The 137238-nt window shown below is 38.4% G+C and overlaps 5 protein-coding genes across 5 annotated transcripts; 2 read left to right on the plus strand and 3 right to left on the minus strand.

Annotated features, from left to right (window-relative positions):
- Positions 1–9824: 9824 nt before the first annotated feature.
- LOC139729138 (leucine-rich repeat-containing protein 57-like) lies at positions 9825–81075 on the minus strand. The gene is made up of 5 exons (XM_071640068.1): positions 80911–81075; positions 67749–67884; positions 36012–36280; positions 12061–12246; positions 9825–10054 (listed from the first exon to the last, which is right to left on the minus strand). The coding sequence occupies exons 1-5, from the start codon at positions 80992–80994 to the stop codon at positions 10013–10015; spliced, it is 717 nt and encodes a 238-aa protein (XP_071496169.1). The 5' UTR covers positions 80995–81075; the 3' UTR covers positions 9825–10012.
- Positions 42097–44698, plus strand: LOC139729126 (uncharacterized). Its single transcript, XM_071640056.1, has 3 exons — positions 42097–42151; positions 43920–44168; positions 44548–44698. The coding sequence occupies exons 2-3, from the start codon at positions 43948–43950 to the stop codon at positions 44696–44698; spliced, it is 372 nt and encodes a 123-aa protein (XP_071496157.1). The 5' UTR covers positions 42097–42151; positions 43920–43947.
- LOC139729137 (uncharacterized) lies at positions 50530–63803 on the minus strand. The gene is made up of 12 exons (XM_071640067.1): positions 63204–63803; positions 59561–59653; positions 58894–58983; positions 58422–58517; positions 57655–57745; positions 56033–56297; positions 54673–55222; positions 54231–54417; positions 53478–53735; positions 53070–53241; positions 51382–51530; positions 50530–50696 (listed from the first exon to the last, which is right to left on the minus strand). Exons 1-12 carry the CDS (start codon positions 63546–63548, stop codon positions 50530–50532), a joined length of 2463 nt encoding a protein of 820 aa, XP_071496168.1. The 5' UTR covers positions 63549–63803.
- A 1790-nt stretch (positions 81076–82865) lies between the features above and the next one.
- On the minus strand, positions 82866–88209 carry LOC139729132 (acyl-coenzyme A thioesterase 5-like). Its single transcript, XM_071640062.1, has 8 exons — positions 87852–88209; positions 87138–87452; positions 85915–86075; positions 85352–85560; positions 84442–84559; positions 83902–83982; positions 83198–83333; positions 82866–82930 (listed from the first exon to the last, which is right to left on the minus strand). The coding sequence occupies exons 1-8, from the start codon at positions 88207–88209 to the stop codon at positions 82866–82868; spliced, it is 1443 nt and encodes a 480-aa protein (XP_071496163.1).
- Positions 88210–115597: 27388 nt separating this feature from the next.
- LOC139729133 (transmembrane protein 26-like) lies at positions 115598–127221 on the plus strand. Its single transcript, XM_071640063.1, has 3 exons — positions 115598–115788; positions 125194–125359; positions 126562–127221. The coding sequence occupies exons 1-3, from the start codon at positions 115598–115600 to the stop codon at positions 127219–127221; spliced, it is 1017 nt and encodes a 338-aa protein (XP_071496164.1).
- Positions 127222–137238: the final 10017 nt, after the last annotated feature.

The raw sequence follows: 137238 nt of genomic DNA on the forward strand, positions 1-137238 counted from the left end.
GACTCTTTTTTTAAAAATAGACACGACGTAAAAGATATTGGACAGATATAGAGTAAGCAGGAACGTTTCAAGTAAAGATCCCACCCATAACTATTATACCTCTGACAATCCTGATTGGTCACCTTCTTACGATACTTGACCAATTTATTCAAATTCTTAGGATATTTCTTCCAGAGGATCAAACAGCAAGCTATTGACTTCACAAGTACATTTAATATTGCTTAGAATGACGTTCGCATGTGTTGGTTGTTTCTATTTTCATGATTTTCGGAGAAGCGTTGGCAAGCTTTCTGAATTCAACGTGTCAGGACAAACCTTGTTTCGTTATGGATCTATGCATATATGGCTAGACTATTGGTATGATCCCTTATCTTGTCACACTAAATCATATCAAAATCATTGTCCTTTACTGCGGCGAAATTCGTTGAATTCTTCTTCCACAATCTACGAACGATACATTTTTTTTTTAAGATCGAAAGTCCAACAGAACATATGATATATATGGAATAATCACGTAATATTCATTGTCATGTCATAGTGCATGTACTTTGTAATCTATCACTTACTGTATATAACGCCAAGGAAAGAGAACGAAAAAAAAACAACAAAAAGATAAACAAAAAATAGATGGTAGGACATACTGTACACACATTTCCAGGAAAAGGTTTACAAAGAAATAAAAATCCCAAATATTGCCTTGAATCTGCACGTCGATTTTGCTTAAATGGATGCCCCACTTCCACTGACTTCCACAATGTCAATTGATTGTTTACATAGAAATAAAACAAAGACAAATGAACTTATTTTGATATGACGCAGGTCATTTTCAAGGAAGGATTTCGGGAGCAAACTTCTATCTCCATGCTGGAAAATGAAATAAAAATGGCGATTTTGATAAATAAGATGATCTTCATATCTGAATATGTGTAGGGTAGGTTGTGTGTGTGTGTGTGTGTGTGTGTGTGTGTGTGTGTGTGTACGTGAAACGGAGAGAAATGAAACATTTGCGATTTCTACGTCATCAGCTTCAACTATAGACGTTAGCGAAACGAAATGATGCACATAAACACAAATCAAGTACTTTTTACCAAAGAAGACTTTATTAAGGAATGATCCGCCAGCCAGAATATCTATTTTGACTAAGATTTATTGAAGCACGCCGTAACATCACTTGCAAGGGGCCTGTTACAACAGTCAAGCGTAACACTACACACTGTGTTTGCTATCCATCCATGCACATTTGTAAATTTGGCTCAGTTCGTTATTCCGCAGGTTAGTTAATCAGAAAACGAAAATAAGGTTCGTTAGTCCGACCGGTCGTTATTCCGAAGGTTTGTTACTCCGAAGGTTTCTAATTCAGATAATTGAATACGGTTCATTATTCCAAAGGTTCGTTAAACCGAAAACGACAAAGGGTTCATAATTCCGAAGGCTCGTTAGTACACAACTTCTTTTCATTTTCGGACTAAGAAACCTATTTCATTTTTGGATTAACAAACCTTCGGATTAACAAACATTCGGAATAACGAACCTTATTTCATTTTCGGATTAACGAACCTTCGGAATAACGCCACAAATGTTTGGATTAACGAACCCTTTTTCATTCTTGGATTAGCGAACATCTAGGTATAAGGAATTTGTGTGTTTCGGAATAACGAAACTTAATAATGTAATTTTCGGATTAACGAACCTTCGAACATCATCCGTAGATTTTACACTTTATACGCAGCAGATGCGTCACATCCACTGCATCGATTACTGATGTATTCAAACCTATGGGATTATTCCCCCTAGAGAACCTAGAAAGTGACTTGTCAGCTGTTCAGCTATATTCAAATTTCATACTAGAACACTAGTTCAGTTTGCATGCATTAGCTGCTGCTTTGACGGGCAAGTTTCAGGCACGTTTTCTGGTTGTAAAGAACGACCTATGCTCGTATTCTAAATTTACTCGAAAAAAATTCTGCAAACCGGTCTATAGGAGCATCACGAAGCACCAAGAAAATTCATTCTGAACATTGTAGAGGTATATATCTTACGCTATCCTAGGTGTAGATATGGTAAAATTATAAACATGAGATTAAGACGACAATTCAAGCCCCTCAAACTGGAAACCTACGCAAAAAATTCGCAACTCTTGTACCACATAAAATACAAAAGGTCTCCCCACAATATGCTTCTTATTTCGGCGTCAAAGATGGCACAAGTTTAGATATTGTCTTCTCACAGATACAACTCATTACTCTACTATTGCACAAAATAATACTTCTTATACCGACTACGATTCCTGACTCAGAAACAGCGTATATCGTTATTCTTATTATTTTTTTTTTTGATAAAAAAGAATACTTCAGTCTATGCGCGAGTGTGAATCGCAGCATTGGACATGAAATATAGGGAATGTGACTGAATTTTGCCTGTAACTCGCGGGATGCCTTTATGACCCTCAAAAAATTTCACGCTTTTTTTTTTCTGAGATAGAACACACAAAGAAAACATTAGTAATGCATGTAAGTGAATTTTAGAATACTGCCTCTTGTAATACAAATCTTGAAAATTAAATGACTGACGATTCCTTTGGAGAGATTTTGCTGGTTCCTCATACCTACGTCTATGTATTGGTACTCATCAATGTTGGCACACGTTTCAAAAAAAAAAAAGTGATTTTTTTTTTTCCAATTTGGCTTAAGTCCAGAGAAAGACTCCAGACCCTTATAAAATTTATAATTGTAAAAATTCATGAGTCATTTTCACTTGACACAAGTCACCATTATCACAGCTATAGCAGGGCATAAGAAGCAGAATAATTTTGTTTTCATCTCTGCAGGTTTTTCTCTTCACAAAGTACAGTGTAAACGCAAGAAAAGTGTTACAAAAGTTTGTGATGATCAAAAAACTCACAATACTATATTTTACAAAATTTGAAGCAGTATCACATGCACCAAGCATAGGAATATGACTAAACAGTGTGGGAATTACCTTTATCTGATCCGAAGACAGTCACTTAAAGTCTAGCTTTTATGTAGTATTATATACTTTGTGTGTCTCTCTTGTTTATTAGTCAATATCTTTACAATATCTAAACATACTAGTATCAGGCACGTTAAAGTCTGCTGTAAACAAAGCTTTTAGTAGTAAATAGTCTGCAAAATGGACTATTACAAATTCATTTACTGCATATAAGCCATATGGAACATTTTAATCATGTACAAGACAGCCTTTTTTTTTCTAATTATAAAACAATGTATTGCTCTTGGTTACTAGAGTTCATATTTCAACAAGCATTCCATAAATATATAAAATCAACAAGAGCACAGGTCAGCCATGCAATACTGGTTTATTTGCAAATCCTATATAGGCTTCTATAGTGAAAACTACACCATTGCTTATACATGTACATCACAAAATAATCATCACTCTACATGTATTTCATTGACTACATCGTCCATCAATGGATGATAATGGAGATGTACATCTGTTACATTGGTGGAAAACATAGACCTATGTCACCTCTTGCAGCATTTGAATTGTAAAAGATTTGTTGAGTTCGTATTCCTCAGCTTTGTGACATCAACTGGCCCCTGTATAGGTCCCTTTATACACTTAGTAAGACACCAAAGTCAACCTAGCCGTTCATGTGTTGTTGTTTTTCCTCCCTCTTTCTATAATTATGGTCAGGCAGTTGTCAGTACATCACACCATTACATTGTAAATGACATCAGGTCATTACATAGTGTTGCCTATTACACCATTGCATTGTACATTACACTAATTTGACATTACACCATTATCACCATACACTATAGATTTCACTGATAACCATCACCATAAAATCTCGCTGCACCCATTCACATATGCTCATACATAGTGTACATGGTCATATAAACACTACCAAACAAGTGAAAATGTGATCATCAAATAACGTATCCAAGTTATGAGACCAGTTACAGACAGCAGTGGAAAATTTGTACAATTAATAATACAAAATTTTGTTCAGTAAGTCACAGAAATATGAAATAAAGAATGCAAAATTTAATAACATACTACCTCTGAGCCATCTAAAGAAAAAATAACAGGGCAGGCATAAGCTAAGAAAAGACATTGGGAAGATATATGAATTTCAGAGTTAGGACAACTTCAAGTTCCAAAACAGAAAATGCAGCCCACTGCATTTTGACTTGAATACACTTCCATAATTTTCTGCCATTTTTTCCCCCATGGAGACATCACACTTCATAGCAGATAATCAGGCTATCAATTCATGGATCTAAAGAAAATTGTATCTCCTCTAAATCAAGCACAACACTTGCAAATGCATTGACTAAAATTGAAATTTCTATCAGTGAACAAATACCATCTCAAACACTTGAATGGCATAGTAGGATTGCCATCAAGTTTTCATGGAAACAGAGAACTGGTTGATTTAACCACTATAGATCTCTTGCAGTAGAGGCACAGGAGAATATTCCATGACATTCCTCCCCAATCCTGTACTCAAAATGAAAGGAATATAAAAGTTAGTAGTGTTACTTATATCACCCGCACATTTAAAGGAAAAATATAGTCATGAATATTTCTGGTTTTACATTATATAGCACAGTAATTTGAAGATCACAATCCTGTGCATAACCTAAACACGATATGTAACAGAATTTTTATTATCAAACTTCATTCAATTTGTTTGCTCCCTCAAGTCTAGATTGTTTAGGAAAATCTTCCATACTTCTATAGGCCATTTTATATGCACTGCACACACTAACAATGTGTGCTAGAAATCTGAGGGATCGAACATACCAACGTACATTACACAGAGACACACGTAAAACAAAACATGCTGTGTGTTACAATGTGACATCTTCAAGAATATTTACTCAGTTATATCTCTGTTGACAATTTTAGCACCATAGAGCAAACAAATATAGCATTTCTCTGTACACATTTGAGTAATCTACGAACTATGCAAAACACTAAGAGAGTAATACAACTGCATAGCATAGACTTCATGAATAGGAACTATCTGTCGGTTGAGAAGCAGAAAGACATAAACTTCACTAAACTTCACTGACCTTGTATAGCATGGAAACCCTCCTGATTTGCACTTGACAAGAAATATTGGTGACCTTGTATGTACAGTCTGTATATCACAAACCCATCAGATACTGCTGGACAATCTTTATGTTGTTGTTGTTGTTTTTAGTATAGTTCAATTTGTGATAGGAGAGACTCTCAGCATTAAATAATGCATACACTCAAAAATTTGTTGATGTTCATAACCTATCAAAATTAGCTAGATCAGAATGAGACAGAGAGAGAAAATGTAGGAAAGTTTCTTTTGAGAAAAGTAATTTTCAAATTGAGGGTCTTTAGAAGGGCACTGACATGCTCCTCTTTTACTATTGTGCAATGGAAAACTGGAGTGTAAAGCTCTTTAACAACTGCTGTGAATTGACTTCAAGTATCAGAGCTGCCATAGAAGTTACGTTCAGATGGTGATCCTGAACTTCAAGGTTAGCTAACTTTGAGGATAATATCTTGCCTAAGTTAGCCCATCTTGCTTAAGTTAGCCATCTGAATGTAACTAGAGTCTGTTAAAATTTTTGTGGGCTTTTCATGCACATTTCCATGCACTCTTTAAGTCAAAAAGTAAGAAACACACAGTCAGACCTGAGAAAACTCATAAATAAGACCCCATCTGTTTAAACCCAACTTTCATGCTGCAAACTTTTAGGCATTTAAATGGAATGTGGGTTACCCTTCTAGAAAACACCAAAACTCCTACACCAACATTGTTGACACAATACATATTACTCAGGTTTACTGAAAACTTAAATCATAAGTGGAAAAATGAGCAAAGAAAATGGGATTGTGCATTTCATGTTTAGTGATATATACATGGTCACACATATTTACCATTAATTTTCATTGTTATTTGGAAAAAAAAGAGTAGCAAATCACACCAAACATGTAGCTAGGGCTGACTACATTCAAAGTCTGATGATGTTACAATCTTTTGTGCTGTACAACAGATGATTCTCTCCCACATGTTTGACATGGGGCAGATAAACAATGATGAAAGGCATTTTACACATTGCAACTCCCTCAGAAAGGTGTGTCTATTTTGGGCATCAATTCACTTAACTCTTATTTAGGTAAAACTAACCTAACCAATGCTTAGTGCTGACATGTGTGATGATGGATGGGAAATAGTTTGCAATACCAGTGGATTCCTTTTGTCCACAGCAATTATATTGAAATAAAATCACACACTGCGTGCAATGAGATAGGAAGACAGATGTCATTTCTTTTTTCTACTCTGCGTGACAAAAAATTCTCAAAATTCTTGGTGAGGTTAAAGAATCACTGTTGGATCGAGGAATCATTTTGTGTCTGATGAATTTATCGGCTATGAATATTTCTCACAAAATCACAACATATTCAAATTCATGAAATTCTTTCGTCGAGATGTTTTCATTGCGACTGATTGACAAATCGCCCTACATTTACGTCGATGTAGGGCAATTTGTCAATCAGTTGCAATGAAAATCACATCATATCATGATATTTTCACAAGTTTTGATAAACCCACATTCTTGACACAGAGCTCTGGAAAATGACAAGAGAACACTTTAGAAGTATCTGCAGTGACTGAAGTAACTACAGCCATACACTGACTGGCCTACCAGTGAGTCCTGCATGACATCACATCCTAATCACCATTATTTGGGAAGTTTCCCCTTTATAAAGTTGTTTACTTACAAAGATTGTTCTGAGATGAGAAATCTATGCAATTTGCAGAAACATTGTTACGGAACTGTCAGTGCCGGTTAGAAATAATGTATCCAGTGACAGGGGTAACAGTCTGTAAGAAGCATTGAATTCATGACAAGCCTGAATGTGGTATGTGAAAAATAGCTATTATTATTACTATTATATCAACAATGTTTATATTTAAGTAATCTTATATTAAATGCCCAACACTTCTTCCCCATCCCCACAGTGGAATAAGCTTGTATAATGTGAGGACATTAGTGTGCTTTAATACTGAGAGAGTCTTTGTGCCAGTCCTGAATATTCGCCCCTTTCCAAGACAATCCTAACTACCAACAGGTCATCTAATTACACAGACAAGGGGGTTCTGATTCAATCTTATAGCAAAACATCTCTGTGTTGTAAAATATCCTAACTCTGTGCACACACATAAGATACAAACAACACAGTTTCCACTGACAAAACATTTGTGGTCGTCAACCCATATACTCCATGGTCTAGAAATCTGGATTCAAAAGACAAAAGTGTGATGAATTATTTTTTCTGACTGTCTACATGCTAATAGCAGCATTCACACACGAAAGCTATCACATGTCGTAGCATGATGCGAAAACTGATTTTATTTGCCACCGTTCACACATACCGAAAAAATATCACTTTGCCACGAATGGGGCACTTTGAATCACCAGATTAACTAGACCGATTTTTGTATCACAATGCATATCGCGAGAGCTGACAATTCTCTTTTGTATCCACACACAAGAATTAAAAGTTTTTGCATTGCATTGTGAAAATCCATTTCCAAAACTCGTTAACTTCGAATGTATGTGATTTAAACAATTGAGTGATTAGCTCAAACATCACACTGTTTCTAAATTCCAATGGATATTTAATTATGTGATTTTCTCTTAAAGAGAAAATGATCGTTGTAATAGCCCTGCTAGAACTTTTTTGAGCAAGATGGCCAAAGGTGTATTCAATGTCAATGTATGTTTTTTTTTTCTTCTCCTTCAATCTTCTTCTTCAAAACATTTATCCAAAGCATGGCCTACAGTTTATAGTTCATAAGTTTACAGTCAATGCCTTGCCTGACCTAGCGTCAAGGCAAATTCCATCTCAACACACGGACTAAGGGGACGTGAAAGGCTTACCATTTTACATACGTGGGAATGCTTCTGAATTTGACTACAGTTTGAAGACACGGGATGATTTCTGCCAAATATCTGAAAATGGGCATGTGATTTCAAAACAGAGACTTGATCCTGTCCTAGCTCACTGCTTCCCATCTACCGAGGAAGATATATAATGGAACTGCTACTTTGAATTTATTCCATTTTTCATGCATGCCAAGGGCATCTACTGTATGGGTTGCTTTGATACAAGATGACAAATTTCATGTGAACAGTAAACTTAGACCTCAATTCCAGGGTTTTACAACTCAACACAATACTGGAAAAAAGTGCTGATAACAGAAATTGCAAAAGAGTTAATTGTGCAAACCCAATTATTGAACTGACAAACAAAATATATGTATCTCCTACATCATCACATGGTCACAGAGATTATATGAGGAAGTGAATCTTTGTGAGGGCATTCCCCCTTAACATATGACAAGATGCTTCACTTTGTGATACATTGCATTTTCTCAATGTCCCCATTATATATCTGCATGCATTCAGACATACATAGGTGGGACTAAGAAAGACAAGATTGCACAATGTCACCATAACTCTTTCCCCACACCCCTACTCGACGACAACAATGTGTTAAATCTTCTGTCTCCATTCTATAACAAACTTCCCACGTGACAGCTCACATAAATCACTCGGCAAAAGCACAATGCATCTTCTGATGGATGTTAATACCCATCATCAAGATAACAATCATGTCAATCATTCTTCCGAGGCAGGAAATATGGTGCTTTGAGATGAAAAATATAGAGAATTGTTAATAGATTGGTTGGATGAGTGCCAGTGGGGTGCACACCTTCAGAGATATTTTACAGAGTTAATACCCTCATGGTTCTCATATGATGATAAATACGTTCATGAGAAGTGTTGATGATAAGGCTTTATCAACATGTATCACCTACGATATTTGTATTACAAGGTGAGCTGCTAACATTCTGAATGTCATACTAAGCATTAAGCAACTTTCTGTGAAATAAGATTGCTTTGAGTGAAAGTGTACTTTTTTTTTGGGGGGGGGGGGGCTGGACAGTACAACAAACAAAAAGCGATTACCTGTATCAGATAATTGTGGTCTGTTTTTCTTCACTAATTGCTTCACTCTCACAATTTGTCATTCAGCAAAATAAGAGCCATGGGAACAGAATTTTTCACTTTACTTCCTGTCCAGTCCAGCCCAGATAGTTAGATAACCAGGTAGGTCAAAATGCCCCGTTGCTCGCTCTTAGTCACATGTTCACTTCACAAACCCCCGCATACAAAACATAAGAGCATTGCGTAATAAGCCAGTCCTGCTGTCCTGGCCTGATAGTAATTGCTCAGCCTTTGAAGTCAGAGCTGAACACTTTCATTGCAGAGGTAGAAGTACTTTTCTCCATGGATACTACACATTCCTTTGCATGCTATCAGTGCCATTTCACAAAGAAAACTCCATAGTGTTGCACACACTGTCCAATGCCCCTAGCACTGAAGGGGTTAACTATCAGCATTGCATGCATATTAATCCATAGCCTCATGCCTGTGAACAATAAATTGCAGTACAACATTGCATATTTTTGTTTCCTTTCTTCTACAAAACTTAAAAATAAAAAAGAGAGCATGCCTTCAGCATCTACCAATGGCTAACAGATGATCTACAATCTCCTACAAATCTGTTTTTTATTTTCTGCAAGTTCTTCATTCTGAAAGCAGATATAGCTGCCCTAAAACAACACACTCTTTGGGTTCCAGAAGTCAGTGTACTGGTGCTGGAGTATACAGATGTTGCTCCTCATCAGTGCACCACGAAGAATGATGTAAAACCAGTGATATGCAAAATGAGGTGGGATTTTCTTCTTTTTTGTTATCATACATTGCAAACATCCATGTTCGATCTGCACATCTTCAAAGTACTTGCACCATACCTTCTCGACTGATGCTAGCATTGCTCGAGTAAACAGACTCAGCTACAGACTCAGCTGCACACTCTGTCATCTCGTTGGGGAGGTGGATGCAGCGCTAGGCAACCATGATGGGCGAGGCACGAAGGAAAAAAAATAATAACCCATCCAAACTTCTCAGAACATCTTCTTCTTGGCAGCAGTATATCTCTCCATATACTGTGTTGGTAAAAAGAAAAAGAAATAAATTCTGTGATATTTCTCATCTTGTTGCAAGACACATCTGAGTGTAGGAAAATATTCTCCACTCCCGTATACTGCCACACAATTTGACATGATGACAAATAATACTGTGTCCTGTTTTTGTTGAAAAGGCACATGCTTTTAATTAGGAGCATTTATTAACCGCCTTCATGGGGGGCAAACGGTTAAATGAAAAGTGAAAACAGGAAGTAGGACATCAAACAAGTGTGAACTTGTACAGCTATCCAAACAGACTGTGACTAAAATTTCCGTGTAATTTCACAATGTTCTTCACAGACAGCATCATACAAGACATTTAATATGCAAGGGTCAGAGTAAACAAAATCTTACAATAGATCCATAACCTTAGAACCTGAAAATGAACATAACATCGACAACAACAAAATCAACTTGTTCATCATATTGCACCACACAACCATATCTGTGTCAGCAACGTCAAGAGTACATACACTACAGCGATGCTTCGTAGTTCACACTAATGGCTGGTTAAACAGCAACATAATTATCTTGCCACATACCATGATTTTCTGTGAACTGCAACATCGACAGTCCCGAACAACTAAAAGTAATTTTTTTTTGACAAACCGTTTGTAAGATGCATTGCTGTCGTTTTTGGGTGTTTTGTAAAATCTCAAAATTTGCCTATCTTTCTAATTCAAAAGTGCCTAGGAAATTGGTTATCACCCAGCAAATGGCAGTTTAATATTCCATGTAAAATTAATTTTTACATTTGTTAAACACAGTTTTTTTGTTTGTTTACAATTCTTATTCATCTCTTTGATTAATATCCAATGTTTCATTTTGTTTTACCACTAGCACATACATCATATACTGGTAACATAGGAACAGTGAAAGTGTGAATAATCTAAAAAAAATGCTATTGGTTTGTGGCAAAGTAAACACTGCTTTGCAATAGGAGTATACGCATGCAAATGTTTTTCATCATGTTTTGAAAGGATATTAAAGGGTACTATATTTTGTAAGAACAAAAAATATTAATAATCATAATCACAAAAGAAAGAAAAACAAAATAAACAAACCAAGGATGACAGCAGAATGAGACAAGAATAAGAAGGAAGGGCCACAGATAACCAGACCCGGGTGTACCTTGTTAAGACAGAAGTCATCAATCTGGGCATAACTAATGCAAAAAGGATGTTAAGACTCTTTGGATGCCCCCAAGGAAATGTGCCCATCGGCAGCTTGCAGAGCCAATGGCTCTGGCCGCTGGCAGACTGGAAGAAGTAGAACAATTTCCACTTCAGGAAGCAACTAATCAGTCCAATTTCGCCCCATCCACTTCATTGCCGATGATCCGGTGTGTGTATATCTGCCAAAGCTATAACAGCGATGGCTAATGCACCGTTTGACAATTCCGAGGGGAGTGTTTGATCAGACCACTAAAGTCCCTTTTGCGGTAACTCTGGCACTTTAGGGTTCAGAGATGTCTGTGCAAATCTGCACATGGCAGTGGTGACTTGCCTCACGAAGGAAATTTAAAAAAAAAAGATTGCAATGCTGTGTTACAGGCTAAGAAGCCACATGTAATATGTATCCCTAGGAGTATGTGGCAATAAAAAAAAAGCAAAACAGAAACTCAAAAACAAAATTCAACCCATGATCGAGAAAGTGCCTTGGCAAAGTGAGTTTTTGATTGTTAAAAACATCTTATGGAGATTTGATGCCAATCTGGACACCAATCCCCAACTTGATGATTTGACAACAAACTGCACTTGTATTGGACGAACCGCAATTTTGAACACTGATATTCAATGATACACCACTTTTCCTCTAAACACTGGACAACTCAGTGATCAGCCAATTTGGCATCCATTTTGAAATATAGATGTGCTATTTACAGTATCAGAGATTCCATCCAGCAGAAAGGAAGACAAAAACAGAAAGAGAATGACAGAAACAGACAAAAAAAGTATGGATATATGCATATATTTATATCTTACCGTTTCATACCCCTCCAGTTCCTGGAACTTTTTCATTTCGAACAAATTGCCGTCCAACGCAAGCAATGAAACGCTGGAGTTGGTGAGAATCTTGGATGGTACCGCTGTCAGCTGCAGGCAGTTTTCTTCCAGCCGTAGTACCTTTAGTCTCGGACAGTCGGCTATGGACTCAGATATGGTAGAAATCTGTTAGCGTAAAAGAGATGAGAAGGAGAATTTGAGAAGGGTTGTAAATGTAGACAAATATTGCTCATATCAGAGGAGGATATTCAAATCCCCATCATTTCATATCAGATCAGATCATCTTCATCACAATCATGTTCATCATCATCATGTCATATCAAATAGTATCATATCACATCACATCACATCACATCACATCACATCACATCACATCACATCACATCACTTCACTTCACTTCACTTCACTTCACTTCACTTCACTTCACATCACATCACATCACATCACATCACATCACATCACATCACATCACTTCACATCACATCACATCACTTCACATCACATCACATCACATCACATCACATCACATCACATCACATCACATCACATCACATCACATCACATCACTTCACTTCACATCACATCACATCACATCATGCATCGCATCGCATCGCATCGCATCGCATCGCATTGCATCACATCACATCACATCATATCATAGCTTCACAGTGATATCTTGCAGACCCCAATGCTTGGAGTTTATCAGTTTTAAGGTGAAGCCTTCAGGCTTGTGCCTTGCAATTACACTGTATGCAATTCACAATGGTAATACAAAAATTAGTTATTGAATTTGATACGATGTTTTTAGATTGACTCACAATATTCCCCATATAAATACATGTTTACCACAAGGAATATGGAAAATATGCAAGTACAGTTCGACCTCGATTATCCGGTCATGTCGGGACCGGCGCTCATCCGGATAAGCGAATTGGCTGGATATGGGAGACACAATGTTAATGTGTATATCTGCCGTCCAAGCTGCCGTCCCAGTGCACTGGCAGCTAGGCAGGTAGCGTACCCCGCAACAGTGGTGTAATCTATGCTAGCCTGCACAAAATTGTAGTCCCTTACTTTTACGATGATAATGTGGTGTGAATTTATGTTAGTTTTGTCGGGGATATTGTAGGTAAATTGTGTGAGTTTTGTAAAAATTTTAATTGAGATTAAAGTCACTGTTTTTTCTCAATTTTTGGATGAAAAAAAAAAGTCCTTCACTGCAGGAACGCGTCCGCATAATAGAGATTTCCGGATAAAAGGAGGCTGGACAATCGAGGTCGAACTGTACATGAATGTAAGCCTACATGTAGAGAGAGAGAAAAGAAGAAAAAAATGAGTGGGAGAAAACTAGAGAGAGATGCAGATGAATAGAGAAAAATAGGGATATGACTAGCACTATTTTAAAAATAATAACACGAGACATATCAAGTCCAGAGCTACCAAGTCTCACGCATTCTGCGTGAGACTCAAGCATTTAGGGTCCGTTTCACGATCTCACGCATGGCACCCATTTTTCTCATGCATTGGGTGAAGTCTGCAACTTGGGCCTATTGATAATGAGCATAGCTCAAAGAATTCAAGAGATAGTTGCAATTGAAGGTATATTTCCCTTTTGTCTTTCAAAATAAGTAAAAAAATAGTCACTTAAGTATGCACCTGATCGCACCATTAAGAGCTAAAAATTGAAAAAGCTCCCTATCAACCCCTCCCACACCCTCGTTCGCGCGCCAAGACGTTGAGTCATGAAAATGTCACTCATAAAAATGTTTTGAACTTGGCATCTCTGCAAGTCCGCTATGCTCATTGTTTGAGATATGTGACCTAGCGGGCATTTGGAGATTACTGGACGCTGCAATACTTATCACTGAATGACTACACATGTGTCACGATGGTGGGCATGTATTTTCCATGATAAGCTGTTGCTAGGTAACAGTATCAAACAACATAAATAGATGACTGAATGAACAGAAAGATATAGAAATATATAAACATATTGATGCATGAATATGTGCATTTGTATATATATCTATTTTTCAGTTACTCAGTGTATTTATTTAAGTACATATGTGCTGGGCTTGACACTGACTTTTTTCTTCGGTGCCTCATTTGGGCCATTAAAGTCTTTAAATTTGAAAATGAAATTTGAAGATAAATTTTGAAGCCCATGATAAGTTTTTGGTGGCCCAGGGCCACTGGGCCACCAGGCCACTGCTAATGTTGAGCCCTATATGGATATGTATGTATGTATGTTTATATATATGTGTAATATATGGAGATATGGAGAGGGAGAGACAGACAGACAGACAGACAGAGAAAGAAAAGAGAAATAGTGAGAGATGTATGAATATTCAAAATAGGGAGGGGAATGAAGATATAGCTAGTATTGAAAATCACATGAGACATAAAAAGTCCACTATGCTCATTGTAGAGATATGTGACCTAGCGGGCATTTGGAGATTACTGGACGCTGCAATACTTATCACTGAATGACTAAACGTGTGTCACTATTGTTGGCATGTACTTTCCATGATAAGCTGTTGCTAGGTTGCAGTATCAAACAAAACACAGATCTCTTTGACATCAACCTTCTATGACTGGGAAACATATTCAGTAGACCTATGTTCCACCCACCCTCCAAATTACCTAGTTCTAAACTCCCATTAATATGAAGCAGAAAATAAAAATAAAACGAGTCACTGCAATAGCATGGTATTTTCTAGGCAACTACCCACCCATGGCCATACCAACTTGTGGTTAAGAGAGTCAATGTTAGTCGCCCTCTTGCTATTTTCACCTAATGATGATGATTAAGCCATTCTTGTCTAGCACATATCCCAAAAAATGTACTGATGAGTTTACAAGGGAGAAAATATGTACAGCTTCGGATTAATCCAGACAGACAGAAAGTAAACAATTTGTATAGACACAGAAATGACTAATTTCATAACAGAGAAAGTAAAATATCTCGGTGCACTCACAGAAAAAAAACCTGCCAATCAATTTGAATAGGAATCATTTCAAATGGAGACTTATGAGATCTTTACTTAAAAATCTGCTCTGATCTTAATAGATTCTATGGAAATAAGACCGGAATCTAGTTAAATATGAAAAGAATCCACTCACAATTTGATCAGATTGTGAATAGAAATCTTGTAAGTCCAAATCTGACGTGATTCCTAACATTTAAAAAAGAATTGTTTTCACTGGTTTTGTTTATCTGTTTTATGCCAAATGCTGCCCTTTCTTGTGCACAGTATCAGTGCAATGTGATTGAAACGGTTCCTTTCTCTGTAACTGCACTTAATTTTCATTGCTACCGTAATATCATACCATTCCTAGGCAGATGCAGTAACTCAATAATTCAATAGGTCTGAGCTGTTTTATTTTGTGCAAAACTTTACACCTTATCCATGACATTTCTGTGCTCTTTTTGATCTCATCGGCTGCGGGGGCAAATCCCAAACTTCCTCGTCTCTCCCAAGGGCCAAATTAATGTTTCCACTGGTAACCGGGGCCCCCCACCACACACGGTATAATGAGCAAACTTGGCTCGGTCCGTGCGGAAAACAAAGCCCGCAAAATCATCAGACAAAAACAAACAATAGGTGCGGAAAACCAACTTTATTCACACTCAATTGAGCAGACACAAAAAAGCAGACATGTTTTTCTACTTTCTTTTGCCTTTAAAGAAACTTTTGTGCCGCTGAGAACAGTTAAAGGGCTTCAAAGTGCACGTGAAACATTACTTGCTTTACTACAAGCCACATCATAAACCTAGATGAATAGTTAATTAAAGGCATTTCCACTACTGACACAGATATTCATGGGGCAAAGAAGAGTTGAAGACCTGAAGAGTATGTCATATTTTAGTCACTCAATTTTGCTGTCAGCCATCTTGTAATTCTATACCTAGCCAAATTAAAGGCATTTCCACTCCTGCATGGATATGCTTCCACATGCTGAGTCTTCTTTTCCTTAAATTTTGTCAAAGACTACAGTGGGGGGGGGGGGGGGGGTATCAGTTTTATCAATTACACTGCTACTGATCTGACGATGGCTTTCACAAACCTTAAAATGATGTACTGATTTTCTGTTTGTTTGGGGTGGTTTCAGAATCTAAAGGTTGGTGGTGAATTGTTGGGTTTTTACAATATGCCTTTAATTTTTTTCAGCTGTTAGGGTGTTTGGAATCATCGCATTTCAATACTTTAATAAGACCTAGAAAGACCCATGTGGCAAATACTATGTTAGAAAATGTTGGAGATTACTGCATGAACACAAACACAAACACACACACACACACACACAAAGAAAAAATCACTCAGCTCTGTGCCTTTGACAACTCTTCGCTTGTCACTCCAGCGGAAATGTGACATTTTGAGTTTCAATATCAACGAAAGCCACTCATTACACCGGTGGAAAAGGGAGCACGAATATCTGCGGCAAAATAAAACATTCATGCTATCTGATGAACCCCGCTTATCAAACAATCCCGTTTAAGAGTCAGCATTTCAGAGATTTTCAAGATGATAGTCACGCGATGCAGGAGAGAACAGATCGGCCGACACCTCTGGCTTAACCCATCGAGGGCCAGGGACTCTGTGCAGCCACGGCTTGGAGCCCGCAGATACGGGAGCCCACCGCGTGCGACGGGGTGGGTTTGCAGAGCAAATTAGGAGCTGATATGGGTCATACAGGATGAAGAGCTCAACAAATCATCCCCTGGGATACTTTTGTCGAGCATCCTGCCCAGACCACCCTGTCCAACAGCAGCGTAACCCCAACAAAACAGGAGGGGGGGGGGGGAGACAGAAACACCGATGGGAGCTCGGCAACAGTGGTTCAAGTTCAAGGTATATAGAGAGCAACGTATATATCGCACCGACTTCCGATTGCTTCTGACACTGGCAGCCTCCCACAGGAAAGGGACCCGTACAAAAGTGGATTGACGAGAACTGGGGCTTTTTGCTTTGATCGTGTGATGTTTGGAGGGAGGGAGGGCATGGGGTGGGGGCAGGGGTTGGGGCTGGTTGGTTGGGAGACAACTTAATGACACTTACACGCAAAGATGCTTGATAGATATGGCACACTTTTTATTTTTAGACAAACGGAGAGAGGGAAGGAGAAAGAGAGAAAGAATGAGATACCGAATGAATTGTAAGAGAACTTTGATAAAGGTTCAGAGCATATGCAGAGTAAAAGAGAAAGTTCTGTAACCTTTGGGAAACGTTGCCTTGTAAAACTGTCAAAATAAAGTGAGTTGAATACTTTTTTTCCTACATAAAGATATTCAGTGCATGAAACAATTTCTCATCTACTGAGACTCACACTCCACATATTTCACATAGGATATCTACAGCATTACAAATGTTATTTGGTAAATTGGAATCACCATATGAATCCCACAAAGTCTTTTTCACTCTCTTCACGAGCAATAGAAGACTGCATGATACACAATTTAGTTTTTTGTTTGTTTGATTGCTGTTTTTTTTTTTGATAAATCCTGTGTAATCCTGATGATTTCAACGGCCCAAAATTCACAAAAGTGGCTAACATTTAGCCCATATTTTATGCAAATTTCTTCTGCATAAATGTGCGTGATAGATTGTGTACACCTACAGACATCCAACAACAATCGTGCATTGATACCCGCAAGTCAAAGCTCTGCCTATTTCACACTTAGACCTATTTTAGTCTATGGCTTAGATTTACACGATGGTCTAAGTTCAAACCACCTTGGTGAATTCTGACCATTATGCCCAAATACACACATATCTATGCATATTAAGCAGACTTCAGAGGATAATGTGAATAACATGTTGTCATATGATCTTTGAAGGTTTACATGGCAGTAATATTAACCCGTTGAGGACGAGCCCCGAGTATACTCGGGCAGGTGTCTATGGGAAAATGCGTGTGGTAGCAAAATCAGTCCGACCTCAACGGGTTAACACAGGGAGAGGTTTGCGGTGCACCATACCTCACAGTGGCACATCATGGTGTACCGCTATACTTCTCCCTATGCTTATAATATGTTGTCAGCTCTGCAGTACAGATATGTTACTGAAGCATGGTGAGGAACATCCTACACACTTACATCCATCAAAAGGGCCATTCATGTTGCCATTGACAAATCGAGATAGTGCAACGAAAGTCGTTCGGCAACTGCATCAAAAGCCATGTGAAACATCGCCAGAAATATTGCCACTCAAATGTGACTTTTCTCACTCATGAAGTTTGTCATAGCATTTTGAAATGAAAATGGTCACTGCAGAAAAAGTGTGATATTTGTTAAGTGACTTCAGTGTAATGTTTGGATTTCTCCCTGCCTGAAGTCTTGCACAAAATGTACAACTAGCCACCCAGGTCTGTGATATCACACAAGAAGAAACAGAATGCTAAAGCCATCATCAAATAGTAGATAGTTCTCATCCATGCGCAAGAGAAACTATTTTTTTTTCAGCAAGATTCCTTTGAAGCAAAATGTAATTGACTATCAAGATACTTGACTCATTTTGCTCTTATATATCAAAGCAAGAAAAAGAAGCCAGAAAGACAGGAGGGAGAGAGAGGGAGAGAGAGGGAGAGAGAGAGAGAGAGAGAATGAGAGAAAGAGATAGATGCATTCACAATTTGACAGGTGCATTCATGCATTTCATGATATACATTTCCATAATGATTTGTCACTTTCAACCACAAGACGCAAGCCTACATTTATCATGTACCCCATGATTCCGGTTCAATTAGGGTAGCTGCATTCAGGAAAATTCTAACTATTCACACAACAAAGAGGATTTGTGAATAATAATAGTATTGATAATGATAATACTAATGAATTACACTTATATAATGCTTAATACTGGCATTTCTACATGTATTAATGCAGAAAATATATTGAATCAAAATACAGCATTATGAACATATGATATATACATTTAAAAAAAATAGGACTGAGTATATAGATAAATTTTCAGAATTGATATAAACTTATCAACACTTTCAGCATTTCGGATATAAAGAGGGACTTTGTTCCAAAGAGATGGAGAAATAACAGAAAAAGCCCATCACCATAATGGATACAGGTGCGTGGACCATGTGATGGTTGTAGAGTGGAGGAGGAACGTAGAGAATGGGTTGAATGCTACATCTACTCTACATGTCTGTCATGTTCATTTAGGATTGTTCCTGCTGGGAAATGAAGAAAGGTGCAAAAACACAGTCAACTTTATAATCATATACATGCAACCCATATTCAGGGCGCCTCACTGAGTCAGACTTTGACGGAGCTGCTATTTTGCAGCTTGACAAATGCCAACTCCTAGGTTTTTAAATAGCAAAACAGTCAGCACATTTTTGTCCCAGCCATTCAGGATACGTTCTGGCTGAGAAGTTCAAGGAAAAGTACAAACAAGAAAGAAAAAAAGAAGAATGTTTTCACACTCGCACGTGCATGAGCAAATAACATCTGAAAGATATGCTTCTGCACAAATGAGCATTGCATTGTGAGCTTTGTTTTGTTTCCAGAAATATGCAGAAAATTGCGGTGAAGAAAGCAGTCCACCATTTAACTGTGATTTCATCCTTGAAATGCTGCAGTAATGTACAAAATAGTGACTTCATCACTGATTCATCCAGATGTGGCATTTTGTTCCAATTCAGCGACCCGGTCGCGGGTGGACAGATGTCGCGTAAGAACCCCACGAAACATCCCCGATATCCTGGCAAGGAGTACGTTTGCCGTACTCCTTCCACACGTGTAATTCAGGGGTCACGTGCAGAGACAATTTGGTAGATTCATACAAGACAGATTGACATGTCGCTGAAAAAAAAAAAAAGATACAGATGAAAAAAAAAGTGTTTTAAAGCACATGATAGCTCAGAAAGTAATTTCCTAAATGAAGCATGGAGATTGGTGGGAGGAGCACACCTCCTACAATGTACCTCCCCGTTTCCAGGCCAGGCCAGGCTGGAATTTTGATGCAGCATAGGGTGTGTTTATGCTCAATTTGCGAAGGCAGAATCAGCGTTTTGAAATGCTGATTCAAAACGCTGATTCAAAATGCTGTTCACGGGAGCACTGTTTATGCTCGCTTTCTTCGACCTTGGAAAGAGCATTTGCGATTACTTCACTGACCACAGCAGAGGCAGGTCAAATTGGGGCGCTCGCTTTTTTGGAAGTTCTGGCCTGTGTGTGTGTATTGTTCATGTTCTGTAGCATGTCTAATATAATTTCGATTGCTTTACTAATACACACATACATGAACTGTAGACAATGATAGGAAATACGAGTATTTATTTCATCAAAAAATTGTTGACAAAGTCGCAATGTATGATATGTTGTGAGCTCTTCATGCAATAATATGGCTGTCACCATGTACAGTAATGTACCAACAGGGAGCTCAAAGGATCAGCACCTGCAAATTGTGTTTCGCGGCACAGTAATCGAAAGGTCGGCTGGCCTAGCACGCAAGTTTCAAGTGAACCGGAAAGGCGATGGAGATGACGTCATTTAAACGCGTATGTGATGTGAGTTGCGTTTATGCTTCCCCGTCAAACGTGAATAGTCAGAAATGCCGATCGTAAATGCACTTTTTTGTGCGTTTTGAAACAACGTTTTGAAACGGCGTTTATATCAAAGTGAGCGAGACGCGACCGCGTTTTGAACTAAACGCGTATCAAAACGCTGATTCTGGCCCGAAAAGGGGAAGCATAAACACGGCCATAGACCCCCAGATCAGAGGGAACCCAGATACTGTTGGTGTGACTAGGGCACACGCCATATCAAAGACTCCAAGGTCTCTCTCTCTCTCTCTCTCTCTCTCTCATGAGAAAAAAAAATCACAGGCTACTAGTATTTAACCCCTTCAACTCCACTCCTCATCAAATCACCATTTAGAGGTCTATATGCAGCACAGCTTGCCGGCAGTAATGAATGCGATAACAGGTAGTTGCCGTGATTTTCCAATCTCTGGGCTCTGAGGAACAGAGTGATGGCAAAAAACAACAAAAACAGGACTCCCCGTGATTAGAAGCGTGTGAACCAGACTTGAATTGACAGGGCTCTCATGTACTGATATGACAGATGGCCTTTAAAGGTCGGACTTTCACGATCTTAGACTTTGCGCTCTCGTGTGCATATAAACTAAGGGCAAAGTCTGAAATTAAAGTCTTTTATGTAATATACAATATTATACATGTGTGTGTGTTTTGCAGATGGCCACATCCTGTACGAATGCTTATAATCTAAGATAATTTTATCACCCATTAGCTTGCATTTCTCCCGAAACCAAACCATACGAATGCTTATAATCTAAGATAATTTTATCACCCATTAGCTTGCATTTCTCCCGAAACCAAACCATACAATTTCATTGACAAAGCATAATAATTGCCTACTGTTATGTCAGAGTAGGTAAACTACAAATTGGCCAATGAATTACTCTTGTGCTGAAAGAAAGTTCTCAAGCAGGTTTGTTAAAGGGAAAGTAAAGTTTCAGTTGAGATGAGACTTTAGGTTTCAAACATTTTTGTCTGTTGAGATAATGAGAAGCCTCTTATGAATTATGGAAGAGCGCATAATTCCAAGAGGAATTCACAGTTTATTTGATGAAAATTAGTTTTGAAATGGCTGAGATATCCAAAACAAAGGGATCCGAATAAAAGGTGGGACCTAACTTTTATTAGGATCACTTTGTTTTACTTTGTTTTTGAATATCTCAGCTATTTCAAGACCGATTTTCATCAAATAAACTTTGAATTCTTCTTAGAGTTGTATGCTCTGTAACATTTCATAAAGTGATTTCTAAGTATCTTGCAAAAACTTAAAGGCTGAATCATCACCTCAACCAATAATGTACCATCCCTTTAAGTTTTTTTTTGTGTATACCACCAAGAAAATACAAAAGCATCACCATACTAGTAATAGATACACTCAACAACAAAAAGAAAGTAAACACTTTTCCAAGTTCATATTTTCCAGAAAAGATTTTGATGAAAATCAATGTATTATATATATACACCACAAAAGGTAATCTAATTGGCTATTAGGTTAATACAAAGGGAAATTTTATTCATGAGTAAACACACTCGTTTTTTGCCTTTACAGGCACAACAGAAAAAATTGCAAAAATTGACATGTCTTTCATTTGCAAATGCCCTTCAAGATAACAATGACAGCTAAAGACATGTTTAAGACAATGAGAGACATGGATGAAACAGCGAGGATAAGTTTCTGTTATCTTTATAACCTCAAACAAAAGCAAAGTGGGGAAACTAAAGGGGGAAAATAAGAATCTTCTGTCATCTCAAACTTCAAATGACATATAGTGCCATCACAGAATATGTCATTCATGTTTGTAAGTCTTTTGTGTGTCACTGTGCAAACCCCCTGTGTGCCATATCAGACCACAATGCATTAGTACTTTTGGAAAACATCCTGTTTTCAAAGCCATGTAACCTTTATTGAAGCGTTTATGCCAGAAATGCAGTACAGCAAAATTGCAGATAAAACTGCAAGCTTTACTGTAATGTAAATTCTACATCAAAGCTGTGGCTATTTTTTTTTCTTTTGAAAATGGCCAGTATTCATCAAAAATCGGTCTGCCCATAGGTAGTGTGCTTGAGCAAAATATGTGACATTGACAGACCATTGAATGAATCGAGCATGCGAACATGGCACACAATTTCAGTGTTAAACGACTATTCAAGTTATTGTTATGGCAAAAGAGTAAAATAAAGATTATCATCTAGGCAGTCTTCCTTCCATCTTTTCCCAATACTTAATTTAGTTGAACATCAATGCCATAAACAATATCATACATCATGGATATCTTTACGTGTAGTTTGGTCAATTGATTAATCAATATGTACTTTATTTGGTGACCACATATCTTTTCTTTTTTTCCTTTCCTTTTTGTTTTTTTGCTTTTTGAATACTTATGTTTACATCTGTTTCCTTTTATCAATATTGAATGTATATGCTATTATGTTGGAAACAACAAAAAATAAACTTGAACTTGAACAAAGTCTTGCATTTTCTCTTGAAATAACTTGAAAGAGAATAACTTTTACATCAATTGCATACAAATCCTTATAGAGTTTTAATAGCTCAATGTTGATGTACTTAGAGGAAAACAGCAATGATGTTCAAACAATCTCTTTTGTGACAATGAGTACACATGCATTTACCATACTGCAATACAAACCACGACTGATGGTATTATATACTTGTCTATTGAACAACAACACTGACCTTTCCCTTTAAGTTAGATAACGCAAGAAAGCAATATGCCTGAGATGTATGGACCTGTCCAAATTGTGACTACCTCCAACAGTTTCCTCTCTGAAAGAGTCATACACTATTTGCCATTGTTTTCCCATCTCTGGGCCGTTGTGCGTGATATCTGTGGCATTGTGTATCCAGAAGCGGGAACCATTAGGGCCTGAAAATTCCGAGAAATGACCTAATTTAGCACATGTGATCACTTCAGACCATTTCCTTCACCCGCACTATGTACTTTTTTCTTCACTTTTTCATTGTCAAAGCAGCATCTTAAAATAACCTTTCATTCTCTTGTACCTTTTTCTATTTTTTTTTTTGAGAGAGAAGGTGCTATTAAAATATGCCATGTGGTAGTGAGAAAATATTATCTAAAACACCACCCTCACGTTCAATCCACTTTCACAGACCATGTTAATTGCCATCAAACAAAAAGAAAGATAGAAAGTCCACTTAAATTTGACACTAAATAAGAAAATTATGAGGCTTCAATGTTTCAATATTTTCTGGCAAAATGGTATAAATGATGAGAACATAAGTAAAGAAAGTAAAAATACAGTCACCTCAAAAAGTTTTTCTTTCAGTTCAATGCAAATCATCACTTTTATTTTTTTTTTATATAGTTAATTCAAAAGGAGAAATTAATTCATTTGCATGGAATCGATAAAGAAATAATCTAGGTCTGTAAAGAAAGAGTACGATTTCATAACCATCAACTCACTCATTTGATTAATCATATTGGCTGTTCAAGAACTGTTTTGAGAAAATAAGAGGAAAATTCACAAATTCATAACTTCCCTGAGGTATTATCCAATTTCAATCATTTTTTTTTGTATATTGAGCTTTTAAAGTTTTACTTTCTCTTTTCAGACACACTTTTACCTCATGAGGATTTCTCCTTTAAAGAGGTGCAAGAATGTAGCATTGTTGTTGTTTTCTTAAAGGAAAGGTGCAACAAAAAGTTTAGTGACAACATTAAAAAAAATCACATTTTCAAATAGAATTCTATGTACAAGCCAATGGGAGAAGTGGACGGCGATGACATCATCACCTAATCTAATTTGAAGTTGCCACTTGAGACTATTGTCTCCTGTGCAAACATGAGAATCTTTCAAATTCCGTAACCTTAAAAGTTTGCTGTCAAAATTTGGTTCAAGTTTTTTAATGTGTTGTTATAGTTCCTGAATTCGGGTAAATATGCACAGGGAGCAGCATTTCACAATGAACAACCACAATAACAACAACAACAACAACAACAACAACAAATTAGGTATGATACAACAAACCTTATTTTAACCATAAAAGACAACACATTCATATTTCAAGCATGCAGCTGAACATTAACTGGACAAACTCTTTGAACAATGAATGAAACAAAATGGCTTGCCACAGCTTCATCAGAGTTCGTGGACACTTAAATTCAGTGCAATGGGAAAAAAAAAACTGTTTTCTTCTAAAACATTTTAAACATGCCTCCAGCCTACAATCTTAGGTTCCTTCGTTGGCTGATGATCAATTTCTTGAAACTTGCTGGCATAAGTAATTTTGTCTGACACAGCGTTAAGTCACCGTTCCATATCCAAATTTGTTTCATTTCTGCCTAATCTCTGTGTTCTTCTTTTCATTGTTGCTATTGTTGTTTTTGAATTGGCATCAAAACAGTCAGACAAGAGACAAAAGGCACCGGTCTTGCAACAGTCAGCATCAACTACACGTATGACAAATACTCATTACAGGGAACCTATTACCTCATCACACTTTGTGAGATTTGACAACAGTACTGGCACAACGGACTTGCATGACTAACTGAAAAAGCCTTATCAGGGGATGTCCATTGTACGATAAAAACTTTGCTTACACTTTGGCAAAACAATGAATCCAGGATGAAAACATCTGTCCTATTTTTTCCTATACCCTCTCTCTCTCTCTCTCTCTCCCTCTCTCTCTCTCTTCTATTCCTTCTCTTACAACCAGAACTTATCAGTGGTGCGTACAAAAATTGGCACGCCGTGATGTCACAATGTGGTTGATATCCCATCAGTCAAAATCACAGCCGCTTCCTTTTTTTTCAGTCCAAGGACATAGTCCACTGTCATAATCAAAGAGATTTTCTTCTCAATGTTGAGAAAGATAGAGAGAGAGAGAGAGAGAGAGAGAGAGAGAGAGAGAGAGAAAAGAAAGATAGGGAGATAGATCCAGGATCTTATGTTGGCTCAATGCCAAGAAACTCTCTCACAAATTTCAAGCAAGAACAATAACCACCAAAAAATGACATGAAATATCAGCTGAGAATTTGGAGGAAGCTTGTGGCAAGATTTTGCCTTTGAGGCCGCGCCTCCCTCTCTCCCCTTCACCACCCCTCCATCCCTCCCCTGCTGCCACCCTGGAGGATCCTAGCTGTCTTCGTGGTAGAAGAGACAGCCAGGGAATTTCGGAGTGTTTTAAAGAGAGGGGGGATCGCAAAGTGACAGAGGATTACTGGGCACCGATGTCAAGGCTTATACCACTATAGTACATTGCCAACAATAAAAAAAAAAAAAATGTATGGTATCTCTGCCTCTATCATCTAAACATGGACCAATGCAGCGGGGAAAGTTAAGATTTCTTTTTATGTCTGTGAGTCTGGACTGACAAAGCTATGGTTACAAATGCTGTATACTATGTCTTTTGGGTATTTTCCTTTTCATAGTTTCATTCATCATTTATATGCCACTGTTACAACATTTTGTCATGTTGCCTATTTCCATTTAAAAAAAAATCATAATGAAACATACATTTGTAAACATTGTAGAATGAACAAACACTGGACTGTGAAAAATTCTAAATATTTCTATCTGCTCCAATGCATTATCAGCTGACCAGCATGTCCAGCTTTTCAATGACTGACCGGATGATTTGATTACACAATCATATAAGGAAGAAAAGACTTCCTTTGGTCTAGGAATTAATACCAACAGTGCATGCAAATTCAGTACAGTGGTGGCATGTATAACATGTCAGTTCACATGCCCTCCCACATCTTTGCTGTGGCCTCGCAGAACAAAATCTGGCTCATTAATCACGCGCGCGCACTCCCGGGGCGGGCAGATTGGCGTTAGCATTTGTCAATGACGGCTCCGTTTGGCAGGGCTGATCCCTGGAACAAACGCGTGTCATGGTCACGGCCGCACACTTTCGCTCAAGGCTGACTGCACCAGTCTGGCGTCCCAAGAGTAACGCTTTTACCAGCAGCCAGACACATACATGCATGATCTGCAAGACATCACGCAGTCGGGAGTTGACCAAACTTTTGCGGTTTTAGCATCCCCTCACAAAAAAAAAAAATAATAACCCCATCAAGCTGAATGTTCACACTTTTCACAAAATCGATAAGAAAAAAGAAATGATCCCCAGGATAGGAGTGGGCTGAACTGCATCTAAAATTGAGTAGATTATGCCAATAACATCAATAATGTATTTTTTGTGTCCAAAAATAGCAGAAAAAGGCACTCAAGACATTAAAGAATGAAAGTTCATTCTGCTGTATCACAGTTGTGATAATGTACACATTATAAACAACTGTCAATCAATTGTCAATCTGACTTCATTCACACGGACTTCGGACACTCATTTTTGGCCCCCCCTTTTTTTTTTCTGGGATTGGTCATAGGTCTACTTTGTACATTGTATCAATATAGGTGAAGGCATCCTCATAAGGTAACGGAGAGTCACAGTGACTTTGAGCATTTGTGCATGTTATAACACATTGAATGGAGTGCCAGCTGCAATACTTAAAAACCTGTTCTTTATGTTTTTAAAATCAAATTTGAATATCTCTGCAATATTAATCTTTACTTTTCTGAATACATGTTTGAGTTTATTTCATAATTCTTGAATGATACATTTCCAAAGAACCTTTTTTTTTTTAATTTGAGTGACAGATAGTATGAGTTGCTGTACAAACTCAAGTTTGAAAATTACTATTTTTTTTTTCAGGGATATTGATACACTTTATCTCCATTCTAGTTCTCAACAGATGACTGACAGTTTTGCAATTACACTTGAACTCTTTCAAAGATCAATGCAGGGGACCATTAGCAAAGGTATGAATTATCTGCAATTATTTGTACAATAGCAACGACAGGATGAAATTATCAAAAACACTGTGTATATGTGATCTCATTGTGCATACAATAGCATGAAGAATTAAACTTCAGACTAGAGTTTGATCTACGCATTGAAAATTACTTCATCTGGCTCAGAAAAAAACCCAACCAACTTTATACACCTTTACAAGGTGTTTGTTTCCAGAATACATGTGTAGGTCATTTTCTTTGTGTGTCAAAAGCATGAGTAATGATTGTTTGATTGACAAACACTTGATTGCTTTCTGCAAGTAGAACTTGTTTAATATCTGTGGCAAGATTGTGCTGATACACTCGGAACACATTCTGAATATCACAGCAGTTGGGAGAGGGATGGGGCAAGTCACAGGTTTAGGAAATAGAAGGTAAATAGGGAAAATAATTATGCTGGTTCTTAAAGTAGAAGAAGAAATATAGTGTATTAGGCAGCATAAAACAGTATGGGACTGTTGAATATATATTCATTTCAAATTTTGTTTATTTTTTTATGTCAAAGCTACACATCTAATTGGGATTTTTTATTATCTTTACAGAGAATGTTTGATGAGCTTTCATTGACAGCAGTTGGGAGAGGGGTGGGGCAAGTCACAGGTTTAAGAAATAGAGGGTTAATAGGGAAAATAATTATGCTAGTTTTTAAAGTAGAAGATAAAATATAGTATATATAATTAGCAGCATGAAACAGCATGGGACTGTTGAACAGATATACATTTCAAAATTTGTTTGCTTTTGGGTTTTTTTTTCCAATATTTTTCAAATCTACGCAGCTAATTGGGATGTTTTTATCATCTTTACAGAGAATGTTTGATGAGCTTTAATTGACAGCCTGAGCTCCATGTATGACCGTCACATCAAACATCTGCACACATATACTGATACTGCATCCAACATGTATTTTGTGGTGTTTTAACTCATTGAATATGAATTTTGCTTGTTGACAGATATTCACAAAACTGAACATATTCACAAAAATTATTGATTCCAATCATCTCTGAGGATGTATTTTGTTAATTTTGATCTTAATAATGGTCAACGTTTATTCCTCATTCCACTACTAAAGCTTTTTCATAGTGAATTCAACAACTCATGAAAATGCCTTCAAGTTACAATCCATGAAATATTACACCAACTCTGGGATGCTAACCTTAACCAAACAGCATAGCAGTATTCTGATGGTTGAAAGGTGCACTTTTGATGCAAAAACAGTGTTTTTCCTGTTCCCTTAAAGACATGTGTGGCAACAAAATTTGGGGGAAGGCAGTATTTTCCATGAAACTTGCAGTATTTTTGTCACAAAAGTACAAAATACTAAAAAAAAAAAGTAACAGCTGGCATCTCTGCCAAGTCTTTCCCCTGGATGGGGTCTGGGGAAGACAGTTTGTAGAATGCCATGGTTATTGAGCGAGTACAAGGACAAATTTTTGAATGAAACCTTGGATCATGTGAACATTTTATGTTTCACCAAGGGCAGTGATAATCACCCTTGACATTCAGCTGCAGGTGAAGAGGCATGTTTACATCTGAACACATCTCTCTTGGTCCCTGAGACTGACAGATATAGATAGACAGATAGATGGATAGATAAATAAATAGATAGATAGATAGACAGATAGATAGATAGATGGACAGACAGATAGACAGATAGATAGATAGAACAATAGGTAGAATAGATCTATAGATGGATGGATGGACAGATAGACAGATGGATATAGATAGATAGAAGAACAGATAGATAGATACTAGTAGATGGTTGAATAGAGAGGAGAGATAGAGTGAGTGGCCCAACAGTAAAATCACAAAAATGTAGTATTGTTGTATTGTAAACAGCATCTGAAGTCAGAATGTTTCTTTTTTATCGTTACTTTGTGAGGTATAGTTCAATTTCATTCTGGAATTGATTCAAATCTTTGCTCCTCATATTCTGTCATTAATTGTTGAAATGCATTACATAAAATGCTTCATTTAGTCATTTATGGAAAATCTTACGTAATGTCTTTTCTCCCAACTTACAAATTGAGATATTGGCAGTCCTTTTACTACCTATTTTCTCTGACACAAACACATTCGATTCCTTTCCCTTGCTTCAGAAAACTGAAACCTGTTTTGTAACTCTATCTTCAAATTGTCTTGACCTAAAATGTCAACTCCGCTCAGCAATCACGGAACTTGGGTGAGAACAGACAATCCATCATGGAATTAGACACTTTTAATCTCGAAGTACTCACCACAGGAAAGGATATCCTACACAAGGTGCATTTGTTGCATCAATGGCTTGCTATTTATTATCATCAGGTTTTGGGCTTCTCCTTCTTCTTTTTTCCCCCCTGAATGTGCAGTTTGCGCTTTTTTTTTCTGTCTTCTTTTTGGCAAAGAAGCTATTTCCCATGCACTCTCAAAGGATGCATTTAAAGAGTGGAATACACATAGGATTCACATGTTCACGTTGAGAAGGTTGTGAAACTATCATTTAGTTTTAGTCCAAGCATGCAGGAATATTAGTAACTTCTTGTGATAATGAATTCACATGGAATTAATCACTGTGAAGAAACACAAATAAACACACAAAAACAACAACAAAACACTTTCAGACTATACTGGCATTACCAATGCTCTCTCCACTTTCACCAGAGATGATAACAGCAAACAAAGCCAATCTGTCTTTCATGTTGTTAAAAACACGGATCATGTCTTTTTAAAATGACATGACCCTGCTGCAGTCATGACATTCTGAGGTTTCAGAAAACGCTACAATGAAAAACAAAAAATAACCACAGATGTTTGAAATGTTCCAGGTAAACAAGATGAGGTGGGCTTGGTGAGGAGAATAATGGTGATTTTACGTGACTTTTCTCACGCTAAGTTACAGGAAAACATTGCAAAACTTAAACACTAAATTCCAGTCTATCTAACACTTATCATTTTAGGCCATAATTTTCATTCAATTCCCCTCCCACACCCCCCCCCCCCTCTCATGGCTACAGCCGTATATATAATTTTTTTTGTTAAGTTAGATTGATCACAGTGACACATAAAGATAGTTTCACAGGCGTTATTAATATAATATTACATCAATATCAAAACTGAAATTCAGTGCATGATTGAGGACCTCTTCACTACTCTCAAAACTACAGTGAAGTGATTCTCTGAATGATATTTAAATATAGATACAGAGTAGTCAAGGCTGCCACTTCATCCACTCACATCGAGAATACTTACATCGTTCCCAACAATATCTATGGATGGCCAAGATGAAATGAAATCTTAAACATTAATTACATGATTTTATCATAAGAACATTCTGAATTATTTGCCTGTTAAGGATCATAGTTGATAATAAACATACATTGTAGCTTGCATTTATTGCACATTTCTGCTTCATTCTTACATTTTCACAGCGCTCATATTATACACATGAACTAAATAAATTTAATACCCCTAAATAAATCAGTAGCCTTTGGCTCACTGAATAACTTCATGTCATTTGAGAAAGACAACATAGTATCGCATTTCTGAGGAAAATAAACAAACAGACAGATTTTCACGTGAGATAACTTTCACTGCAAAAAAGTCTCTTTTCTCAGAAAGGCACTGCTCAAAACTTTCCCATCATACTCGGATAACTTGTGTGAACTGTTGCCAAAGATTTATGACAGCCGGGCATGTTGTGACACCATGGACCAGGACAACTATAAAACATTATCAAATGATTCGATGCCAACGGTAAGAGGAGCAAACGTAAGGAGGTGATTTATGTAAGATACACGAGAGTTGTGTTTCTTGCTATCACAACGGACCGTGCACTGCGTGCGGGGAGAAGATGTCACTGTACTTCCACAAAGTGCTGCTTGGGTGATAACGAGGGGGGAATGCAGAGGGTTTTCAGAATACAAAAATTTCTCGCATATAATCATGATTCTTTATCTTTTATTTTTTCTTAATCTTGTTTTAAAGTTACTACAACGCTGCTCAGACACTGAAATCAGTCCCTGCACAAAACCCTCTCACAGCAAATGCTGCAAAAAATGCTGCTTATTTTGGCCTACAGATATTTTGCGAACGGCAGTTGATCGCACATGTTTGTGAGTTATGGTCTTCTTGTTTTCATGATAATAGAAAAAAAAAAGAATATTACACAAATGTTCAGAAAAAAGTGTTACTACCAAATTAAGCCGTTTTGTTAAAACATTGCTTGAAATCTCTCAGAAAAAAAAAGTACAGGGATTGATTGTTATTTGATATTGCAACGCTGGCCAGGGACAGTGCATGCGGGCCAATTTTTATTTTCATTTTTATCTTTCACTTTTTCACGATCAAGAGCCTAATTGTGAAATCTAAAAAGATTAAACCACCATGAAAATCACAATATTTGCAGTATTCAACCCCTGACGGGCTCACATGGAACAAGATGTATTATGCTGCATTTACACTATGTTCCCAGCAGCCACAGCAGTTATGTTTCCGGCCACCATGGACTAACTGGGATGGACCTGAGACAACGTGGTGGGACGGGATGGGAAAACATGAAAGGCTATGATTGCCGTGGATATTGTGTCGGATTTTTAAACAGTCAAAAAATTTGCCATGGCAGTCCCGGTGTTAGAGAGAAACCTTGTCGGTTATGATAAATCAGGGTGAACGCAACAAAGCATGACAGTACGTAATAGGCCGTAACAAAACTTGGAGGCGTCCGTAGTGAGACGCGACTGAAAATATTGTGTAGTCTAACTTGACCAGTCATTGTGAGAATGGCGTCTGATAGCTATATGTTCACAGGAGCGAGGACTGAAACGAACAAGACTAGAACAGGAAGGGGGGAAAAACAGCAGAATGTCTCATCTATCTACTGCGCACTACATTTCGGGAAAACGGGGCTGCCCTGGTCGCCGGGAACTTGGTGTAAACGTAGCATTAGTACATGCACACACCAGGATGAAGAGAATGCAGAGTAAGCTCCACCTACTCAATCATTTTTGAGAGGCCACACCATGCAGAGAGCAAATATCAATTGGAAAACACCTGCAGACAGCAACTGGCAAAATGTGATTCGAGAAACTTGTTGGGGTGGGATGGGGGATGGGGGATGGGGAGGGGGGTGGGGAGTATTATGATTGAAGTTGGCTTCCAGATCTGCAAAAAATAACCATAAGCCTGAAACAAGTTTCGAAACATGTGTTCAAACAAATTCTTCTGTTAGATTGGAATGAATTATGGGGATTGGGGAGAGAACCAACACTTTTTATGGTGACTGACAATAGCAGGTCACTATGTTGAAAACAGAAGCAAAACTGTATACCTATTGTCCCAGAGCAAGATGAATTAAAGTCTATGCATCATTACAATAATCCAAAATAACCTCTCAAAACCCTGAGCTTGTTCTCAGCACATGCGTTTTTTTAAACACTTTTTTTTTTAATGACTAGCACATCAAATCAATAATAAGACAACAAAATCAACCATTCAACTTAACTACATTCATCTCAGTGACAGATAGAGCTCTAAAGAAAGAACTTGATTACAAAGGGTGATATCCAAAAAACAAATAAATCAAAAGGAGCTGAAATGCTAACAATATAGGTTTGAAATGGTGGATGATAAATACTTCTGTGAGATATAGACTTTGGCAGCAAAATACTTAAACAAATTAATTTTAGCCATTGGAAGGTCAGAATAGACCTTTGTAGCAGAACGTAGCAAAGGCTGAAATTTTCCCATAAGTAAATTTTTGCGCTTGGCTGGTTCAGATGAATTTCGTGTGTTTTTACTTTCCGATGGTCATAACAATTGAGTGACCACTTAATAGCAGCTCATTGGAAGACCAGCGGCACCAGAAAAGTGCAGCTGATTATGGGCTATCCAGCCATTATCTCTCTCTATATAATCCTACTGTACATTCTATTTCTTCTTTTTTTTTTTATATCGATGATGTGTCACACTATTCATTTGCTATGTATGTATGCTTCACTTTTATGCATGATGTATCATTTTCCCTGTACCTTATATGTTGTCTTTTATATCTGTATGTATGTTTATGACGGAAATAAAGCAAACAAACAAACAAACAAAGAAAACTGATATTGACAGTTATTCCCTGCAATGTATACCTACATGTACCTTGCAATCAAAGCAATAAGATGATAAATTATATGTATAACAAGTAAAAAAAATTGTGCACTTTTATTTCCACACTAGTTTCATTTTGTGCAAAATTCACACAAAAAATTTACACTTCAAAAAAAAATTCCATCTTTGCAGTACTATGAATGAATGAGGGGGAAGTTTGATTTTAGTGCTGTAATGCTTACTGGAAATACTTTTTTTGGGGGGGGGGGGGGGGAGGGTGGCTCACAGCACAGATACAGTGTATGTTCTCACAGATAATTATCCCCATAATGCCAAGATGCACCTTAAATGATTTAGTTCTTCTCAAAGATGCCCAGAGGAAAATGATGTCATATTGAGCAGATACTCGGCAATCTCACAGCCTAAACCCTGGGATAATTTAGCCACTCCTATCATCCAGATGGTTTTTGGCCATCTCTAATAGTTGCAACCCTTCACCTACTTCCCAGAGAGAAGGATGGGGGGGGGGGGGGGGGGGGAAGGGAGGGCACTGCAATCCCACATAGTAATGTGCACTATCTCCCTTCCCTGGGAATATGTTCCTCGCTTGCTCTCACGAGTGAGGTGACGATCATTCTATGACAGGGTTTCTACACCCAAAGCAGGTACCATATTACTGTAACGCACTGGAAGTTCTGAGAAACAGAGGGTATGAATGTCTGTCTCCTTCCAAGGACACTGGTGTCATGGCTAGGACATGAATCAAGGACCAACCAATCAGCACACTAAGTGTGCATACCAACAGATCTAATCAATAAAAAAAAAAATTGATAGGAGACGACTCCTTTATGACTTCCAGTCCTTCCAAGGCGAAAGAAGTGCAGCTGACATCATCCCTGAGAATGAGCGCCGATTCCGAGAATTGATTTGACCTTGGCCGTGAAGGTGGATATAAGAAGCCTGTTGTGACATCCCCAGACATATCATCTGGGCTCGGCATAGCTGGCAGTAGCTGGCCCCCGCGAACCAGGCCCTGACAACAACCCAATCTCATCTGATGTCTCTTTTACCCGATGGGCGTTATGCCAGACCAGGGCTACAGACGCATCGTTTGAGGGGGGGACAAATTACCCCATCAACTTGTACATTTTCATTTTCCGATCGGCGGCCAGTTGGGATTGCCATCACCAGGCCGCCTGATGACTAATCCTGGTCAGCGTTCGGCAAAATTAGACCATGACGACTTTAGCACAGTGCGGCGTGATGGAAATCTGTGCACAAAGCTATTCTGTGTCTTCCTCGTTTCCGTTCCACGATGACAGATAGATGGCCAACTAATAAGTGCATTGCATGACTTAATCCACCACACATATTTGGCTCTGCACTGAACTTTGCCCATCATACTTCTTTTCCTGGCAAGACGGACTCCTCTCTAAAATTCAGCTGAAACTCATTTATCGCTATGTACATGTATGTGAACAACTTTTTATTTTGCTGTTGTAAAAAGATGTGCCCATCCCACGTTGTTCCTGGAAACACGAACTGCACTGACCAGACATACTGTACTGTAGACTCCTTAGGGCTGCCTACATGTCTGCAAATATGTTAGGATACACAGGTTTCTTTCAATTATGACATACTGACTGATCTCCCCCTTCCCCCCACTACCCCCCCTTCTCCTACTCCCCCCACGACTTTTGTTCCAGCCTTGATACACTATGACATTGTTTCTCCTCACTTTTGTGAACAGAGCTGACTTTGACATTACATATATATTGCATTTATAAACAACATCTTTGTAAATATGCATCCAACAGAAAAGAACAGCTTCATAAAGTTCAACGGATGCAAAATATAGTATGCCAAAGCTCTTAAACAGACAGAACCTCAGAGGATCAAATGTGAGTATTGAAGAGATTATTTTGCCGACAAATTATTGCAAATTCATGGTAGTAGGATATTTTTCTATAGATATAATTATGCTTCCAATCAGATTCTTTTGCTCCATCACAAACAATACAACACCATCAGATTTTTGAAGGTTCTGAGAATCTATTCAGCTTAAGCTGCATATAGTGTATATACCAGATAACAGCGTTTGCGGTTGTATTTTGGGGGTATTTTTTGTGTTTTTTGGTGCATCTGTATTTTCTATTACATATCATTATGGGGATAAAGGAAGCCCTTACTAGCAAACTACCACAGGACCACTAACCCTAGGTCCCCTCCAAATGACTAGGCAATGAAAGTTAAAGTGCCTTGCCTAGGGCACTAACCGCTGCTGCAAAAGAACTCAACCCGTTGAGGATCAATCCCGAGTATACTTGGGCAGGTGTCTATGGGAAATGCGTGATGTAGCAAAATCAGTCCATCCTCAACGGGTTAAATTACACGATAGAGAATGTATCTTTTCCACAGAGCTGCAATGGCTCCTCAGTATACCCTAGCTCATCCTTCCACCCCTCACCTGGTTCTGGTTAAGGTTGATCTCAATGGCCTGCACACCCCCGCACCCTGAAGGAATCTCCGTGATGGCATTGGAGGAGAGGTCCAGGACGTCCAGATGCCGCAGCGCCGAGATCTCCAGCGGGAACTGCTTGATGCCGTTGCCCGAGAGGGTGAGCGTCTTGAGCGCCGCCAGCCTGGATATGGAGGGTGGGATGGTGGTCAGTCGGTTCCGGGACAAGGACAGGGTGTCCAGCTTCTTCAGGGCAAATATGTCCTCGGGAAGGGAGGCTGGAGGGAGGAGGGGGAGACAGCAGGACATAGAAACAATGATCAAGAACACATCCATGATTCCTGAGTGCCTGGGACGGTTTATGAGGGTCTTCCTACTCAAAGATGACCTGATAGGGGTGATTGATATGTAGAGTAACATGGTATCATCTGCCCACGAAAGCTCAGTTGGTCTTTGCCTAAATAGTGGGTATTTATGATAATAGTTCAGCACCAGCCACATGCTTCCACAAACAGCAGGTATAGACAAGCAAAATCATCATGCATGCAAGTCTGGGTGCATGGAGGGGCCAGTAATACCAAAAATGTTGCAAAATGTTGTCCTTTAGTGGAGTTGGTATGAATTTTTTGATGAAAGTCATTTAATAAATGTCTATGAGCAGTGTATCTGTTTTACAGCAAAAAACAAATTTCTTCTCTGAAAGTAAACTGTTTATTTAAAAGGGAAAGTGTGCACACTTCATTATTAACAAAATCCATGTTTAATTAATAGCAACATTCATATAACATGCAATAGAAAAATGCCCAAACACCATTAAATACAAACTCATATGTATAAACATGTAACTACGGCCTGAACAAGATGATAAAAAGTAAAAACTGTGAGAATCCATAAAAACTTTGTCTCTCACAAGAGTCAAATATTGCTGAAGGCAGAAGACTTTCGCCAGTCTCTGGGACGTCAACTCACGCAAAGTTTACTGTCACTATCATTTGAAATTGGTCATTGAACCCTGCAAACAGCATGAGAGAATATGTCAGCACAATTCAAGCATTTGAGAATGCAGAATCTAGCACTAGATTCAGCACTCTGTCACACAGAGAGTGAGTTAGAGGAAGAATGTAACCACATGTGCTTGAAAATTTTGTTATGAAAACTTTTTTTTACAGTAAGAAAGTAATTCTTTTAAAATTGAATGTTTTGTTGATGTATTGAAGCAGTTTAAACAGCACATTACAGGGAGATCTTCATCAAAACTCAACAGTATGAAAAATAAAAAGATAAAAAATGGGATGTATAGTGCTGAAAACTTGTTCAGATAGGGATTTCAGTGCTCTGGTTTTATTTTGAAAGTACGGTCTTATAAAATTTCAACAACAATAATGCAATACTGTATATGCCATATATTTTGCGAGTCTATTTCTTTTCTTTTCTTTTTCAAATTGGTGCTTCCTCATGATTTTGTGGTTAAATTCGCAATCATGGAGTGCAATAACCAACACAGAAATGTACATATTACATGTATATGCATGTCACATTTATGTCATGATCAGAGTAAATATTTTAGCATATTTTGAAATGTGCGAATAGCACCCAACTCACAAAATATACAGTGCATACAGTATCATATCATCACACTATAAGAACTTAACCCCTTTTATCCTTCTTTTGTCAGGAGTGAAAAAATTCATAAATGATGAGGGTCTCACAGGAATCTCATCTGAATGAAAAGTGCACCAGGCTTCTGCTGCGGATTACAGCTTTTTCTTTGTTTACCTCACAGCTGCCAAACACACCTACCGAGTTTGCCTGCTGTTATGGTCACACACGAAAGCTGTGACATCACCTAAGTAATCACATTTACAAACTCATTCATCTCTGACATTGATAAACAAACATTTGCAGGATTAAATAAATATTCACGTTTGACATTAGGCAGGCTGGCTTCGAGGAACCAATGTCTCTCTGGCGCACCCCCTGCAAAACAAATCCCCCCATGCGCAGGCGGTACACTGACTGACAAAGTAATTGAATGCCCCCACTTCATCTGTGTACTAGCTTGCACTCACAAACCTTTCATCAGAACCATTAAAGATCAAACACATTAACACATGCTGAGGGGGATTTTTGTATGGAAGTATATGATAGACTGACTATTTGCTTGAGGAAATTCTATTAACATTTATTCTATGCAAAGTGGATGCAATATACACTTTGCGCATGGGCAGGCAGGCTCTAGTGTAAACACTGCTAAAAAAGAAAGAAAGAAAAGAAAACAATATTCATCAATTCTACCAACCTACTGATTTTGAATATATGTTGAATTTGAATGTTGGATATATGTTGAATTGGAATGTTTCAAGAATATCTTGAATTCAAAAATAATGGCACCACACTGACCATCACAAAATCTTCATATTTCTGGGATTTGCTGTCATGGCTGCGATTGTGAATTTAGGTGAAAGCTTAACTTTTCATCCCACATGATGTTCATATTAAGTAGAAGAAGAAAAATAAAATTCCACACAAAAAAATAAAATTCCACACAGTATATGTGACCATCTAGCTCAAAACCCATGAAATGTAGGCCAAAATGAATTTTTACTTCTCTACAAAGTTTAAATGAGTAAGCTTTCAGTGTTTTATGATGGCATGAGAAACTTTCTTCTTTTCTAGTCAAAGTCAATGAAACATCCACCACTGTCTGTTTTTTCTCTTTTTTATTTATTAATTCAAGTTTACTCGAATATATGCTTTTAAAAGCATTTCATTTTAAAGTAGAAAAGTACCTAGAAAGCATAGAGTTCTATCAAGTAGTTTACTTCCACCCATGTATACATATCATATGCTAAACATGGCTCTATTTCCCAAAAATAAAGATTCCTTTCTAATGTCTCTACCTTTTGTACTGACCGATATGGGCAGCTTCGGCGGCAATGTGTTCTCAAGAAAATGTCGCTTTTTGTCGCGCCTCGAGTGCGGTGCACTCAGTGCATGTTTTCCGCATCTCGGATATGTGCAGCTAGAATTCCCTAATTTGTTGGCCCTATTTCCCAGTGATACAGAATCCTTTTAAAAATTCAAATTCCCACCACTGTCTGTTTTTTCTCTTTTTTATTTATTAATTCAAGTTTACTCGAATATATGCTTTTAAAAGCATTTCATTTTAAAGTAGAAAAGTACCTAGAAAGCATAGAGTTCTATCAAGTAGTTTATTTCCACCCATGTATACATATCATATATGCTAAACATGGCTCTATTTCCAAAAAATAAAGATTCCTTTCTAATGTCTCTACCTTTTGTACTGACCGATATGGGCAGCTTCGGCGGCAATGTGTTCTCAAGAAAATGTCGCTTTTTGTCGCGCCTCGAGTGCGGTGCACTCAGTGCATGTTTTCCGCATCTCGGATATGTGCAGCTAGAATTCCCTAATTTGTTGGCCCTATTTCCCAGTGATAAAGAATCCTTTTAAAAATTCAAATAATTCCTGGATCCACATGGTGATCTGGATCACTACCAAAATCTAATCTTCTGTTCCTTGTGTTATTGTCAACTTTCCTGAAAATTTTCCTCTAAATTTGTTCATAACTTTTTGAGTTCTTTTGCAAACAGACAGACAAAGAAACAAACAGACAGAGAGACAGACAAACAAGCAACACTGACAAAAGTATATGCTGCTTGGTAGAGGTAATAAGTACAGCCAGTGAGCAGAATAAGAGACTGCCGCTGTAAATTACAAATAAAAAGAAAAAAAAATATCTGTATCCATTTGTTCTTTTTCAAACCTTGAATGTACGTGACAAACATCTGCATAGTTCATGGGAACACACTTGATGAAGCAGAGGCCTGCGCGCTGTGGGGATTGCACCGATAAACAATTGTACGATTCAGCACATCGATGCCATCAAAGCAGTACAATATTTAGCCCACGGGGGATGTTTGGAGGATGGATTCTTACACTTTGGACTGTGGTGTCATGCACAAAGAGCAGTTCATAAGCTATTCCTGGTCCAGAACCAAAGGGGTCATGGTCCACCGTTGCCTTGCCCGTCAATCAACCATCAAACTGGCTGGCAGGATCAGAAGGTTACACAATCAAAACACTCCCATCATTGCAGATATTTCTTTTTTTTCTTTCCTTCTTTCGAAAAAATTTGTATACAAAATTATCCTCTCCCACTTGACATGGAACTATCATTACCGGTACTATAAAAAAGAGAAGAAAAATACAATAAAAACAAGAACTGCTGTGCTAATTGACAAGACTAGGACGTGAGGTGAGGTGAGCCTGCACTATGGCATAACGGTGTGCAGCATAGCGCACTTCAGCAGCTGTCGTCACAAATGCTAGGGTTCATGTTTTTCCATTTCTCCACCAAAGTTCTCCAGCGCATTGAACTGCATGTCAAGCAGAACACTTAATGCAATTGCTTCATCTATCCCTCTCCCCTGTGATGGGTAAACACGGCTGAAATATTGGACATCTTTATATGGATACATGGGTATTGAAAGCACGAATTCCAGCAAACATTCTTAAATCTCAAATTTCAAAAACTAAGTGCAGAAAGGGATGAGGGGAACGGGAGGGGGGTGCAGGGCATCCCAATCAGGAAAAATTTAGCCAGTGATGGAATTTAGAAACAACATGCTATTCTTGGGGTAGGCAGGAGAAAATGCAATTCCCAGATCAGTGGCAAGCAATCGCAGCAAACAAGGGGCCCGTGTGGAATACCACGGGATTAAGTCTTTAAGGTGCAAATGAACTGGAATTGGCGGAGGTGCCGGCCTGGTGTACTGGGAGTGGCAGTCATCCCGGACAATTAGATCTGGGTGTACGTGAGCCGGCGATCCTGCTGTGCCGTTTGATGTGGTCTGGTCTCTCGCCTCCATCTGTTGCAGCTATCACCATATGTGCTAAGACAAGATGCAAGATGCCCTGGTTGCTAGGCGAGGACCGGATGACAAAAGCTTCTTTCCTTCATCATTCCCCTCGTACATCATCCACTAGAGTCCCTTAACATCAAGAGAGCTCAAGCTCACTTTTCTCAGTGTACAAGAAAATTTGGGAACAGTTTACTCACCATCATCCTCCTTAAGCTGTCTTAAAGATTAATCGAATCTTCCTACACAAAGATTTCCTGCAAGTTTCGGCAAAATAAAAACGTGCATTGTACTATACCACAGCAATATGTGGAATGAAATATGAAATATTTATACTTACAAAATAGAGTCATATCTAAAACATCCCCTGCACAGTGGAAATTCATTCATAATAATGTAAAACTAGAGTAATTTCACTGCTGAACACATTCAAGTGGGATGGTTCTGCTTTCTCACCATGGCCCTATTCTGTCTTTACATGGAATTTAATTTCCACCTTGATGATCTTTTGCCTTTCATTTCTGTAATTCCAGGTAAGCGTTTAAAAAAATCATTTCTATCCTTACAATATTAATACAAAGACTCCACCTCTCCCACTTTGAGGCCATTTCTGAAAAATCTTCCACTCTCCCACTCGAGTTTGAATTTCTGCCATGCTAGCTGAGTGTATCCCGCTTAAAGTGTCTCTGACACCCAATGGTCTTAGAAATTGTAAGAGAAACCTTCTAAGAGAGATTTTCATGCTGAAAACGAATATATCATTCATTTTTTTGCGGAATTTCCAGCTTTTTAGAGAAACTTGAATCTGTAAGTCTTTTGGGAACGCCCCCTTGAAAATTCTCGAAATCCTGGGATTCGAGCTGTCAATCAGCATGCCGCAGCTGTCAATCATATGACGTCAGCAAAGGAAGGCACTGGCGTGCTCCGCCCGTAAACAGTGTACATGCATGCTGTCGCGCTACACGTTTTGGCTTTTATGCGTTGCTTTCTTCTGCATGTTGCAAAGCTGTGTTTTCGCATATTTTCTATCACTTGTTTTCACCTGCATCGATGGATTCCCCGCTCATTTCCGACTCATCAGAAAGAGAAAGTTCTCCTTCGTCAGGAGATGAAATTTCAGACGAAGAATTAGTAAATGTAGAGCCATTGGACGGAATTCTGCCCTACAGATTCGAACCGGTTGCGAGCGAAAGTGACGGGGAGGATCAGGAAGGAGAGCAACATGAAGAAGAGGCAGACGCTGAAGGTCGACTGGGAAATAATCGATGGTAAGGCAAACAATGAACAACATTTTTGCTGTCATGGTTAAGAATGTGCAAAGATTTGCCATAATTCCTTTACTGCAAGCTTCATGTTTGGGGGTCTTTCGCTGTCGTTCTTTGCAATGACTTTGCGAACGCAAACGCCGAAGTTGTCGACGGCATGCATACTATCGCCAATCAGCAGCGCACGCAGTGGCTGATACAACAGTCCGTATTTTACGAGATTTGGAATAAGCTGAGGAAGAGGAAATTAACTAATTTCTTTTTTAAAGATACATCTGTACCATAGAAAAACTCGATGTGGTCGTTATGTTCAGAGCAAAGGACCGATTCGGGTGAGTTTGTGCATACAAAACTAATTAGAACTCATTTGATCGACGAGGCGGTGCGAGTGGTACTACTACCCGTGCGTGTAACGTTACACTACACCTACACTGTCTGTAGCTAGCTGCTCGGCACATGCATCGTTGTACCCCGACCGCCGGCTGCCGGCCGCCGGCGCAGCGACCATACGTACCAGACGCGGTCACGCCGTGCTTGCACAGCTCAATTTAGTTGGCAGTACTACTCCTACGAGTCCTAGTCGTGATGTGAATACGCGAAATCGATAGCATGTTTGTTAGCGCCATGATTATTTAGAAAATAAAGCAAATTATCAACATATAGGTTTGATATTGATTCATGTGACGTGATCGAGTTGAACTTTGAAGGCTCGACTTGTCACTTGTAATAACCGTTAACAAGTTGTGCTGTCATACAAAATTTGTTCTATAGATTCTAACGTTACAAAACTTTGTTTGTTGTAACTGTAACACTAGCATTGTAGAACCAGCAGTAATGACTGATGTAATGTTAGAATCTACTGTAGTTGCAGGGATGCCAAGTTCAAAAAAATTTGTTGAGTGAGATTTTCATGACTCGGCATCTCGGCGAGCGAGTGTTCGCACGAGCGAGGGTGTCTAATTAAGAGGGGTTTTTCCCCCCCTGTGGCTTCCCACGATAGGGAGCTTTTTCAATTTTTAGCTCTTAATGGTGCGATCAGGTGCACTATTTTTTACTTATTTTGAAAGACAAAAGGAAAATATACCTTCAGTTGCAACTATCACTTTACAAATCCTTTGAGCTACATACACTTGTACATGTATGCTCATTGTTAATAGGCCGAAGTTCAAGATTTTGCCCAATGCGTGAGAAAAATGGGTGCCATTGAAGTTGTCTGTAGTTGAATTTCACTGCACTGCATGCACTGTACGTTTGTAACGTTAGAAGTTAGGAGGGTAGGACTTCACATACACATGTACTGTAGATCTATACAGGGTATCTTCATATGTACTGGGTACCTAGTGTAGTGGTACAGCTGTACTTGTGCTTAGAAGGTTTCTATACAACCACAATGTACAAACATCACATGTCGTGCGCAATTTTCTTTCAAACAAAAACAGCTTACATTGTAAGCCCGCCACAATCCGCTGTTTCTTAGAAGAAATCATTCACTTAATTCACACAATATTTTGACATTTCTGTCAATTCTGCTATGTGAAAATTGCCTGTGATCAATCTCATATAGGGCTTTATAGTCCTACATAAATCAGTACCCGGTAAATGCATCAAAATTTTGTCCATACATGTAAACTGGATGAAAAGATAAGTTACATTATTTTGAAACTTGCTGGGAGTGAGCTATCCCTTTTCACTGTAAATTCCCATGCTTTTTTTTTCTCTTATAATAAACGATCTTTTTTTTTCCCCCCAATCTCTCTTTGTGTACCTACAGGTGCTCGTGCTCTGGTGGCTGTCAGCCGATGCCAACAATTAAGGAGAGCATCTGCTGCAAGGAAATAGGTCAAGTGGTGCTCAAGATGGACAAGTATGCAGGCTACGATGAGTCAAAGGCACTGGACTGCATCACCGAGCATCATGGATTTAGAAATGTCTGTCTGGACATAGATGTTTTGGAGACGGCCTATTACCAATATAGGCAGCAGTATGGAGATGGAGGAAGGCACGATGCTACTGAAAATCAGTAAGCAAGATGTTCACGTTATTTATATGTGATGTAAATTTTGTACCTTGTCCTTGCAATCATTTTCAAGTGGATTTAATAAGTGAAAGTCTGTAAGCAAAAGAAAGTTATCACGAGATAAAATTATATGGAAGTAGTGCTTGACAAGTTGTCATTCCTTCTATGTATATTTGGCCAAATGCAATCAAGACAAAATGACAAATGGAAAGATACATGTATTTTTCTGTATTCAACCATGTAACTTATCCTTTTCACAGGGATTGTGTTCTACATGTAAGCTTACTCTGATGCCCTCTCCCTTTGGAGGGGGAGGTGGTCTAAAAAGATTCAAACATCAAAATTTAACAGTGACACACTCGCTTGTATTTTTCTGATGCAGACGGAATCGCCATGTTGGCTACAGACAAATGGCCCGCTGGATCTGGGGATTCCTTGGCAGAGAAGTACGAGTACCACTACCATCATGTGCAGTCGTGCAGATTCGTGAAGCATTTCCATCGATGGAATACCGTGGTTTCAGAGAGATCTAGTTAAAATTAGAAATCTCCATCTCATTGACATTCATGTTTGGTCATGTTTGATATTCAGTATTAATGCACATATTATCGTCAAATATTTATGTTAGTCTAAGTACGCCTACATGTAAGTACTGTTACTGGACATCATGCTGTACGAAGTTACACCATGATTTTAATTTAGAAGTTATAACCCTACACTTCTTGAGCAAACCAAAATTATCACATTTAAGTGTGTAAGGACTTGAGGAGTCATGAATTTTTAGTGAAAACAAAAAACAAGGCAAAGAAGAATTGTACCTCCACTTTCGTTCCTTTTATCATACTTCTGAAGTCAATAAACAAGACCTATCAATAACATTTTGAAAAAAAAAGCTCTAAAGTTTCAACAATATAGTGGCAGTTCATCCATGTACATGTATTTACATGTCATTAGTCCAGTCCTACATTAATATTTTTTTTTGTCAAGATTAGTCAGTACAGTGCTTGCATTATCTTGTTGTTGGGTAGAACAGAGTTTTGTTTTGTTGTGTTTTTTCTTCGTGAGTTGGGCCTCTTAGAGTAGAAAGATGAAACTATGAGAGTATTGATTTCTTCAGTTTGTATTCATAAAAACAATCAATCATTTTTTCCCTTCATTCATCCAACTTCCAAAGCCAAGGAACAATGCATATCGATAGCATGTTTGGACTGTATGTTCAGAAAAAGCTCTGAAGTTAGAAGCAGTATGGTGGCATTTTATCCATATACAGTACATGTAGGCATGTCAACAAATCCACAGATCATGTACATTTGTATGACCTGAATTTTAATCAGTACATGTATTGTAGTTACAAGAGATTTTGCGTGTGATGTTAGGTAGAACACAGTTGTTGTTGTATTTTTTTCCCATGTGAGTTGGACCTCTAGATTACGATTATGAAAGCATGAGTGTTATTTGTGTGCAGAATTCCTGTGTTGATTTCTCCAACTGTACAGTATCTAAGTATCACAACAATGAGGCATTTTTCTGCTCTTTCTTCTTTGTCAATTTCTGAAGCCAGGGAATAATACATACTGATAGCAAGTTTATTTTCAGAAAAAGCTCTGAGGTTGGCAATGATATGGTGGCATTTTATCCATTTGTGCATGTCAACAGATTTACAGATCATTCACATCTGTATTAACTCAAGAAAAAAAGTACATGTATTGTAATTACATGGGATTTTGTTATGTTTGTTGGGTAGAACAGAGGTTCCCCTACCCTGATCCACGGGAGTAGGTCCTCTAGAATATAGATAAAGAAACTATGCGAGCATTGTACAGAATTCCTTTTAAGAATTCATCAAATGTATGGTATTTATGCATCAGAACAATCAAGCCTCTTTATCTCTCTTTCTTTCTTCACTATCAACTACCAAATTCCAGGAACAAGTATATCAGCAGCAATTTAATTTTTTAGAAAAAGCTCTGAAGTTAGTAATACATGTAATATGGTGACATTTTGTCCATGTATCTACACTGTATTATCACTGTACAAATCATACAAAACACATCAGTACATGTACACCATTTATGTGTTGTAATTACTGAAGATTTTTATCATTATCATATGCAAATTCCTCTCTTGATTTCTTCAAGTGTTCAGGTTCTAAGCATTAAGAGGAATAAAGCTTTTGTCCCTTTTAAATGCAGTTTATGTTTGTATCCATCCCAAAGTTTCATTGTGACTTACCTGAATACTGTTCGAGCCTACACTGTGAAATTACATTAAAAATTTTTCACTTTTCGTATGAAATGATCAAACCCTAAACTATACGTTGCATGTTAATTGAGTGAATGGAGTGATATTAATAGAATACATCAGTGAAAGTTTGAGGAAAATTTGACAAATCCGTTCAAAAGCTCTGAACTTTTGAAGTTTTGGTGACAAGACCACTGGATCAGAAGACTTCTATGGATCATCACATCACATATGGACTACAGATACCATATAAAGAAAATGTAAAGAAAATTTAGCATTTTCACTTTTCATATGAAATGATTTTTTGATTTATTTTCTTCATACTTGTAGTTGCTTTATATGGTAGTCCACATGTGATGTCATGATCTGCAGTAGTTTTCTGATCCAATGGTCTTGTCACCAATTTTCAAAAATTCATAACTTTTCAACCAATAGTCCAATTTTCCACATGTATAATTGGGGTTAATTCTCCTTTAAACAATTTGTTAACCTTCAGTACACAATCATGAATGGAATGAGTGATGTTTCAATGGCAAGACATGAACAGGACACAACAATGTACCCTCATTTATTTACTGTATACAAAAATACACGAAAATCATTGTGTAAGCCTAGTTACAGTAGAGAAATATGTATGAAATCTGTGGCACCATTTCAACGAATGTACATGTCACGTAAAAAAAATCTGATATACATTGCTACAAAACACCCAACATGACAAACTTTTTCTCCAGTCCCAATGAAAGATTTTTTTTTATGGTTTGTTGAATACTAATATAACTATCTGATATAACACAATGTCTTTGTATTGAGTTTCCTCTACTTATAAATCTTCTTAAAATTCAAAACATGAAACAATATTTCACAAATACATCACCAAATGTAGAAGGATCAAACAAATAACTATAAAAATGCAAATATCTAAATGCAAAAAAAAAAAAAAATTGAAATGTCGACTGGTATGCCTCCGCCATAATGCCTGGTTCTCCGAATAGGTCTATAGCACAATGCCTGGACAATTGTGTGACAACAGTTTCACATGACTGGCAAAATATTAAAATGAAAAGTTTGTCACACATGCATTGAATGTTCACTTTCTTTGATCTAGGTTTATTTGGATTAATGGCTATACTGTCTAATAAGAGTGCAGGTATTTGGGGATTTGTACCCAACTTTTGACCCTTTTATAAGTTTTAAGATGTGAAATTAAACTCTTACACTTGACCTTCTGGCCTTTGACCTTTTGACAAGAAACTTCCCAGAGAATCTGTATTGGGCAATACATGCATACACTAAGTTTCAAGAAAAAAAAAATTCTGCAGGCATCGCATAGATAAGAGGGAAATAATGGCATATGATGACTTGACCTCTACCTTTGACCCCCTGACTTTTGACCCATGACCCCTTACTTCCCTACATGATCACTGCAAGTCAGTATATGCATATATACTATAGTGTAAGTTCCATGAAGATACCTTGAATTATTTGTGAGATATGGAGAAAAAAGTGAAATTTTAACATTTTCACTAGACCTTTGACCTCATGACCCAAAACTCTCTCTGGGGAATCTTTATTTGGTAGTTCATGTATACACCAAGTTTCAAGAAAATACCTCCAGGCATTGCATAGATATAGGGGAAAAAGTGAAATTTTGAGCATTTGACCTTGACCTTTGTCCTCGAGTATGTGCACCCAAAAGTTGATAGGCACAACTTCGCCCACTTATACAGTGTACATATACATGCCAAGTTTCATTATGATACCTTTAACGGTTTTTTAGATACGCTGTCCACAAAATTGATTATAGACGAAAGGACAACCCGAAAACATAATGTCTCCGCCAAAACTTCGTGGCAGCGGCATAAAAATAATAACAAAAATTCCAACATCTCAGTATGGAATACACTGGAAACCAAGTCTAAAGAGATAGATATACATGTAAAATTGAACTAATATATCAAAGCCTTACAGTCCTGTAACATTTCATTATTTTGTATATGTACTGACTCCTGAACAAAAAGCCCTGATACAGCAGAGAACTTCATGGCCCTATCGAATTGTTATAAATTTCTATGGCAATTTATACCTCTACTAGTCTTGTGCAAAATTACTAAAGCATGAAGTCATTCACTTACAAAGATTACATTCATAAATTCACTTCATGTACCAAACGAACTGAACTGAGATAACATCTATTCCAAGTATTCAAAAACTATGAAAAAACAAACAAAAAATGACGTCTAGGGTTGCTTAAAACAAGTTCACAATGAGGTAAACAATATCTCCGTCTGTTGAAAACTTTCAACCTACTATCACAACATGAATGCTATTGAACACATACACTTTCTCAAACATGAGAGAGAGAGAGAGAAAAAAAAAACATAGCAAAAAACAATGGAATGATCCGAGGATGGAACACCATATAGATTGACTGAGGTAATTCTGAGCTTTAGTGCACTAAATTACTGGTATCATAGGTCACGCATGACAGAATCCAGGATTTTAGATCAATTTTTTTTCTTTCGCGTCAATAGCTTCAAATATCTACAGAACTAAAAAAAACATTCAATGGCGATGTTTCAACAGGTGAAACGGCATATCTGGCTGGGCAGGCCAGGTCAATGGCCAGCCTCAGCTCTATTTGCACTTGAACATTTTGTGCATACACAGACCCTTCTGCCATAAGTTGAAGACCAAGTACAATTTCGCACGCAAAAACCTGGGATTACCTGCATAAAGTGCATATCAATGCACATTTTCAAATGCAAATGAAAACTGACATTAGTTTCCTTGTCAGATTGTCAGATGCAGCAAGCTTTCAGATTTCATGAACAACCTTTGTGAGACAGGTAAAATTCAAATATGCTGATAAACTGGCGAATATATAAATAGCGAAACATTCCTGTTTCCATCCACTTTGACAAATCAGGATGAACTTTACTGTCAACAAAAAAGTTTTCTTCATACAAGTATATCTCAAATGGCCCTGTGCTAACATGTACACAATGAGGTGAACCATACCTTTGTCTGCTGTGAAGTTTCAAAGTACGAACATCTGCATGAATCCGAACACATATACTTTCTCAAACATTTAGAGAAAAAACAAAACAAAACAAAAAAATGTCTCGAAATGCTCCGATGATGAAGCACCATAGATGGACACTTGAATAATCCTGAGCATTAGTGCTATCAATTATTTGTGGTCTCGAATGTCAGGCATGAGAGAATCCTGGCTTAAAGAAAATATTTGTTGTGTTGGTTTTTTTTAGTCGATATAGTGAAATATGCCCGCTTCCATCCACTTGGTGAATCAGGATGAAATTTATGATGCTCTAAAGTATATGTTCTTTATCTCAAATTGCCCAATGCTGATGGGGTGTCCATTTTTCTGTGGAAGATGAATATTTAGAGAATCAAATCGAATTTCATTGAAATGTGAACCATAATAGACCTTCTGACAATACTGGATAGATATCGGTAATGAAACCCTTACAATATTAACTGAGCTCTAAAACATACAATTCTACAGATCTAACCAATCACTGTGCAAAATAAGTCATAGCCATCAAAGATATGAAAAATGCAAGAGGTACAGACCACTCTCATTAGGCAAGATAAAACCCCATCCTCTTAGGCAGGGCTTGACACTAACGGTGGCCCGGGGCCACCAAAAACGCAAGTCGGGCCACCAAAATTTCAAAAATGAAGAATTTGGTGGCCTGATCGGGCCACCAAAAAAGGTCGAATGTTTGCCTTTGGGCCACCAAAAATAAAAGTTAGTGTGGAGCCCTGTCTTAGGACTTGTGCTACAAATGAATCATTGAGCACACTTCTATCCAGTTTGTCGATTCCGGTTGAGAGTTATACACAATGAAATAGTGTTTTGGCTTATGTAATAACTTCCTCTATGCTGACAGAGTGTCAGTTTCTATCTGTGATAGACAAATCTTTAGAGAATCAAACTACAAGTGTATGATGAATCACAAGATCTATCCAAAATCAAGGCTATGCCTTTAGACTGTAATTTGGCAGCCTGACTATCTAAGCACTCCTACAGCTTTCTGACTCATCACAAAAGTCTTGGAGTACAATCACTGATCTTGACCGAGTTCTCAAGTGCAGGTTATTCCTGGCCCTTCTTAAAGCGGCTGTAGTGCTTCTGAACTAGTTCTTCCTTTGGGGGGTATGTGTACTTGCTGGACAGTGGTGGTGGGGCTGCTCTCCTCTTGCCTTCAAGTCTGGATTCCCTGGTGCTCTGTCCGATAGTAGCCATCAAATCATCCACATAAGCTAAAGATAGAAGTGACAACGGATAAGACAAATTTGTGCTAGTCTTTTTCCCAAGAAGCCATAAAACAGAAACTAAACAAGCATGATATATAAAGCAAGGGAGAGAATGATGAAATTAAAAAGCTTTTGGGAAAGAACCAAACTTTTCAATTAACTGTTGTGAGTAAAGTTTGGACATGACAGTTGGAACTAGAATTATCACTGAAGGTGGACAGAATATAGTATTTAAAGAAAATTGTGTAATTCACAAACCAATTTCTCCTTTTTTCCATGCATCGGTGCATACAAATCAAATCTGTCATCTTGTGATACTTTACTCAGGCTCTGAATAAAAATTCATCTTCATTTGCCATATCTGGCAATCAAATTTCATACTCAAAAACGAATCAGTTCCATATAAATGTATATGAATGTGGTACGGTGCACTCCCATTATAACAAACACGGTTGTAATGACATTCAGGTTTACATTCAGGCGAAATAGAAATGCAGGCTGCAACATTATCCACTCTATGGTTTTTATTGTTTATTTGTTCAGTTATAACAACATTTCTACGCAATGAAAGAAAATTGCTGGTCCTGAGGACTTTGTTATTACAAATGTCCACTATACAATAATAACAGAAAACAGATAAGCTCCATAACTGCAGCATTTCACAGTTTGATTACGACATGGATGAACTTACTGAATGTTGCATCTTCTTTGATGGGTCTGGCAGAAGCTTTTCCCTGCTTGTATTTCGGTTTGTGCACCTTGAACCGCTTCTCTCCTGTTCTGGTGGTCGCTTGCTCTCTGGCGTTATTCTCGTTAAAGTGCATGGCAGCTAGCTGGATCCTGCGGAAGCACCAAGTAAGTATCTAAATGTTAATTTACTGAACGCCTGTCAGAGAAACACATATATACAAGTACATTAAAGGACAAGTTCACCTTCATAAACATAAGGATTGAGAGAATGTAGAAATATTAGTAGAACACATCATTGAAAGTTTGAGGAAAATCAGACAATCTGTTCAAAAGTTATGAATTTTTGAAGTTTTTGTGCAGTACCCGCTGGATGAGAAGACTACTGCAGTGTATGAATAACTTAGATGTCACATGCGTACAACAATATAAGGAAAATATAAAGAGAATTTCACAAAATTCCATCTTTTGAAAAAAGTACACATTCCCCTGACTCGTTACCGACAAATGTTATGGGTAATATTATTCCCCCTGCCTTTAGAAAGAGGCAAGTCAAGTGCTCTTTTATTATGCGAAAAAAGTGAAAATATGTTGAATTTTCTTTTACATTTTCTTTATACTGTTGTACGCATATGACTCACAAGCTGTAGTAGTCTCCTCATCCAGCGGTTCCAACACAAAAATTAAAAAAATTCATAACTTCTGCATCAATTGTCCAATTTTCCTCAAACTTTTACTGATGTGTTCTACTAATATTGTTGCATTTTCTCAATCCTTATGTTTATGAAGGTGAACTTGTCCTTAAAGAAAACTCAATAAAACATAATGACCATCGTACTATTATGTTGGCATAGACAAACATGTATGAGTGCACAAGTGTTTGTTTACTTGGAGAAAGGGAAGTGTCAAGTGTTGTGGTAATTGCTGGAGTATTGTTGTTGGATGAATGCTAAATTCCCTGGAGAGGGAAATATCTGTTTTGGACTCTCTCTGCAGAAGGGGTGGAACTAAAGAAAAAAAGAAGATAATTCATGACATCATTCATAAAAATTTCTTTTTTTAACCAGTGCTTTCACTGACATGTCATTTTAAGAGGTGATTTAGAGGGGATTCCAAAAGTTATAAATTGCATAGCTGTTATCTGTATGTGTGTTAGTGTGGGGTGTGTGTGTATATTTATCTATCTATATATAATATCTATTACTATTATTATTATCATTATTATCATTTGTGAAATGATCATATGCTTACATGTTGCAATAAGGTATATCACTCATAAAGAACTTTTAGAATGACCATCCAATGCCAGGTGTGCTTTTTTTAATTATGAAATAAGCCACACTACTCTGTATGGGATAAAGAGTAGGAAATAGACATGCATTTTTTTTTCAATAATATTGTGAAACAAGAAATAAATTATAAATACATTGTCACTGGATTTATTTTCAGTTTTGTAATTCCTTTATTAACATGTAACCAAGAAGTAAGGTCACAAGTTAGTCGTGGTGGATTGAAAAGACATTTTCCAGATATTGAGGAAATATACCATACCATATTTCTGCGGTACAAAGAAAGCATGAAATAAACCCAGACGCAAATTGTGTGGTTTTTTTTAATGACATTTTGTAATGCTACCCAGTGGGGGCAAAAAACATTTTAAAAACTCTCATTTCCTTCCCTCTCTTATTTTACCTGCTCATTAAGCCATGGTAGGAGTAGCTCTTCATCTTTGGCGCAAACTGGTTTACAACACTGTGAAAAGACTCCAGAGAAGAAGTCTGCTCCCCGCTAGAAAGCTTCTTGATGTCCTTCATCAGCATTGGACTGGAAATGATGTCATCCAACTTCTCACAGGCGGCTGATCCTGGATTTTGAAAGAGGAAGAATCAACTTGATATTCACTTCATCCTGACTTTCATGAAGAGGGTGACATATTTTGTGACAGTATGAAACTGAGTTCTCTCATTAGGTCACTTTTTTGGGGGCCTTTTTTCATGAACATAAGATATCAGTGTTCACAGTTTAACTGTTCCTTTTTACAACCATGAGATTCATATCAATACTAATAGAAACTAAGTGAGAGGTCTAGACATTGCTTACCTGACTTGAGCCACTTCTTCTTCTTCTCCTTGCCGTCAAGGGCCCCATGCAGACAAGTGGGGAATAGCTCCCCGTGACCCACATGGATGTTCTGCATGTGGTTCAAGAGAGATGTCCATCTGGCAACCCTCTGCTCTTCCTCCTCGTCTGTAGTGGAGGCTGCAACCCAGTAGATGTGGTTGACAATACTCTGATGCCACTTACTGATGACTTCAAAGTCCTTCTTCTTTGAAAGTGCCATCACCTTCTTCTGCACACCTACAAAATTAAGAAAAACATGGCGATGCAAGAGTTGATACTATTACAGCCCTTCCTGGCCAAAAAATTATAATTAACATTGTAACAGTCAAAGTTTGCTTTCTAGCTCACCTGAGCCAAAGGCTAAAGTGAGCTATTGCGATTGCTCTTTGTTCACATTTTATATGGCATGCTGACATTCATGTCTTTTACACAACTACATGACATTCCGTTTTGGTACAAAGGACAGTCTTTAGAATACAGTATCATGCATTTTATACATGACATACATTTCCTTTCTGTGAAGCAAAAGAAAAAAGATCAAGCTGATCAAGCAAATTTGGGTGATCAATTCATTAGTGAAATCCTTGTCATTCCAATTACAAACATTCATGCACTAGTCCAAAATAATTTTATAACACAATACATATCAAACAATGCACATTTCACATATCCTAAATCAATTCACAACCAATGATTTTGGATTCTCTTGCAAAACTGGGTAAAATCATTCACCTTTGGCAACGTGCCACACATCATACATGTGTTGTATCCCCGGTGTCGTCTCCCGGATGTGCTTTGCCAGCTGGCGATGGCGGTCCGTCACCATTTTTTTGACTGTCAGGCCTTCCCCAGTGAGTTTGTTCCACATGCGTTTGAATCCCTCTAACTCCATGTGATAACTGCTCTTCACCTCATTGCTCTGAAGCAGAAAAATAAAAGAGCAAAGAAAAGGTTCTGTCAAAGGGAAGATATGACAAAGTGGAAGCCTGTATTGTTTCATAAACCTTATCATTACCTTTTTTTTACTTCAAAGATATTCTCAATTACTCGTACTGTACTTACATCTACATAGAAGCTATAATCACTTTTTCTCTACATGCAAATGAGATATGGTGGGGTTTATGGATTACTGTAGTGAATGAACCAAATTCTGTTATTCATAACTGTAAATCACCTGTACAAGCTGAATGTCCACTATCTGGTTGGCTGAGAGTTCGACGGCTGTGTACAGTCCATACTTCGCGGAGTGCCCAGGACTATCCGCTCTGCCATCGCCCCCAATTGTCAGCGGTCGTCCAGCTAATGAGCTGAGTAGTGCAGCTTGGTGCAGCTGCCATCTTCTTTCGATGACGGGATGAAGGAATTCATCTTGGTGGCGGAAGAAGGTTCGTTCAGAAATGGCCTGGATTCTGATGCTATCCAGGATGCGCAGTGTTTTAGCTGGGCTACCCCCCAAAAACAAAATCGCTGCTGACAGGATGAGGTTGCCAGCAGGACGGTTGTGATACCAGGTTTGACTCTCCCAACTGTCTGCAGCCTGGCAGGACCAACATTCTGAAGAAACTTTGACATATGTCCCCTTCACAGCTGTGCTGATGGCAACGTTCTCCGAGCCACAAGATCGACACAACCTAAACAGTTCCAATAACTTCGATTCAAAGACGATATATTTCGGCTCCAGGTGTGGAGGGCATGTCCTCCCAAACTGAGGAGTTTGTGCAGACCTGTGCAAATCAAACACATGACATTGCAAGGAAGTTTAATAACTGCAGGGGAAGCAAGTAGAGTACAACAGAGTTAAAAGGGACTTGAGCTTTTGAATATTCATCAGAGGCAAAACAAACATGAAAGGTGAGCAGACACATAGACTAGACATTTACACCAAAACATGCACTGCAGTGTATCTAAGGAGCTGGGGACAGAGAACAAAGAAAGAAAAGGGTGAGTTGGGTATCAAGAGGGACCTAATTATTTTTTTTGGGGGGGGGGGGGTGGGGTGGGGGGGGGGGTATTGCTAAGTAACGTGGGAAGAAAGGAAAGGTCCAAACACTTGTGTTAAAAGACTTGGCAAAAAGATGAGTGGGAGACAACTAACAGAAGCACTTTACATATTGCTTCAAATGAGATAAGATAGAATAAAGGCTGGAATAAACACACTACAGAAGGATAAATAAATAAAGGTATTTAATATACACATACATGAGGAAACTTATATAAACATCTATATTATTTCACATACAAATAAAGTCAGTAATAAATATTCCTAAAGGGAATGAGAAAGAAAGGTGCATAGAACAATTATAATTTAATCCAACAAACATATTTTCAGAACTGCTAAGAAGAATTTTATTGATTTCTTTAAAAAACAAAAACAGATATCACATATGTGAATTCATGGAACTTTAATTGCTAAAAATGAAAATTATCTACTGGTTTACTAGTCCTTCATAGAACTGAGGTGTGAAGTCTCAACATTTCTGGCATTTTCCAAATATCTAGTTAGATATATAGTGTAAACAGGTGACATGTCTCACCGCTTTTTTGTTTGTTTCTGAGGTGAACTCTCTTCCTCTGAGCTTGAGTCTGAAGAATCTGGTGTGTAGTCTGGATCCCGTCGTCCTCTAGATGGAGGGCTGCTGGAACTGCTAGAGCTAGAGGACTTCTTGCTGTCATCCATGGAATCTTCCTCATCCCGCTTACACATGATGCCCCTTGATGTTGTAACTGGGCGCACGATATCTTGCAGTCCCTCCTCTGTCTGCATCCAACTGTCCTTCATCCTTACAGTTCTTCCAACACCTGCACATATGGAGGAAGATCAATGTATGATTATTGAAACAAAATGATGCTTGACAGTGGAAATCTACTTAATAGTTTTTATGCCTCCGCCACAAAGTGGTGCCGCAGGCATTACGTTTTCGGATTGTCTGTCCGTCCGTCCTTCCGTCCGTCCGTCCGTAATGAATTTTGTGGACAGGGTAACTATCAGAACCTTTTGAGGTATCCTAATGAAACTCGGCATGTATGTGTATTAGGGGGTGAAGTTGTGCCTATCAACTTTTGAGTGCACATGTTCAAGGTCAAAGGTCAAAAGGTCAAGGTCAAATACATAAAATTTCACTATTTCCACCATATCTATGCAATGCCTGAAGATATTTTCTTGAAACTTAGTGTATACATGTATTACCCAATTAAGATTCTCTGGTGAAAGTTTGGGTCATGAGGTCAAAGGTCAAAGGTCAAAAGGTGAAGTAAATATATTGAAACTTCACCTTTTTTCTCTGTACCTTGGAAATTTTTCAAGGTATCTTCATGGAACATAATATACATGTACTGACTGGCAGTGATTATCTAGAGAACTTAGGGTTCATGGGGTCAAAGGTCAAATGCAACACTTCAAAATTTTACTATTTTCGTCATGTTTATGCAATGCCAGCAGGACTTTTTTTTACACTGGGTGTATGCATGTATAACTTAATAGAGATTCTCTGGAATTTTTTTTTCTTTTGTTTTTGCCTCAAAGGTCAAAAGGTCAAAGATCAAGTGAAAGTGCTGAACTAAGTTTTTCCTCCATATCTCGGAAGTGGCTCAAGTTATCTTGAAATGTACTAAATATTTATGCATGTTCTGCCTGACAGTGATTATCTTATGAATTTTAGGGTCAGAGGCCAGATGAAAATGGTAACAATTTACTATTCAATACAGAAATTGCACTTTTTCTCCATACCTTGAATATTACTCAATGCATAAACGTATGAATGGGTCAATGTCAAGTTAAAGTCCTTAAATCCCAAATACATGCTCTCCTATTCATCCAATTGCACCTAGGTCAAGAACGGTGAACATTTAACACATTTGTGACAAACTTGTCATTCTAATATTATGCCAATTTTGTGAAAATGTAATCACACATTGTCCACATGTTAGGACCTTTTAGGAGAATCATGCATTATGGCGGAGGCATACCAGTTGCCATAGCGACATTTCTAGTTAAGGAATATTAAATCCATGTGATCACCAACTGATATCATGTGATCTAAAACTGAACCTTTTGATATTGAGGGATAGCAACATTCAGAACTATTTTGATAATTCATTCTACACACAAGAAGAAGTAATTTCCACTTTAAAAAAAAGAAGAAATAAACATTCTTACACTTTACTCGTGTGGCTCTTTTGGATATCTTCATTGTCTGTGTGCGGATGGACCTCTTGGTGGGCTGATGAAGACGTTGAGGTACCTCTTCCTGGTAATTGTGAAAATATTACATAGACATACAGCATGAATACTTAGAGAGCATCAGTATTGATGGAAAAAAAAATTATGGCAGATTTATTAGGATTATCAAATAAAAAAAAAACCAACATAATGCAGTCAAGGGTGCAATATGGGAAAAAAAGATAGGGATGTGGTTGCTATCATATTTCCCCATGTACCTGATATAACTGCATGATCATGAATTATGTTTGAATTTATCTAGAATAAAGATGAACATTGAAATGTTAGGCTAAGGCAAGAAACAAAATAAAAATAATAATCAACCAAGAAGGGAATAAATGTTGCAGAGCAAGCAAAATATATACCTGTCCTCAAACATCAACTCAAAAAGTGACAAGCAAGGGGTGGGAGTACAGGCCTCAATACCAGACATTTCTATTTTTTTTTCTCAGTCAGTCTTTTGATAATATCCACTCGATCAACTCGACAAACGCATGATCAAATCTTAAACTAACTTAATGAAAAATTAATTGCCTGAATCTACAAATTGGTCAGAGTGAATAACAAAGAGTCAATTCAACAGTATTAGCCTGAATAGTGCTGTTATGCTCCAGCAAAAACGAAAAAAAAAAATCATGTTAATGACATCATGAAAGAAATAATCTAGATAAGGTACTGAAAACAACAACAACAACATACTGTACCTGTCTATGAAGGATGCTATGCAGCTCATCATCATCATCTTGTGACAGTTCCATTTCTTGCACTAGCCCTGATGGTACATCAGGATCATGAAGTGCCTACATGAGCAATAGGGGAAAAAGAACGCACGGGTTGCAAGAGCAAACTCTGTCTTTATTTCAAACTCTTATAGCTCCTAAACAAACACATCATGTGACACCCAAGAATATTTACATTGTATTATTAGAAACATTTGTACATCTTTTGGTCCTAGAATTGTAGTATATATCTTTTTAAATTTCATAATACTGTACATATATTTTCATTCTGTTAGATCTGAACCAAACTTATTTGCTGGAATGTAATATTAATCTACTCAAATGGTAAGAAAAATAAAGGAAAATTATGAGTTGAAGAAAAGGAAGATAATGAAGGAGACAGAAGGTAGAAAATTATATAAGAGCAGAAAAGAGGGTAAAGGGAAAAATCATATACCTGTGAACTAGGATCATCTTCTACAGTTTCATTCCAATCTTCTTCAGAGGATTCCATTCCTTGTATATGCTCTCGTCGGTCATGAAGAATCTGAAAAAAAAAATTGTAAAATTTCATCAAATTCAAAAGAAGACAGAATACAGTGTAAATATGGAAAATATTGAAAAGTTTCCCTGCAGTTTGGAAAATTAAATTCTTAAAGAAATTTGCATGAATAAACTTATTTCAATCATCTTCAGCTCGCACTAACAGATTGCCATAACAGAAATAAAAATATCTTTATTTGTGACAATGACGCAAGGATGAACGTTTATTTACAAGCATGGGGTATTGAATATTGGTGATCAGGTCCTTTTTTTTTTTCTTTTTTTGATCTACAATATATAGTTGACTCCAGTGCGACCAGCCATTTTCTTTTGTTATATTGAAATTTTGTTATAACCAAAGAAATAAACAATAAAAATTATGGAGTTGATAATGATGTGGCCTGAATTCTTTATGGTTATAATATGGGTGCACTGTACCATATTCTTGGTTAATGTTACATAATTTCAGAAGTACATGTAGAAGCATGAAAATAAGAATTGAATATTAGTTGCATCCACATCAAGACTACAATGACAGCCGAGTGTAAACTCGCTATTATGGTACTAGGGTCTCTTCATACCTGTACATGTTGTCCTTGCTGACTTGTCTGAGGCTCATCCGGATCACAGGACTCGGTTGCAGGAGCTGATTCTGCCAGAAGTTCATCCAGCATCTGTGAAATGCGAATACATGTAGTACATAAATGTATATAAAATGTAAATGTTAAGTGGAATATGGGGTGGCAAAGAAAAGCAGCATGATGAAGTTTTTTATATCTGTTTTTACTGCAGATTTTTTTTCTCTAGATAGGAGTGGCTTTATTGGATTGTGTACTACGGCTTTCATGCCAAAGAAAATGACACCATGAGATCATTACGCGAATACTTTTGCTTATAAATATGCTTCTTTATGAAATGATTTCATTTCTGAAAATGTAACATTTCATAAGCAGACACAGAGTTCACACCACCATGTGATAAATAAAAAAAACAAAAAAAAAGTTTCTGCCAGCATTCACATGCATGATTCACAACCAGGATTCACAACGGATGCAAAGCTCCATCAATGAGCTTGATAATAGTAATAATAATAAGATAGAAGAACACTCATAGAACCCAGACCTCTGTCAAGCAGATCACTTCCACACCTTACTACACATGCACACCTTTTGCACTACTAGCGCCTTGCTTGGAACTCATCTACCCAGAGCCAGAGTGCAGAGAAACCAGGCGGTGCGAGTTCAAAAGCATACAACTACTGGCACACAGCCCACGCCTAGTTACGACATGCACCGAGCTGTCCCCCCCCCCCCCCCCCCCCAAAAAAAAAAACCCAACAACAACAACAACAAAACAAATCTTCAACTGGAGGTGCTGGCTCTACTACTGTGCTGGAAGCTCTTCATGTCTTGATAAATAAGTACAGTCATCTTTTGTAATGATAGATACATACTGATATAATCAGTCATGCACGAGAAAACTTCATCTTTCTCTCTAAAAATCTTGTTCATATACACACATATAGAGTAATCCCCAGTACCCACATGCAGCCATCCTAGTTAACAGCAATTACACATACAAATAAGGGTTTTGATTTCAGGAACCTGAACATTTATCAATTCATTCATTTTTTTTTTCAAAAGGATGTATTTTGTTCCTAATTTGTGTTCAAACAAAAAACATGTGAACTGTGACAATTTCTCTGGGCTATTTTTTTATTATTCTTTTTTTTTTTTGTTCACTCTAACACTCCAGGAAGTGTTAGATAAGTGCTCATAACTCCACAAAGAAATGCCTGAATTTCTCAGAATATTGCTGTGATGCTAGGACAATTAAAAAAAAAAACAACAACAGAAAAAATACAACAATATGAGCCTCCAGACAAAATGTTCATCATATTGTACACATATTTTCTTGGCATTATACGTTGTATCATGACTTTGAATTTTCTTTAGTCATATTTGAACTTGTTTAAAGTGCTGTATCTTGACCGTTAATAAGGTGTGTTTTAAAATACTACTCATAAATTTCTTGGAAAAGGCTCTGCCTCAATTCAGGAAGAGATTATTCATGACAAGCATTCTAGTTCCTGGGATATCATAAACCCTCCAGAATCTACCTCCTTGTTTATTTGTTATCATCCTGGCTAGGCTAGGCTCTGTGAAGATTAGCAGTTAATCCACCAGCCGCTTGGGTAAGAAGATTAAACAGGTGGGGAGGCCTGGTCAAGTTTATTGACATTAGTGATTACACTCCCAGACAGGGGGGTACTGGCCACAATGGGATCATGCATCTAATTGTTATGTATGCAGCTGAGCTCATAGATGCTACTTGTACACTGTAGTACAGGGTTTGAAATTGGCGATGGTCCGCTGGCCATGGCCACCCAAAATCACGTCGGACTAGCTAAAAATCATAAAATTCTGAAGTTACTAGTCCGTCTGGCTAGCCAAAATATTGCTTCAGTGTCAAAATTGATTCTAAGTAGTCTGCCTGGCTCGTTAAAAAAAAAGTTAAGTGCGACCCCTGTAGTAGTAGTAAGTAATAGTAGGCTATTATTAGACACTTTGAAATACTGTAATCATCAAGTTCATCATTAACAATATCTTATTACACAAAATAAAATGTTGTATAAATTTCCTAAAGTGCTGCACAGTATAACAGAAATATAGTGGTCTATATAGTCACTGATAGTATGTCATTGACAACCTGTCATGCCGCAGAAAGATTCACCGAATAACAACTTCTGCTTCTAATTAGTGCTTTATAGCGCTAGCCTTTTCCTGACGGTTGTACCAGGCCAGGTAGGCATATGAGTGGAATTACTGTTCCCGTCTGTAGGAAGGAAGCTGTACTACTAGACCGATCCAAGACTCAAATGCAGCTAAAGAAATGTTTAGGCCTTTAGCTGAAGAAAATGTGGATTAATGCTTACAGAAGAGTGGTTTGCACTGTAATGTACATAACTGACTTCTACGTGTACATGTAGGTTGTTACGAAGTGCATTTTTTTCCTTCAATTTTTTTTTTTTTACTACAGCCCATAAGTTATGTTAGTGAGAAAACAAGTGTGAAGCAGTAACAATAACATATTGTAGTAGTAGCAGCTAGATTCTACATTGTAGTCTACATTACACTGCAAACCTCACTTGCATTAATTACGGTAATGATAATAGAGCTACAGTGTACCTTTCAGTCACGTTATATGTTACGTAGATATGGCCATGGGTTATTAACTTATTGGACATGCCATGCATGATATTGTCATACTGATCTATAGCTCCAGCTAGTGCCAGTAGATCCTACCTCTCCTATACCACTTACAAAGTTACACTGCATGACACTGCACTGCCACTGGGCTCTCGATCATCATAACAATAACAAGTCATCGTCATATATTCAACTAACTATGACGTTAGGCCCTATGACAGCTCAGCCACTGTAAGTAGCGACAGGTTCGCACAGCATAAAAAGAGCGCGATCTAATTCAACTAAAAGATTTTGTTAGTATACTGTACGCCCACGATTTTTTATCATGGCTACTAGTACTACCAAAACACTGACTAGGTCTACTGATCAGTTCAGTCAGTGCTTATTTACGTCGATGCAGGGCAATTTGTCAACCAGTTGCAATGAAAGCATCTCGACGGAAGAATTTCATTAGTTTGAAAGATTTTGTTAGTAGATTCTATGTAAGTTCTAATGAAGAGTTCTATACTAGTAGGGCCTACTAGCTCCCTTCCTAGTTATAAAACGATTAAATCCCCGAATCGTTCTATATGTAACTAAAGTACTTCCGACTAAGACTGTAACGTGGCTAGAAGTAGTATTTAGTCCTGAATCGCGATACCGATACTTTCAAACGTTACACCGCAGTACAACAGGGTAACGGGTGTTACAACTTACAAGTGAACTCAATTTCAGATCATCTCAACCATACACCAGGGTCCTGTTTTATGAAGAATCATAATTGATAATATATTTGATTTCTTTCATAAGTCTATGGCAGCCTGTGTGTTACGGGAATTCATAGCTGATTTTATCTTTTGACAAAACGGGATCTGTTGTGGATACGGGTTTCTCATCACGTACGTTCACACATCACAGACAGCATGCAGCTCAGGGAGGTCACCTCCCCGGAATTCGGAATAAGCTGAGTGAGCTTGGTGCTGCTCAGAAAGTTTATGAGACTAAATAACGAACGTAGAGTACAATTTGTACTTACTTCCTTCTTTCTCTTCTTCTCCACAACAGACCTGGTGGCAGTGCTTGTCCTTTTGGAGGAGGTTGACGGAGGAGGACTTTTGATCGTTGGGACTGCATCCGCCTTCAGTCGTCGTGTTTTCTTGATGTTGAAGGAGGAGTACAGTCCCATGTCTTCGTAGTCCTCCTCCGTAAAATGGGCTCCACATACGGCACTTGACTCTGTGGGCCCATTCCAGTTTCCTCTCGTTATTTTCACACGCTGGGTCCAAATTTTGCGTAATTTTGGATCTCGCGGAAAAAAGTGCAAGCTAACACCATCTTTCGAGGTGTTGCTGCACCCTGCAACGATGCAGCGGGTAGGCATTATGCCTTTCTCGACAGAAAAATACTTCCGATTCTTTAGAAACTATCCAAACTATTCGACGACAATAGACGTAGACGAGTGTGTAGAACAATGTGGTGATGCGGAGAGTTGAGCCAAAGGTGCGAAGCGATCGCAGCGCTGCCTTCCTTTGCTGACGTCACACAGTCACGTGACTTCGGATTATCGCACTGCCCAAACTTTCGCTGTTTTCAGGGGGCGGAGCGATAGAGGTGTCAAGGGAATAATTCGAGCTGATGGTTGCGGCTCTCCTCGGCTATCAAGGTCATTGTCATGGCTCATATCATGTTAATTGACATTAGATAACCCAGCAGAACACGTTAAAAAAGCAAAAGTTTGCGTGTCACGGGACCTTTAAGTTCTCCTGCCAAACTTTTATTCAGCCATGTTCAAAAATCAGGCCAAGATAGCAACAGAGAACATCTAAAACCCTAGAGCTGGACCCCAGCTGCAAGGGATGTCACACTCATAATGTGTGCTATGTGCATTATTGTGCACATGATCTGATTGCAAGGGGGTCCAGTTGTTGTTGTTGTTGTTGTTGTTTTGGATTTAATGGCAATCAGTCATAATATTGACCATTTTTGCCAGGCTATATAATCTCTTTTTTTTTTCTATAATCTAATTACCAATAATTACTAACTATTTCGGACATTTTTATAATATATGTTGTTTTTTTTTTATTTGAACATTCAGATTTTATGGTTACACAAATTTATTGTTATGAGCCTCCCACTTAAAGAGATGCTTGTGATTGGAGTCTGTGTTTATGTTACCACTGGACATTCCTTGCTAATGTTATGACTGGACCAGCTGAGCTGAAGTTTCACATTGCTGGAAAGTATGTGACTTGCCACAACAAAAGGATCCAAAAGTTGCTGAAGGCTGAGCCCGGGAAATTGAGTTTGAAGTCAAATCATCAAAATCGGTCAAAACCATTGAATTTCTGTTTTTGGCATGATTTTGTAGTCTAATGGTTTGTGAATCATCTGCCATAAACTTTGAAGCTGAATGACCAAATGAAGGGCAAGAAATTAGTGTTTTTCTGGGCTATGATTTCCTGACTTTCAATGGAACAGAAATGTGTCCAAAGATTTGGATTTAGCGCCGCAGATAGACGCTATCCCCAGCAACAAGGGAGCGATCTTTTTGGTCAGTGCATGGCATCCTGGTTACTGATTGGTCATGCGTAGACCGCTGGTGCTAAGTTTGAATGAACATCGCGGAGGTTGCTAGGAGCCTACCTTCTATTATCAAGAGGTGAAAACTGTCTTACCTCCCCTTGATCACAATTGTGTCGGAAAGAAAACTGTGAAGGCGGTTTTCTCGAAATGCTGATTTCCTAGACCACTCGACATGGTCTCATAAAATCATCAATATCTCCGCAACCTAGTACATTCATGAGTCATGTCATACATGAAATTAAAGCGGAAGAGTAAGGGAAAAATGTCCTGTCATTTTTAGAAAATCAACCACCCCGACTTTCAGATCCTTTTGCTGTAGTGGGTCACATATTGATAAAAGTACAGCGACCTTTTTCTTTCACCTTTAACCTATCACCAATATCATGTACGAGAAAGTAATTCTTTGTAAATCTCTGCCTTTCCAACCAGATATTTTACATTTTCCACTGGACATTCCCGGCTGAATTACAGCCAAACATGACATCTTCAGGGCATTAACGCATTGACCTTTGATCTTTATCTTGATGTACCACCATAATTATTTCATGTAAATGAATTATTATTATTAATAAATTTTTTACCCATCCTTCATAATGGTATTACCACTGCACAATCCTGGCTGAAGTTACATAGGAAACATGTCATTTTAGCCAAAGTTCAGTGGCCTTTGACATTTCACCTTTCAATACGGATTCACCCAAAATCTAATCAGCCTAAATTTACACCCCACACGGCATAGCTGGGACATGTATGAAGAAAATCCAAAGCGCAACCATTCCATAATGTGATAATGATATCTGGACCAGAAGGATGGATAATTCCACCAGATGTATAGGCATACCTATATTGTGAATTTCAAATAATTTTCATTTCTCATGCAAAGCCCTAGTCAAAGTAATGGAAATTACTGAAGAAAATCAGAGCTGAAAGACACCTCTATTTATAGGAAATTGTTATGGATTTATGAATGGAGTTCACAAATCTGAAGAAGTGATGTTTACAAATGAATCAAGAGCTGAATAGCTCTGTCTCATTATCAATATCATGATAAAATGGCACCCAAAGACTCACTATAAAATTTATTAAAACAATCTAGATCAGATGCATGTGTCATCTCTGCTCCAGTCACAGTAAATGTTTACCCACAGCACTGGCAGAATTTCCACCTCCGTCTCACTTCCCACTTCCTACCTTCTGCTTCCTACTTCCTCATCAAGAGTTCTTAGATTATTACCTCCGCCAAAGAAAAATGTTATGTTTTCATCAGCATTGGTTTGTTTGTTACTTAGTTAGTTTGTTTGTTTGTTTGTCTGTGAGTGAAATATACTAACAAAGTTGTGAACGGATTTGAATGAAACTTGCAGGAAAAGTTGATATTGACACAAGGAACAAATGATTCAATTTTGGTAGGGATCTAAGAATTTTTATGAATTTTTGAAGGATTTTCGATATTTTGACACATGGGGTCAATGAACTTGGGAGTTTCAGCTGCGCGTATTTGAGGTTTGCATACGTAGCTGCAAGCTGATGACATAACAGCCGGCTTCTATACTTATTGGGCGATTTTCAGCATGCATGTACGAGTGGAAATCACTGATCGCTATGAAAGAACAAGATCAAGTGGTGGAAATTAGCTGCTTGACGGAGGTCTGCGCTCTCAGAGTGCTTTTCTAGTTAATATTCAAGAAGTGATGGGGGGGGGGGCATGGAACCATCCAGGGTATTTGTGGAGGAATAAGAATGGGTCAGTCTTTACATCAGATCTGATCCTCATCTACCATCTATTGACCAACATCCATTTCCATGGAAGACCAATAGCCTCAAAGAGCACCATTACTGCATACATCAGGGCTATACTGTGCCACATGCAACAGGATTGAGCCATTTAAACTGTATTTTTGGTATTTTTCCAAGGCTCTTTCCTTTGTTTTTGGTTGCAACCTTTACCTCTACTCCCCCCCCCCAAAAAAAAAACAAACAAACAAACAAACAAACAAACAAACAGACAAACAAACAACAACTACAACAACAAAACATCCAAGTCCCTTGAGAGTTATTCAAATGCACAGAGATACTGTAAAACATGATATATTCGCGGCATGAAATTTTTGCGAATTGGAGCCGACAGCCTTTTTCGTGGCATGAAATTTTCGCGAATTGCCACTGGCGTTCAATGCATGTAGTGTAGACAAAAACTTTCGCGTGCATTTTAATTTCACGAATTTTGGTGCTCGCGAAATTCGCGAAATTAAAATGCCCGCGAAAATTCGTTTTACAGTACTCTGAAAGTTAAGCCAAGTCTACATGTGAGTGACGACACAGGAGGTTGCATACTGCAGTATTCCTCCTCAAAATGTCAACATAGCCAAAGACATTCATTAATTAGTAAAAATCATTCATGCAAAGGATCCTTAGTGTCTAAATAGCATGACATAGCACCAAAGACTACCTGCAATCCCCAAACAATTTTCCTTTAAGCAGAGCAAAAACAAACAAACAAACAAACAAATACACAACAACTAAAAAACAAACAAAAAAACAAACACAAACAAAGGCTGGCAGGTTCTGCCCCACACACTCAGAGAGGCATATTAAACTTGGCATCTCTGGAAACATTATGGTATCGGTATATACCCACTCGATATATAACAGGGCTGTTGACTGATGAAGAGAGACAGTTCATGTTGGATTCTCTTCCCGGAAATGCCCATCAGATTTTTTTTTTTTCTTCTTTTTTTTTGATGGCACGCCGGGTCTCGCTTTACTTCGTAGAGCCTGAGACTGAGAGCGTAAAACCGCCAGGTATCCCACAGGTAAATTGCTGGCCCACCGCTGCTCTACAGCAGGTAGACCACAGGTACACTGCAATTACAGTTCAGCCCTAATTGGCTAAGTACAAGCTGGCATCAAACATAATTTTGTGGAGGTGGGGATGGGGGTAGGAAGGAAGGGAGGTGAGGGGGAAGTGGGGGGGGGGGGGGCAGGGGATAGCGCTTACCTAGCCTGTTGTTGTTTGCTGTCAGACTCTTCAAGACTGTGAATTTGCCCATGGATGGCGGGAGGGCGGCTAGTTTGTTGCTGGACAGGTCCAGTGTCCGCAGATTCTTCGCCAGTCGCTGCAGCTCCTCCGGCAACTGTGGAATTTCAAAACAAATGCAATAATGACATGAAATCTACCAAAAAGCATGTCTTTGATTGGGGCAAAGATAAGATAATGAACTGATAACAAGGAAAAGATTATAATAAGGGTAAGGTTGTAATGACAAAACTGACTCTGTTAGAAATATCACTTTTCCCCATGTTTAAAACGTGTTTCAATACCCACTATCAAAACACGATTGCAAATGCCTTTCAGATCACGTTTCTTGAGTTGTTGCATTTATCAACTCTGTTGTGAGTCGATTGGGAGGCCTTCTCACTGCGCAGTTCCCTTGCGCAGTTTGACCCGAGGGGTGGAGATGTGTAGCTGGCAGTGGTTGGTATGGTGCAGGTCTGAACTACAAATGCATTTCAAAATGACTTAACATTTATCACCTCTACAGAAATATGTTTCTGGCTCAAATGCGTTTGCCAACTGTACTTTGCTTCTGGTGTTTCAGAAATGCATTTCTAACCCCATTATCAAACAGCTTTGGGTTTATCAACAGCCCAAAACTCCCTAAAAGTTGTATGGAAACCTTAATTCTGTACCAGAAGTGAGGTGATAAATGCACCCTTAATCATGTTCAAAATAAATAATGATGGAAATGACATGTCAATAAAAGTAACAAGATTTATGGACAGCATTCATAACAATTGATATAAATGTCTTAATAAAGGTCGTTTTGTACAGATGATATTGATAGCAGAAAGAAATGATGTCTAATAATAAAAGCTGGTCTGTAATACTGAGACTGGCAATACAGAAATGATGTCTTAATTCTTAAAATCCAATGCATGCTGCTGAGTCACGCTGTATTAGAATCATCTGTCAAAAGTCAAGCAATTGACAGTGGTAAACCCTGAAATCTTAACTTGTGTGTACACTTTGTAAATAAACAAAGGAAACATACTTCCGTCGTATGAATTTAATTTTGAGAGTGTCTCTGAATTTCTTCCTGCTCACGTTCTTGAGGCTGAACATCCTAGTGATTTCAATTGACACCTCATAATAAACTTCAACTCGATTACACGTCCATGATGACATTAGCCTGATACTGTCTAACGATTGTGTTTTCTCAGTAATTATGATGATAAAACCTAATTTTCTCAGAAGGCACACATATTTTCCAATGATTTTGCTCCAGATTTTAGCAGCAAGGATATCATATTATTGCATGACTGGCACGTCATAGGAAGTTTATCCTTCACACAATCTTTAAAAGGAACATCATATTCTCTTTTTTTTTCTTGTGTATAATGATTGTAAAATGCAATGGGTGCAGTGCTTTTAACACATTCTCACGATAATCATTTCAAAGTCCTGTTTATATACCAGGTACAATAGTGACTCACATGAGGTCAACTATTACTATCATACCACCTCAATACTTGTCCAACTTTAGTAAAACTTTTGCTCATCTATCAGACTTCATCAATTCCATTCAAAACAGCTTTCTTTGTGCAGTGGATTTTCCTTGGAAAGTCTTCTAAAAGTAAAGTGAAAGAGGTACTTTTGAAATCTCAGTTCTGTTTTTTGTTTTTTTGTTTTTTGGTGTGAACATTCAATGATGAAGTCCGGTGTAACAGTTTAAGTTGGGAACCAGAATTTTAAGGAAAAACTGAGCTAAAGAAACAAAAAATGATTAACATCAATTTGTGAAATATCAACCTTGAAATTTTGTGGCAAAGATAAAAAACAACAACTGCTGCAGGTACTGTACATCTTTTATTTCTAAAAGCAATATGATCAGTTCTTTACAGTTTAAATTTACTTTGTTCCCCCTTTTTTTTTTGGTCATATTAGACAGACTATAGGTAAGGAGTCCACTGTAGTTTCCTGACTGATTTGACTGTGTTGTTAAAGGCTCATACCACTGCAAAGTATTCTTGACCAGATGTAAAACTATATAAGGTGATATATACGCAGTATTCACAGGAATTAACATCATCCTATCCCTCCACAGAAAACAATGACATACATCTTTTTCTGTAGAGTCCTTGCTGCTTTTGTTCATGATGTTAGTGTTGTTTTCTGGGAGACTTGAGCTTTTTCTCAGTGAGTGGCAGAAATAATCTACATGTATCAATTCATTGAAGCCCCCCCCCCCCCCCAAAAAAAAAAGAAGAAGAAGAGAAGGCGGCAACAAATGTACAAGCAAAGACGACATTAATTCATGGGAGTATCCTAAATTGTAAACTACAGTGCAATGAAATTGTCAAACAAGTCAAAGAAATCATATAGCTTAGAAAAAAATGGCGCTGTCTGTAAGAATCAACCACGGATTGATGATTAAATATCTAATTTGAGTGGCAGTTAAAGAGGATACATTTAATAACTAAATGATGATAACAAATTCATCTCAAACCAAACCACAACACAAACACACACAGCATTCACTGACCACAACAAAGGACAAGCTATCCGTTGCACAAAACAAAAACAAGACGGTGATGGCCAGGCCCCGTCTGCGCTAAATCATTCAAGAAACCTCAATTTATGGATTTTGATCGCTGTTAATTTTCAGAGGGGGCTTTGGAGGCAGCCATGGGCAGATCAGTCCCAATTTCATTAGCCAATGCGATGCAACCGCAAAGCCCTCTGGAAGCATAATGCACGCCAGCATATGGGGCTTCAAGCAGAGTCTGCCGGGAAATCCCGGCAAATTTCCTGGCGCAGTGTTTACCGAATCAAGACGGCTCACAAACCCCACCACAGGACTGCAACTGAATACGAGGCTGAATGCTGCCCTCAAGAGAACATGACACCGCCCATCCTGTCCCACGAAAACCAAAGTGCCTGGCACATAAAGTCAGAAAAAGGAATCAGAGTTTTTGCAGACTGAGCTATAAAAACGGTCACTTATCGTGCCAAAGGAACTTCATGGCTTTTGCCACATTTTGCTTGTGAAGTACACCGAGGAAACAACAAGGGGAAGTTTGAGCAATTTAGAATATATCAACGAAACCAAAAGACACACAAAACTTCACTATTGTACCTCAACATATAAACCTCCGTACACAAAATTTGTATTTTGTATGATACGCACACAAACTTGGCAAAGTGGATATTCTGTGACCATTTTTTTTTTTTGGTGGTTCTTTTTTTTGTCTCTTGTGAATGTGACATCACAGTTTTACTCCATCACTAATCAACAAAAAATTGATTTCTGTGTCATCTTGCTGTCTACATGGACAACCCTCACTAGTTAAAGAACATGAGTTTTCTCTATAAACAGAGGGAGACATTTAAGATAAAACCTGTTACAGCACACCTTTACCCCTCTGCACGTATAATCTCTTTTCTTTATTTGATATGCTTTTTCGTTTATTGTTGATATCTGACATTTTGTGTACAAACTGGGTAGATGATAGGTCATTTCTGAACTTTACTTAACTATGCAATGCAAATATGCATGCTGACTTGTGTTCATTTCTGATATCTTCAATATCTCAACATCATACCCTCACATGTGGCAAAATGAATATCTGAATATGTGCCGTATGTTTTGATTCACTACTACATTTCTTCAGATTACTTGGATACATCAACACACACAAAAAAAAAAACCTTCCAAACCAAGATTCTATCAGTGATATCATCTGCCAATCACTGCTCAAATACTAAAGTGATTAACAAAAAAAAAATCTCAACAACAACAAAACAAAAACAAAATAAAAAACAAATTGGAATGCACCTTCTACTTTTGCAGGGTCCAATCAAACACTTTACTTAATGGTTTGTGGTCTTCCTAAGACTTCACATGAAAAATGTAAGAAAACTATTGCTAAAAATTTTTGTTCACAAGAAGAGAGAGAAAATTTCATATCTGATGCAGATATGTGACATGATCATACAAACATTTCACATCCTCCGCAGAAGCCACTGTCACTTGGTAAAAAGAACACACCCTTTTAACTTTACTTTGCTTAAGGCCCAATGCCACTGGCATTTAGGAAGATTTGCGTATGAGTTGTGCACAAAATTGGTTTATATGCACTAATATCCGCAACCAAAATTGTGTGCAGCTAAAAAATCCTGGCAATGGAAAAACGTGTCTCTGCTGACAATTGCGGATGTGTATGGATGTCGCCCGAACCACACAAGCATGTTTCAATAATATTGCAGATGTTTAGCGAATATAAACCAACTTTGTGCACAATTCACACGCAAATCTTCCTAAATGCCACTAGGACCAGGCCTTTACTTTCTTCATTAGATGGTGGGCATGTCTTATGTAGACTTGAAATGAAATACTTGTGGTAACCAATTTTCTGAGTAACATCAAAAGGGACTTCAGGGATCTTCCATCTTACTAGGATATGAAAAACATAGAAGATGAAAACAACGATAACCTAACATTGTAATACGAAGGTGTCCCCCCCCCCAAAAAAAAAAAAAAAAAAAGAAGAAGAAGAAGAAGAAGAAGAAGAAGAAAGAATAAATGAATACAGACAGATTGATGAAATACTAAAGTTGCAATCAATATCAGTATCTATCCGCCTCTATGCATACTCATAAGGTATTGGAGCAAAAACAAACAAACAAACAAACAAACTTTGAAACAAACTAATGATGGTCCAGACACAGGTGATGGATCACTCAGAATTCAAAATCCCAAAATGGGTGAAAAAAGGCATCCACAACATCCTTTGTAACGCTCAGTCCACCACAGTCACTGTGTACACCTTCTTCAATAGTTCCCCTCACTTCAATTCTATGGATCAGTCTGTATTCAGATAGATACATTGTATCAGAAAACAAAGGAAAGAGTGTTGTTATCATTTTGTAAACATTCTTAGCAGGGATAGCAATCTGGTAGCAAAAATATTTGAGATTCAAAAAACAACAACAATTTGATAAAGTGCAATGATATGACAGCGTATTAACCATGGAATTAGCGCACCAATTTACACAACATGCAGATGGTACACATTCTTGAATTTATGGCATAACAATTCGGCACAACTCCGTATGTGGTAGACTCGAAGATGCATTGTCTTTTTGCTGTACTCTCCATGGAACCCTGGAGGCATAGACACATTATCTGATTACCTACATGAATGCCGAATTGGAAAAAAAAATAAGAGACAGAGAGTGCATGTACCTTGACTGAAACACAGTAACATACAACCACACTTCTGAAAAAAACAGAAGAAGAAAAAGATGACCAAAATCAGCTCACAAGCTATGGAGACAAATTCCACAGACATTTCACTCTGTGGGAAAACAAACTACTTTATTTTACCTACACAATGATTCAGATAACATAATAGCCACATATTGCTCTCTCAAGATAAATGGTTGATAAGCAGAAGTTTCAGAACTTGAATGCCATATGCAGCTTCACTGTGTGCGAATGGTGGCTGCACTTGGCTAAACAGTGCTGCAGCATAATGTCAGTGAACTTGTTTGACCAGTCGGACTAATGAATGAACTCATTTCACCCCTCAGGGGGCAGGGGCGGACTGCAACATTACAGGGAGACCAGAGCTCCGGCTTGGCGGATGGGCAACCCCTCTGAGACATTCCTACCAGTATTACCCTCACTTATTGGATTCCGAGACTGACCATATGTCGGCACTGAAAGAATGCATGCAAAAAGCATATTACGCATGCTAAAGCATTTGGTCCACACGTGTGAAATTTGGAGATACCTTGAGCAAAAAGGAAACTTGGGACTTAACTCTATGACTACCACAGACAGCCATACTGTATCAAGCGTAAATCAGATTCCAGTCGAAGCGGTGCTGAGAGGTTTAACAGCAGCCGGGATTCAGTGTCAACAATCTCCAGATAATGTTCTATACGGAGTGTTGGCAATGAGGTCACGCCGAGGATTGACCTATTTGTAGCTACGGCTCAATCATTAACACGTTCAGTCTCTATAACTTGCTGGCTGGCCAGTGGAATAAAAGAGGCATCATTCATCACTTCCCTCCCCCCCCCCCCCCACCAACCTAGGTATTTTTTTTTTAACATAGCCACAGAAAAGATAACACGGTTCCCATAATGTGTGTGAGTACATGTGTTTATCAAGATGGCCTACACCAATACCAGAATATATGACAGCTCTTTCTAAAATTATCTGATGGATCATTATCTCGTTCTCACTTTGGGGTTGTTTGCGGTTTTCAAATCTATGACAATGTGCCGATACAAAGTTTCATTAGCATGTGTGAAATCTGGTGATAGGTCAATAAGAGGTTACTAATTTGGGATGAATATTTTCGATGACCTGAAGTTCCCTTCTATGAAAGAATGAAACATGGCTTAGTTGATGCACAGATTTTGTGACAGTGACATTGAGGTACAGTTTACCTTGCTCCTAAATCAAAAAAGGCAAAAGCTACAAGGACCAAAAAAAAAAAAAAAAAGGAAAAGAATACCGAAGTAAATCATTACACACCTTTAAGATAGTCCAAACACAGATTTGAGAAGTGAGATTGCAACTATTTGCAAGTTTGAGCATGTGAAGAAAGTCCAAAATGTCAGCATTCCATAAACAAGTTTGAATACTACCGTGGACATCACAGTGCAATCTCACAAATTTTTAGGAAGGGAAACAATACCAAAGCACCATAAAAGTACAGACACTGTATAACATGAGACAGACAGGGACATTAAAGAAAAATATTTTGAAGTTGTAGCATACTTACCAAATGTGACAGGTTAAAAAAAGTATTTCAGCAATCTAAATGGCCATATAATGTCAAAGTAACACAGGTGATTATAAATTAATCAATTTTACATCAGAAAATTCTATTTCATCATGAAATATTCAGACTGCTGGTCATTGTCATGACATTTAGAGCAAGTAAAGACTGTGCAATCACTTTCACTCTAATGTGTGGTTCTTAGCAGTATTTTGGTAGAGAAAAACTGATTACTGTGAAAGTGGTTTCTTTCGCGGTGGTTTTATTATCACGCTTTTCGCGCTTTGAGGTTGAACCGCGAATTTAACATCACGCGAAAATGTTTTGAACTCGCCGCTTGTTACAACGCTATTGCACACTTGCACACACGAAGATTCCGCGCATTGAGTGTATTGATGGTCAACATACACACAGCGATACCGCGTAATGTAGGTACAAGCATGTTATAAAGTGCTCGAGGGACGGAATTTCAGGTAAGCCTGCATTTAACTTTGATTTCTATCTAATAAATAAAAGAATAATTGGATTATGGTTTGGGTTTTCATGTGCAAAATAAAACAGTTTTGCCGACTGTGAATTCACAGATTTTGCCGACCGCGAATTTAAACACACGCGAAAAAGTCGGCACCGATGGAAACCGCAAAAGTATCTGTACGCGAGAGAAACCACTTAAACAGTAATGGATTGAAGTGCAAGGTCAGAAGAAGAACAGGGAAGATGCCAAAGAGGAAGAACAGGGAAGGAAGGAAGGAAGAAAAGGAGGACAAGGAAGACAAAAGACACAGAAGAGAAAAGACAATGAAGAAGATCAGTAGGAGGACAAGGATGAAAGAAAGAGGTGAGCCTGGAAAGATGAAGATGAAACAGATGAGGAAGGAGCAGATAGAGGAAGAGGCAGGGGGGGAGAAGAAGTGGAAGAAATGGAGGAGAGGAGGAAGAAGAAGAGATGGAGGAGGAGGTAGAGGAGGATGAGAAAACAGGGAAAGCAGGCTGTGGCAGAATTTGAGGTTAAGTCTATTACTCAGCGATATCTGGGCACAAGAGGGCGCTATTCTACCTGGATAGGTAAGCACCTGTGTACAATTTATGTATGTTTCATCTGTACTACTTTGCACACAACCTTTTGTTTTCCGTTAAACATTGTATTATAGTTATATTTTGTGTCATTACAATGTAACAATTTCATTTGATTTGTCTGAATAAAGGCGATAAAAAGCGTCAAAAAAAAAAAACCCAAAAAAATTGTGCTAAGCCTCCGTTCCATAACAAAACTGCACCTGACTTACAAATTGGCCTACATCGATGTAAATATGCGCCAAATTAATCAGTGATTTACAGTAGTGGCCATGATGAAAGATCATGGGCATGTTGGGCAAGATTCACACCTGAGATCTTCTGATCACCAGACAGGCGTCATATCCACTGGACCACTGACAGTCAGTGCTGATCAGGAGATCAGGGGGATAGTTTAGTTGACCGAGCTACATGTACTTTTTTTCCAACAATGATCATGAAATTTGGTGCAAACATTAATTGGCCTTGGGTGAAGATGTGCAAGTCACGTTCTCTAATGCGTCAAAAACTGCATTGCCATGGTAATGGCATATTACGGCCATTAGGGATAATATTAGGGATCCAAAAAATTCCTCACTTTTCAAGAAAAATACTCATGAGGCTTGGCACACACATCAGTGTCGGGTGATGAAGTACACAACATATCTATTGAATGTGTTGGAAACTGCATTGCCATAGTAACAACATATTATGGTAATAGTATGTAAACGGCATCAAAAGCAACAAATCAGGAAATATTGCGGATCAAAGAATTTCCTCATTTTACAAGCAAAATGCTCACAAACCTTGGTACACACACACATTGGTGTTGACATTTTTTCGGTGTGTTTCCAATGAGTTGCTATGGTAACCACTTATCATGAAAATAAATCAGGACAAAATATTTTTTGAGCAATGCTCATTCAATTTGGCACACACATACTGTTATTTGGATCAAGGGGAACAGGACACGTATTTCGAATGTGTAGGAAACTGTACTGCCATAGTAACAGGAGCCTGTTAAAAAACAATCATACAAATAAAAATGTTCCTTTTTCCTTTCAATGTCCTAGAAATATGAGTTGTCAACTACAATAAAGACTTACCAATTACTTTTAATTCTAAATTATTCTTTCTGTGTACTGTCTGTTGATTAGTGTTTTGTCTTAATTTCATGCCTTTTCTGCATTTTATGCCACTCTTTGCACCTACAACCTTGTGTACTTGCCTCAACCACCATCCCAATATAATTTCCTGAGTAAACTTCTTCTTCTTCTTCTGGGGTTAATCTACCTCCAATCCTGACAATTCTTGCAGATATAAGCTGGGTTTGTGAGTGTGTGTGTGTGTGTGTGTGTGTGTGTGTGTGTGAGACCACTTCATCAGGATCTCTTATGAGAGAAGTGAAGTGGGTTCTTTAATTTGTATAGCGTACAAATGTATATCTCTCCCGTACAAGGGACCAACGACTTTAACCCATCAAGGATGGGCTGATTCTGCTACACGCGTACAACGAGCATTTCCAATACACCCCTGCCTGAGTATACTCAGGATTCGTCCTCAATGGGTTAAAGTCTCCTCTGAAAGTCTTGGGATCAAGGATAAAGTGGAAGGCACTACAGCCAGGCTAGGATTCGAACCTCAAATGCGCATGGATGCCAGCTATCCCATCCATGAGGTTATAACCTGATATTTGGGACTAGGCTAGAATGGGAGCATGTTTCAGATACCATAAGTTTTCCTTCTTTCCTTGAATGGCACATCACAAATTTCATCTGTATTTTTTCTTCTTTTTTTTTGGTGAGCAATTCTTACATTCAAAGTATGATTCAATATTTTCTACCTTGTAAACAGAAACCCCTTAATCACAAGATCGCCTACGAGGTACTAGTTTTAACACAGAGGTGAATTCAGCAGTCCTGATTTTCCATTACTGTAACCAACAGCAAAATTCATATAAATCTCAAGGTATGACAACAACACTCCACCAAACTGAATACACTGTATGTCAATGCCAGAAAATTTGAGCGCAGTACAAAATACTGATCAGCCTAAACATCTCAAGTGTATAAACGTCAAAATTGTTACCTGATGATGTCATCCTGTATTCTACCATCAACACTCTGCCTGATACAGGTATATATATCTTCTTCAGCAGGATTTGGACAGATTTAGTCAATGGTGAGGTCACTCTGTAATGGAGCTAAATGTCAAGAAGTGTGAGGTGATTACAGTTACCAGAAAGAGAACGGATTCCAGCATCACTGCCATCTGAGAGGGAAACCTTTGGAACCTGTACCATCAGGTAAGTATGCACATTGGCATACCTACATGAACTGTCACCACAAACCTCAAATCAAACAAGCACATTTCTCTTCTCATATCTGTTAGAAGGCCAACAACACAACTGCCTTTATGAGAAAAAAAAAGCACATGCATCCAATCCACCCATGCCCTGTTTAAGACAATTGCTTACCAGTCCTTAGCACACCCACTTCTGGAGTATGGCTGGACTGTCTCCACTGGACTGTCTCCACTGATACTGCTCAGCATATCCTAAATTGCTATAACACCTGTAATGTTACCAACATGCTTGCACAACTTGGATGGGTATCACTTCAGTCCAGAAGAGAATAGCAACATGTCACCCTCTCCAACAAGACACAAAACCAACTTGTTGATTTTGACCTGATGCCATACATCTGGCCATCAGTTGCAAATAGAGCAGCTTAAATGATGAAAGATTACCCGAGGCTGTACTCTTCAAGTTCCATTCTCCTGAACTCATTGAAATATGTATTTTTTTCCATTCACTGCCTGAAAGTGGAATAATCTTCCACTCTCTACCATCTTGGTGCTGTCTGTAGAGTTCCTCAGTTGCAATTTGAGAGAAGGTTTGACATAAATCAACTTGATCTGGCACTATTGTAAATTAATGCCAATCACTTATCAATACTCAAACTTGCACAATTCTCCCCTATGGAATGCACACAACCAAGTTACACCTGAAATAAACTCCAGGCTAATCATCCTACATATAAAAGAAAAAGAAAGGTCTATACTGTAGCCCTACAATGATTTCTTTCAGCAAGCATTGTTCCTATCATCATGGTAAATAACCCCGGGGCGCTCCTTGTACACAGTTATACTCTGGGAGCACCCTGAGTCAAAAGAGTGCTATCTCTGTATATTGTAAAAGAAACACAAATTTTTGCGCCACTATAAGTTTCATATTTTACCAGCAAAAGGCTTACTTTTATAATATACATACGTTTCTTACCTTATCAATACTATACGTTCACTTGTTAATTTCCACATTAATCCCATGCAGTCTTGAAAAGACATTTTTCTACGAGTTCATATCCATCCCTCCAGTTCATTCTTTGGCTTTTGATGCAACCGTTGCGTGGCACTTTGCACATTGGCGATACAAATACTCATGAGTTGTTGTTGTTTTTGTATTTGAGGCGCGTCATTCAACTATGAATATTTATGCCTTTATCTTTATAATATAATTATTTTACATATTTAATAAATTAAAAAAAAACTTTTTACAATTATTTTTATGCGCGCTATGTGTCTGCTGTTATACGCTTGGGGCAAATAAGTTCTGGTGCATGCTGATGGCAAACTCTGATCAGCCCGGCTCGTTACATTGAGCAGGCTTCTCGGTCGCGCACACAGACCTAGATCCCTCATTTGCCGCACTCAGGACCCTCTGCCCAACGCATAAATGGTGCACAAGCAGACTCCCGAATGCGATATAATAAACATCAAAATTATAATATTATTTCATACATAATTTCCATTAAATAAACATATAATTTACAAATAATTCTTTTTTTTTTCCTTATGTAATAAGCAAACATCTGGTTGTGCAGTGTGCAAATCTAAATCAAATAAAACTCAAAAGATAATTATCTGTATACTCTATAAGACTTATATAAGTCTTTTGGAAAACCTTCTTGTTCTCTTCACATATGAGATTAATGCCCTCAAATGATCAACATTTTTTGTGGATAATACTTTTCTGATATCCCGTTGATCTTTGCCTCCAATGTCTGCAATCAACATGGCTCTCTCTATCAAATATTTCAGACAATCATATAAAAAATGACTTAAATTTTCCTTTTCCGGGCAATGGGGGCAGTTGCCTGTTTCATGCAAATTTACTTTCCACTTATCATAATTCAGTCCAATATTATCCATACGGACTTGATGAATAAGGATTTGTTCTTTCCTGTTTTTTAATCTGCATTCATACTCATGAGAGTCGTGATGATTTTAGCCTTTGAACAAGGCCCTTTCGCTGCACACTGTATTATGGTGAGCAAAAGGGTTCGAGTGAAATGCGCCAGCACCAGCAGAGAGCAATCGGCTAGGCGCCACATGATGTCGCGCAGCAAGAATGCCTGGTCAAAAAGACTGCACTGCTACCGACTCACGCAAGCGCAGAGGTGTCAAATCTCGTTTATCTGGGCAGCTGTCGATCTCGTAGATCCCTCCTGACCGAATCATTTAAAATCATCGATTTGGACAGAAATGGACCATTAGTGGACTATTACCTTCCTCGTATCCTCTTGTCAATAATTGGAATACATCGATCGGTAAGTATTCAAATTGACACATTTTGTAGTATTTAAGGTGATATTTAACTGCGATACTAGGCCTTTCCAGATCCAAAATCCTACAATGCGCAGCCCCAACGCGAAGGTTGCAGTTACATGGTAAATATCAGTTAAGTACCAATAGAGATTTTAAATAAAAAAGTCAAGATATCTTAGTACAAGTTTTGTAAATGTGCGACAAGACATAGACACTGATAAGAAACCAGTGACATTCGGTGTTTCTCCAACAATCAAATGTATCATGTAGTTACAGTTGCAAGTAGCTCTAAGTATTTACAATAAAGTGGACTAGAAAATATGATAGAATCTTGGATAAATCTATCATAGACTAGAATTCTAGATCTAGCTAGAGATAGAGTCCTACAGAAATAAGAATAAATTTAAACAGAAACAAATCTGTTTAGGGCCTACAATTACAGGAGTTCTCCGACGAGTCAGAAGCCTCTCATTCTAATATATATACATAGGCACAATCTCAAGATTAAACTCAATCAACTTCACAAGCGAAAACTGTTCTCACTATGCAATCAAAATGCACTGAAGGAGTATGTGATTTGTTGTGACCCCACCGTGCGACCCCACCCATCACTTCAGCTCAGTGACGTATACATTGTATGCTATGCAATAACACAGATAGCAGTATGTGGGACATACTAAAAACTACTCTACTGAACTCTTTCTTACCTCGGTCAGTCCCATATTACACAACTGACAGACGCCTGTTTTCTCCGCATTTTGAATATGTTGTTTGATACCCGAGTTTCCCATTGTAGAAGATGGTGAGACAGTGAACAGGGAATTTTCCTTGAAGATTTAGTGGCTGAGATTATCAGTGCAAAGCCCTCCAATTCGCCAGAAACGTTCAACAAAATAACACACATAGAGTTGCAGCGTACGGATGTTTAATACATATATGTCGGACGAAATTTTTTATGTGATACAGATCTGAATGACGTACCGTGGAGTCAGGTTTGTTGGAGATGAAAGATTGAGCTGGGAGGTTAGGTGGGAAGTCTCCTCCCACCTCCGTGATATGGGCCGCATATACATGTACACTGTAGTACTAGTAAATTGGTGTAAAACATGATACATCGGCCGCATGAAATTCTCGCGAATTGCCATTGGTATTCAATGCATATAAAAGTAGACAATAACTTTAGCGTGCATTAGGGATAGTTTCAGTTGAGATGGGGTTTTACGTTAACAACGTTTTTTGATGATGATTTTTTTTAAGATAAGGAACCAAAATATGAAAGAGCTCATCATTCTCAAGGGATGTCAAAGTTCATTTGGTGAAAATTGGTTTTGAAATGGCTGATATTAACGCGATCTTAATAAATGAGGCGGGACCAACCCATTATGTATTAGGATCGCTTTGTGTTACATTGTTTTTGGATATCTCAGTCATTTCAAAACCGCCTCATCAAATAAACTTTGAATTCCTCTTAGAAGTATATATGCTCTATAAAGTTTCATAAAGTGGTTTCTAAGTATCTCGCAAAAGTTAAAAGCTGAATCCTCACCTCAATCGAAACTATACCATCCCTTTTATTTCGCGAAGCTTGGCTCTCGCGAAATTCGCGAAATCAAAATGCATGCGAACACTCCTCGTTTTATACAGCCTATGACTCTTGAGGTATATACGAAAAAAAGTAGGCCTATAGCCTCTTAAATGATCCCCATTATTCTCAAACCTCATAAACAGTTGTACTGTTGTATAGGGCCTAATATGGTATAACAATGTGATGTAATCTAATTTTCTTCAGCAATTCAAGCACATTCAAATAAAAATCTATAGGGCAAAGACAGGTGTTTATGCAATCCTTGTGAAAGTCAAAACTTAGGCAAAGTGAAAAACTACTCGCAAACGCTTTTCAGGTTTTTACAAAGACAGTATTCATTTATTTCATTCCGTTGCAAAGTTTGTGACATATATACATTCAACACAAGACAGAAACCAATCAAAGTATTATGTACAAGATAGTTGGCACTTTACTATTCCCTTGTAAATAGCCATGCATTAACTTCTACTTTAACAAATAGTATTTGTAAAATTGAAGAGTCCTTTTCCACATGTCTGCTTGAGCGTGCATGTGTCTATCGCTTCGTCCTCCCCACAGCAACCGTTGCCTTCCTGCATGACATGGGTGGTGAAACAAAAAGGAAAAGAAAATTGAGTCACTTTCATATAACAATAATATTCTGTACAAGTTAAAAGATGTTCCATGAACTGCAGAATACAGAATAGTCTGTTATCCACGTTTTCTCGTCTGGATTAGCAATTCTTCGCTGTCTACTTTGTAAACAGAAGACGAAACGTGTTTTTTTTTTTTTCAAAGAAGTACTTTTTTTAAACTCTTTACCATCATGATGATAACGTCACTGCCTGTAATGATGATAACAATTATGATGAAGACGATGATGATGCTAATAAAAGTTATATAAAATGTGAGATAATTACGGTATATATAAAAAAAAATGATGATAATTGTGAAAATCGTAATGAAAAACAAGCAGGATAGTAGGAAGTAAAAAGTAAAAGAAAAGAAACTTTGATGATAAGTAATATACGCATCTGGGCAACTTTTCGCCAACTTAAGTTGAATTCCTAAATCCACTACTAAACAACTACAGCGTCATCAGTAGGCCCTGGCCCTATCGGTATTGATTTCCCTGCTCTCGCTTTCTATAGCCACGTTGCAATCTGTGACGTATATGAAAACAGAATTTTAAAAAATGATTCTAAGCGTTTTTAAGATAATGTAACTAAAGAGAATTTGTGAAGCAAAATAGTTAGAGAGCTTTGACGCCTCAACTGCGCACACCCAATTGTTTATGTCTTTACGATAATGAACATAATTATTATAATTTCGTTCATTTTCAGTTGGGTAAACATCGGACAGATAAGTGCTTGATTTGGAAGTGATCTATTAAAAGATGATGGGAAATAATATCAACGTCACTATCTGACCTTCGACACCTGGTAAATATTCGATGGATTCTGGTATATGTGTGACGTTTGTCGGGTCGAGAAGATGTCCTGCCCCGTGGTATTCAACCAGTTCCAACTGATTTTCTCTTCCCGCTTCTCTCAACTGGCGCTGCAGCTGTAGGTTCAATGCAATATGACGACAACGGTTGCATAATATACTTCTTTCTTTTTGTTTTAACTCGACAAAGCGGGATAATCTATCGATTATAAGTAGACATTTTGTGTGGTATAGACGCAGAAAGATATAGAGATGAGTTTAATGGTGGAACATTTTCAACCGAGTTTATTTGACGATATAACTTTAGGAATATCTCTTTCAAATCTATCATCTCACTGCAAGTTTGTTTGGGTTTTTTTTATCAGAGAAATATACTGACATGCAATTCTTTTTTAAGGTAAAAATGGCAAAAAAAAGTGAATCAAATCTATTATATAAATTGCTGTTGTTGTTTTTCTTGTGCAATAACAAGTCTTCCTTGTTACTATTATTATCATTATTATCATAGAAAACAAACAAACAAAGAAAAGATGCACTGTCGTTAGTGTGACTTTGTTGCATAATTCTGCCGCATTACGTTCATTTTCTAACGAAAACCCATTGCACACGCTTCGCAAAGCCCAATATGCCTAATATGTCCCATTGTTATGCAACCGATTTATCGAAATTGTGTGACCGGTCATACCTTCCGCATGCAGTACTGCGACGGCAGAAATCGGTTGTCCAAAGCAGCGAACATTAACAGAGGAACTGTAGTGTCACGGACCTGTGCAAAGATAAATAATTATTACGGAAAACCAAATCTCTGGGTGGTTAAAATTGCTGAGTCGTCCTGAGTAGAATATGACGCGTGAGTGTCTTAGAGTACAAAGTATTTATTACTTTGCAATTCATTGTAGATAAGAATGGTAAGCCAATTTATCTTAAAACGATAGCATATTACGGGTTGGTTTTTCCTTAATAAGAAAATTAAGGCCCGGCTTATCTTTTTGAGCACGGGATCTTCGGAAACAGGACTATAGGGCCTACACAGGCAGGGCCTTGAAGTATGATAGTGATACATATAAGGCACTGTTATTATCAGGAAGATTTTGAATCGTTCATTCATCGTTTTTGATCAAAGAAACGCCGGCTTATATCGAGAAAATGAAGGCCATTTTTTTTTCCATTTTGGGGCCCGTCTTTTGTATGTCTTTCGTTATTATTTAGCATTCGGTATACTCACAGGTACAAAGAGGTTTTCCTTAGAGCTTAAAACTGAGTCCACACCAAAGGGCTCAAACTGGGCCGCTAGACGTATCGGCGTGCTGACTCCCTTCCGTTTGTTGACATTGTCGTAGTACCTGAAAGACATGAAGATCATGTAGTGGATGATTATCATTTGACCAGGGAGGTACTAAGCTATATTAGCTCGCCTAGTACCTCCTTGATTTGACTTTGTGCCCCTACACAACCATGTGACTTCAGATGGAACATTGAAATACGCAAGGTTTAAAACCATATAACCTTCATGTTCCCAGCACTTAACTATTTCAAAGATTCAAAGATTTCAAATTCTTGGCAGGTGTGTAAAATAGATGTGCGGCTGTGTATTATAATGAAGTGGGAACATTATGCTCCGCAGATTGAGATCGCTAAATGTTGCAAAACTGTTTAAAGCCACTGTTTACCACTGGGAGCAGTGATAAAAAAAAATGTTCGAATTATCACATAATAGGGTCATGCATATGTATAGTTCAGTTGTATCACAAAACATCTTACCAGATACAAAAAAAAAAATGGCAATAAAGCCGCAAATACACATTGTATAAGATGATATCACTTATTTTCTTAATTAACCATAGCTATAAAAAACAACAACAAAACGTGGACATTAGTTTTATCAAAGTCGTTTCAAGAATGAATCACATTATATAGACGGTTTGTTCTAGAAACGACTTTAATAAAACTATTGTTCACGTTTTGTTGTTGTTGTTGTTTTTTTTTCATTTGCAAATGATAAATAGTGCTTCAAGTGGAGTGGGTCTTGAAATAGGCCTATATACATCCCTTTTATAGGGTTACCACCGTACAATGCTTTCTGTGTGCTCAAACAGATTGCCAACGAGGATGAATGACACTGACGCAGAACTCACGGGTAGTACTCCGCTCGCGACCTGTCAGGTAGGACCCAACCGAAACGCGTGTTGAAGGTTACACCGTTGATGCCAGCAAGACACCTGATGGGAAGGTGGGGAAAGTGCGCCGATAAGCCCAGAGCCATAGAGACACCATCGCCTCGCCCCAGGACCCCAATCCGCTCGCCGTCAACCATGCGGTTGGAAGCTAATGCTCCATATAATCCCTGATTTGAAGAATCACACATAAGGATTATAACAATTTTTCCAAGTATGCATGATCATACATAACAAGCAAGAAACTTGTTAATGTTTTTTCATCAATGTGTCGTACAACCGTATCGATAATTTCTTGTACTCACTATGATTTGTCTCTCTATAACTATGACCTTGATTAAAGGGACGGAAAAGCTTTCTAGATTGGAAAAGATAAAACAGTCTGATCGCCAATGATATACATTTCTGTATGTTTTATACCATTCTGATGGAAGTTAAGATAGCCTGACAAAGTTAACATATCTAGGACAGAAGTTAATGTCCTCTCCTCGTGACTTGCATGACATGTTATTCATGTTTATCACCTCCAGACATTCTACGCCGATATTATCGTTGCTTCCCGTCTGGTTGGCAACAGAGAATTTCGTTGTCATGGCAACGAAACCATGAGAGGCGAGCAGCGCTGGAAGATGTTCATCATGCTCCTCAGCTCGGAAGTCAAGTATTGCTGGAAGTGGCTGGGATCCTGCAAAATCGACAATCGAGTTCATAATAACATCATGACTTTAACCCATCAAATGCTAGAAATGACATGTTCGTAGTTTGGTGTTGTATACACACTTTCTTCTGATTGTTTGGGATTCATAACCTAGCGTAAAGAAGAAGAAGAAGAAGAAAGAATCTTTCACTTGATTTGAGTCCTAGCTTGGTTGGTCATAACGTTCTATATGATTGTTCATTTTGGTTTCAGAATATGAATTATTGTGAATAACCTCTAAATTGCGGATCTTCGAATTGGCAAAGCATTTAAGAAAACTTGAAATGCCTGTCTTCAACTCATGGCATTTTAGCAATCTTTATTGTTTGTACTTTTTCTTATTTTGTTAAAATTTGATGCATTTTGCCTTCAATGTAAGATACGTATAATGAAATGAAAAGGTGCCAATTTTAGTGAGGATGGCAAGGCAAAAAAAAAAATCTGTTGCCGAAATTCTCCAGGATTGAATGGATCATGGGAATACCATGATGACGTGAATTGAAAACCAGGGGGATAAGAAGGAACGTGGGAGGAGAAGGACTTAGAATAGTGTTCCTGAGCATTATGGTAGAACCCACACAGAAAAAAACCCCAAATATCTCGTATACCGGGTGCACGTTGTCATGCGAAACCTCGATTTATACTTTCACATTGAGAATTCACCCTTGATGGGTTATGGAGAAAGTTCTCATATGGGAAACTTTGGCAAAATTGAAATATTGGACGTCTAAGAATTATTGGAACTATCGGAATCCTGGCTTATTCAAGGGAGGGTCAAATCTTCATTGTTTAGTATTTGTACATTTCAACAATAGAAGAACAACACAAGTTAAAATGATAAATACATAAGACAAATAGTGTTAACTCACTGTTAACGTTGTAGGTTTCGTTAAAAATCTGTTGACAATACGGCTGAAATATGAGATTCGCCGTGATTTTCCACAATCTATTATGCAGTCATCAATAAAAGACAAGATGTGGTGGGATGTAGGCACCTCAAAAAAGTGTTACTGTATGATGAAACTTTCTGGAGATTCATGTATTCCTCACCTCTGTCAGTGGGTACATAGAGTGTCGAGTCCACAGATCCAATCTTTATGGTCATTCGACTGATATTTCCGGTCATGAATCGCCTTTCGACCTCGCAGTCGTCCACCAGAACGTCGAAGCGCGTTTCCCGATGACCGACGTGACCGTTGAGCAGCGAGAACTTGATGGTGACGGGCCGACTCGGGTCGCGGGGTTTGATTCGGGCGGAGGGTAACGGCTCACCGACGTCCGGCGTCATCGCGGCAGTCATGCTCCATACGGGACCCATGTGGTCGACACCTCGATACGTGCCCCGGAGACATGGGTCACGGGATGCTGGAGGTTAAACAAACCGAACGCAGTCGTATGGAAAAAAGTCAAAGGAAAATTTATCAAAAATATCAATTATGTGGATTCGGTGAATGAAACAATATAGATAGAACACATCAGTGAAGTTTAAGGAAAAAAATCGGACAATCAATTTGAAAGTTATAATGTTTTCCTTCAAGTTTTAATGCCACTATTTTGTCTAATAGTTTAAAGTTTGTCTTGCTTGATTATCAAAATGTGTAGTGATAATCATTGCAAGTTGAAGGGTTGATAAGTTTTTTTCATTTATTTTGAATGATTTCATTAGTGTTATCGCTTGTTGTTGTTGTTGTTGCTGCTGCTGCTGCTGCTGCTGCTGTTGTTGTTGTTGTTGTTGTTGTTGTTGTTGTTGTTTTGTTCACTCACTTGAGATAGTTCCTTCTTTGTCAGAGACGTAACACCCTTTTGACACGAATCGGACGCTGCCACATGCGGACTCTGCCTCTGCCTGGATCGTCACCGGGTGGTCGGCATCCAAGCCCGACGCCTCGATCACCAGGTCCTCGTCGACAAGCGAGACTTTGGGGTTCACCGACAACCGAGGCTTGCAGTCTGTCCATATCGACCTCCGGCGCCCCGGATCCTGCTGGGCGGTGCCGATGAGGGGTGACCTTTGTGTCAGAAGGTCAGACGAGACCTGAGTTTGCTGGGCGAAAGGTGAAGTCGCAAACCGATGACCGGCAAGCCAACGAACCCCTCGCGGTAAAAGAAGTTTATGTGCCATGGAGATGTCGATCGGTCTTATTCTTCAAGTGAAAATGTATCTCCAAATGGCATTTGCATACATCATTGACGCAAAGTTGTGTTTTGTCTTGTCTTGTTTTGTATTATGTTTGTTTCATTTGTTTTTAAGGGGAGGACATGCGGTATGGTGGTACTTGTTACCTATTGTTGCATGATGTTCGTGTGTTTAGTTACAAGTTCATGTTGATGTTATGCTGCTTTTGCTACATGCTGCTGTTTCATCTTGGTTGTCTGGAGGAGCCACGCGCGCGCAGTGACGTATACCTGGCTTGTTGTTGCGTAACAAGAGAAAACGCAATGTACGTCACGTTAAGCTTTTCTTTCAGAGAGGAGCTCGAGAGGGAGAGGGGGGGGGGGAAGAGGTGGGGGAAGAGGTGGGGGGGGGGGGGTAGAAAGAAAGAAAGAGAGGGAGAAGGAGGGAGAAATGTATCATGGGATATGATCATTAATCATGTGATAATGCCTTGGTTTATTTTTCTGATGTTATGTTGCGAGTTACAAAAACTCGATTATGATGCATTTACAAACAATTTTAATGATCTATTGTTGTTTCCTGACAGTTTTGTGGTCTTGTTGCAATAAAAAGGAGTTTTCTTCTTTTCAGGTGATGCGAGTAATCAGGAATTTCTAAATCTGTTTACTACCCTCTAGTGGGTTTTTGTCGATATTACTTGTGTCTGATCGAATATTTTGCATTCATTTGTTAATTGGTATGACAAAAACGTAGAATTATTATTTTAGTAAGGTACAACCAGCCCTCTGGTTGCCATGGAATATCTTTCGTTTTCAGGTTGTGACTAAAATTTGAATGCATTACAAAACCTCGTCATTGTATGCCTATTATCATCTGTTTGCTGGATTGCTTGACTGACGATGTTTTGCATCGGCAAATTATACTTTCAAATAGGAAGTAAGCTGCAAACTATTAGCCAACATCTTTTTAAAAAAATCATTATTATGGGATATCTTACATATTTCATGGTATAAATAATGCTTACATCAGTGTAGTGTTGCTGAAAAAAGTACGGAAAAATGTTAGGTCTGCATTGTTACATAATCCGTTATAAAATCACAATTCTATTTATCGTCACCCAAACTCAGACCAATTATAGTCTGTTTCCTTGGGCCGGAGTTGGAAAATTCTCGATTACTGTACGGTTTGCTCGTTCCAAAAGCTTCTATACTCTTTGATTAGTATGTCATTATTATGTGAGGACGTTGTGAGACGGTACGGTACTACGGTACTTGTGATGATCAATGAAGCCTCGAAGCCTTCGGTAACAGCGCCATCTCTTGATAATTGGGCACGAACGAACGAACTGATGCAATAATCGTACAATAAAGATTGTATCAGTATCACACGATCTTTGCAAAGACCGGTGCCTGCGGTGAATGCTGCCTGAGAATTAGTCAGTGCCTCATCTGTAGTAAGTCACTTTTACGAAATATTCCTAGACTTTTAGTTTCACAAAGCAGTAGACTTCAATGCTGTTGTAATTTCCAGGACACTACTGAATGATAACGGTGTTGATATGGACAGGCTTTGGTATTTAAAACTCGTAATTTTATTTGATAAACCCGACCTGAGCGACATACTAGATCCAGAGAACAACACACGATAATACGTAGGTGGGTCCACGTTATCATGACGACACGGGAGCTCGTCTTTTTACTGAAGAAACGGTAAGAACTAACACTCAATTAGTACGGTCTAATGTTAGAAGGGCATAAGCAGTAGGACCTACTTGACCTTTTTATTAGGGTATTTAACAACACATGAATATTCAATGCTAATAATGGGCCGAGACCTGAGTAGTGATCATCAACAGCAGTTTCTAACATCACATTCACTAACAAGGATTCTTTTAAAGCACCAACCCTACCCTACAATACATCCAGGAGCAAAGCAACTAGACCCCACACTTCTCTCTCCACACAATTTAACACCAGCGCACGTCCTGTCCGGTTGGCCCCTAGCTAAGGGGTGTTGGACAGTACATACGAAGAAGAAGGCGGCGATGGCCTTCATTAAGAAAATTGTGAACCTGTTTTGCCCCACAGTAGTGGCAGTGCCGCACTGAATACACTTGTTCTTGCAACCAAAGAAATAGTTCAGTGTGTTGACAATTGAACTGTGTTGGAGCAAAACCGAGTGTACATCTCGGCCTGAATCCTAAGTCCTGGAAAGTATTTGTTTAGTTTATCATTATACACTACCATTGTATTGTATTGAGTACCATGACTACGCTGGAATGCTTTTCACTTTTCCTGTACTGTAAATGTATAATAATATCATCACTTCAAATACTGTGAGTATCAGCAGACAGAATACCCAATATCCAAGTGGTCCAAGCAGAAATTGAAAGCCTTGGTTCGCATGTTTTGACGTATGTGCCTAACTTTTGACTGTGCATTGTCAGCTTTGTCCATGACCTTACCTTGCCCTTGTTGCAAGAAGCAGAGTGTGACTGTGAGAAACAGGAAAACAAGTTCGAAACTGATGAATCCTCACTTCAGTCTACTCTAAGACCTCATAGTACCTGTACTCCTTCCAGTGTGTTCCTGTTTTTGTGTGTGATAAATACCTCATATTTACAAACGTTAATCATGTTTGATTTTGTTTATCATTGATAATGTTCGGAAAGTGGCATTCGTTATGGAGGCCTACATGTGTGTACACTAACAAAAAAAAAGTTTGTTTTTTTTTTGTTGTAAAAGTTGTCTTTTTTTTGTAAGTTACAAAAAAGAAGAAGAAAAAAAAAAGAAGCCTATATATGCATAAATGTACTACACTTGTAGCAGTGCTGACATTGCAAATTCTTAGGAGGCCTAAATGTGAGAAAAGGTAAGGAGTCAGTAGGAAGAGGTAGTTATTTGTTTAAATTGCACTTGCCATTCACTAAATTGTTCTGTAAAAGGTTATACCAAACTACATGTTGTAATTGGTTGTGAAGCACAGTATGCCATGATATTCAGTTCAACTGTTTCTGCATATACTGTATATGTACATTTGACATCCATGCACATTTTAATTGCAGAATTCAGGGAAAATAGCAAGTAAAGGAGCAAATTATGATATGGCATACTGTAAAAGTGGATATTTTTGTAATTTGCGCTCCCCTGGATTAGATGAGTTTTGTGTGTTTTTTATTTTGTGGAATCAAGACATGAACTACTGGAACATATAGAAAACAAAAACAATTCCATGCTTTCATTTTTGTGCTTGTTTCTGGTTGCACCAAAGGCGCAAAAATTTCCACTTTTATAGTATTGTACATTGAAATGATGTGTACATTCATCAGTGCCTAACATCGCTGTTTTTTCTTTCATACAGGTACTTAATACCTTTCGCTATTCCGTTCATCACCAAGATGTCAACAGTGTCGATGAAACTTATGCTAGATGGTTTAGTGGATGTGGAACAGTAGGGCCTACCCTACAGTTTGCGATGTTCCAGAGGTCTCTCATCTCATGGTGTCCTCGACTGACCAGTCAACTGGTCTGCCAATCTCACGTTCTTCCTCTTCGCTGCACTGTCCCTTATGACATCCTAGACTTTTCCTCAAGTTGTACTCCTTTTGAACTTGGTGTGCAGCATGATAGCGTCCAATGTACCTTACAACAAGTAGGACATCACAGAGCTCTCCAGTACCCTCCCCAGTTCACCCAGCTATTAATCTTGGCACGCAACGTACACAATGTGAGAACAGGAATTGGCAGTACCATTCCCAGCCAATCAACTGTCCTGGAAGGTCCCTGGAAGATGAGCAGCTCCAGGACCACGCGTCAGAAGCGGCAGCGTTCATCCTCCACAACAGAGGACACCACAAAGGGGCACCCACCCGTTGGCAGGGGCAGAGGAGAGAACATGGGGGCCGTGTGGTGTCGTCGTAGGGAGCACGAGAGGCAGCCGCCGTCGCGATCGGTGTCTTCCTCAGCTCGAGGAGGATTTACTCAAAGCGACTGGCCCAAGACCTCGGCGGAGTGCCAGTGGAGGCGGGAGGCAAAAGTGTACCAGGCACAGCCGGAATCCCAGAAAAGTGAAAGAGACAGAGATGAGGGAAGGATTCATGCAAAAGAGCAGCAGCAGCAGCAGTACAGATCTCATCAGCCAGCAGTCAAAAAAAGCACTGCCAAATCGTATAACTCAAGAGGAGCTCAGGGACCTACCGGGGCAGGTAATGCCAGTCGAAGTGATTGTATCAACTGGCGTAATCCGATGCAGGTGAACCTGTCACAGCCAGAGCAGAATCTGCACCCCCACCGCACCACCCCTCAGATGGCAGCCACCGGTCAAGGTCAGAGTGATTGCAAACTTCTGCTCATTGGGCAGTGTTGATATTGAAAGAAACCACAAAATACAGTTACAATGATGCATCGATGGTAAGATTCCCACCGATCAGTTACTAGCCATCCCCTTTAAGCAATGTTTTCTAGGTGCATTATTGGGAATACTGTCTGTTTATTGTTCGTTACAATCATTGCTGTCCAGGAAATTGTGGTCAACAAAAATTCTTAGTAACAATATCTTTTATGAATTGATTTCTACTGACTACATTACAAGCTTTTTAGCAGTGTGCCTCAAGACCGGCTAGTTGTACACACTTTTCCAATATTAACAGCAAACGCTAGTAGTTTTTATTGGATTTGGGCTCAGTTGAAATTTGATTCAAATCTGCACTTTATCGGCAAATCTAAATGTTAAGAGAGTGATCATCAGTGATTGAACTTCACTTGCAACATGGAGCCATGGATTGTGTTGTTCTCTGTCTACATAAGATTGTTTATGGGGCTTGTTTCTTTCTTCGCTTAATTTACGTGGTGCTCATCTCTGTGTGATCTGCAGGTTCCAGACAATCATACTTCAAGCGTCAGCGCGTCCAATCACGAGCGCAGGAGCACGGTAGCGGTACAGACAACCAGAGAGGTGGTGTGGACTTCAGCATTGTGTCCTATAACGTTCTGGCCCAGTGTCTGCTCGACTCCCACAGACATTTATACAGGCACTGCCCACAGAAATATTTGGTCTGGGAATATCGGCGGGACAATATCTTACGAGAGCTCAAGGAGGCCAATGCTGAGGTGCGTGTGCTGTCCAGATTTGTAGCACTGGCTAGAGATTACTGATCAATATGACAAATTATGTGACAGGTACACTGGAACATTCAATTGCTCCACGTCATAAACAGGGGTCTTCCACATCAAACTGTCATCTTAGGATGATCTTTGGTTAAACACCAGTTTTGATTTGTAGAGATTATCTAGATCTATTTATCGAGGATTTATCAACATTTGACACAGACCTCAGTATTATGTATTTATGCCTCCGCCACGAAGTGGTGCCGGAGGCATTATGTTTTCGGGTTGTCCGTCCGTCCGTCCGTCCGTCCGTCCGTCCTTCCGTCCGTCCGTAATGAATTTTGTGGACAGGGTAACTATCAAAACCTTTTGAGGTATCCTAATGAAACTTGGCATGTATGTGTATTAGGGGGTGAAGTTGTGCCTATCAACTTTTGGGTGCACATGCTCAAGGTCAAAGGTCAAAAGGTCAAGGTCAAATACATAAAATCTTACTATTTCCACCATATCAACGCAATGCCTGAAGATATTTTCTTGAAACTTAGTTTATACATGTATTATCCAATTGAGATTCTCTGGTGAAAGTTTGGGTCGTGAGGTCAAAGGTCAAAAGGTCAAGTGAAAATATTAAAACTTTACCTTTTTTCTCTGTACCTTGGAAATTGTTCAAGATATCTTCATGGAACATAGTATATATACATGTACTGACTGGCAGTGATTATCTAGAGAATTTAGGGTTCATGGGGTCAAAGGTCAGGGGTCAAAGGTCAATGGCAACACTTCAAAATTTTACTATTTCCCTCATGTTTATGCAATGCCAGCAGGATTATTTTTTTTTTACACTTGGTGTATGCATGTATAACCAAATAGAGATTCTTTAGAAATTTTTTTTTCTTTTGTTTTTGCCTCAAAGGTCAAAAGGTCAAAGATCAAGTGAAAGTGCTGAACTAATTTTTTCCTCCATATCTCGGAAGTGGCTCAAGTTATCTTGAAACGTACTACATATTTATGCATGTTCTGCCTGACAGTGATTATCTTATGAATTTTAGGGTCAAAGGCCAGGTGAAAATGGTAACAATCTACTATTCAATACAGAAATTGCACTTTTTCTCCATACCTAGAAAATTGCTCAATGCATAAACATATGAATGGGTCAAAGTCAAGTTAAAGTCCTTAAATCCCAAATACATGCTCTCCTATTCATCCGATTAAACCTACGTCAAGGAAGGTGAACATTCAACACATTTGTGACAAACTTGTCATATTAATATTTTGCCAATTTTGTGAAAATGTAATCACACATTGTCCACATGTACTATCTAGACCTATTAGGAGAATCATGCATTATGGCGGAGGCATACCAGTCGCCATAGCGACATTTCTAGTTTTATTATGTTTTAGCAAGTGTTTTGCTAATAGGAGCAGAAAGTGTAATGAACCGAGGAAGAGATGACACAATCATTTTCACAAGCAAAGTCAAGAAAAACGCCTGTGTTTGTGTGACGTAACAGTGGGCTATGTTGCCCATGTTAACACCAAATAATTTAGGGTATTCTGTTTAATGAGAGTTGAAGTGATCTGTTACCCATATCTTGTCCATGTTGTTTGTTTTCCGTTTCTGTTCAGATAATATGTTTACAAGAAGTCCAACACTCTCACTATGAAGACTTCTTCAAGCCGCAATTAGAGCAGATGGGTAAGATTTGGTTTTTATTCTGTTGTATCTCATCCTATATAGTGTAAGTGGCAAATGTGTGCAATTTCATCCAAGCAAATCTTGGGCCTCTGCTTGTGTAGAAGTCTGAATTTGCACAAATTTGTCAGCTGTTTTTGTTGGGGTTTTTAGTGCACTGGGTAAATTTCAGTATATTTCACTCATTTCTAACTTTTATTTCAGTATTAAATCTTATATCTTCACCTATATATGTGCTTATAGTTTAGGAGGTTGTACTTGTAATAGTAAAGTGCAACATTTTGTGAAGATTTCCACATTTTGAAATATATTCCACGTTCATAGTACTTTCTGGATACTTTTTCAGTGATAAACTGTTTTTGCTGTGAGATCACTAGTGGATTGATGTTATGCAAGTTTATACATTTTGTATTTAGGAGAGAGATGACTCATTTCCTCACATGACACCTATGAAGATGAGTGCATGTTATTTGCTTCTCTACAAGTTAGTATTGCTAGATTGGACGAGTAAGCCCATGTTGTGTGTGCCAAATGTGAACAGAAATGGTAGTGATGACGAGTGACATGTTTTTTATTGCTGCTCCTCTTATAAGTTATAGAATTCAATATGCAATCCCTGATACTGTAAAAGTGGAAATTTCCATCATATGGAATTGTGTGTTTGTGTGTGCATTTCAAGCAATATGAAATAACCCTAAAAATAAAAGCATGTTAATATTCTTGCATTGCAATTTGTTATACAAGTTTATCTCTTTGATCCCACGGGATTAAACCATGCAACATTCATTTTACCCAGCTGAGCGCAAAAAACTTACTTATGAATACAAAAATTTCTGTTTTTTCAGTAATGTCTCCTTACTACTGAGAGTAGCCTCTCAATTGTAAGTGTTGTTTTCCGTAGGGCCCTTCCCCTGCCATTGCCAGGTGCTCATTTATATTATGTACCTGGGTAAAGAGGGAAAGACAGACAAACAAAAAGACAGACAAAAATACAGACAGTTCCTATATTCCTCATGCTTTGTTGGAGAAGTTGTCATGGCAGTGGTCCTGTGCTCCTTGCAGGTTATGCGTCGGTCTACAAGCAGAGGACTGGAGACAAGCTGGACGGCTGCGCGACCTTCTACAAGACCGGTCAGCTCCAGTTGGTCAGTCAGTCCCTGCTGGAGTACAGGCGGAATGTAGGTTGTCTGGACAGGGACAATGTGGCGGTCATCGTCATGCTGCAGCCCAGGGGCTTGCCCTCGTCGCGCCAGCTCTGCGTAGCCAACACCCACCTGCTGTGGAATCCCAGGCGTGGGGACATCAAACTGGCGCAGCTAGGTAGAGATATCGCCCATCCTCTCAAGTATTATGTATTTTTGACTGGACACTGCACTCTGGACTTAGATCGTGGAGTGCCACGTGCTGTGTTGTAAGAATGAGACATTTAATGTTTCAGTGAAGTGGCTTGAGTTACTGTATTATTATTCAAGAACACGAGATGTGGCATGTGAACATGGTCTTGACAAAAGTTCTTTGTCACTGGTTGGTTTCCAAAGTCTGCAGGTTTGAGTTTGAGATTGAGTTTATTTTATTTCACCACGGGTCACTCACTTCAGCCAATAGCTGTTCTTCTGTGAGTCCGTGAAGTGAAAACCATACAATTACAAAATACAACATTTTATACATAGTATAGGAAACATTAAAAAAAAAAAAACAAACAACAAACAAACAAACACCCAAAAGCAAAACATACAAAATCATGCATATTACATAAAGAAAATGGGAATTAAGATACTGAAAAAAAAAAAACAAAAGAAAATGATTGATGCACAGTGTTACAATTCAATGCAAACAATTACTACATATATAATTTATCTACCTTATTTTCAAATATAGAAAGGGATGCTCTTTGCTTTACATCATTTGATAAATTATTCCATAGTGTAGCCCCTCGATATGTTACACTACGTTTCTTGAAATTAGTTCTCGGGTGTGGTACATCTAGTTTTATCATTCCTTTTCTCAGTATGTAAGTAGTCACCTTTTTCTCAGTATGTAGGCAGGTTACATGTGATACTCTGAAGGTTTTTTGCTCATCATGCTATTGGCCTATTAAGTGCGTTCCATAGTGAATCATCTCTAACATGGTTGTTTTCCATCATCAATCAGTCACATTCAGTTTCTTTTTTGTTTCATTTTGTTTCAATCTATTCACTCCATCTGGTGTTGTCAGGTGAGTGGTTAAAGACTCTGGATTGTTTCAAGACAAATGCACTGATTTTGCAATGTCAATCACTTATATTCAACTTTTCAAAAGTGTATTTACAGATTCAATCTTAAGATCTATGGCTATTTCATGTACTGACAGATTTATCTCTGTTTTGTTTTGCCCATAAATGTGTGTCGGGTAAACAGAATTTCTCTGTGGAATTCTAAAAAATACTTTGTTAGTTTTCAACCCACCAATGTGACCATGTTTTCATTCCAATAGTTTACTTTGACGCAGATCCCTAAAACTTTCTCTACTTCACAGTTAACAGGCAACTTGACGTAAACCTAAGATAGAACTAGACACTTGAAATCTATGTATGGAGTGTATGGGATTAGTGTTCATCATCATCAAAAAAAAAAAAAGTTAAAATGAGTAAAATTTAAATACCTAAACCAGCTTGTCATGTACTGTAAAAGTAGAATTTTTCGCAGTGTTTACATTTTTGCGCATTTTGCGCAACCAGAAACTAGCTCGAAAATAAAAGCACAGAAATATTTTTGCTTGCCATATGTTACAGCAGTTGATGTTTTGATTCCACAAAATAAACACCTGTGAAACTCTTCCTCTCTGGCCGAAAAATTAGTGCGAAAAATTAGTCGCGCGAAAATATCTACTTTTACAGTATAATCAACTTAGCAGCCATTGTCTCCTCACATTTGCCCATATTGCAGGACTGCTTTTCGCGGAGATAGAGCGCATGAGCCACGTTGCCAACTCCAGCAACAGCAACCTGTACCATCCCATCGTTCTGTGCGGCGACTTCAACAGCCTGCCGAACTGCCCCCTCTACAGGTTTGTCCGGGAGGGTCACGTGGCCTACGCAGGCATGGAGGCGGCCGAAGTGTCTGGTCAGGAGGAGGTCAAGAAGCCAAAGGCCATGATGAGCCCCCTGCTGCCCGGCAAGCTGGGGGTCACACATAGGTGTCTGTACACCAGCAGGGACACTGTCACAAGGAATCTTGCTACAGGTCAGACTTATGTGATTACTAAGTAACCTGTTGCCATGCTATGGCCATTAGAGTGTATATTTTCTTTTACAATTCCCATCAAATTTGTGGAGGCAAAAATACACAGTATATGCAAGTTTAAGCAGCACATAATTTCAGAACTGCTAAAAATCCCTGATTCTGCATGAGCCTTCCAGAACACTTAGTTGTATACATATATGTTCATGTGCTGTTAAAGAAATATTATATGCACCTTACAGCAAGTCTAATTTTTTTGTAAATTGAAACTTCACATCAAGTTTGTGAGTGCCTGATTTAGCTATTGTGAAGTACAGTAATGAGCGCGGAAATGTAAGCATGCACGTGGCATTTAATGTTGTGATCAGGGGGGTGTTTCATGAAGGAACTTGTCAGATAAAATATCTGACAAGTCAATTATATCTGACAAGTTTTGAGAAATTCTTTAGTCTGATTGGCTAATTTCTCTGAACTTGTCAGATATGATTGACTTGTCAGACATTTTATCCGACAAGTTCCTTCATGAAATGCCCCCCAGAATCAATATTTCATGTGCTGTAAAATTTGCGGTTAGCACTCGACTCTCAAAGTTCCTGAAAATGGAAAGCCTGCAAAATATATGGCACATACAGTATGTCCCCCCAAAAATTACAACGGGGCCCTTCACAATGCTATCTTTAAAAATAGTGAATCAATCTAAATATAAATTCAGGGTATGAAACTATAACTCATTGCCCACATCTTACAGAAAACCCCATTCGATTTGCTACAGTGGTCAAAGAGAAATACGGAATTTTGTAGAGGATGTCGGGTATCTCTTCTGTCCTAGTTCTGTCTATTATTCACACACAAGATCATCGAAATGCTAAACTCGTAAGAATCCGATTCATGACATGCTTTACAACAATCCACATTTCTCTGTGACCGCTTTACCAAATTGAATGGGAATGCTGCAAAATAGAGCTAAAATGTTATATTTTAAGACCCTGAAGTAGCATTTAAAAATTTAATCATATTGGGCGTTATCAATGCGAAAATCTGATTGTAATTTTTTTTGGGACATACTGCAGTAAGTCGCCCAAGAAATTATAATCAGCTTTTCGAATTGATAACACCCAATATGATCAACCTGTCTAAGTGCTACTTCAGGGTCTTAAAATATAACATCTTAGCTCTATTTTGCAGAAAATCCCATTCAATTTGGTTAAGCAGTCACACAGAAATGTGGATTGTTGTAAAGCATGTCATGAGTCTGATTCTTCCAATTTTAGCAATTCAATGCTGTTGTGTGTGAATAATAGACAGAATTTGGACAGAAGAGATTCCCGACATCCTCTACAAAATTCCTCATTTCTCTTTGACCACTGAAGCAAGTCGAATGGGGTTTTCTGTAAGATGTGGGCAATGAGTTATAGTTTCATACCCTGAATTTGTATTTAAATTGATTCACTATTTTTAAAGATATCATTGCGGAGGGCCCCGTTGTAATTCTTTTGGGGACATGCTGTACAGTATTTTAAAAGCCTCCCTGATTGAGGAGGTAATATTGTCTTTGAGATTGACGTTGTGCATAAGTCTGTCTTGGATTGATCTTTGGAGGCTCCCTGATAGGTACATGTGTGAGATGTTGGCAGCTGTTTGATTTGTGCCTTATGCATCTGTTGCACAGTTACGTCCATTGAACATTTCTCCAGCGACCTACCAGTATCCAACAAGCAGATATGCACAATGCAAACAGTATGGGACATCAGAATAGTCCATGGTGGACCACTGAAACTAGTTTACATAACCTTCATTAACATTAGATTGGTCGTGAATTGATTACTAGAAAGAAGCTGTGTCACTCGGCTTCATTGATGTCTCAGATTATCAAATAAATATTCCGGATCACTGATATAATCATTGGCAACATATGTCAGTATAAAGTGCATATGCCACATGAGGCGTATTTCACTTCAAATTTTGTTCCAATGCAATACTGCTATTTCTCTAATGTATGTATTGATAACAGATGAGATGATAAAAGCAACTCCTAATTATTACTTCTACTGTTGAAGGGTCTGCAGGTGGTGCTGGAATTGACCATGAGCCGTCATCAGCATCGCATTCAGCAGACCATCTGCGAGGGAGACTCTTACACTCGTTTGCCTTCTCCTCCATCTACGATCATCACCCTGACAATGGAGAGATCACCACCAACCACTCAAAGACAAACTGTACAGTGGACTACATCTTCTACACCTACGGAGGGCTGAGGTGCAATGGCTCGCGACATGGGCGGGCCTCACCCGACGCAGACAGTCCAAAGCACACCAGTCGGTTGGTCTCCGTGAATCGTCGGGCTCTCTTCACCGGCGTGGAAGTGGACTCCCTCGGGGGACTGCCCAATGCCACGTGTTCCTCCGATCACGTCTCCCTCCAGGCTAGGTTGAAGATCTTGCCAGCCATCTCAAATAACACCTGAATTCAAATGGGAGAGCTGCTGTTTGATCGAACAGAGACTTTGCTTCAATCACATGGACCCGGGACTGTGGACAACATTCTCATTTACAAAGAGGATATAACTGTCAGTCGTATTGGTGCCTATGCTATTGCCAAAAGCAGTCAAACAGAAACAGTTTCTAAACTCAGACATTTGACATTCTTGCACTCTCTCTGAACTGGGTGCCATGGTGTTGATGAAATTTTGTTCATCAGTTCTGTTTAGTTTTGTTTTGAAGGATATTGATAAATTATGGATAATCGTTTTCTACACTTGATTTCTTACGGTGAGTAGCATTTTCTCTTGAAAATAGTTCTAATTTTCTTTAATATCATATTTTGAAAGCATGTGAATGCATGATAATTCTACTCAGGGAGGGTGACGAAGTGGCAATGAAAATGCTTGCAATTTCATCTCTATGGACACGGCAAGCTGACTTAAAAAATTATCAGGATGCATGGCACTATTTGTTGTGAAATTTTAAAGTTCAAGATAAATGACTGTCAAATGCAGTGCCCTACAGGTGGCTCTGTCACGTCCAGGTGTATACTAGAGTCACTCGATGCACTGGGAGTCAATTATTGTGTATACTTTCCCCATTTTCACCTTTTCACACAGTGTTCCGCATCTACTCCCCCCCCCCCCCCCCCCCCCCCCCCCCCCATAAAAAAAATCCACCAAAAACAGCATTGTGTGGACGCTTACTGGGACTGCTCTCGTTGTCCTTGCTAAGCTTGTCGGGTCTGAGTGACCTTGTGACATAATTGATAGCACCCAGCTGTATTCATCAAATACAAATCATGGCGTCAAATGGCAGGGGTAATCCCAATTGCCTCCACAGCTTTGGGACAGTCGGGGAAAGTAGTGTGGCCGGTCAGTCGTAATAAAGATAAGGTCTCTCATGACTGTCCCTGCGACATGGGACCTAGTGAGCACCTAGTGTGGGATCTATTACATTTCATTTTATTCATTCATTCTTTGCCACACTACAATGTGACACCAATGACAACGTATCTAACATAAATGCCAGGATGTAGTGCAATACTAGTGTGCACAGCAATACATAAACAGGTAAATAAAATGATCCACTGAAATAGAATTGTTTGGTGGTGTGGGTACATGGGAAGAGACGGGTGAGACGGAAGTGGAACAGTGAATAAAATTTGACAGACTAAGGGAAGAACAGCCTGAAAAATATATTTGTTGCTGCACTGTACAGAGGCATTAAAATGTTAATACTGATTTTACCGTCCTCCAATATCATCATTTCTGTCAGTGCCTGTGTTAACCCTAACTTACCTGGGCTATTTAGCGAGCTTGAATTCCTGGGGGGGGGGGGGGGGGGGCCATTATGGCCCCCCCTTCAGATCTCGGTCGTTGATGGCGCGATCGCCGCAAAATTTTGCATGAACATAAAGCCGGATGTAATCTACAAGACTGCTAAGTTAAATTTTCAAAAAATTTGCATTTTCTATTTTAAATCAATTAATTACGCAAATATATGCAAAAAACCTCATTTTCGTCTGTAATTGGCTTATAAAAGCTTATGGAATGCTGATTTTTGGTGTAAATATTCCTAGTGACATTCCAAACATTTGTGTGTGAAAAAAAATTCAGTATCAAAATTAATTTCTTATGTTTTTTGTTGTTTTATCAATTTTTTATGTATTTCTTTGTTTTTTCGAACTTTTGTTTTTGTTGTTTTTTTCAACAGAATTTGTCATACACCTTTTTTGAAGCATAATTATACTAAAATAAATTGATTTCAGCTATTAAAGTTAAAAATATGAATCTTTATATGAATTAATTGAAAAAACACAATTTGTATTGACTTTGTACACAAAATCACGTTTTTGAGCAATTTTGGGGTTGACGAAAATTTTTTGAAGGGGCGTGGCTTTGGAACGGTATGCCCGGGCGCGACAAGTTTGGTCTCAAAAGTTGCGCGAGACTTGAAAGTAAAAAGTTAGCGAGCAACGCGGTCAAAAAAATTTGTGCGCCGGAATGGTCGCGGAATTTGTCGAGGGGGGTGGGCCATTATGCCCCCCCCCCCCCCCCCCCAGGTAAGTTAGGGTTAAGTGGAGCATTGATACAATCCACCTTTTAAAGCAGTAATTGAGAATGCATCATTTATGACAAAATGTAACCCTCCCTATGTATTCAAAGAGCAATGATATGGCAGTGATGTGGTGGTACAGGGTTTGATGATTTGCTGTGGAATGTTACATTGTTATCCGCATTAAGAAAATTTCAGTATTTGTTACATCTTTTATTTCCCTCTTAAGAAATGAGACATTTTTATCTGTTGTCAGATTGTGACATTCGACTGCACCGTGTGAGATATTGGACAGAGCATAATGTACACGCTGGCACCGATATGGGACAGAAATACACACTGTCTGTGGCCATGTGTACTCAAGTACTGTAGCGGTGTCTATCTAGATTAATACAGGATCATGGATCCTCATGCACCTGATTAGGTCGAGCTCTTACTTAGTATCCTGGCAAACCGTATGTTTTGCAAGTATCATATCTTGCCAGTTGGGACTAGTAAGACGGTTTTGCGCATGGTTGAATTCATGATCGAAAACCATATTCAGAGAATGAAAAATGAGTATTATCCTTGAGTAATTTCCCATCTGCAAGAAGCGATGCACCATTTGTGTCACAGGTTACATTGTTTTCCTTTTTTGCGAGTTGCGAATTTCACGAAGATATTAGTGGACTTGTGAAATTCACAAGAATAGCAAAATCCTCCAAAATTTACCACTTGTATAATGCGTCGGAACCTCAGGGTAATACATAACTTTATTTTACTTAAATAAACTTATCAGTTGATGCAGAAAAGTTTGGTAGCTTTACTTGAAAGTTATGCCTTTTCAGACGGTGCTGATAAAAGCATTCTTTTGATGTGGTGCCATGCAGAACCTACACACAGAATGTCTATTATTGTCTGTAGAGGACTAATTCAAACTGTGGCTCAGCTTACTTGAGTGTTCCATGGTCCTGAAAATACACCTGTCCATTTTCCCAGGGCAACCTAGACTCACTTTCGGACAATATTATATACAGACACCTGCCCAGCTGCTGGCTATGACTGCATACCCAATGAAACGCTGCACTCGCCTGGATAAATCTTGGGAGATGGGTCAAACATCCATTCATTATCACATCATAATTTTTAGGCATCTGAAATATTGATGATGCAAGAAGATTACATATCTGTGAAAGTATAATGTAGGTAGTGAACAGAGATAATTCTTAGTCTACTGTTCTTCGGGGCAATCAATTTTTCTCCATTTTTAGCAAATACAATTTCGATCCTCGTTCCCATTGGAGCATGTAAAAAAAAAAAATGTTTTAGCATCTGATGTACAAAATACTGTGAATTGATCAATCAATCTTTTCATATTGTGTCCGTATGAGTATTGAGATGTGTCTGCCTCTCCTAAAACTAAACTTACCTGCTTGCATATCCAACTTGCAAAGTGATTTTGTGTTTGCACGTGAAAATGAAGTGGCCCGACAGAAATGAGTAGATTTACTCAATGATTCAGTATGACACTTTCATTTATGCTCTTACAATCCCACTACCTGCTTCTGACGGTAAACCCTGTCAGTAAGGAGAAAGCAGAATTGGCCAAATATGTAGCTTTCAAAGTTTTGTTTTTGTTTCATTGTGTACATGTATTTGAATGCATGCACAAATATGAAAGTACATCTGTCAAACAGGAATGTCTTCCTTGATGTATATTCCCTTGTGATTTCAAGTATGCTTAAAAGTTTGTAACAAATGCTAAAGAATGAGAGTCCATTGGCACTGCAGATAAGATGTCCAAAGCAGCATCTTGAATGCTGTGCTGAATCATAGTGAATGTTGGGAAGTTAGAAACGTGGAGATCACCTCTTTTGTTTGTTTGTTTGTTGTTGTTTTTTAAGAGAGAGAGGGAGAGAGAGAGAGAGAGAGAGAAAGAGTGACGAGAATTGACCCTAAACACATATGTAAATTCAGGGATGGTAGAAATACTAATTAAATACATATACATGTATGAAGTTTTGGGGAAATTAGACCATCTGTTCAATAGCTGTGAATGTTTGAAGTTTTTGTTTGAATCCATGTGCTGTCATTACAGGATGGAAAAGCTACAGTAGTCTGTGTTAGCAGGACACAATAACAATGTGAAGAAAATGTGAAGAGAATTCAGCATATTTTAATTTTTCTGTGGTGTAGTGAAGGAGCACTTGCCTTCTTTGAAGGGCAAAGAGAATACTGAGTATTCCCCTGAACATACAATTTTATATGTTAATCACAAGCGAAGGGGATGAGAACTTTTAGTTAGTTTTTTTAATGTAATTTTTAGGTATTCTCCGTGCATTTTCTTGTATTGCTGAGATATCACAAACTGTATTACTGTAGCCGCTCGTCCGATGGAGATAGCACATGAATTCAACCAAAACTTGAAACTTCACAACTCTTGAACTGCAGATTCCCACCTTTCTGCATTAGTAGAATTGACATGTTTGTTAGAGGGTAGATTCCCCCACAAGAATACTTTTTACCTGAGACTATCTACCTCTGCCTCATGCACTTCATCTGTTCACAGGAACAGAATGGCTTGATATGCAAATTTCCTCTTGGGACAGTGTATACCATTTATGAAAAAATTATATTTGAAAAGAAAAATAAGTATACCATATTTTAATTTAGTCACATACATCATGCATTACATTTTCCCATTCTATCGAATTGGATTTATAGATTTTAAAAAAAAAATCTATCTGTATCAGATTTTAAGGAGAATCTTCAGGATATAAGAATCAGAATGGTTCTGAATGCATTCTTTAGAACTTTTTGTTTTCTTAAATCTGTTGCAGATAGCAGGGCTGGGCCCTGTTTTATAAAGCTGTTCGTAAAGTTACGAACAACTTACGAGCGCCTGGTGATCAGTTTTGATGTGCTATACTTATCAGAATTTCCATAATTCAGCACAAGAACTGATCACCAGTCACTCGTAAGTCGTTCGTAACTTTACGAGCAGCTTTATGAAACACCCCCCAGATATACTAGTCAAAGATCAATGAAACATATACCATCATTTTAGTTTATTGAATGCTGGATTTTTTTTCTTCAGTGAAATAGCATCATCATTTAGCAAGAAACTTTCTGAGTGTCTTACCTCGTGTTTGGTATTACATGTACCACCATTGTATTCTTGCGTATGAAATAGTAGCAAGTTTGCGGTGGAGTTCTGTAATTACAAGTCATGCAGAGGACCAGAAAATGTGATGTGTAGATCATAACGATGTTTTGGATGCTGCATCTTCAGCAGATTGTGATAAACCCGTGCAAGAAAGGACCTTTAGAAAGAATCACTTAACATCTGTGTACCCCATAAACTTGCTGTGAAGTGGCCATTGGAATTTTGTTCGTCTTTCGGGGCATTTCTTCCTTCTTCTTCTTTTTTTTTCTTTCTCTCTCTCTCTCTCTCTCTATCCAGAGCAGTATGAAATACAGGAATATCTTTCTAAATTAGGATGCAAGGAAAGAGCTTGCAATGAAATGTCCAGGCTTTCCATTACATGAGATCTCTTTATACAGACATCCCATTGTAAACAATAAGACTTTTCTTTTCTCATGGATTACCCTATGTATAACATGTGTTTTATTTAGTTAACTGTCATCTGAATAAATATCATTTGTTGTTATTATTTTTTTTTAATGCCGGCAGAAGTACATACGATGCAAAGGGAAAAGAAGTTTAAATAAGTCATTTGTCTGTTTCAATAAAGTATGATGTCATTTTCATTTTTCAAGTCATATGTCAATTAGTTGTGAATATTTGAGGGGGTCGGTGCAATATAGTGCTAACCCACACTTTTGTCAAAATTTAGTTACATGCATTTTCAAAATCCTTATCCTTCACTCTAACCTCCGTGAAAATATCATATTCGAATTCAACCAATAAGATGGTAAAAATGCATGCATTCATGTTTTATTAATGTACAATGTATGGACTTTCAAAACATTCAACAGTGATTATCTCAAAATGACTAGTGTGTGGGTTAGCACTTTATTGCACTGATCCCCTCACTTATGCATCTTGAATTTGACCTATAGTCTTCGTTCAAGGCATTTCAGAGTGAGCATTGCATCTTCCAGAGGGTATTGTTATTCTTATGAAAAACTTAAGCACCGCCGGGCGACCATTTCTAGTTCATGATCTGAAAGGAGATGATGGGTTCATCTTGTCTTGGCAGGATGTCCTTGAGTCAAACTTGGATCTTCCAATCCAATGTCTGAAATCACCCCATCCATGTACTTCACCTGAAATGTTTCTCTCAAGAACAGCATCTTTCTATGTATGTATATATATAATTTTATATATATATATATATATATATATATATATATATATATATATATATATATATATATATGAAAACTTTTTTAGTGCCAGACACAAATGGGTATTCAAAAGAAAATCCTTTCATAAAATTGCATGTCCCGTTTCTTTTTATATCCTTGTTTTTGTACCCTAATGTAGTGGGAAACCTGATATAACGAAGGTAATTGTCATGGTTTTGAGGTCCTCCTTTTATCGAGGTCCCCGGCATTGTGTACATGGCGTGTGGAAGCAATTCATGCAATGTGTTCTGCAATTTGTTTTCTTCGTCGTGTGATGATTTGTACATCTTGACTGTGACTCTCATGTCTTCTTTTTCTTCTTTGTGTGTGTTTGTGTGTCTACAGAGTATTCAAGGTACTCGCTCAATATCCAAATGAAATAAATTTTAAAATCAATCTGAAATGTGATGTATCTTGTCTCATTGTTTGGGGATAATCAGTATTAAGTACTCTTATGAGCTGAGTGATTTTTTAATCTTTTCATTTCAGGAGTGGAAGGGTAGTCATATGTAGTTACTACATTACTGACCAAAATATGATGTTGTTGTTGTTGTATTTCTGTATGTGAGTCATTGTGAGAGAAAGATGAGGTGGCATCGCACTTTGGCCGACAAGCACGTCAAGTAGCACACTCCGGTAGACTACTGCTAGTTTAGGAAATAAGGAAAAGGCGCCCTCACTGTCCTCCTAGATCCTTGGCACCATGCAAGGTTGCCAGAGTTGGCATAATTAATTCATATTTTTGACTCGGCATGGAGCATTATGCTAGACATGATAATTTACCTTTGGGAACAATGATTTAAAACATTTTCAAGATGTCACATTTGATGCATTTGTGTAGGTCAGTTGTATCACAAAACATCCTAATATATAACATTTTTGTAATAAAGGCTAAAATATCAGGAGATATCAGTATTTTGCTTATCAAATCATAATGGACGGTTTAGTCTGGCAACATTTTTATTATATCTATTGTTCATATTTTGTCTATTTAACAGTACAATAACATTGATTATACGGATTCAAATTTTTACAATGGTTGTTTCTATCCCAAACCCACATTTTGGAACTATTTTGAAGTACTAATGCTGGGTTTTTGTTTCATCTGGTAAATTGGTATATTATGCCTTTTAGCATAATTTTAGCATATTGTTACAAAAAAAAAGAATTAACTGTGCGTTTTGTGTAGGCCTACTGTGGTACGTTTTTTGTTTGCTAGTTTGTCAGCTGATTTGTTGAAAGTGGCAGTAAAAAGTTGTGAAGACCTGTTTGTTTTTGCTTCGTTTTTTTTCTTTGTTTTTGTTTGTTTTTGTTTGTTTTTTTTGTTTGTTTTTTTGCTTGCTTGCTTACTTGCTTGTCAGCCGATTGACAATAACTTTATTAGAAGCATAGAATTAGAGGACCCTTCTTTTGAGAGCCAAAAACAAAAACGATAAAAATTAAGGACCTTACTTTTTGCTTGTCAGCCGATTGGACACCACAATTCGAGCAAAAACAAAAACAAAAACATAAACAAACAAAGAAACAAAGAAACAACAACAAGCAAAAAAAAAAGCAAATGTGATGATCATTTAGGTTTAATTGTTGTTGTTGTTGTTGTTGTTTTTTTTTTTGGGGGGGGGTCTTTTTTTATTGCTTTTCTGCTGATTGAGCACCACAATATCTGTTGATATGATATAACATAATTTCATGGCAATTTAGCATAATTTCAGGCCGCCTCAAGCACAATCCCAATTTTCACGCTTGTCACAGTGGCACCATGCCACTTGAACCAAGGACCTCATCAGGAGATAGGTGTAGCCATGCCTCCAGCCACAACAGGTTGTGAGGGAGACCTTTGCACAACTGTGATTCGCTCATAGACCTACAAATTCTGACGAATTCTATGTGAATCACAATGTAGGCCTGTAGGGCAATTTGTATTAACGGGGAATTACCTCAAATATACAAGAATATTAATTAAAGATCTATGAATCTATATTAGTAGGACTACATGTAGTAGGCCTACACGTCAGTGAAGTTATATAAAATAAAATATGGAATGCTATCTATTTTTCTTTAATGTCGTTGTCGTTCTGTGACATATACGTATAATGTTGTATATAGTTTTCCTAAATCCTGCAATGACCGCACATTGGTTCAACCAAAACTTAAAAGTTTAAACCTTTTGAACAGATTGTCCGATTTTCCTCAAACTAAACAGCTTACTGATTATCATGTCTGCGTTCAATGAATCCGAAAAAAAAATGTTATTTTATGTTAGAGTAAATTCAAGTTATATAGGCCCCCGTAGCAAGGCCGACTCCTGAGGCCGACCGTGTTGGACTTATTTTAAGTATGATATGCAAGACCTGCATATCATAAGAAGATCCCGTGTATCAAACGTATGCACACATCAACCAGAAAGACAGATATGATAACATTAAGAGAAACAATGTAAGATTTAATTTACGGAGAGTAGTGCAGTATATGTATATATAACACTCATGTATATGCGTTGTATGTGTGTTTCTATCATCTTGAGTGTTATAAATAAATTGCTCGACCAAGCAACACCAGTTAATACATAAACTGAAGTCAGCTGCAGCAAAGCACAGAAAGGAAATTCTTGGTTGGTCGATAGAGAACACCTCCATACCAACACGCTGAAACTAAGACCATGGATTTTTGAAATGCGTTTGTTAAGGTATAGTTGAAGAAGCCTCATACAGTCTGTGACTAGAAACCGCTTTTCATCACATTCCATAGCGAAACCCGACATGTGTGTATAGAAGAATATCTGCAAACCTTTTCACAACCGCCAACGACTTCTGTAAGATTATCTCCTGTCGGCCGAGCAAAACGGCGCCCGATGCTGAATATAGCCGAGTCTAGGAGAATGCATGCGTCAAGTACACACTATATCAATCTATGCACGAGCTGAAGATACTTGCTGTCAAGACTTCAGCGATGATAATCTCTTTAAAATCATTCCTATGGTGTTTGATGAGTTTTATAGTCGTATAGAGAAATGTTATTTGTTGTCAATTTTGGACGCTCCGTATGTATTAAACAGAAACAACAAAAACAGCAGCAGCAGCAGCAGCAGCAGCAGCAGCAGCAGCAAGAACAACACAACAACATTAACATCATACACACACGCAAGAAGAAATCACGAAAAGTTCGGGAAATTGAGAGGTTTGTGGTAGGGCATCTTTGCTTGCATTACCTCAACCCAGTGTGGTACGTGATTATTTTCTGTGTTCTTGATTTTCTTTGTTTTCATCCAGATCGTCGATCGAACAGTGTAATAGAAAAATGAATTGCATATTTTTTTATAATGGACGGTTCGCGAGATACAATTATTACAGTTACCACAGTAACAACTCTGGGCTACATGGTGCATGCCCAGGTGATACTCATATGCAACCTAATATTCTTTATCGTTGCAAGGTGCATGCACTTGTTCTATAATTCAAACCCTTAGTTAGATGGGACCTGGGGAAGAGGTTAACTTGAATAACTGCAGACCAAGCAAACATTTCCCAGCATTTCTTTCTCAAAGGTTATATTGAAAGAGAAATTCGAGGTTTCACCGGAAAAAAAAATCTTATACGTTCCTCTGCCAACAGCAACGGGGCTTTGCTTTTCTCTCCAGTCGGCCATCAACTGTTCCCACGTAGCCTCTTATTGACATTATTTTTTCTACTTTCACATTTCCATTGTATTCTTGTGCGCTTTGTTTAAAAAGGAAGAAGAAAAGATAAACCTTGGGGCATTTCATGAAAGTTGTCAGACCTGATAAGATGTCATTCTCTGACAGTTACCATAGAAACAGTCAGTCAGTGATTAGAGCTTCTTAGCTAATCAAAATCAAGGATTTTACTAAATTTGGCAGAGACCGACAGCTTGTCTGGGCTGACAACTTTCATGAAACGGTGCAGTGCCTTATGAAGTAGTCATTCTTATTATGAGCCGGTAGGTCGTCACAGAAAAAAAAAATGAAAACGAAAAATACAAAAATGCCACACCTAGGGTTTTGCTGTAGATGTCATGCAGACATTTAGACCTGAGCACGTCATTTCTCACCACAAGTAATTCATATCATTAAAATCTACAGAACATAAAAGATCATTGAGCTCATCTTGATCATTGATCGTCTTAAAAGCGGCGAAGACCAGTCCACAATCACTTCGTAGAAAATAACAATGAAAAGTGGGCAGTAGAGTTAAAGACCATTGTCCACCCCCGGTGTCCATCTCAAGGACTCAGCATAGGCACATGGCAGATTATTGAACCACGTGAGTCAAAAACGTCATCAATTGAAATCATCAGTAACTGAAATCTCTTAAACTGTTCGCAAAAGAACACTAGAGACCAGGGCACCGTTTCATGAAAGTTGTCAGGCTCTGACAATCATTATAGTAACAGTCAGACACCAGAGCTTCTCAGCCGATCAAAACCAAGGATTTTACTGAAATTGTTAGAGACTGAAATCTTGTAAGGGCTAAAATATTTCATGAAACAGTGCCCAGGGGGCATTTCATCAAGTGTTTAGTCACATATTTTTTTTTCTAACAACTTTGCTCCCAGCCAATCAGATGCAAGGGATTCATAAGAGTTTGTTAGAGAAAATATCTGACAAAACGCGTAATGAAATGCCCCATGAAGGTGTTCTGTTTCCACCTTCCTGAGAGACAAAGTATCAATTTTCAAAATGCCTGTGTAGATAATCCATCATACATGATCTCCGCAACGTCTTTTGTTGTGATGTCGCTACATTATCTGCGTCATATCCGTAGAGATATAGTCACATATTTCGACACCCCCCCCCCCCAAAAAAAAAGACCTTCAATGAACGACGCAATACAGTCTTTTCTGTGCCAATGCGCACAAATTCTAATGGACTGGTATTATGTATAGCACGTAGAGGGTTTACAGACTGCTTGAACACTATGGTTGCCAAGATAATGGCCCGAATAAACTCGACCTCGTCGATTTGCGTATATGATAGTGCTTTATTCTACCTTCTTTTTTCTTTCTTTTTTTCCTTTTTTTTTGCGGGATGGGGGGGGGGGGGAGAATCAGAACGATTTGAAGCAATATTGATATAATGTGCTCCGACAAGTGGCACTTTCCCATGATTCATGCTCATGAACACAGTGATGAAGGTGCTTGTTCACCGTATTATGATAACCCAATACTACGATGATACCAAAATAATGTCAAAGCATTTTCATTTCCTTTTTTCCCCCTCTTAATGAATTGTCTCCTTTAATTCCAGTTCTAGAAAATGCCGTTTGGTTTCATCTCGAACCTCACGATGATTTTTATTTGTGAGACAATCGCGTCTCGCTTGATTTGATTCTTCTTTTATGATGGGAGGTCGTCTTCTCGAATATTCTGTATTGAACGATGTTGGTATTCTGCTGATGAGCTAATAACAGCCACGATAACGGAATATGATATTATTGATGATGATGATGATGATGATGATGAAAGTGATGATGATGCTGATAATGATTATGATAATGATAATAGTAATAATAGTAGTAATAATAATAATGATAATAACAATAACAATAATAATAATGATATTATTATAATTGTCATTATTGTTATCATTATTATTGCTATTATTATTACTATCATTATTATTATTATTATTATTATTATTATAATTATTACCATTATTATTATTCTTATTATTATCATCATTATTATACAATGAATCATTAATAAAGTCTTATCAATCCAGGGTAGCCTCTTCAGTGTTGCCACTCCTCTACCAGAGGGCCCTGCCATTATCATTACCCAAGCGTTGCCAGGTACCCATTATAATCTATATACGCCTGGGTCGAGAGGGACATGGTGGGTGACAACATGTCCAAGGACGTAAAGCACTGGGCGGGAATCGAACTCGGGTCCTCCGATTGGGAGTCGGGAGTCTCGTCCACTAAGCCACAGCGCCCCCACAAAGCAACGGAAAATCACTGGAAACCCATGCCTACATATCCACCTGACATCAACAAACAAACAAACAAACAAATAAGTAATCAAACCAAGAGGCGGCGACGGATATAGATATACTAGGCAGTAATTACAGGATTATTTTGTTATGTTCATCCAAGCGTTTACAAGTCTTTTCGAGACTTCGCGATTAGATTGATGAGAAAGCGTCTGACACTTGATGCGAGAAACAGGTACTTGGAAAGGGTCGATGCAGATGACTGGAAGTGATGACGTTGTTCTATAGTAAATCAATTCATACAAAAGGACACTGACCAGGAATTTCCATTGTGTTGGTTCCGCCATTGAACTCGCCCTATGTCTTCCCACGTTTTTCCCTTTTGTAAGACGTTTCTTAAGTCTGTTTCTTCTTCTTCTTCATCTTTTTTTTTTTGGGGGGGGGGGGAGGGGTATAGGGACGGGGAAATGTTGATTTCGTATTCATTTCTGTTTAACTTTCTCTTCCCCACTTGTTGCGATATCGACACCAGACACATGCACCACATTATAATGTATGAATTATGCAGAACTAACTTGTGGGAACTGTAAATTCCCACTGCTTTCATTAAACTGTTGACATGGTTGATCCGGTCTACAGAAGATGTGCTCGGCGATTACGACCTCGGAGTTAGAGCGATAGAGGTGCGGTGCATGAATCGAAGCGCCGGCCTCATGGATTCATATTTCTCACCAACTGGTCAGGCCTTTCACATCATCAGATAGAGCATGTCCAATAAAATCTCAAGAAAGTAGACCCAGACTTATACGCTACATATACATTAGCTGGTGAAATTATTGTTTAGGATTAAATCCAGATCCTGAGAAAGCCACTGTTCTAATTTTGCTAGTGTTGACATCTCTCTCTCTCTTTCTCTCTCTCTCTCTCTCTCTCTCTCTCTCTCTCTCTCTCTCTCTCTCTCTCTCTCTCTCTATGTACCTATATATCTATATACCTATTTACCTATCTATCTATCTATCTATCTATATCTACCTATTATATCTACTTATCTATCTATCTATCTATCTATCTATCTATTCATCTATCGGCTACCTATCTATCTATCTATCTATCGGCTACCTACCTATCTATCTATCTATCTAACAATCAATCAATCAATCAATCTATTTATCTATCTACCTACCCTTTATATACATATATATATATATATATATACCTATCTGTATATATGTGTATAATGTGTATATATATTTCTTTCATATACCAGGTGAATCAATATTTTGATTCTTTCAGTTCGTCAGAATAGTTATTGTTAAAAAAAACTTTAAAAAGTGAAACAATTATGAAAAATGTTAGGCAAGTAAAAACAAACCCATAGACTGAATACAAATGTTATCATTTGTATTAAAGTATGTTTTGTGTAATGATGTTTGTGTGTAAGTTTGCGTTATGATATCTAATTCATACTATCAAAATTGTCCCGTTTCAATATGTAAAGTTACTGACATGCCCTATTTTCAGCAATTCATTTTCTTCTTTCCATGTGAGAATGAAATGTCCTTAAAAGCAATGATAAAACTTGATAGATTAGAAAAGCAGTAAATGAAGTCGATGAAAATAGCGCAAAAGTGACTTGGGATGTTATGTCTCCGGATCCAACATCATCATTGTCCTGATGTACAGTATGCATTGATACATTGTACTTCCTGGTGCATTTTAATATTTAATCCTTTTTTATGATCTACGTCACATCCACAGTGCAAGTGAAAAAAAAATATTAAGAGTCCTTTACTTTGAATGCATTATTAATACTTGAATTACAACACGGCACCTGGCAGTTGCTTGGAAATAGAATTGTAGCTCCATGGAAATAGTAAACATGACAAAAAGTGACAGGACATGCGCGCACACAAAAAAAAACCCACGTACGTCGCGGCAGGATTATACGCGGGACGATCGCGGGGCGGTGTGACCATAATGACGGCCCTGTCGTTTTCTCGGCCGACCTAGGCGTACAACAGTTGCCAGAGTTACGCTCCCAAATAAGCTCCTAATGCCCATTCAAAGCTGCAGGAGCTTTTCACGTTGCCGACGTTTTGACAATAAAGGGCGATGAATGCCTCCGATTTGGGGGATCGATCACCTTCCCACCCCCACCTCGAAAGCTGCGCCACGAACCGCAAAATGTTGAACAATGTAGCTTGTTAGGAATGCTGCACAAAGTTTTTTTTTCCTCCTCGAAATGCGTGATCAATAGATGACCCAATACACCTGCCTTAATTGGTAGCACTCTGGAAAGTCGCCGGCATAGAAGGCAAAGCACGCACCTCTCTTAGATCTTCTGAGGATCATTCTTGAACTACTTTTAATGCGTTTTCACTCGAACTTCCTCAATTTCCGTCAGCATCAAGAAATTGTCTGCAAATATAGCACATTTACCAGCCTTGGCGGACACAGCTGTGTGGAGGATCTTGGGTCTGTTTTCTCTTTGTAAGTGTAGTTTCTAGTTCTGGTGTCGGCGAGGTTAGGCACGCGGGGCGCCATGGGGGTCATCTCGCTCGTGAAAGCTCTGATAGCCCGGCTGTTCTTCGGAGTCCATGGCGTGATAGTGATATGGAGGGTGACCACGATCTACGACTCTTACTACTTCTACGCCCTGCTGGCACCACTCGTCTTACTGATTGCTGAGATGGGAGTTACTCTCAAATGTACTGACACGGGGGAATGGAAGTGGTAAGTTCACCCGAAATCATAGAAGAAGAAGAAGAAGAAGAACAACAACAACTAAATGGCACGTGACATTTAGTTGTTGTTCTTCTTCTTTCTCTTATCATTATCACTGACAAATAAAACTGAATAGTACAATTGTCACGTTGTCTCTTTCCAATTTGTTGCATATACCGATTCGAATAGATAAAATTCATCATCGTCATAATTCTGACTTCTGATCTTGAAAACTTTATCTTAGGAAAAGAAACATATCACCCACACACAATTATATACAAGCACTTTCACACGTACAATGTACACTCTCTCACACAATATTGTGTATTTATGGGTGCTTGAGGTAGATGCGGAATAGTAGAGCAGATAAGCCCTCAAAATCACATGAATTGTGCAAAATTTGACTAAAGCATGAAACTTTCACCAGTGTTAGTACATACCATAAGATTTATTTTAAGATCGGGAGGTAAGTCTGATTTGACCTCTGATGACCTCCAGAGGTCAATGTACTTTAGATATCAGAAAATCGATGTTTTTAGACATTTGCGAATGATATATGTGGTTATGTTGCACTAAACATGCATTTATACCACAGAGAAATCATTTCCAGATTCAACAGAGCACTGACAGGTTTTTACCTTTGACCTCTGATGACCTCCAGAGGTCAATGAACTTTAAATATCAAAATATCGATGTTTTTAGACATTTGTGAATGATATATGTGGTTATGATTCACTAAACATGCATCTATACTTCAGGGAAACCATTTTCTGATTCCACAGAGCATTGACAGGTTTCTACCTTTGACCTCTGATGACCTTGAGAGGTCAATGACCTCAGAATATCAGAATACTGAAGTATGACATCATTGGTGTCAAACATGGTAAAGATGTACAAAACAAGCATATCTGTGTACAATGACATCGTCTTCATATTCCAAGGCACACTGACAAGTTTCTGCCTTTGACCTCTGATGATCTCGAGAGGTCAATGACCTCAAAATATGAGAATAGTTTGGCATCATCAATGGTAAACATGATGATGTTCTAGAGAGCACTCGTAGGCCCTGCGTATTAACGAGCCATTACCGTTCACCTATGAAAATCACACAAGGTCAAATACCTCGAATGAAATGTGAGGATGTTAATATTGATATTGCGATAGTTAATAGTTAATAATTGTTTATAATGTAGGGCTTTACAAACCATGCATTTCTGTTACCAAAAAAGTGGCTACTCATTCCGCAGAACTTTTCAGGTAATTATCTAAGTCAGGTATGTGCACAGAGCAAGGGGTGTCGATCTGTTTTCACGTGGGGGGGGGGGGGACTTGGAAAATATGTAAAAGCATAAGTTCATGGTGCAAAGGAATGAAGCGGAGGGGGAGGGGAGGATGTGGGTGGGGGATTGGATTTTTGCAGGTTTAGACCTGAAATCAGTGATTCAGTGTAGCTCTTGTTTAATGTGTGCGTCATCACTTATACGGAAGTTGATGGGGTGTGGGCGCATCTCACCTACCCTCCTCCCAAAGACGAAGTTTTTTTTTTTTTTCTTTTAAAGAATCCGATGCATACGTTTTGGGGAATATTTAGAAAATTATGGATCACCAAGGTGTACCAAGTCTATATGGATGGGAACCCAGCAAGCGCAGTGTTGGCGAGGGTAGGGTATTCCACTCCCATTCGAGAGAGCTCTTGTATTTTGAGAAATGAGATTCAACGACCTGGCACACAGGCACTTTTGAAGGAATACCTCGAAATTTGTATCAAAAAGGTGTAGTAAATCAGCCATCTATGGAGGGAGACCAATCGACAGAAGGATGTGGGTGGAGGTATCCCCCTCCCACATTATGGAGCTTTTGCATTCTTTTGTTTGCAATTCAATGATCTCGTGCCACTCTTGGTGTTGAACTACCATTTTGAAAAAAAAAGTCCATACCCAAATGTGTAGCCATAATCAATGCATGGAGGAGAGGTTGATACAGCGAGAGGAGGGTATGAAAGGGGCTATCCCCCAATCCTTCCCATGCGAGGGAGCCTTTGCAGTAAGAATAGAAATGTAAAAAAAAAAATTAGTATACTCATTTATGATGGAATATTTGGGAAATTATCAGTAAAAGGAGTGTACCAAATCTAAGGGTAGAAACCGAGGAGGGATTGTTAATTGAAAGATACACTACCCCCTCCAACAAGAGGGATTTTCTTTGATATGTCGGAACTGAAATTAAAGATCTAGTTCATACTTTGTGATGATATAGAACAAAAATGGGACAAAAGCACTGAGCGTATATGGAAGGGGACATAACGAAAGATAGTGTGGGGGAGGGGGTATAAATGCAAAGGAGATTCTGCCTTTTAATCTGGTGCATACTATAGCTGAAATGTTCAGTGACAATTCATTTTCTGTCAAAAAAAGTGAAGAAAAAAAAACTCCATCTCAGGAAATACTTGGAGGCAAAGTTTTATGTCCCCACCATTCCCCCTCCCATATTTTCTAGGGAGGCGGGGCAAATGCCTCTTGCCCTCCAAAATGAACAATCGTGCATATATAGGGAAGCCTTTTCATCTTTGGAATTCAAATAAAAATATCTCTTAAAAACATTTTTCATAGAATAAGGGAAATTATCATTCCCCAAAGTATGTTATATCTGTGGAAGGAACCAAGCAGGGGGAAGGAGTCTATCGAAAGGAGATATCCCCTCTCACAGAAGGGAGATTTTGCATTTCAGAATTAAATTTTAACAATCCGATGCACACTTAAAGTGAAAAACTTGGGCAGTTTTCTGTCTAAAAAGCAAAAAGCAAAAAACAACAACAAAAACTAACAACAACAAAACATAGATCATTATCTCATAATTTAATGGGGTGGGGGTCAACTATCCCTGCCACCACCCCACCCCTCCTCCAAACTGATGCCCCGGTATGTGCATGTGTTTTATTCCACTTGTTGAAAAGAAGAGAGAGTTTTAAGAAACAATATTGTTCAGTGGTCGCTATCCCAGTCAAGTAAATTGTTTATCAATAAGGTGATTTCCTTCACCTGTATACCTTAAGATGATGTAGGCCTGGTATTTGCCTTGCACGTTATTACATCTATTTCTTTTTTAGTATTCTCGTTTATATTTTGATGTGAAAGTTGTTTACTTTGCCAAGATTTTATTTGTACATAGAAAAAATAATCCAAGACTGAAAATGAAACTGATACAATATCTAATGATTGACATGATGCACATATTGTGTATTTCTACAGCAATAAAAGTGAGCAATTCAAAAGGCGTGTACTCATTTCACATGAACATTAGCGATGATCCTCTGACCTCTGGAGGATATTGAAAGATATGCATCAAAATGTAAGAATATTGATGTCTGGTCTCATTGGTTTGTAATGGCCAGCTGCTTATGAAATAATAATTATATTTTAAAAAATGCATTTTGTGTGTGTGTGTGTGTGTGTGTGTGTCCAAAATTGTATGCAGAGTATTCCACACACAGTTCAATTTTGACTTCCATCTAGGACAATGAGCGGTTACTATTTTCTCAACTACACTGTAATATCAAAATCTATTGAAAAAACACGGTGGCGGCTGGGTCTAACACATTATCATTCCTTTTCATTGGAGATCCATGCGGGATGGTCAAAACAAACATAAAAAACAAATATCTCAGACCTAATTGTTATAACAAAGCATCATATCCTCATATACCCAACCCAACCCTATATGCCCAGACAATGTAAACCACCCCATGGACTTACTTGGAGCTTTAGAATATCCTTTGTCAACAGAGAGAGACATCCAAACCTTTGCAGTGCCGACTAAGATCTGCCATGGAACTGATTGGTATTGGCTCTGCATCATTGACAGCAGATCTCGTTTCCTATTCTCCTTCTTCTTCTTCTTCTTCTTCTTCTTCTTCTTCTTCTTCTTCTTCTTCATTATACTGTGTAATCTTGTGATATTCTGCCATGCAGCCTTTTCTTAATTGGTTAAAGAAGGTATCCAAAGAGCTATATGAAGCAAAAAACAACAAACAAATGCAAAAACAAAAAGAGAGACATATGTATCTTTAATAACAGAGCTGAATATTGAGTATCTATCTCCTGAAGTGTTTCAAAGAGATACAAGAGACAGTGGCCGAGAGTAGCCGCCACCTTTTTTCGGAGTAGGCCTACTTTGTGTTCTTGCAAATGATGCCTGACATTTTTGGTCATTTGCCCTTTTTGAAGAATGCAGCAAGAGAGCCACAACTTCCTGCGGAGTGGATATTGTGGGGTTCTTGATGCAGAACATCATCGCTGAATTTGCCTGTGCTGTACGTTCTTACAGGGATTGCCATTGTAGTTTTGTTTTGTTTTGTTTTGTTTTTCAAGTGTGGCTGTAACACTGCTTGTTTTGCATATGATGGTCATTGCAGCTAAAGAGTGCGTATCTTCTCTGGATCATTCCAAACTTCATGATGTTTCACCTGGGTGAATGGATCCCAGATGATGCATGCATATTCCAGGACAGTCCTGAGCGGCATGGAGTAGCAAAACACCTGAACTTTATGATACTCGTATCTTCGTCTGGAGAGAGTCTTTGGTTGAAGTATAACCTTTTTAAGCTGCTGTGGCGATTTGATTCCAGCTGAGCCTCCTATTGGAACTCCAAAATATTTTGCACAATCCGCTTTCTCCATGGTTTGCCATGAAGGCTTATCTATTCCCTGGGTAGGTCTCGGATGGCAATAGCTAGTTGCAATACACAGGATTGCTTCATGTGGAATGAATGTTGGGCCTCACAGTATGTCGAAGTTTTCAAGATGGTCCATGATGTCGCAGCTGTGGACTGTATACTCCAGGACCATGAGTCATTCATCGCAGTCATACTGTAACAACCCACCAGCTTTACACTGGCCAATACAGGCCCACCAGCTGGAAACTATGCAAATATTGCCCATGAGCTTGACACTTAGGCAAACCAGTCCCATATTGAGTCCAACAAATGGGGGAAAAAATCTATGAGACTTACACTGAATAGATTAAACACTCTGTATATCAGTCTCGTGGGCCTTGTTTTCCTCGAGTGTCGAGATAATGGCCATATTTGCCTATATTTGCTAGTCTTCATAACTAACCCAAACATAACAGTTATATTTGAGGTCACTGCCATCACTCAAGAAACTTAAGCTTTATTTCTGAAGTAATTGACCTCTCACATTTCAGAGACCTGTTACTATAAACCAATGCTCTGTGGAATATGCATACATACTTTGATCAAAACGTCAATGCGTGATTTGTACATTATTAAGCATTTACGATTACACCAATGAAGCCAAACATCAATACAGGTAAGCCTACACATGTGACCTTAGTGACCTCTCATTGTCCTGAGAGGTCAAAGTTGGATATAATGCACAGGCTAATGACCAATGTTCCATGGAATGACAAGATTCTTCTATTATAGCATAAATGATTGTACATCGGGTATTACAAAGTTGACCATTGACTATCGATAGAATATCAATATTCTGATATTTTGAGGTCATTGACCTGTCACCTTCCTCAGAGGTCAAAGGTAGAGACACGTGAGTAATTTCTCTTGCTCTGTGGAATAGGAAAACAATTCAATTGTAATACAAATGAATGTAACATCTAAATCATGTTTGTCATCAACCAATTGCACCAAATATCAATGTTCTGACATTTTGAGGTCATTGGCCTCATCATAGGTCATCTGAGGTCATCAGAGGTCAAAGGTAGAAATCTGACTCGAAAGGCTCAGTGGAACATTGAGGCAATTCCTCTTACAAAAATTAGTTTTGAGTACATAATTATCGTGTTTCAGTTATGAGTGACGCGTTAAAATATCAATTTTCTGACATTTTGAGGTCATTGACCTCTGGAGGTCATCAGAGGTCAAAGATAGAAACCTGTCAGGGCTCTGTGGAATATAAAGACAATTTCACTGTGACAAAAATTAAGTTTTAGTACATCATTACTGTGTTTTATCATTAACCAATGATGCAAAATATAAATTTTCTGACATTTTGAGGTCATTGACCTCTGGAGGTCATCAGAGGTCACAGGTAGAAACCTGTCAGGGCTCTGTGGAACATAAAGACAATTTCACTGTGACAAAAATTAAGTTTTAGTACATCATTACTGTGTTTATCATTAACCAATGACGCAAAATATCAATTTTCTTAGATTTTGAGGTCATTGACCTCTAGAGGTCATCAGAGGTCAATTCAGACTTACCTCCCGATCTTAAAATTAATCTTATAGCATGTACTAACAATGGTGAAAGTTTCATGCTTTAGTCAAATTTTGCACAATTCTTCGGCTTATCTGCTCTACTAGAATAATGTTTAATGTTTATAAACCTCTGTTTCAGAAATGTATTTCCTCTTTTGCTCTTATCATTCATTCAAGCATCTACTTTGTGTGATGTCCGTGTATACCAGCGTCCTGTAGAACCATCTTGAAGCGTTCTAATTCGGTTTCTTTGAATACTTTAATGTTCTTTAATACATGTACTATGACTTACAACCGCGTATGCATGTTCTTTTATAGCATATTTAAGATAACTTCGATTCTTCGATAGTAGTGCAAATAATACTTGCAGAAAGTATCATGCAGGAGGATGTAGAGGGGCAAAAATTCCAGTATACTTTATGCCCGACATCAAGGTAAATCAAGGTAAAATATTGTTTGTATATGACAGTGTAATATGGCGATTAATTATGAGTTATCGAAATTTAGCTAAAAATAACTCTTAAAACCTTCGTGAATAAAGATAAAGTCACTTAGTCCTTGCATTTATCGATTTTGTAGCGCGGCAAAATAAATGTTGTGTAAATAATTAAAAGATGTGCTCGATTCTGTAGCAGAAATATATTTGCAAGAGGGGAGATAACTTGATTAAGAGAGAACTGAGATGACGCAAATAAGACGAACTGAAGTCGATGAAGTCTGGTAGTGCTCTGATTTATTCTGAAGGCAACTCGCCCTCAGCAAATTTCTGCTTGAATATGATTTACATATGAAATATTTAGATATATTCAAATTATCTATATACTACAACCAAATGGAACGGAGGACTAAAAAAAGACTATAAAGATTAAACATTCCGGAGGCAGAATTTGTCTTAAATAACGTCTGACATTCAACGCATTCATGGCAGTGATAGTTTGTGGAAAGTCTTCAGCATAGCAGATTCTACCTGGGAAATGTACAGGACTGTCCTTCACTCCCATACACATGATGATGGCGACGACGACGCCGACGACGATGACGACGACGATAATTTTTTTCCTACTAAGGCAATTCTAAAACCGCTGTGCTTTAATACAATGTAATATAAGTTGCTGTGATTATTTACATTCTTTTACTGTAATACAACACGTGCAGATAATTAGTTGTATACAGACTTTTTACGTAATGTCAAGGGAGAGGAAGATAACGTACGTTTTCGTGAGAACAGTGTTTTTAATTCTTCTCTTGCATTGGAAGTGTTCGCTTTGTGTCTGAGATATTATATGAAATGCGATAGTCAACTTTTGTGTATTAAATTCATAACTACCGAAATGAATTAGCCCCATCTAGTAAACATGAATATCATTTTATCATTACCGAATACAATTCAACGAGCTTTATCAGATTGCCATCAAGGATGAAATATAGTTCGCACGATGAAGGCCGGCGGGTGTATTGAGAGTAAACTTGTTTGCGTCCCAGTTGCTCGGATGGGAATATCGATTGGTATAGGGCTCAGAACGCGGGCTTGGGAGGGTAAAGTACATCAATCACCCTACCTTTATTGTCTCCATCGCGGCATTCTTTTCTCTTTGGCTTCATTTTTATTAATTATTTAACGATGTCTTCAAATGCAGCTGCATAACTGCAATGACAAAGCGATGATGTAATGGGAGTTAGGTTTAACAAGGCTACAAGGTTTCAAATGGGTGGGGGTGCGTTAGTATACTGTAGTTTTATCAGAATTGTATTTGTTGCATAACATGCTCTGAAGGCTCACTGGTTTGATGAAATCACAACTTGCGAAGTGCGCTTATTACTGTTGTGGCAATGTGTGGTGGGTTCTCGTAAAACAAACACATTCTAGAAAGTTTCTTCGTTTTCTTCCAAAAAGTTGTGAGTGACTATCCGTTTAAATCAATCGTGGCGAGAATTGAATTTCAAAGTTGTTTATATATATATATATATATATATATATATATATATATATAATGGTATTATTATCCGCGTGTTGGAATAAGAGCATGAAGACAAACAAGTTGACATAATGCATTAGAATCCAACTTCATTTATTTGTAAACCAAATTTTCGACCCTTGCACGGATCTTCCTGTTACCCTGAGGAAGATCCGTGCAAGGGTCGAAAATTTGGTTTATATATATATATATATATATATATATATATATTGTTGGACTTGGGCTTGTGTTTGTGAGTCAGCATTGTAATAGTTACGGAAAAAAAATAAAGGAGGAAGATGTATTGAGACAGTCAGTCCAAGACCAGTTTAGTTTTTATCATAGACATTGCAGTCCCATCAATATACATGTATGTACTAGGACCCTCTAGCATTATTTCATTGCTAGGACCACACAGTGACTATTTTGTGTAGATATATCGTGAACACACGCAGATTTTAAGTTGTTAGATGACACGCCATATGGAATTACACTATAATCGCCGGGTGTCACCACACCAACTGGAGAATATGCGTCTCAGACATAGGTGTTTTAGCAAAGACTCAGTTTTATAGTATCGACCGTGTGAGAAGTAAAAGCACTCTTCTGAGTTGCCTTTTTTTTTTTGCCAATGCAATAGTGCACTATCATGACTATACATCCATATATGGGTGCGCACCCGATTGGTGTGCTTTGTTGAGAAAGTTCCTTCCAATTGTGCACGCCAAAATGGTTAAAGGTTCTCGAGTCACACAGCTCACGAGTTATAAAGCTCACGAGCCATACAGCCCACAAGCTACATAGAGACTGGGCCCTAGTGTGACACTAGGCGAACAAGGCACGAACTCGACACTGAGCAAAAAAGGCCTAAAAAACTCGACATTGGAAGTGTGGAACTCGTGGACCTTTTTGCCAAGTGTCGAGCTCATGGGCCTTATTATGCTTTTGCCTGGATACCTAGTGTCTATAGCTCATGGGTCCGTTTTACTTAGTGTCCAGCTGGTGGACCTCTTTGACTTGTCTAGCTCGTGGGCTGTATGACTCGTGGGAGTAATGACTCGTGGATCTTTTTCAACTCATCAGTGTCTAGTTCGTGGGGAGTGAGACTCGTGTAGGTGTCGATCTCGTGGGATGGCCCCGTTCCATCAGGATTAGTGCATTGATTTGTGCTAGGAGAAAACATGTACAAATATTAATAATGCCACTTTTTTATCATTCACATCTAGGATGTGTCCGTCGGTACTCCTCTACCTTCTGAGCGTGGTGCCCTGTATGTGGCTGCTTCAGCTCGACCTCTACAGTGACCGCATCGAGTACAGAGATGAGAACGACCTCGATTCGTGCGTGGCCGAAACCTCCTACAACGAATCCACGCTGGAAGCCGTGCAGGGGGTGAGTGCCGAATTTCATACTTCACTAATTGTTTTTCCTCCGTCATTATCATGGATACAATGCTCATGTCAGATGGATAGTAAAGACATTGATGGTCGATGGATGATCAGAAAAGGCATAACAACGTCAATAACTCTAGCACGGGAGAAGAATTAACTTGATTTAAGCCGCCTTTTGAATGTGTGTAATCACGCAACGCGTTGTCATATAATCTCACGCTGTGTTTGTATCGGTCGCGCCTGTGTAGTCTACTCCGTTCATTGTATTTCGCATTCGTGTGGGGTAATCAAGAAAAAGGCGCCTCGACGTGTTACAAGTGAGAAGACGCGGGAGAGCAGGTTGTTTTGAGATTAATTGCCTCAGCTCCAATTCAAACTATTAACCCCCTCCTCTCCCCTCTCTCTCTTCCCACTGCCCGAGTCTATTGAATTCTTCGAAACACCATAATGAATTAATGTGTCGTAACTCGATGTATAAGCATGGTATCGTAAAAAAATCATATGGCGTAGTAATGACTAAATGACAACGTGGATACAGCCAACGCAAATATCATAGTTACGACAGGAGTGTGTGCACTTACAAGTGTGTGTGTGTGTGTGTGTGTGTGCGTTCGTTTAAGTGATTGTACTAGTAAATGATCATGCACTCAATTAAATCAGAGAGGTAACGTCACCTCCCTGATTAAATCAGCAATCAGTGCACATCAAAAGATACATCATATATCAATATTTCAAAATAGTGCAAATAAAGCATCACTCCCGAGGTCTATTTACAAAGAATAATGTTATAAGATCAGCATAGACACTGGACACCAAATTATTTACATTATTTTGATGAGTTAGATAACTGAAGGAAAACTACTTTCAAATTCATCTTTTTTCTTTCATTATTCTGTATTGTGAACTATATTGACAGATTATACGTTCGCTTATTTAAACGTGTACATTTTTTTTACATTATCCATGATTCCATATGGGCTACTAACAACAACATCTACAACAGAATATTCATTTTGCTGTCTTGTCGTCAAGATGTCCAACAAAATAGCATTCATACTTTCTGCAGCAAACCTGCTAACTCTCGGTGTTTTTTTTTTCGGTTTTTCTTTGACGAAATGAAATCCTGTAATTCCTAGAGTACAACAAAATTCATGTTTCCAATGGTGAGTGTCGATTTTCCTTCCTTGTTCTTCCCCGTTGCAGGTTACCATCCCGGTGTCGCTGTCCAGTGATAAATGGGTGCTGGTCTTCGAACTCACCATCCTCTTTCTGCTCATCTTGGGTCGCTGGCTGCTGCCGAAGGGGGCGCTCACTCGCGACCAGCTCTCCCAACTTCTCCTCGTCTACGTCGGCATGGCGGCCGACATCCTCGAGTTCAGTCTGGAGAGCCTCAAGGAGCCGACGGTCTTCTGCGACCTCACCCTCATCGTCATCGTCCTCATCATCTGGAGCTGGAGTCTCACGCAGTTCACGCTTGTGCTGACGTCGGTGGCCGGTAAGCGGCGGAGGGTGGTGTTGCAGGACGGCAGCCGGAGCTGCTCCGAGGAGTGCTGCAGCTGCTGTATGTGCTGCCAAAATGAGATGTGGTCGATGATCATCACGCTGCTTATGCAGGACATTCCGTTCCTCGCCATGCGGCTCTACCTCATGATCCAATTCAACGTGTTCAACATCATGATGGTGTTCTTCACCTGCAAGAACGTCCTGGTCATCCTCCTACAGGGCTACCGCATGATGATCCTCTGCGGGAACAACGAGGTCGCCCCCGAGGACGACACGGACGAGGAAGCGAAAGCAGACGACGCTCGGAACTCGCCGCCCGGAGCACCTGACAAAGCTATGGTGGTCGTCGAAAGCAAATAAACGATTGAAACGTGTTTCAGGCAGAGCCCGTTGATTCTTTGACAGTTATTGATAGCCTGCCCTTGCACTGGTTCTTGCCCTTCGACTTTATCCGACTGACGACGAGTTGAGGCTTAGTTGATGTCGATGGACTGATAATTGCAGGCTTGAACTTGAAAATTTTGACAATGGCTATGCCCGATAGCGACAGTAGAATGTAAACCCAGTGGTGATGACTTGTCTGTGAACCATCATAGTTCTTTGAAGCGAGGAAGAGTGTTTATGGAATATATTTTGACACTCTTTGATCCGATCGTTTCACCAGAAATATCTAATTGAATTCTTTGTCTACCTTTGGATCCGTTTGATACTCCTTTAAGATGTCTCTAAGCTTATGAGTAGCTTTCAATGATCTTATACACACAGGCATGAGTGAACTTTTGTCTTTCATACATGTATATCTATTCGCACTTGTGTGAGAGTGTGTGATAATATAGTGCAAAATTATACAGGAACTTTAGAGGCAGCTACCGTTTGACGTCTTCTCTAGCAGTTACTTTTTCGTGTGTGTTTTCGAAAAAAAGGAATCATCGTACGTAATGTTGAAATATTTGCGCATCTTCAAATAACCGATGTTAGTGTTTTCTCACTTTCCTGTTATAATGGTATTTCATTATCACCTTGATATTTCTTGTTATTCAAATATGCCAGTATTGTTGATAATCCTGCCTATATGTGATGCGATCACTTTTTTTCTTTGTAATCCATTCAACATTAACCACTTCTCTAGGTCACACTGTTACTAATCGTACTTGATATACGAAATTTCAAAAGCCTTTATAGTTGCCACTCAACTCGTTTGTAATGGAAACCTGTTCAGTGATAAGGGACAGACTGTCCTTTGCTGTTACAGCGCAGCTTCGCCATTATTATGCCCGGTAGACAAACGAACTTTTATTATGGAGATTTGATTTACGGTTAAGCGAGCTAAAAATAATAAGTCAGCGTGGAAGAGAACTACAGCAAGCTTTCTCAGAAATATCATTGGCCAATTGGCCATTTGGTCATTACTTGACAACCGATGATAACTTACTGTCCTGTCACATAAGCAATCATGCCACGTTCTCAGACGTCGCTCTAAGTATGACAACCAATAAGTGTTTGATTTAATGAACGCAACGGTAAAGATCCATGCTATAGGGACAGCCATGGTGTCAATTGTTTTCCATGTGCATCTCCTCGTAACCTCTGATGGTCATTAAGTCATACCAGTGTTCACTGAGAAAAATGAGACAAGCTAATTTCGACAAAAACAATCACACATAGAAATAAGTACACTAGCTCTCTGAACTGAGATGATGTACACGTGCATTTACAAAGCAATCCATATGAAAATTAAATCGAATGCATGTGTTGTAGAGTTTGTTCTTTCCACTTCATCTTGAAACATACTTTTGTTGTGATCCAGGGGACAATTGTAAAGTGCCGAGTGTATACTGTCTTTCAGTTGTTGCTACAACGTGATGGCCGTCCGGCATTTTCTATGAAACCTTGATTGTTCTGGAAGTTATTGTCCCAAAACTCCGACTGGTTGCAAGTTGTGCATGATAATGATATTGATGTATACCGTGCATAAATTGTAAATAGTCATAACATTGAGACGTGTTTTTACTGAAATTGTACAGGAATCTCTAAAAGATGTGAATGCAACAGATATATAACTTATGTCGATAAAAAAGAGGAATCTTTGAATAAAATATGACAAATCTGAATGCTCCGTCTGTATGTGATCATTCTCTTTTCAGTAGTCATAGCTCACAAATAATGCACATTGAACCCCCCCCCCCCCCTTCATTTCTACCAAGTCTCGGCGCATGCAATCCCACGTGTCAGTATTCATCAGAACAGATATAAAACTATATCATGCCTTTGACAGAGCCACACACACGTGCACAGCATTTCTTTAAAGAAGAAATCCACCGTAAAAATGAATAAACTTCAAAAGAACGAGAAAAATATTCCCTACAGAATGATACAAAAATGAAAAAAAAAATCGGATAAGAAATAAGGAAGACATAACATTTTGAAATTTCGCATTTTTTCGGAAAACATACCAAGATGTATCAGAGTTAGCATTATTTAGTTCTTCTTATTTTGGGTGGTTTTAAGGCATGAAAGTTTTATATTTGTATAGCTGAAATATGAGATTTACATGAAATGAATAAGAGATTGTGAAAGCATGACATCGTCAACTTGCTAACTTGAATATTCATAAGGGCTGGTCAAGAAATGTTTTCCGAAAAAAATGTGAAATTTCAAAATGTCATATCTTCCTTAATTCTTACCCGATTTTTGTCATTTTGTTATCATTCTGTAGGGAATATTTTTTTCTTTCTTTTGAAGTTTATTTATTTTTTGGGTGGATATCCTCATTAACGTCTATTTATAATTATCACCGACTTTTCTGAGTCAGTAGTAAGTAGATGGTCCGAGAGTGCTGGGGCTTACTGCTTGAAATGGATGTTGCAATTGCAGCCGGAATAACCTAGTATCTGCATGAAATGCCAAAATAGATCAATATAATTTTGATAGAGAGGAAAAAAAATCGATTGAAGAAACAAATGAAGAGTTTGTTCGCAAAAATCGATAAGTCCATATTTGTCAAATGGAGATATTTGCGATTAAAGGTCAAGAAAAATATAGAGAATAAAAAGAAAATGTTTGCTTCTTTTGACCATAACTTCAAAAATGTACCTTCATATGTAGTGACCAATATATCATTTAAAAGGTATTATTTTGTACTTTATGACAGAGACCGTACTTCAAAATCTTCAAAAATTGACTTATCGGTTTTTGCGAACAAACACTTCAAATAAAGACATGATCAGAACAATTGATATGGGAGAAAGAGGAATAAATGAATCAAAACAAATGGCTTAATATCCCTATAGCAAGAGAGAATCTTTTTTTTTCTTCTTTCAAGGATTCTCAAAAACAGATCGTGAAGTGGTCTAGATATATAATGCAGCATGATTTCGTGCAACTTAACCCAATCAAATAAGTCTCATTGTGAGCATGGAGTATAGTATATAAGTATCTCGTTTCCAGTCTCTGTGTCATTTTTATATCATGCTTATTATTTATGACTAGGCTGCGTTCATCATTAGTAAAAAGATCAGAAAATATTGAGTGCCTTGTGCCCTATTCTTTTTAATAGCAGTGACGAAGAGACCTTGACCCAGAATCAATTAATGGCACTTTCTACGCGGACGACAGAGGTTGGTCATAGATGTCTTGCTTTTGCTAATGATAAATGTCTTCTATTTTTTTTCTCTTGTTTAGTCCCGTTCGAATATAAATACTGGTTTCGTAAACATCTCCGTCGGCAGATATCAGCAAGTAATTCAGTATAAGTCAGAGCCTTGTAGTAAAAGTAATAATAGTGTGCCTGCAACGTCCCCTAATTAATATGCTGAGAGTAATTTTCCACTGCGCTTGCCACTGCACACATTCGATCTTCGTTTAGCGCAATTATTTACACACGCACTTAATTAGCCACTTACTACAGTAAAAAGTTGCCGAATCACTGTTGAAGATGTCTTTTGAAGCGAAAGGGTCAAAGCACTGGTCTGCGAATAACGCTTTGTAATTTTGGGTCGTCACATTATTAGAGAGTAGCGATGGGTTGAAACTTGTAATGAAAGCGCTTGGCCATATCGCGAGCTGGGAAGATGCAATAACTTTGGTCGAATGATAAAATCTGGTGAAGAAACAAAACCTCTGAGTCGAGAACCAGAGTATAACTGGAAAGTTGGTGTCAGTCAATCGTAATCAATAATTCCTAGACATGCCGGTGACAATTCAGGGTTTAAAGGAACGACAATTCTTATGCAATCACTTCTATCTGAACAAGGCAAACGGCAATTTAGTTATAAATAAAAATAATACACGACGTCCACAATTCAAACCTCCATTAGCATTTGAGCGGCACATTACTTGAGACGTTGAAAGAAAGAGTATGACTGTGTACGATTATGATTTGTTCTCTTCTCTGCTTCGACCGTCCCCCGAAGCAAGTACCAGAGGCATTATAATTTGGGAATTTGGGGTTCCTTACGTCCGTCCCAAATGTCGCTATATCAGAAAATTCATTCAGTTGATTGCCTTTTATATGACCAGCGTGTACATGAAATGTATATGCCCCCCTTCCCCCCCCCCCCCCCCCCCCCCCCCACACACACACAAACACCTGGCCAGGCCCTAGAAAGGAAAACTTCCGAAATCGTAGCATAGCAGTGTAATATGTAGTTGAAAGTTCAAAGACAACAATTGTTGTTCTTCGGTTGCATATGTAACTTACCAGCTTGGTAATGGACAGTCAAGAAATGAGAAAGTGGAGACATTTCCGTCAATGCCTTATGGCAATAGAATTATTCTCATCCATACTGCGATTTGATCGCGGACTACACCCAATTCATAACATGCAGCATTTGATGGATTCATTTTCTAATCATGATTAGGCTGCAACCCACACTAATCCTTGTGCGGCGTAAACCTATAGGTCTGTGTTTTATTTGTACATACATGTACAGGGGCGGATCCAGGAATTCTGTAAAGAGGGGGCGCGTTTACAAAATTAAAGGGGGGGGGGCGCACGCACCCCTCCCCTTTTTTTTATATTTCTTTTGTTTCAACAAAAAATAAAATAAAATAAAGGGGGGGGGGGGGCATGCGCCGGTTGCAGTCCTCCCTGGATCCGCCCCTGATGTATGCGTTTTGCTGCATAGAGGCATTTATGGGATAATCAGGGAGGTGCAAACTCTTTCCACCTCCCTGGGATAACTCACTGTATACTAGTGAACGAAAGATGGCGCGCTTTCATTGATTTTTTCCCAGGAGTGCCATATACACGTAGTAATATACGGCGGCACTGATTTTCCCCAGAGCTCTTCAAAGAACTATGATCTAGCCAGAGAAATAATAACGCCCGTGCTTAGTACAAAGTCAGAGACTCCAACCCAAAGCACCTTCTGATCTGGAGATTCTCCCGCCTGAAACCCCTAGCAAACGGGAGACTCCAAGTTGATGTGTGCGAAGCGCGAAGTTCCTAGGGTTCTAGATGCTCTCTGGTGCTATCTACGGCTTATTTTTTTCAAATACAATAGCAATAAGTAAGAAATCCTTTAAAACGGGAGACACAGAGCCAGGGCGGGAGAAATTAAATCTCAAACGGGAGAACGGGAGATTTTGCAAAAATGGGTTTTCGGCGGGAGATCTCCCGTCGAAAACGGGAGAGTTGGAGTCTCTGCAAAGTAGCTGATTCATATAAGTTTCACGCCTCATCCACACAGACAGCTACACTATGTTGTCTTTTGTAGACATTTTGACCATGCCCTGAGCTGTATTACTAGTAACTGAAAATGTCTAGATAAGACTGCTTGAAAAGGACATTTTAATCGAGTTATAATCCGATCGTTGCGTCACGTATAAGTGAGCAGCAGTGGGGTGACGTAGGAGTTCTATTAAAAAAAAAGGTGACCTTAAAGAGGATTATGTTTGTGGAATGCAGCAATAGGATCTTCCCCTAATCTGAGGGAGATGCATTTCTATTATTCCCAGTCATTTAATCACTTTGGAAGTGTGCTAAAGAAAGATTGTGGTTTTCCAAATTAGCTTTATTCCAACTTTATGCGGGCAGTCTATTATGCTAGGCGGGCCTCTGCTTGAATTAACATAATCACATAAGATAACGCAGTTGAACCTCGCTATAAAGAGTTTGGATTTAACAAAACCCTCTTAATGGGTTGAACTCTACATATCTTTGTTTGTATATCAGGATTCAGTGAGAAATCTGTTAAGACAAGGTGATTGTTAAATGGTATTGAGGTTCTCCAGTTGGTTTTGTTTGTGTATTTATTTCCGTCTTCACATAAAAAATACACACATTACAAGTTGCATATACATTGCATATATAATACGTACAGAAGAAACGGGGGATTGCCCGTTCAGTCATATTTACAAAATAAGACTGTTCTTCCACTGTATTTGTAATACGTCCAATTGTAAAACTGTGTGCTGCCGACCACATAATTATCCAACAGTTATTAACGTAGTGAAAAACACTATTATCCTCATCAAGGTAATATATATACAACGTAATATATATACATATATATATATGTGTGTGTGTGTGTGTGTGTGTGTGTGTGTGTGTGTATGTGTGTTTCACTGTAAACATGAGTATTGTAATCCACACATCTTCTTCATGGTTGTCATAACCTTAAAGAGGACATTGAAAAGTTGGTGAAACCAATAAGTTGTTGTACACTACTGCACTACAGCCACTTCCCTTTATAAATATTACATATATTTGAGTCCCATCATTAGTTACCTATTCATATACTTGTGCAGGATTTCTCTTATGTGTAGCTCACCTCTCTCTTCCTTTCTTCCAAGACAAGACTTCAGCATATCATGTCGTTTTGAAGATCATACTATTTATTAGGACCGTACATCATCATGCAAATACATACGTACATAATACGACTACATTGCTTGCTAGCATGCACAAAGATGCTTTAGAATAGGATGGCAATAGCTTACACAGATAAATATCGCACAAGTACAAAGTAAGAGCATGCATTGACATGTACACTTATTGGATGAATATGAACAAGGGGTAACAGTACACGATCATACATGTATTTGTGGGATTTTGATTTGCATGTCTGATGCAACACACGAAATGAAATGGGTGACGAGACCTTCCTCGTACATGCGTCAGGCTGACAATCACAGTGGCACTCGGATCCTTCCACTGCATTTCGGTGACTTAGGACTCTTTAAAAATATTGCTCAGAAATGCAGCATGGGTCACCATCTATGTCTTAACGATATAACACAGCCATGTAAATCAAAAGCTCCCATAATATCAAATATGACTGCTACATGCATTAATGGACTCTAGTCAGGGTCTAGAAATGGAATGCAATCCAAGCTTGCAATACATCACCATCAGCATAAAACTTGGGTGGCCACAGAGCCAGAGAGCTTGGCAGACTATTGAGTTCACTACAATTGTTATTCTTGTGCTCTCTCTCTCTCTCTCACTCTCTAAATATATATCTCTCTCTCTCTCTTTGAGTGTCAGATACTACTCATCTGCCTAACTGGTGAGGCAATAACATCAATACACAGCCATGGGAATACAACAATACTGTATATGCCAAATATTTCACGAAGTTTTGAATTTTGGAAATTTCCTGAGTCGGGTGCAATTCGCGAATTTAAAAACATGCGAAAAATATTAACTCCGCTCCCGACATCAGTAATGTACTCCACAATCGCGAATTTTACCATTTGCAAAATTGTCGGTGAGTCCTGATTCGCAAAAAATGAGACTTGCTAAATATATGGTACATACAGTCGCAAATGCGACCATGAAAGCATGAAAAATATCTGGTGGATTTAGTTCGGGACATGTGGCTGACAATTGCTTTCTTCATATCGGTATCATACGGCTATATGCAGGTACATGCACTCGTGTTGACAAGCTTTACAAGCGGCAGAGCAAAACAATATCACTACCATGAATAAAAGACAGGAGTATGCAATCTCCTTAATTGCACATAAAGAATATACATAATATATACATGTGTGCATGCATTTTTGCAGAATACCTCACTACCCTATTCTCACAACTACCTTTAGTAGTCCTTTCAGCTTTTTTCTTCTTTTTTTTTGGGGGGGGGGGCATGAGGTCCATTTGAACAACGTATGATCCCCTCACCCTGGGGATGTTACCTGCCAAGTTTGGTGAAAATTCATCACAGGGTTTTTGAGGAAGAAGCTGAAAATGTGAAAACAAGGCCCAAATTTGCCTCCTGGCCCCAGAGATGGGGGTGGGGCACTATTGGATCCACCAAGAACAAACTTGAAACTGCAGTTACCAATGCGCTCACCCATAGGGGTAGTTTAGCTCCATCACTTCTGGTTATAGAGACAACTATTTTTGAAGATTTTTACATATTCCTAAATTTGGTGGCTTTTGGCCCCCCCATGTGGGGCCCCTAGGGGAGGCATGGTGCCCATTTGAACATATTGAATTCTTTTTATCCCAGGGGTGCTGCATGACAAGTTTGATGAAAATCCATCATGGGGTATCCAGCGAGGTGGATCCACCTCCCTGGGGTATCCAAGAACAAGCTGGAAATGTAAAAAGTGTATGCACAACTTACGACAGACAATGAATGATCGCAATAGCTTACTTGAGCTCTTGGCTAGGTAAGCTAATAAATTCCATACAGATACAAAGACCTTGAACAACTGAGAATAATTGCATAAACAAAACTTTTAGTGATTGTCCTTTTTTTGTGTGCATCAGAATAACATTTCTCAGTTCATTCTAGACACACACAGGAGCAGGTTTTTAATATCTCTCCCCAAACATGCATGTCTTCTTCGCACACATCCACACAAGGGGAATGTCCTACTGATATGCTCACAAAACCAACACACAAATGAGATGGTCAAATATATTTCAGTGATATATCATACTAAAAGTTACAATAAATTAAATTTTATAAAAGTATTACTAATACAGTGGGAATACAAACTAATTGGAAAAAAAATACTGAAAAAATAGGAAAAACATGTATAAAGAGAATATCTTTGTTTAACACAATAATAGATATTATTCATGTTCCAGACAAGGAGTATTTCTGGCTCATGATACCAGTATGATTAGGGATCAAAAAATTAAACAATCTTCACAGCCAAGTTTGGGAGGGCTGGTATAAATCTTCCACATTTTCATGACAGCACCACAATATCAGCAATACAATATGTCATATGGATACCGGGGTATTCTTCTTTGTAAACTATATACAAATTGACAGTCTCCCTCAGTTGTAAAACAAAAATACATGTTACAGGAATTTAAAATATTTATGACAGATGTGACATCAGGTGGGCTTGTTCATCTTGGAAAAATTTCATCTTCCCTTGCCAACAATTTCTTTCCGGCATTTTTTCCCCAATCATTTTCATTACAAGAGAATGGGGTGGAATTTGACATTTTCAGCGATGCAACAGAGACAAAATGTACCATATTTTTCTAGCAGTCAAGCTAGATAAACTGCAAAAGAAAATAGTGCATAGACATTGGCAACAGACACCTCTAGATACAAAAATTAATGCAGCAAATGATACAGAAATATGAGCTGAACAGTAATACAAAGAAATAAATAGATTTGGCACACTGGAGCGTATTGAATACTAAATAGAATACCTTCGGACACCAGAATACTTTGCAATGAAGTAAAGAAGTCCTGTTTAGGTATGTCCTACATGTATAGCTGAATCTAATAATATCAGGATAATGCTAACTACTTGAATGTTATTGTACAAAACAAAATATAAAGATATAGAAGCAGATGTAAAAAGATGCCACAAATGCCTCATCTTACTCACGAAAATTCGGTCGACTGTGGCTCCACAAATACAATGAATAATTATGGCGGTGACATCAGAAAGCACACTATTGCAGATAAACTACTTGAATCACTGAACTCATCATCAAAAGAGAATACAAACACCAAGTGGGAGACTCAAATGAGTACAGAAACAAACGTTTAAACTTGATTTCCACAAATATATAATCAGTTCAGGTTTTTGTGGCATTATGTTATGAATACATAAATGAATACCTACACTATATGGAATGGGGGGGGGTGGACAAAGATACAATGAGAATGTGTGAATAGACATTAAATCATTTTCTTTTGCCAAATGAAAGTATTGCTAAGTGACTAAAATCACTACCAAAATGAGAAGTGCTGCATTAGAACGTGAAGCAAGAATTCTGGCTGATGAAAAGCAACCAACCCTCATGAATCATCAGCTTCATTTCTGAAAGAGCCTGCACAGCACATGTAGATTTACTGACTGTATTGTTTTTCAGACATGAGATCACACAGTACCCAGTGATGTGGCCATCTTTGCAACGTAAAAAAAAAAAATCAAAACACAGATTGCAAT

The sequence above is a fragment of the Diadema antillarum genome, unplaced genomic scaffold (assembly GCF_040938485.1).
Source record: "Diadema antillarum isolate AM-2024a unplaced genomic scaffold, OU_Dant_1.0 seq00000218_RagTag, whole genome shotgun sequence".
NCBI lineage: Eukaryota > Metazoa > Echinodermata > Echinoidea > Diadematoida > Diadematidae > Diadema > Diadema antillarum.

Coding starts and splice junctions, on each gene's coding strand:
- LOC139729126 (XM_071640056.1), top strand. CDS start 43,948: ATGCCAACAATTAAGGAGAGCATCTGCTGCAAGGAAATAGGTCAAGTG. Junction 44,169..44,547: donor CACGATGCTACTGAAAATCA/GTAAGCAAGATG, acceptor TTTCTGATGCAG/ACGGAATCGCCATGTTGGCT.
- LOC139729137 (XM_071640067.1), bottom strand. CDS start 63,548: ATGCCTACCCGCTGCATCGTTGCAGGGTGCAGCAACACCTCGAAAGAT. Junction 55,223..56,032: donor CAGAAACAAACAAAAAAGCG/GTGAGACATGTC, acceptor TGATTTGCACAG/GTCTGCACAAACTCCTCAGT. Junction 54,418..54,672: donor TGGACATTCAGCTTGTACAG/GTGATTTACAGT, acceptor TTTCTGCTTCAG/AGCAATGAGGTGAAGAGCAG.
- LOC139729138 (XM_071640068.1), bottom strand. CDS start 80,994: ATGGGAAACTCGGGTATCAAACAACATATTCAAAATGCGGAGAAAACA. Junction 12,247..36,011: donor TCAACCTTAACCAGAACCAG/GTGAGGGGTGGA, acceptor TTACGCTAACAG/ATTTCTACCATATCTGAGTC. Junction 10,055..12,060: donor AACTGGAGGGGTATGAAACG/GTAAGATATAAA, acceptor TTACCAACACAG/TATATGGAGAGATATACTGC.
- LOC139729132 (XM_071640062.1), bottom strand. CDS start 88,209: ATGGCACATAAACTTCTTTTACCGCGAGGGGTTCGTTGGCTTGCCGGT. Junction 84,560..85,351: donor TCGCGAGCGGAGTACTACCC/GTGAGTTCTGCG, acceptor CATGTCTTTCAG/GTACTACGACAATGTCAACA. Junction 82,931..83,197: donor ATATTTACCAGGTGTCGAAG/GTCAGATAGTGA, acceptor TATACGTCACAG/ATTGCAACGTGGCTATAGAA.
- LOC139729133 (XM_071640063.1), top strand. CDS start 115,598: ATGGGGGTCATCTCGCTCGTGAAAGCTCTGATAGCCCGGCTGTTCTTC. Junction 115,789..125,193: donor GACACGGGGGAATGGAAGTG/GTAAGTTCACCC, acceptor ATTCACATCTAG/GATGTGTCCGTCGGTACTCC. Junction 125,360..126,561: donor CGCTGGAAGCCGTGCAGGGG/GTGAGTGCCGAA, acceptor TCCCCGTTGCAG/GTTACCATCCCGGTGTCGCT.